The sequence below is a fragment of the Mirounga angustirostris genome, unplaced genomic scaffold (genome assembly GCF_029215605.1).
Source record: "Mirounga angustirostris isolate CCGP_5_RB_7025 unplaced genomic scaffold, mMirAng1.0.hap1 SCAF_11, whole genome shotgun sequence".
Taxonomy (NCBI): domain Eukaryota; kingdom Metazoa; phylum Chordata; class Mammalia; order Carnivora; family Phocidae; genus Mirounga; species Mirounga angustirostris.
Genome location: NW_026991719.1, coordinates 83416992 through 83561170, shown reverse-complemented (window position 1 = coordinate 83561170; position 144179 = coordinate 83416992). Strand labels below are relative to the sequence as shown.

Genomic DNA, 144179 nt, shown 5'->3' with positions numbered 1-144179 from the left:
AATGTATCATTTACCTCTATTTGCCAATTCGTTCTATTATCATTCCTTCTTACATCCCACATCTTTTTCTATCGTCCTCAATTACATTCTTTACAATGTCTGTTCGTTTGGTGCCAGTTGGTGTAAATACTCTGAGTTATCATTTTTTCTTAAATGTCTTTACTTCTGAGTTAAAGTCTTAAGGTAACCAGAATTGAGATGGGGTAAGGTGTGCAGGGCATTAAATAGGTACTTAATCTTCTGAAATCCTGAAAGGTGTCAGTGATGTACCTACCTACCTCTTCTTACATGATATTCCTACAGAGGCAATGGTGAAAAACGTTAACCCATGGGAAATGGAGTTAGACAGGGTCCATACCACTCTGGGGGGCTTTGAGGCTTAGCCGGGTATATTGTCACACACCCCTGGGAATTTTGGTTAAGGAAAAATCGTGTGCGTAATTATTGTGCTGGTGATAATAATTGGACTGGCATAATGAATATTCTTTCCCTTTCAGGAACTCAGTGTTCTTTCTCACATGGGGTAATCTCAGACATTGGAGAAAAATGGAGATGTGGGGATCTCAGCTTCCCCACTCCTTGACAGCCTCAATGATTCGATGGTGGTTCGTGAGCAAAACCCATCTGGGCGACCTCTCCATTCCACTGAGGCGGCTCTAGCCGTAGTGTCAAGCAAACAAACAAGCAGAGCACAATTGCACAAGAAGTCGAGGAAGTCAACTTCCTTTTCCCTGCATCATTCCATCCCCCAAGCTAGCATTGTTCTGGGCCAAGAAGAAATGTCCCAGCTAGTAAGAATTCCTCTCACCAGGGAAGGAAACATGGAGTGAGTGACCAGCTTCTCTAGACAGTCCTGGCACTGCATGAAGGTCTACCTTCAGTTTTACCACACCCATGGCAGCAGAGAGCGTTGGCTAGCTACAAGGGATAAAAGCCGAGGCTATTATTAGCACATACACAGCTGGACTGACTGCAGTTTATGGAGAAATTTGTGCGGACAAACTCAGCACTTGCCACCACTGATGGAGTCACTGGCTGGGTGCACAGATGCTGACAACTGTCCCAGTGATATTTAAGGTTCCTAGAGCCAGCCATACGTCAGCACTTGCGCCCCCTTGCCCCGGACCTCTCTCCAAACAACACCCCTACACAGACCCCGCCCTGCCAGAGCCCAGACCCACATGAGTAACCATCCAAACTCTCTGCAGCTGCACAAGTGTAGAACAGTAGCCACCTGGATCCTTTCCCACCTCAAGCAGAATCCAGGAGTTAAGCTTACAGACAATCCGTTTTTCTAGGAGCCGTGCAAGAGCAAGACACCATCTTAGGTACCCTTGGCAGACCCACCAGCTTGCGTGCACTTGGGGCTAGCCCCTCTAGCTATATCTATGCACCTGCATGCCGTGGCCTGATGCCTGTCATTGGCATCTGCCACGGCAGGTACGCACACAGAGGGGACCGTGCGGTGATGGGTGAACACTCTGACAGCCAGGCCCCTGCCAACAGCTGCGCATGGATAGGAATCATGCTCAGGCTCCTGTCACTGGCCTGCAACTCCATGCCCACCTACAGATAGCACCTCCAGGTTCTAGTTGGAGTGGGATGATTGATGTATTCAAACAGTTAAAAGAAACTGCCAACCAAACGGACTTTACCCAGCAGTGCTGTCCTTCATAATTGAAGGTGAAATAAAGAATTTCTCTAATAAATAAGAGCTGAGGGAACTTGTCAGGTCTAAACCTGGATCACAAGAAATGCCGAAAGGAGTTTTTCAAGCTGAAACAAGAGGACACTGATTGGTAACGCCAAAATATATGAAATTATACAACCCACTGGTAAAGGTAAGCATATAGTCACATTCAGAACACCCTAATAATGTATAATGTGGAGATGTGCTGACCGGGTAACCTGAAAATAAAGGATAAAAGATAAAGGTATTGAAATTTGCCGTAGTTTCAACAATTTGTTAATGAATACACACACACACACACACACACACTGACACTCACATAAAGACACACAATGTAAGCAGTGATGTAAGAAAAGTAAAAGGGTAGGCAATAACAGCATGGAGTTTGGGCTGTGACCAGAGTTAAGCTGTTGTCAGTGTAAAATAGACTGTTGCACCTACGGGATGTTGTATGTAAACCTCACGGGAGCCCCAAAGCAAGGATCTACCACAGTTACACAAAAGGTAAAGAGAAAGGATTCAAAGCACACCAGTGCGGAAAACAGTCAATTTAGAAAGGAAGGCAACAAGAAAGGAAGAAGTGAAAAGTAGAATTACAAAACAGCCAGGAAACAAATAATAAGGTGGCATTAATAAGTCCTATCAACGATTACTCTCTTAATGGAGTGAATTCTCCAATCAAAAGGCCTCCAGTGGCTTAGTGATCAAAAAAGCAAGATCTAACCAAATGCTGGTTACAAGAGGCTCACCTCAGCTCTAAGGACACACGAAGATACAAAGTGAAGGATGACAAAAGATACTCCATGCGGGTGGAAACCAAAGAGAGCAGGGTTAGCTATACTAACGTCGGACAAAAGAGACGTTAAGCCAAAATGGTAAGAGGAGACAGAGATGGTCATTAGGTAATGACGAGGGGGTCAATTCCTCAGGAAGATATAACAATCATAAATATGCACTCAACATTGGAGCACCTAAATATATTAAGCAAATCCTTAAAAAACTGAAAGGAGAAATAGACAATAATACGATAATACAAGGAGACTCCAATACCCCAATTTCTTAAGGTTTTATTTCTTTATTTGGCAGAGAGAGTGAGCACAAGCAGGGACAGTGGCAGGTAGAGGGAGAGGGAGAAGCAGGCTCCCCACTGAGTAGGGAGCCCAGCGTGGGGCTCGATCCCAGGACCCTGGGATCATGACCTGAGCTAAGACAGACACTTAACCGACTAAGCCACCCAGGCACCTCCAACAGCCCACTCTCAATATTGGATGGGCCGTCCAGACAGAACATCAACAAGGAAACATTGGACTTGAGCCATACTGTAGGAAAAAATGGACTTAACAGACATGTAGAGAACATTTCATCCAAAAGCAGCAGAATACACATTCTTCTCAAGTGCACACAGAGCGTTCACCAAGGTAGATAGCAAAACAAGCCTTAGCAAACATAAGAAAGTCGTACTATCTTTTCCAACTACAAGCGTATGAAATGAGATATATCACTAACGGGCAAAAAGGTAGAAAATTCACCGGTATGTGGAAATTAAACCACATGCTTCTGGATAACACTTGGGTCAAAAAGAAATGAAAAGGGGGAATCCAAAAGCAAATGCAAATGGAATCACAGCATATCAAAACATAGAGGTTGCTGCTAAAGCCATTCTAAGAGGGAAATTGAGAGTGACAAACACCTACATTAAGAAACAAGAATGACCTCCACCTAACTTTTCAGCTCAAGGAGCTAGAAAAAAAGAACAAACTAAACACAAAGTCAGGAGATGGGAGAAAGTAACACAGATCCGAGTGGAAATAAATGTACCAGAGACCAGAGAAAAGGATGGACCAGATTAGTGAAACTAAGAGCTGGTTATTTGAAAAGAGAAATAAAATTGGTGAAACTTTAGCTAGGCTAACTCTGAGAAACAGAGAGAGGACTCAAATGAGTAAAATCAGTAATCAAAGAGGAGACATTACAACTGACACCACGGAAATACAAAGGATCATGAGAGATTACTACAAATGGTTATATGCGAACAAATGGATCACCTAAAAGAAATGGATAAATTCCTAAAACACACAACCCACCAAGACCGAATCATGAAGAAACCGAGAATCTGACAGGCCAATATCAAGTACAGAGATTGAATCATTACTCAAAACCTGCCAAAGCAGAAAATCCCAGGAACAGATGTTTCCCTGGTGACTTCTACCTAAACATTTAAAGAACCAGCACCAACACTTGACAAATTCTCCCCAAAAGCTGGAGAGGAAGGAATACACCCAAACGCATTTTACAAGGCCAGCATTACTCTGACCCCAAAACCGGATCAGAACACCATAAGAAAAGAAAATGACAGACTAATGTCCCTGATGAATATAGATACAGATATCCTCAATGAAAGAAAAACCATTAGCAAACTGAATCCACGAGCACATTAAAAAAAAAAAAAAAAAAAAACATTCACCATGATCAAGTGGAATTTATCTCTGTGATGCAAGGATGGTGCAACACAGGCAAATCAATAATTGTGATACACTGCATTAACCAGACAAAGGATAAAATCATATAATCGTCTTAGTAGATGCAGAAAAGACTATTTGATAAAACTTAATACCCGTTTCTGATTTAGAAAAAAAAAACCTCTGAGGAAGTGGGGATGGAGGGGACACACCTCAACATAGTAAAGGTCATGTGTGACAAGCCCACAGCCAACGTCCTACTCAATGGTGAAAAGCTGAAAGCAATTTCTCTGAGATCAGAAACAAGATAAGAACGCCCACTTTTGCCACTTTGATTCTACAAAATATTGAACGTTCTAGCCAGAGCATTTAGACAAGTAAAGAAACGAAAAGGCATCCAAATTGTAAGGGAAGAAGTAGAACTGTCACTATGTGCAGACGACTTAATATCACATAGAGAAAACCTGAGAGACTCCACCAAAACACTGTTAGAACTAATAAATGGATTCAGTAAAGTTGTAGGAAAATCAAACTGCAAAAATCTGTGGCACTTCTGCACACTGCAAATGACCTATAAGAAGGAGAAATCAAGAAACCAATCCATTTACAATCGTATCATAAGGAAGAAAATAACTGGGATTAAATTTAACCAAGGAGGCGAAAGACCCGTGCACTGAAAGTATAAGACGATGAAGAGAAAAACTGAAGAAGACACAGATAAATGGAAAGATATTCCATCCTCAGGGACGGGAAGAGTTGGTATCGATAAATGTCTGCCCTACCCAAAGCAATCTAGAGATGCAGTGCAATGTCTACCGAAATTCAATGGCATTTTTCACAAGAATAGAACAAACAATCCTAAACTTTGTATGGAACCACAATCCATCAATCAATCAATCAATCCATCAATCAATCAAACAAACCCAAAGCCCAAAATAGTCAGCGACGTCTTGAGAAAGAAGAACAAAGCTGGAGGCCTCACACTCCTGGATTCCAAACACTTTTACAAAGCTATAACAATCAAAACAGTATGGTATCGGCATAAAAACAGATGCCGAGATCAACAGATGAGACTATAGAGAGCACAGAAAGAAACCCAGACATACACGGTCAGTTAATTTACAAAAAGAGCCAAGAATATACAACGGGGGAAAGAACAGTCTCTTCAGTGGTATTGGGAAACCTGGACAGCCGCAGGCAAAAGAAGGGAATGGGATCACCGTCTGACACCACGGGCTAAAGATGAAATGTAAGACGCGACACCACAAAGCGCCTGGGAGACATCATAGGTGGTAAGCTTCTTGACATCCGTCTTGGCTATTTATTTATTTATTTATTTTTGGATCTGACACCTAGAGGAAGGACAACAACAACAAATATAAACAAATGGGGCTACGTCAAACTGAAAAGCTTCTGCACAGCAAAGGAAATTGTCAACAAAATGAAAAGGCAACCTCCCCAGTGGGAGGAAATACTTGCAAATCATGTATCGGATAAAGGGTTAATATCCAAAATACAAAATGACTCCCAAAAACTCAAAAGCAGAAAAAAGAAAAATCAAACAACTTGATTAAAAACGGGGCAAAAGACCTGAATAGACATTTTTCCACAGGAGCCTTACAGATGCCCAACAGGTACATGAAAGGGTCTTCTATATCACTAATCAGGGAAAGACAAACCCAAACCACAACAAGGTAAAACTTCCCACCACTTAGAATGGCTATAACCAAAAAGACTAGGGATAACAAATGCTTGTGAGGATGGAGAGAAAAAGGAAGTCTCGTGCCCTGTTGGTAATGTATGGAATGTAAATTGGTGCACCACTGTAGAAAACAGCATGGAGGTTCCTCAAGAAATTAAGAGTACCATATGATGCAAACATTCCACTTTGGGGTATTTATCCGAAGAAAACGGGTACAGTGAATGGGCACTAACATGTTCACTGCAGCATTATTTACGATAGCCAAGATATGGAAACATCCCAAGTATCCATTTCAGTCCGCAGGATATGGCCTGGTTTTATATGATTTGAAGTGAGACCGACCTGGGTACAAATCCCAGCTTTACTGTTTACCAGTTGTGTGCCATTAGGGAAGGCACAGGCCCTGAGCCTGTGTTGTCTCATCTGTAAAAAAGGGAAGGAAAGTAGTAGCCACCTCCGAGGGTGGTTATGAGCATTAAATGAGATGATGGAAGTAAAATGCTTAGCACAAGAGATGTAATGAGCACTCAGTAAATTTGGGCTCTATCATTTCCTCCCACATGGCACAGGAAGTGAGCCCATTCACCCAGCCATGGCCTTCGTCTCCACAGTCTGGTTAATTTCCTTCAACCGGGTGCCTGTGAAGTGGTTATAAGGAGGGCTTTGTTGGCCCCTAAGCACCCTCCCACACTCCCTTCTCCTCTGAGGTTTTAGCCTTGGCAGAGGAGGTGGACATGGCTTGCTTTTGCACTCCTTGCCACACGAGTTTTACTGACAACTGTGGTGGGTTGAGATCTCTGGCATGTCTTTCGAGCACCATCCAAGGCTATCCTGCCAACTCCGGTAGGCCCTTAACCTGTTGGCACCTCCTGTTCTTCAGCACGTGTTTAATAGAGAGCCCACGCTGCCACTCTCCTCCTTCCTAAGACAGCCGTGTTTTGCCACAAAACTAAAATGTTCTAAACGTGTTGATCAGTGTTTTCGTTAGCTCTGCTGTGTACGATGAATGATTCCCTGGAACTACCCGTCCACCACGCCCACCACCAAACATCAGTGGAATGCAAGTAATGTTCTGACCACTGGGTTGTGAGCAGCCTAGGAAGTCCACTCAGTGTACGTCTCTCTGAGTCCAGGAAGGAAAAACCAACATCCCCCGTGGTTTTTAGGAAAAGTGGTTTGAACCGAACTTTGGGGATGAAGGGTGGGCCGTGGGTTAGAAGTGTTATAGAATGTAATACATCCCCAAGTGTGGTATACATGCCTCCGCAGGCACACGAGATGGTTTTAAGTGGTACACAGATTTTTTTTTTCTTACCAGTTAAGCAGTTTAGTTAGTGTGAATTTAAAATATACGAACACCATGTTATCCTGTGACGTTGCAGATATTATGGCTTAGGAAAATGTTTTCAAAAATCTTGAAAATACGTTCCTTAAAATAGCTATATTCAATAAACAATTGTATTGGTGAAATGCACATATAGCCAAAAGGACGAAATTGTTAGAGGAAGGACTTTCCATGCCATCCAAATGGTTATAAGCTTCCGAGTCAGACAAACCTCATTCAAACCTGGTCTACCGCTTATCAGCTGTGTGACTTTAGGAAAGTAACCTAATTTCTCTGAGCCTCAGGGGGAAATGGAGTTGAATAATAGTACCAGCTTCACTGGACTGTTGTCCAGCTTAAGCCAGGAGCTTTACACTGTAGTGGTGTGAGGGCCCAAAACCTAGCGCCAGGTGGTCTGGTTTCCAGTCCTAGCTCTTCTGCTTACTAGCTCATGGACATTGAGCAACTTACGTCATCTTTCTGTGCCTTGGTCTCCCCGTCTGGAACATGGGACTCTTAGGAGGGTTAAATGAGTTACCACACTTGAAGTGCTTAGAAGTATTCCTAGTATATATTAAGCATTATGTGTTTCTTAGATTAAAAATGCATGCATATAAAGCTCCTGACACCTGACACCTAGTAAGTCCTCGTGAAATGTTACCCATTGGTGGTGCTTTGTATTGCCAATGCCTGGAACAAATCAATCTACAGTCAGAGTTTGATTAAGAAGCAGCATTTAATTGCCCAGGACTCATGGAGAATTGACAGGGCCCAGCACCTCTCTGCAGGAAAAATCAAAACACGGGGCCCCATGGAAGCTGGGCCTTCTTAAAGGACTGCCAGGAGTGGGGTTGGAGAGAGGGCCCAAGCTAGCTTTCTTTATCCTGTTAAAATAGGTGTGGGTCATCCCAATTAAGAGAAAAGGAAATTAAGCAAGCAGCCTAATGCCGCACGGCCTATATATGACAGAGCTCGGTAGAATGCTATCTTGATGGAGAACTCACAGCCCGAGGGGAGGAATAGAGAACTGGTCCAATGGCGTTCTGGCGAAAGGGATACTTTATGGAAAATCTTATGGTAGAGGAATGGTGATGATGATAGTAATGTAACAGCAATACCATTAACTGAGATTCAGCCACTGTTGCTGACTACCTCTAGACATTGTCCTATCTCCCAATCCTAAAACAAAACAAAACAAAACAAAACAAAACAAAACAAAACAAAACCCTCTTCTGTGATACCATTAACACTCTCTTCCTACCCACTGACCGGTATCCCTTTTCTTTGAAAGAGTACCCTATTTCTATCTCCATTTCTCATCCACCACTCACTCCTCAACCTACTGCGGTTTGCCTTTTCTTTCCCAACCCATCGCCGCCTCTTCTGGGACTCTAGACCATCTGCTCTCATCCGTTTTCCCATATTTATTCAGCAAATACTGAGTCCCTACCAAGCGCCATACATGGTACTCACTCCTGATAGGTGACAGCAAATGAGACAAGGTCTCTCTTCTCAGGAAGTTCACATTCCAGGTCAAAGCAAAAATTGGATCTGCTGACTGAGTGCCCTCAAAAGCAGTTCACTGGATGATGGAGACGATCACTAACAGCGGGGCACATGATGGTCATACCCTCAGAATAGATACTGTTATCAGGGCGAACCTGTTTGAGCACCTTCTAAAGGTAGGTAGAGCAGAAAGCTCCAGGCAGCACATTGACATTCTTAATCTTAGGGCATCTTGGAGCCCTTCTTGTGAGAAAATGCAAAATCACTCACTCAGGGATTGTGACAACAACTCCTTTTGAAGAAAGAGCAATGAGTTGGAGAAGGAAGTAGGGCGATTAGTGTCGGGCTTGCATTTCAGTGAGGTTAAGAAATAGATGTGAACGCTGATAAAATTGGGAGTAAAGAAAGAGCTCAGATGAACTTACAGCTTTCAGATCACTTCTGATTGGGGAAGGTAGGCCTAAACGACATCGGCAAACAAACCACACAATACGTATCTCCGGGCTACATACTCCTTCGAAGGGCCTCCAATGAAGGGGTTCCCTTCCACAAATTTAAGGAAATTTTAATATCGGAACAGCGATAATTTACTTAAATAAACCAAGAGAAAAGAGTGTTTGCAATGGCTGCTAAAGCTACTGAAAGGGCACGTTTGAGATCTAATAAGTGACCTGGAATGGCTCAGAACACCAGAATTGTTACTCTGCGCACATAGGTCTCAAACAAAATCTTAATACCACCTTTGCTGATGAGATGCTACTACCATCCTTATTAGAGCCAGAAAGTGACAAGAAATCTTTTTATCAGCATTACAGTCCAAAAGTATTTGTGAATATTTGGAAATTAAATTTTAAAAAGATTTAAACGCTAAAATAAAAGAGAACCTAAGTAGTTTTAGTTGACCTGATTGCACTGCAAATGAGTAAATATGTAGAACAGCTTTATCTTGGGAAACTTTACACTCTTAGAAATAAACAGGAACCTTAGCAGACTCTAAGCAAATGCAACCTGAAGTCAGGCATGGTGGTTGTTTTTTTGTTTTGTGTTGTTGTTGTTTTGTTTTGTTTTGTTTTTTTACCTCATAGACATATTTGCAGTGTCTATTCCAGATAGAGTAGATACCAAGAATTCCGTTGAGTGAATGAATGAGCCATATTTTCAATCTTTAGGTAGTAAGAATGGTGGGGGGTGGGGGGGGACAAGATAAAGAAGATGACGAACTTAAATGAGAGGTGGTAAGAAGTAACCGAATACAGTTTTCTTAAGCACCAGGAAAATTATTTCAATTGTATGTCTTTTCTCCACATTTTCTTATGGACCTTGGTGGAGCGTGTGGATCTCCTGCGTTCAAGAACTGATCTTGCACTTACGAGTTTTGGGACTCTGTGCTCTCTGGATCTGAGTTGCTTCTGTAATAAACTAGTTATGATAGCATTGTTGTAAACACCAGGTAAAATAGTACCTGTAAAAGTATGCCGTAAACTAAAAAACATTGTACAGTGCGAGGGTGATATTACCACAAATGTGACAGTACTGCTTTCTCTGCTGTTGAAATAAAAGACCTGATTAGAGAAACAAACAAAACAGAAACAAGTAAATAAATAAAGAGGAGCCACCAAAGCTGTTTGGTCAGTAACATCTGCCAATATTTACTGTACACAGTATCACGACAGAAATTTTCATAAATGTATTCCAGAATCCATTTAAAAATTGTAATAGGAACCCATTCTATGACGTTAACATAAATTTCAAACGCATATGAAAAATATTTTTTTCTATAAAAGCGTAAAGGAGATGGACGTTGCTTCAGATACTTAAAAGTCTCCTCAATAACCCGCCTAACAGAAGTCAGATGGATTCTTATATCAGCTTCTGCACGTTATCTGTTGCCATATCACCCATAACGAACCTCTGAAACATTCACCACACGCTCATGAGAGAATGAGAGAGAAAAAGGTAAACATCATTATAACAAAAATAACCCCCACTGAGGCTGACCTACAGAAATATCTAGCAGAGATGACTGCTTGGGAAAGCCAAGAAAAGCGGCATGGTTAAGGAGAGTCCACAGTTGTCCAAGGAATAAACTGCACTCAAATATAGATTAAAGCAGTGCCGATCCTGTTTGGCTCAAAGTAAAACTACTTTAAATATCTGCAGAATGCCACAACAGGGACAAAACTCAATGCTCTCTTTGGCAGAGTTTGTCCCACTTTTTAAAGCTACAGGTCTTTTCCCGCCAAGTGAGGTGGCTCTGAAAAGAGCCTTTGGTTTGCGAGGTGGTCAGGCGGTCCGGAGGCAGCTCATTGGCGGAGGGTGTACCTGATGATGGCTTGGGTGCCCTCGGACACGGCGTGCTTGCCCATCTCCCCGGGCAGCAGCAGGCACACGGCTGTCTGGATCTCCCTGAAGGTGATGGTGGAGCGCTTGGCGGAGCGGGCCAGGCGAGAGGCCTCGTCGGCGATGCGCTCGAAGATGTCCTTGACGAACGAATCCAAGATGCTCACGGTCTTCTGCGAGAGGCTCAGGCCCTCGTGAACCTGCTTCAGAACCCTGGGGAAGTAGATAGCGAAACTGTTGGGGCAGCGGCGGCGGCGGCGGCGGCGGCGGCGGCGGCATTGGCGCCTTGGCTGCTCGTGCTTCGGGCTCTTCGGGTCCACTTCTGTGGGCTCCTCCGTGCCCACGCATTCGCCAGAAGAGGTCTCACAGCCAGGCTCAGCCATGTGGGGCTCGCCTTCCCGACAGCTCGGAAGGAAGGACAATGGCGGCTGCAGAGGGGCGCTGGCCCGTTTATAGTCGCTGCATTTCCTGACGTCACGGGCAACCTCCATATCTGATTGGACAAAATGCAATGCAGGGAAGTGGGGCTCTATGCCAGGCCGTGTCCCCTGTGATTGCATACCCTCGAGCTTCACATCACATCACATCGGACAATCAGAGAGGGAAATCCGGTGCCCTCTAAACTTCTTGGGACCTCGGTCAGAAAATCTTTCAAACATTCCATTTCATTGTGCATTTTGTCTGCTGATTTTCAACATCAAAACAGTAACAGATCTGAGGAGAGTCCTGTTTTTATTGGAATACTTTATATTGCACATCATTACCTTATTTCTGATAAGCAGTAAGTGCCATTGGATCAGGACATGCTAGAAACCAGGATGCTCTGGAGACCCAGAGTCAATGTGTCCATCTCTGAAAATGACAGCAAAGGTAAAGTGGTGGTGATGGAAACACATGAGTACATTGGGAGAGAGGAGGAAAATGATGCCTGGGCTTAAACAGTTCATGAATGTGTAACAGGAGGTAGCCATATCGGAGCACCTTCCCTTTCTATTCAATTACTTTGTGTGGGGGGGCGGGGGGAGGGACCCCTTTTTGGCAGGTAGGGAGCAGCACACAAGAAAGGGTGGCATAAATTGGACCAGTCCCTTTTCATTTATCTACCCAAAGACAGTATATTAAGGAGTTACAATTAAGAGGTGTGTGTGTGTGGGGGGGGGGGGGGTCGGATATCAACTGGTCATAAGTAATTACACATCTCATAATAGCTCCTCATGGTGCTAGTTTGTAAACGCTGTAAGGGAGGGCCAGCAGAATGGGATAAACCAGAGCTGAAACTTATTTCCCCATGTTTTCTGCACAAAGCAAGAGGTGAGGATATGAGATTGGCGTGGTTGTCTGTGGAACTGCTGAAATGCCTGGTGCCCTCTGAATCTTCAGGTATGTCCACAAGAGATAGCAGGAGATCCCAGAAATTCTCAAGCAGAGCTCTCATGTGCATGCCTGGCCTGCCCTGGTGGGGCAAGACCAGAGCAGTGCCCAGTAGTGTCCAGAGTAGAGTGGAGAGAAAGTCAAGCAGCCGGGAATCCCCAGCGAGCCTCCATTCTGTCACAGTCACTTGCATACCTTTTCTTTTTTCTTGCCAAGCAACCAGATGCTGATCTTCACAGATGGCAAAACCACGACTAACAAATAAATCAGAACAGGCCTGGGCACACACAGGCCAGTTTGTCAGGACCAGTTTGCTTACCTTTCCAAGCAACTACTATCATTGTCAGCTGCTCAGCCTAACCCAACAGGTGCCACTACAGGAGAGGAGAGGGAGAAGGACCAGTCCCAGAGGGCCCATTCCCGGTGTACCCCAAAGTCCTCTTCCTCCTGACAGCCTGGAACCTGCAGCTACCGCAGATGGGCCCCTCTGAAGATCCTTTCCCCTCTTCTGGCTTTCCAGGCATCGTATCAACTAATCAGAGTTGGTATTAAGCTTCCTGTCGCCTCTCTCAGAAGTCCTACACAAACACGCCAGTGAGAAGAAAGGTCAACCAACAACATTTGTTCACTGATGCCCCAGCAGGGGAGCTCCGGGAAGACTTCACCAGAAGCACCAAAGATTGTAGGCTTTTCAACTTCGGCTTACTGAGAGAGTCTGACCTCCATATCCCAGGCCCCTCGTTCCAGAGGAATGACTGGCCAATTGGGGGCCATTTCTCCTACTACTCAGAATGGACTGTTGTCCTGGGCTAAGCCACCATAGCTTGGGCAGGAACTCTCGCATGGCCAGCAGAGTGCTGGTGCAAATCAAGAGACATAATTGACAAGCACCTGCCCCGAGTTCTGACCAAGACCCTCAGGAGAAATGGCAAAAACCATAGTCTCCAAACACACAGCACACAAAGAAGTAGTCATACAGATAAAAACACCAAAAAGGTTTTTAATGCTTTTAGCAGCATTTGCCAAGTTTAAAATTGTTTTCTTAACACTAGTTTGGTTGTAAAAACAATACCCGCACACTAGAACTGCTGACCAAATATAAGTGTTGTTGGCTGAAAAAAAAAAACAAAAAACAAAAAAAACCACACACGCGCGCACACACACGCACACACACACACACACACCAATTTACCCAGATTGTCTAAGAAACCACCAGAGGGACCTCTACTAATCAACTCTTGTTGATCAGACGTTGGATGTGGCCATCACGGGAAGTCCCAGAGCTCGGACAAGGCAGCTCTCTGTAGCTGAGGCAGTGCCTAAAAGGGCTAATGGCTGAGGACTGCCAGCTGACCGCACTCTCAGCAGCTGAAGCAGAGTCTGTCTTTGAGGAGAGTTCTGGTTGGAACATCCTCATGTCTATCATCGCCTCATTATCAAACGATACTCTGGCTACCCAGGCAACCGTAGTTTGACAGTCGTTTTCTCTCAGCACTAGCTTTTGGCTTCCATTTCTTGGCGAAAAGAGGTATGTTATCACATTATTTGGTATTCCATTTTTAGGCACCGTGCCCTGTTGTCTGCTATCTTGCTCTCTATGCTTATATCCTAGCTTTACTGCAATGTATCCACATGTGCTTCCTGAATCCGGGATGTCATGGCTTCCTTAAATTGGGGGAAATTACCAGACATTTGTCTTTGAATATTATTCTTCCAAAATTCATCCAAGTTTCTGCTTCTGGAATGCCTATGAGATGCACTTAATAACTACTTACCCCATTCCTTATGTCTCTCTGCCTCACTCTCATCCTATTTTTGTCTTTATCCTTCTATGAGGCGTTCTGTCTTATTCCTTTCACCTATCTTCTAGTTCACCCATTCTCTCTATCTGGTATGTCTCCTTTGTTGTGTAAACTTTTGTGGATCTTTTAATCTAGCGGTTCCTATTTTCAACACTAGAAAACCATTTAAGACATTTTTGATAACTAGTCGCTTCCTACTCATATTTTACATGTCTTGTAATTATTTTTTAAAGATTTTACTTATTTATGTGTCAGAGAGAGAGAGCGCACAAGCAGGGGGAGCGGCCGGCAGAGGGAGAAGCAGGCTCCCCGCTGAGCAGGGAGCCCGATGTGGGACTCGATCCCAGGACCCTGGGACCATGACCGGAGCTGAAGGCAGATGCTTAACCGACGGGGCCACCCAGGCGTCCCTCTTGTAATTATTTATATAAACGTTTTAACCGTTTTTTAAAGTTGGCATTTGGTAATACTACTTTGGAACTTTCCAGTTTGGTTTCCTGTTTGATTTTGAGAAGGGTGGCTTGTGTGGGGATTGTGTGCGTGTATAGGAGGACTTTATCTGCAAGAATCCTGTAACAACCTCAATTAAGGTTACTCCTCCGGGAAGGATTAGAAGTGCACTTGCCATGTGTCTGGGTTTGTGAATGGGAACTGTTGGCATCGTGCTGGTAGTGCTAACCCGAACCCCAGAGCTACGCCAGGACACTCGTGTGAATGCACATCCTCAGGGAAAATTTTTTTCCCCCTCACTCAGAACTAAGGACCGGGAATAGAATTTTCCTCGGCGTCTCCTTTTCCCAGTAGGGAAAAGTCCAGTTTTCTCAAAGTTTGTATTCATTCAAGCACCACTTCATGCAAAGCCGAGTATGTAATGCGATGGGTCTTACTTGCTCAGGCCCATGTAGCAAGCGGTAAACAACAACAACAACAACAACCACAACAAAAACTGTACATTCAAATAGCCTGAGTTAAAATACATGGTCGACATCAAGGGAAATCTTTTTACTACTATTAATTTGAACAATTCTCCTCTGACCTGATGGAAGTGGTGAGAGATACGTCCACGCACAGGCCTGGATTCATATCCTTCTCCTCATGGCTAAAAGCATACAACTAGTCAAACAAAGAAACAAACAGCAGGTAAAGTATCATACCAGATTCCCCCTCAACCGCAGAGGCTGAGTACCCAGTAAGACTCTTACTGGTTCAGCCTGAGACACCTGACCGCACACTAGGCCCAATGCCGTGAGTCAGCGGCTCCACATCCCTGATAGCTGATTGGCTAACTCCCAGCTGACTGAGGCTTGAGTTGCCTTGACTAGCAGCCTCCATCATCCATTGCAGAAGCCGATCTGCAAGTCCTGAAGATTTGTGATTTCCACAAGAAAAGATTACAGGCTTGGGAAGTATAGAATCAGATAAATCTGGGCTACTTGAAGTGTTAGCTACAGTTACCAGGGAGCCTGAAATAGGAATTATTTCCTGAACTTTTTGATTTAGCGATTTCTGTACTGAGTTTGGGTTTTCTCTTCTGTTTTTCCAAGAATTCCATTAACAAAAGTAATGTTGAATAAGTTTGATTGGGGGTGGGCACGCGGGGGCTGCGTTGTTTAAGCGGCTGCCTTTGGCTCAGGTCATGATCCCAGGGTCCTGGGATGAGGCCCTCATCAGGCTCTCTGCTCAGTTGGGGAGCCTGCTTCTCCTCTCCCTCTGCCTGCCGCTCTGCCTACTTGTCCTCGCTCTCGCACCCTCGCTCTCCATCAAGTAAATAAATAAAATCCTTAATAAAAAAGTTTCATTAGGGGATGTTCGACTTATCAGTACTATTTTCCCAGGGTTGTGGCTTATAATTTGTTACTTAAGCAACAAATCCACTTCTCTCAATCAGTCTTTACCATTAACCACACTATTAGAGAATGAATGCTCAGCAGATGCCCTTTGTCCTCAGTTGCCTTCAGAAGTGATCAGAGGCACTCACTTCCCTTTTGTCTAGGCCTCAACATCCATTTTTCCTCACTGCATCTTGGAGTTTGTATCTGTCATTCACCTTCACACTCCCAGTCTTCACAGTCTATATGGTGCATTCAATGTTGTTTTACTCATGCTGCTATTTGATTTCTGAAATTGCGGAGCAAAGCACCCAAAGGAGTGCAAAAATGACCTAACGGATTCCATTTCTTAGTATGACTTCTCACATAAAACGATACATATGGGACCAGTACGTAAGAGCAAGACGCAAAACCTTTGTGTGCCATATGGACAAACACGGGGACTTTGAAACAGCAGCAGTGAGCATGATAGAAAGGAAGTGCCTCAGTGGAATGCTGTTTATGCAAAGAGGCTCACCGTTGTATCTCTGAAGAGGGGCATGGTGGCGAAGAGCCTCTGGCTCCCCAAATATTTTTCCCCATCTTGAGGCACTACCAAGGACAATTTCCTGGTCGTTGATTCCCTGATAATTTTTCCCACTGGCCTTACAGAATAAATTCCGTATTTTTCCAAATCCTGTCATTAGATTTTTCAAAAATTCCAGAATGACAATAAGCGATAAACCTTACAAGGGTGGCCACTGATGCTAAATTCTTACTCTAATGATCCTAAGGAGAACTCCGGAGGTATAATGGCTCATCCGAGTTCTTCTACATTGGACCAAACAAACAACAAAACAACAACAAAAAACCCAGACTTTGCACCTAGTGATGGAAGAGGCATTGCACGCCTTCACGTCTCTGCTACACGCAAAAGCCTTCTCTGGTGTCCTCGTTTTTCTGGAACTGCCCACCCTATTTTCCTGGAAGTCATATTGTCCTGCCATAGCTAAATAAGTTTTGTGATTTGACACTCCAGGAGGTTCCTGGGACACTTCTGATGGGCTAAGGAAAGTTTTTTTTGATTTTTGTAGATTATCCACATTTGTTTGGCAGGGAATGTCATCTTTCCCAGGGGCATCTACAAAGTATTTCAAAAGTACAAATGCCATTCTTAAAATATTGACCAAATATTGATTGCTAAAAATACCGTAATCAATTTCTAAAAATTGAAATCAGAGTATATTCACTTTTACAGAGATAGGAAGCTGGAAAAATAAAAAATACAATAAAATTAAGCAACACTAATACCGTCTTGAGTAAAAGGGTGGTGAATGAGGTCCCCTCACTTCTCTAACGGGACAACAAATAATCACTATGATGGAAGAGGCAGTGCATGTGCCCGTGTACAGCTCAGGTTTCATATCTCACATGGGTTGTTCTATCCCCCCGCCGCACCCCCCCACCCGCACCCAAATCATATGAAGACATTCTTAACCCCAGGACCTCAAATGGGATCATATTTGGAGATAGAATCATTAATGAGGCAATCAAGTTAAAATACCCTCTTTAGCACGGATACTAATCCAAAATGACTTTTGCCTGTATAAAAGGGGCGAATGTCAACACAGAGACATGCGCATAGAGAAGAAAATGTGGGGGGAAAAAACGAAACAAAAAACAATGGGAGAAGTCGGTAATGTAAGAGCCCGAGAGAGAGAGACCAGGAACTGATTCTTCCCTCACACATCTCAGAAGGGAGCAACCTGGCCCACAACCCATGATTTGGACTTCTAACCTCCAGAACTGCGAGACAATACATTTCTGTTAAGATCCCCAGTCTGTGGTACTTTGTAATGATAGACTTAGCACACTCACGCAGATTTTGATTCCGGAAGTGGGATGAAGTTGTAACAAAGACTTAGTAAGTTGGGAGTGGCTCTGAGACTGGGTAATGGGGCGGGGGGGGGGGGGGGAAGAAACTGGGTAATGGGTAAGGATGGTAGAGTTTTGAGATACATGATAGAACAAGCTGAGATTGCTTTGAGGGACTGTTGGATGAAATATGGACATTAAGTGTATTTCAGGTGAGGGCTCATACAGAAAAGAGGAGAGCTATAGGGAAAGACTTTATCATCTTAGAGAATCCATAGAGCATCATGAAAATTATGTTGCTAGAAATGTGAGTGAGGAGGGTGCTGCTGCTGAGGTAGCAGATGGAAATTAGAGGCATGTTATTGGAAACTTGAGAAACGGCCATCCTTGTTATCGGGTGACAGAGCATTTGCCCACACCATGTTCCAGTGTTTTGTGTTTGGTGAAGACTAGAACGCTCACATGATAAGCTGGGACAGATAAGCTGAGGAGATTTGTAAGCACAGTGTTGAAGGCAGGGCCTGGTCTCCCCTTGCTGCTCATAGTAAATGCCAGAGGAGAGCTGTAAATTAAAGAAGGTAGCGTGAAATGAGAAGAGACTAGCACGTGATGATTCGCAACCTTCTCAGCCTAACCAGGTAGCCTGCTTTGGAAAAAGGGCCAAGGGTGTGCCTGGAAAACCATCAGCTGGGAGCTTAGGCATGTGACACGTGGGTCCAATCGGCCATCTCAGCAGAAGCCAGGAATGGAGATATGGTTATGCAAGAAAAATGTGTGGAGGACCCTACTGTGCCATAGCTTGAACCCTTTGGATTGCAGGGAAAGCCAACAGGCGTCTTATTCTGAGAATTTGATGCTGGCTGAAAGGTGGCCAGCTAGAACTAAAGGGAAAGAGATGGGACAACACGAAGGAAGACTGTTGGGACTGCTGGGATTCGGCAGGCGAGAAAAGGGCCCCCAGATATATCTCACCGGGAACATGTGCTATTCTTCAGGAAAGGGGGCAAAGGACCCCACAGAAGGTTCAGTGGCTGGCAGGGCTGCCACTGCCAGTACAGACCCAGACGTGCAATGCCAGGGTCTCGAGAGCCATCTTCTCCTTGATTCCTGAGACCGAGGCTACCTCCTGGGTTCCAAAGGATAGGAACACCCGGCCTTCAGAAGACGGTACTGCAGCAGCCCTGGACGGGTGGGAGGCCGCCACTTCCCGTGGCAGAGAGTGCGGGGCTGCCACCCCTTGTGGGAGCAGAGCTCAGAGCCCAGAGCCAGAGAGGATTCTCTTCCATCCTTACGTTCTAATGTAATGTTTCCTACTCGGACCCAAACTTGCTCTGGACCCACGAACCCTTGTTTCCCTTTCCAATACCTTGATTTTGGAATAGTAATGACTGTCCTGTGCCTGTCCGTCCACTGTATTTTGGGAGCAGATAACTTCTTGTCTTCTGTCACACATTCTCAGCTGGGCGGGAATTACGCCTCAGCATTAATCATAGCTGGAAAGGCACCCTTATCTGGTGTACAGGATATTTAGATGAAATTTTGCCTTTGCATTGATGCTGGAATGGGCGAAGACTTTTGGTGACATTCACATAGGATGAATGCATTGTGGACATAAAGACATGAATTTGGGGGGCGAGAGGGCTGGCTCTTATGGATTGAACTTTGTGCTCCCATAATTGATATGTTGTATTCCTGATCCCTCATTCTTCTAAATGTGACCTTATTTGATGGTAGACCACTACCCTGGCATTACCCTGGTGGTCGTGTTCAGGTGAAGTCATTAAGGTAGGCCTCACCCAATAGGACTGTTGTCCTTAGGAAAAGGAGAGATTTGGAGTCACAGACACTCACAGAGGGAAGACCATGTGAGTAGATATTGTGAGAACGTGGCTATTTTAGGACAAATAGAATGACTTATGAAAGATGCTTGCCTCATAGCCCAGAGACTCACCCACCCATCAGACAATGAGTTTGGACCTCTAGCATCCAGGACTGTGACGCAATAAATGGACATGTCCTTTAAGTTGACCAGTCCCTGGTATTTGATGTAGCAGCCCCACAAAGCTAATATAAACATCCTTAAATCACCACGATTAAAACACCTATGACTAAGCCAGCAAGCAAAGGAAAACTAGCCGGTAAAGACTGACACCTCTTTCCCCCATCCCCACCACCACCGATCTCCAAGGTGGCACAACCAAGGAGGTCTCCTGTGGCTCACCTTGGGACAGCTTCTCACACGTGGGGCCAATAACTGTGTCTCAGAGGATGTAGGTCCCCCCATTGGCTGACTCAGAAGAGTGTGGGGCTTGAGCTGCTCTGAACAGAGTCTCCCATCATCCCCATGATGAGGTGTTGCACGTCATGAAATTTGAAGTTTCTCAAAAACAAAAGTTGGCAGCCTGAAAGGAACAGAGTCAGATAAGTCTGGATGTGTCAGAATAGTAACTTCAGTTTCCAGGGAGCCGGAATAGGTTTTCTTTCTTGAACTTCTGGATTTAGGTATTTCTGTACTGGGTTTGGGTCCTTGCTTCTGTTTTCCAATGAACTGCAATGAATTCCAGTGAATCCCAATGAATTGAATTAATATGAGTAGTGCTTAGAAGAAATTGACTTGGGGGGCACCTGGGTGGCTCAGACGGTTGGGTGTCTGCCTTCAGCTCAGGTCATGATCCCAGGGTCCTGGGATTGAGCCCGGCATCGGGTTCCCTGCTCAGTAGGGAGCCTGCTTCTCCCTCACCCTCTGCTGCTCCTCCTGTTTGTGCGCTCCCTCTCTCTCTCTCTCTCTCTCTCAAATAAATAAATAAATCTTAAAAAAAAAGACGAGAGCTTGACTTGGGTATGCTTGTCCTATTAATACTATTTTCCCGTGTCGATGCTTATGATGTATTAGCGAAGCAGGAGCCCTTCCCTTATATCATCTTCTTAGTAACCACAGCATTAGACCACGATTGCTCCCCAGGGACATTTTTCCTGACTCACCCACTGAAGCGAATAGTCAGATGTATTCACTTTCCACTCTGGACTTCAACATCGAACCCCATTTTCTTCCTCTTTCCCAGATTTCGTGTGTGTCACTCACACTTGCATTCCCAGTCTTCCAACCACAGCCCAATTTAGGTGCATTTTAACCTTGTTTTCCTAGTGCTCCCATTGGATCGGAAATTACGGATGCAAAAGAGCCCACGTGTGCCCTCCCTCCCCGACACACATCACACATATCCTAATGGATTCCCATTCTTTTTTTTTTTTTTTAAGTTTTTGTTTTAATTCCAGTTGGTTAACGTACAGTGTTATCTTAGTTTCAGGTGTACAATATAGTGATTCAACAATTGCGTATATGACCTGGTGTTCATCAGGACAAGGACCCTCCTTAAACCCCATCACCTGTTTATCCCATGCCCCCCAGCCCTCCTTCCCCCTGGAAACCATCAGTTTGATCTCTATAATTAAGAGTCTGTTTCATGAATCCTCTCCCCTATCCCTCTGTCTCTCCCCTCCCCTCACTTTGCTCATTTCTTTTGTTTCTTAAATTCCACATGTGAGTGAAATCCTACGGTATTTGTCTTTCTCTGGCTGACTATAATCCTTAGCATTATACTCTTTAGCTCCTTCCATGTCACTGCAAATGGCAATATTTCATTTTTTTTATGACTGTATAATATTCTATTGTTTATACTTATGCCACACCTTCTTTACCCACTCATCAATCGATGGACACTTGGGCTGCTTCCATATCCTGGTTATTGTAATTAATGCTGCAGTAAACATAGGGGTGCACGTATCCCTTTGAATTAGTGTTTTTGTATTCTTTGGGTAAATACCCTGAAGTGGGATTGCTGGATGTAGGGTAGTTCTATTTTTTAACTTTGTGAGGAACCTCCATACTGTGTTCCACAGTGGCTGCTCCAGTTTGCATTCCCACCAACAGTGCTCGGGGGTTCCATTTTCTCCACAGCCTCGCCAGTACCTGTTGTTTCTTGTGTTGTTGGTTTTAGCCGTTCCGGCAGGTGTGCGGTGACATCTCATTGTAGCTTTGATTTGCATTTCCCTGATGAGTGAGGTTGAGCATCGTTTTATGTGTCTTTGGCCATCTGGATGTCTTCTTTGGAGAAACCTCTGTTATGTGTTCTGACCAATTTTTTTTAAATTGGATTATTTGCTTTTTTGGTGTTGAGTCTTGTAAGTTCTTTTTATATTTTGGATACTAACCCTTTATCAGATATGTCATTTGCCAATATCTTATCCCATTCAGTAGGTGTCTTTCAGTTCTGTTGGTTGTTTCCTTTGCTATGCAGAGGCTTTTTATTTGGAAGTGGTCCCAGTTGTTTATTTTTACTTTTGTTTCCCTTGCCTCGGGAGACACATTTAGGAAACATTGCCATGGCTGATGTCAAAGAGGTTACCGCCTGTGTTCTCGTCTAAGATTTTTATGGTTTCAGGTCTCACACTTAGGCCTTCAATCCATTTTGAATTTACATTTGTGTATGGTGTAAGAAAGTGGTCCAATTTCTTTCTTTTGCATGTTGCTGTGCAGTTTTCCCAACACCGTTTGTTTCTTGCTTTGTCGGACATTCATGGACCATGTAGTTGTGGTTCATTTCTGGGTTTTCTATTCTGTTCCGTTGATCTATGGGTCTATTTTTGTGCCAGTACCCTACTGTTTTGATTACTACAGCTTTGTGATATAACTTGAAGTCTGGAATTGTGATGCCTCCAGCTTTGCTTTTCTTTCTCAAGATTGCTTTGGCTATTCAGGGTCTTTTGTGTTTCCATACAAATTTTAGGATTGTTTGTTGTAGTTCTGTGGAAAATGCTGGTGGTAATTTGGTAGGGATTGCATTAAATGTGTAGATTGCTTTGGGTAGGATAGACATTTTAACAATATTTGTTCTTCTAATCCGTGAGCATGGCATGCCTTTCCATTTCTTTGTGTCATCTTCAATTTCTTTCCTCAGGGTTTTATAGTTTTCAGAGGATAGTTCTTTCACCTCTTTGGTTACATTTATTCCTAGGTATCTTATTATTTTGGGTGCAACTGTAAATGGGATTGTTTTCTTAATTTCTCTTTCTGCTGCTTCCCGATTGGTGTACAGAAATGCAACAGATTTCTGTACATTGATTTTGTATCCTGCAACTTTACTGAATTTGTTTATCAGTTCTAGCAGTTTTTTGGTGGAGTCTTTCATGTTTTCTACCTAGAGTATCATGTCATGTGCAAATAGTGAAAGTTTGACTTCTTCCTTGCCAATCTGGATGCCCTTTATTTCTTTTTGTGGTCGGATTGCTGTGGCTAGGACTTCCAGTACTATGTAGAGTAAAAGTGGTGAGAGTGGACATCCTTGTCTTGTTCCTGACCTTGGGGGGAAAGCTCTCAGTTGTTCTGCATTGAGGGTGATGTTAGCATGGGTTTTTCATAGCTGTGGGTTTTTTCATGTTAGTTGTGGGTTGGTTTTTTTTAAGATTTTATTTATTTATTCATGAGAGACAGAGAGAGAGAAGGCAGAGGCAGAGGGAGAAGCAGGCTCCCTGCAGAGCAGGGAGCCCAATGCGGGACTTGATCCCAGGAGCCTGGGATCATGACCTGAGCCGAAGGCAGACGCTTAACGGACTGAGCCACCCTGGCGCCCTTAGCTGTGGGTTTTTATGGCTTTTCTTATGTTGAGGTATGTTCCCTCTAAACCTACTTTTGTTGAGGGTTTTTATCATGAATGGATGTTGTACTTTGCCAAATGCTTCTTCTGCGTCTATCGAAATGATCATAGGGTTCCTATCCTTTGTCTTATTGATGGGATGTACCATGTTGATTGATTTGCAAATATCGAGCCACCCTTGCAACCCGAGAGTAAATCCCACTTGATCGTGGTGAATGATTTTTTGCATGTGTTGTTGGATTCGGTTTGCCGGTATGTTATGGAGGAATTTGTGTGTCTATGCTCAGCAGGGATGTGGGATATTGACCTGGAGTGCTCTTTTTTTTAGTGGTGTCTTTATCTGGTTTTGGTATCAGGATAATGTTGGCCTCATAGAATGAATTTGGAAGTTTTCCTTCCTTTTCTATTTTTTGGAATAGTTTGAGAAGAATACGTATTAACTCTTCTTGAAATGTTTGGTAGAATTCACCTGTGAAGCCTTCTGGTCCTGGACTTGTGTTTGTTAGGATTTTTTTGTTTACTGATCCAATTTCTTTGCTGGTTATTGGTCTGTTCAAATTTTCCATTTCTTCCTGTTTCGGTTTTGGTAGTTTACATGTTTCTCGGAATTTAGCCATTTCTTCTAGGTCATTCCATTTGTTGGCACAGTTTTTCATAATATTCTCTTATAATTGTTTGTATTTCTGTGGTGTTGGTTGTTACTTCTCCTCTTTCATGTGTGATTTTATTTATTTGGGTCCTTTCTCCTTTTCTCTTGATAAGTCTGGCTAGAGGTTTGGCAATTTTACTGATTTCCTGCCAACCCAAAGAACCAGCTCCTGGTTCCATTGATCCGTTCTATTGTTTTCTTAGTTTCTATATTATTTATTTCTGCTCTAATCTTTATTATGTCCTTCCTTCTGCTGACTTTAGGTTTTGTTTGTTGTTCTTTTCCTAGCTCGTTTAGGTTTTATTTGAGATTTTTCTTGCTTCTTGAGGTAGGCCTGTAATTGCTATACACTTCCCTCTTTGAACCGCTTTTGCGGCATCCCAGAGGTATTGGACCATTGTATTTTCATTTTCATGTGTTTCCATGTGCTTTTTTTATTTCCTCTTTTATTTCCTGGTTGAACCATTCATTGTTTAGTGGCACGTTATTTAACCTCCCTGTATCTGTGGTCTTTCCAGATATTTTCTTGTGGTTGACTTCTAGTTTCATAGAGTTGTGGTCAGAAAAGATGCATGGTATGACTTTGATCTTCTTGAATTTGTTGAGGCTTGCTTTGTGGGCTAAGATGTGATCTATTCTGGAAAACGTTCCCTGTTTACTTGAAAAGAATGTGTATTCTGCTGCTTTAGGATGGAATGTTCTGAATATATCTGTTAAACCCATCTGGTCCAGCGTGTCATTCAAAGCCCTTCTTTTCTTGTTGATATTCTGTTTAGATCATCTGTCCATTGATATAAGTCAGGCGTTAAAGTCCCCTACTAGTATTGTATTATTATCGATTAGTTCCTTTGTGCTTGTTATTCACTGTTTTATGCATTTGGGTGCTCCCATGTTGGGCGCATAAATATTTACTATTGTTATATCTTCTTATTGGAGTGTCCTCTTTATTATTATATAGGGTCCTTCTTTGTCTCTTGTTGCAGGCTCTTTTTTTTTAATTGTGCTATGTTAGTCACCATACAGTACCTCATTAGTTTTTGATGTAGTGTTCATGATTCATTATTTGCGTATAACACCCAGTGCTCATCACAACACGTGCCTTCCTTATTACCCATCACCCGGCTCCCCCATCCCCCACCCCCTCCCCTCCGAAACCCTCAGATTGTTTCCCGGAGTCCATAGTCCCTCATGGTTCATCTCCCCCTCTGATTCCCCCCGTTCAGTCTTCCTTTCCTTTCCCTAATGTCCTCCATGCTATTCCTAATGTTCCACATATGAGTGAAACCGTAAAGTTTAGTTTGTCTGATACAAGTATTGCTACTCCAGCTTTATTTTGACATCCATGTGCATGACAGATGTTTCTCCATCCCCTCACTTTCCATCTGCAGGTGTCTTTAGCTAAAATGAGTCTCTTACAGGCAGCATATAGATGAGTCTTGTTTTTTTTAATCCATTCTGTCACCCTTTGTCTTTTGATTGGAGCATTTATCCCATTTCTTTCAAAGTAATTATTGATAGATATGTATTTATTGCCATTTTATTACCTGATTTGTGGTTGTTTCTGAAGATTTTCTCTGATCTTTTCTTGTCTTTCTCTCATTCGTGTTTTGCTGATTTTCTTTAATGATGTATTTGGATTCCTTTCTCTATTCTTTGCCTATTTATTAGTGGTTTTTGATTTGTGGTTACCATTAAGTTTGTATATTACCTCTTCTATATGCAGCAATCTATATCAAGTTGATGGTCCCTTAAGTTTAAACCCATTCTTGACTCCTCTGCTCCCCATGTTTTAGGTATATGTTGTTACATTGTAGTTTTTATTTATTTTTCTTTTTCTTTTTCTTAGAGAGGGAGAGAGTGGGGAGGGGAAGAAGAAGGAGGAGAGAGAGAATCGTAAGCAGGTTCCACGCCGGCCATGGAGCCCAACGTGGGGCTCGATCCCACAACCCCAAGATCAAGACCTGAGCCGAAATCGAGAGTCAGACGCTCAACCGACTGAGCCACCCAGGCGCCCCTGTGTTGCTACATTTTAAATCCTTTTATTTTGTGAATTCCTTGACTAACTTTTTACTGAAATACTCAAATTCTAGTGCTTTTGTGGTTTTTCTACCTTTATACTGTCTCTTTTCGTCTCTTCTTTCCACTCAAAGAGTCCCCTTTAATATTTCTCGCAGGGCTGGTTTAGTGGTCACGAACTCCTTTAGTTTTGGTTTGTCTGGGAAACTCTCTTTCTCCTTCTATTCTGAATGGTAGCCTTGCTGGATAGAGTCTTCTTGGCTGTAGATTCTTTCCTTTCAGCACTCTGCATCTATCATGCCACTCCCTTCCGGCTTGCAAACTTTCTCTTGAAAAGTCTCCTGCTATGGGGCGCCTGGGTGGCTCAGTCGGTTAAGCGGCTGCCTTCGGCTCAGGTCATGATCCTGGGGTCCTGGGATCGAGCCCCACGTCCAGCTCCCTGCTCAGTGGAGAGCCTGCTTCTCCCTCTCCCTCTGCCTGCCACTCTGCCTACTCGTGCTCTCTATCTCTCTGTCAAATAGATAAATAAAATCTTAAAAAAAAAAAAAAGAAAAGAAAAGAAAAGTCTCCTGCTAGCCTTTCGGGTTTTGGTTTTCCCTTGTAAATACTGTCTTCTTTTGTCTTTCTGCTTTTCAAATTTTCCTTTATCACTATATTTTGCCGATTTAATTACATATTTCTTGGCGTGGGTCTGTTTCTGTTGATTTTGATGGGAGTTCTCTGTGCGTCCTGGATCTGGATGTCTGCTTCCTTCCCCAGGTTAGGGAAGTTTTCAGCTATTATTTCTTCAAATAAATGTTCTGCCTCCTTTTCTCTCGCTTCTTCTTCTGGGACTCCTATAATGTGAGTGTCATTGCCTTTGATGGAGTCCCTGAGGTCCCTAAGTCTATTCTCGTTTTGCATAAGTCTTTTTTATCTCTGTTGTTCCACTTGATTCTTTTCCATTACTCTGTCTTCCAGGTCACCAATTCATTCCTCTGCTTCTTCCTCCTGCTGTTCATTCCATCAAACGTGTTTCTCATTTCGTTTACTGAGCCCTTTATCTCTGCTATGTTACTCTTTATCTCTGTGTTAAGGGTCTCACTCATGTCTTCCACTCTTTTCCTAAGTTCAGTGAGTATCCTTACTGATCGTTGCTTTAAATTCTCTATCAGGCATATACTTATATCTGTTTTGCTTAGATCTCTGGCCGTGGCTTCATCCCGTTCTTTCATAGGGGATAAAGTTCTCTGTCTCCTCGTTTTGTCTGCCTCTCTGTATCTGTTCCTGCGTGTTATGAAAGTCAGCTACGTCTTCTGCTCTTGAAAGTAGTGACTTTATGAAGAAGTAGTCCCAGAGGGCCCTGCAGTGCAGTGTCCCCTGTTCACCAGAACCTGGCACTTCAGGAGAATATCCTATGTGTGTTGCTTAAGCCCTGCTGTTGTGTCTGAGTCACTTTCCTTTCAGTGCAGTCATCTGCGCTGACTCTCTGCCTGTTGTGGGCTGTGCTTGTTCTCTGTGGTGTTACTGGGACCCAGGCAGGCCAGCTCTGGGGACAGGGGGATGTGCCCACCAGGGAACTTGGGAGCAAAATTTGCATTGGGCCACCAGTCCTATGCCGGATTCCCCCAAGCGCTGTGGTGGCTGGGTCTGTGCGTGGGGTTGGCCAGGGGCATGAGGCTGGGGGTGGCTCGAGGCAATGGCTGGGTGTAGCTGGGCCCTGCCCACAATGGTGGCTGCAGGTGCCCGGCCGGGCAAGGCATGACAGCTGGGCGTGGTTCAGCAGCTGGGCGGGGAAGCAGCTGTGCACCCGGTGGCTGGGTGTGGTATGCACTGCTTTAACAAAATTTGCCCTGAACCCAGGGCTGAGGCCAGCAGGCCTGCATTGGGCAAGTCCTCAGGAGAACTGGTGGGCATGGCACACTGCTAGCAGGTTAAGTAGCAAGTGTCTCTGCAGTGCTCACATGGCCCCGTGTTTATGCTGGGGGGCAGGGGAGGAAAATGGCACCTGCAGCTCCTTCCTCTTCAGAGAAGTCCCCCACCGCGCTCCAAAATCAGTATGAACGGTTCTGTCTCCCGTTTGCCCCTGGCATGGTGCAAACTGCCGTTTTTATGTCGCTTCTCCACACAGGCTGCTCTCTCTCTAAAGGTGGTGATCCAGCTGTCACTCGCCCTCCTGGCTTGCCCAGCGCCGAGTCAGCGGACTTTCAAAGCTCCAGGCTCCAAGTCCCATCGGTTATAGAAACTCCCGGTATTCAGCCCTTCTGGTTTCCACAGCCAAACAGTATGGGTATTAGCGTCCCCCGTGTGAGCTCCCTGGTGCGAGGGCCCATTTCTCTGCCCTCTCCCCATGCACAGCTCCCTCTTTCCTGTGGGCAGCCTCCATCCACATTTCTGACCTTCCTAACCTTTCAGATGCAGCTTCCTCCCTATATTTAGTTGTGGGTTTTTTTCTTCCAGTCCTTGGGTTGCTCTCTAGTTTATTGAATATTTGAGGAGGATATCTAGTTTAAAATGTGGGACAGGGTGAGCTCAGGCTCCTCCTATTCTGCCATCTTCCCAAGGTCCTCTGGATTCACGTTCTTAAAATGACTTTTTAAATAATATATGTACGAGACCAATGTGCATGAATAACTGAAAAACCACTGTAATTCATGTGGTCCAAAAAGGCATTTTGAACCAGCAGCAGTCAGCATGATAGAAATTAAGTGACTTATGAAACAGAATTTTATTTTTCTAAATGGTCCACAGTCCTTTCTCTGAAAAGGCATACGGCTCTGAAAAGAATTTTTGGGTTCAAAAATTTAGTTCCCCATGTAAATGTCAATTTCTAAGGACCACCTACAGGGATTTACTGGCACTTCATTTTATGGTAGCTTTCCTTGGGTATTTATGCAGCAAACCCCCCATTCCATTTCATATCCCTTTGGCTTTATCTGTCGTCTAATGGGCCCAAGAAAAGGTTGGATTGCTCTAGTTTACCTAGCTTTTGTCTCACTGTTTGGCTCAGAGTGACACCTTTCACAGGTTTCTACATTCAGCTCAAAGGTTATTTAGAATTTATTTTAAAAGTTCACATGGAGGGCGCCTGGGTGGCTCAGTTGGTTAAGCGACTGCCTTCAGCTCAGGTCATGATCCCGGAGTCCTGGGATCGAGTCCGACATCAGGCTCCCTGCTCAGCGAGGAGCCTGCTTCTCCCTCTGACCCTCCCCCCTCTCATGTACTCTCTCTCTCTCATTCTCGCTCTCTCAAATAAATAAATCTTTAAAAAAAAAAAAGTTCACATGGAACACACAGCACACATGAAGAAATAGTGGGTTTCCTGCAACTTGTAACACATTTCAAAGGATTGAAGGCCCCACCCCTACCCCCGCCAGTGTGTTCTTCCTTCACAGATATATAGGAAGCTAGAAGTCAATTAAATGGAAAGCACTTGGATAATCACCAACTACTTTGAAATTCAGCATGTACCTAAAGGAAAAGGAAACAAAGGAAGGAAAAAAAACCCATGCACCAAGACGAAAAACACACTGAGCATTAAAGTACATTACCATTACCCTAAGTCTTCCTATCCACCAAATCACTTGAGGTAGAAGGATTCACCTTAGTTCTCTTAATTGCCAAACAGCCTCCTCTTATTTTGATGCAAAACGATAGGGACAGGTCTCACTGTGACATCTGCATGTTTACACTTCAACCACCCCGGTTAAAAGGAAGAGCTTCAACAGAAACCCACAGGCACACGGACAATCACACCGCTTTCCCCCTCAATCACCAGGCTGCATGACACAGGAAGGCTGTTATTGGTTCAGGCCTGGTCACCCCACCACCCTTTGGGCCAATGGCCGTGCATCCTGCGCTGCCGGTTTCTTATTGGCTGCTGCTAGCAGAGGCTGGGAGCACAGCTGCTCTCATTGGATGACCCCGTCATCCAGGCATAACTGCAGTGCAGGAAGCCTTTTGTGTCAAAACGAAAGATGGTAGGCTACCAAGGCACAAAATCAGATAAATTTGAATGAAGTAAAGTATGGCTTTCCTTTTTTAATTTTATTTATTTATTTATTTGTTTGTTTGTTTATTTATTTATTTTTATTTTATTGTGTTTCGTTAGTCACCTAAAGTAGGCCTTTCACAAGGTCGGGAGCTTGAGTAGGGCATGATTCTGGATAGTTTGAGTTTTCTGCACGGTGTTTGGGTCTTCTTTCATGTATTTCACTGAATTAGGATGAGGGGATACGTTGAGGGATTGTGAATGGGGTGTGAGTTTTGTATCTGCTACAGCGCTTCACTTGTTGCTATATCAACACACTCGAAAATTCTCTAGACGATACTACTCTACACAAGTGGGAGAAGGAGAATACAAAAGGCAAGTAAAATTATTGTGGACTCAGCTGTGACGTAGAGTCCCAAAGACGCCGACCTGAAGGAATGGGCCACTTAGGAAAGTGATAAAATGCGACATGGTCAAGGAAAATCATAACAGACTGCAGCACACACATATATTAAAGTGGACTTGCTCAAGGTAAAGGAGTTTGAAGAACGGACAGAATGGCACAGGTCCAAACGCTAGAGTAGGTGGCACTCTGGAGAGTTACAGGTCTCTTTGTGCCAAGTGAGGTGGCTCTGAAAAGAGCCTTTGGTTTGCGAGGTGGTCAGGTGGTCCAGGGGCAGCTCATTTGCTTGCGTTGAACCTGATGACGGCCTTGGTGGCCTCAGACACGGCGTGCTTGCCCATCTCCCCGGGCAGCAGCAGGCGCACGGCCGTCTGGATCTCCCTGGAGGTGATGGTGGAGCGCTTGGTGGTGCGGACCAGGTGAGAGGCCTCGCTGGTGATGCGCTCGAAGATGTCCTTGACGAACGAATCCATGACGCTCACGGCCTCCTGCGAGAGGCTCAGGCCGTCGTGAACATTCCTCAGAACCCTGGGGAAGTGGGTGGCAAAACTGCCGGGGTGGCGGCGGCGGCCACGGCGGCCAAGGCGGCGGCCTCCATGCCTCGGCCAGACCTGCCACCCTCAAAGCATCTTCTACCCTGGAACATCTAGTAGGGGCCTCCGCCTCAGCCAGCAACCCCCAAAAGCAACTTTAACCCTAGGAGAGCCAGCCATGCCAACCAGTGCATCAGAACCAGGTTCTGATTACCACGTGTATTATACTTCTGGGACCCATGGGATACCTTCTATATAAGGTCATTCCTTTAAGCTGGGAGACATAGTTGGTCTTCCCAGTACATAGAAACACATAGTCAGGCAAAATGAGGAGACAGAAAAATATGTTCCAAATATAAAAACAAGACAAAAGCTCAGAAAAAGAACTAAAGGAAACAGAGATAAGCAACCTACCTAATAAAGAGTTCAAAGTCATAGCCATAAAGATGCTCACCAGACTCAGAAGAAAAATGGATAAACACAGTGAGGACTTCAACAAAGAGATGAAAAATATGAAAAAGAACAAACGAGCTGAAGAATACAATAATAAAAGTTTAAAATACACTAGAGGGAATCAATAGCAGATTAGATAATGGAGAGGAATGGATTAGTGATCCAGAAGACGGGGTAGTATAAATAATGAAAGAAAAAAAATTGTGCAGCAGAAACAACAACAACAAAAAATTTTTTTAAGAAGGAGTGGGGGGAGGAGGGGCAAAAGGAGAGGGAGAGAGAAAATCTTGAGCAGGGTCCACACCCATTGTGGAGTGCAACACAGGGCTTGATCTCACAACCGTGACATCATGACCTGAGCCAAAATCAAGAGTCAGACCCTTAACTGACTGAGCCACCCAGGCACCACAACAACAAAAAAAATTAATGAAGATAGTTTAAAGGACCTCTGGAACAACATCAAGCATACTAACATCTGCATGATAGGGGTCCCAGAAATAGAAGAGAGAGAGAAAAGGCCAGAAAATTATTTGAAGAAATTAGAGTGGAAAACTTTCATAACCTAGGGAAGGAAACAGACATCTAGGTACATGAACTACAGAGAGCACCAAACAAGTAGAACCCCGAGAGGTCCACACCATGACACATTATATAATTAAAATGTCAAAATTTAAGGTAAAGAAAAAATATTGAAAACAGAAAGATAAAAGCAACTAATTACATGCAAGAGAGCTCCTATAAGGTCATCAGCAGATTTTTCTCAGCAGAAACTTTGCAAACCAGAAGAAAGTGGCACAGTATACTCAAAGTGATGAAGGGAAAAAACCTACAGCCAAGAATACTCTACATGGCAAAACTAACATTCAGAATTGAAGGAGAGATAAAACATTTCCCAGACAAACAAAAGTTAAAGGAGTTCATCACCACTAAACCAGCTTATCAAGAAATGTTAAAGGAACTTCTTTAAGCAGAAAAGAAAAGACTATGACTACAAGTAAGAAAATTATGAGAGAAAATTATGAAAGAAAAAGTCTCACTGGTAAAAGCAACCACTTATGAATCTAATATGATGCTAAAAACCAAAAGTAGCAAAATTAACTATATCTACAATAATTAGTTTAAAGATATATGAAATAAAAATATGCAAAACATAACATAAAATATAAAATGGGGGGAGGGATTAAAAATATAGTGTTTTTAGAATGCATTTGAACTTAAGTGACCATCAACTTAAAATAGACTTTTATACACATAGGTTGCTATATATGAACTTTATGATATCCACAAACCAAAAACTTAGAGAAAAAATAAAGAGAAAGGAATCCAACCTTAACACTAAATAAAGTCATCAGTCACAAGGGAAGAGAGCAAGAAAAGAAAGAAGCAAAGAAGAAAAAAAAGCAACCAGAAAACAATTAACAAAATGGCAAAAAGCACATACCTATCAAGAACTACTTTAAATGGAACAAATGCTCTAATTAAGAGATTGGGTCACTGAGTGGATTAAGAAAAAAAAAAGACCCATCTATATTCTGCCTACAAAGATTCACTTCAGATCTAAAGACAAACACAGACTAAAAGTGAAGGGATGGAAAGACATTCTATACCAATAGACATGAAGAAAAGCTGTGGTAGGAATAATAAAATAGACTTTAAAAACTGTAACAAAATACAAATAAGGGCATTATCCAATCCAACAAGAAGACGTAACAATTATAAATACCTATGCACCCAACATAGAAGCACCTAAACACATAAAGCAAATATTAACAGACAAAAGGAGAAATGGACAGTAATACAGTAATAATAGGGAACATTAACATCCCACTTACATCAATGGATAGATCATCCAGATAGAAAATCAACAAGGAAACAATGGCCTTCAATGACACGCTAGACCACATGGACTTAATAGATATATACAGACATTCTTTTTTTAAATTTTTAAATTTTTATTTAGTTTTTAGAGAGAGAGGGAGAGTGTGCATGGGGTGGGGAAAGGGCAGATGGAGAGAGACAGAGAGAATCTTAAGCAGGCTCCACACCTAGCATGGAGCCCAATGCGGGGCTTGATCTCATGACTCTGAGATTATGACCTGAGCCAAAATCAAGAGTCAGATGCTTAACTGAGCCACCCAGGCACACCATATACAGAACATTCTATCCAAATACAGAATCATACACATTGTTTTCAAGTGCACATAGAATATTCTCCAAGATAGATCACATGTGAGGCCACAAAACAAGTCCCAAAACGTAAGAAGACTGAAATCATGCTGAGCATCTTTCTTGACCACAACAGTATGAAACTAGAGATCAATCACAAGGAAAGAAACTGGAAAAAACACAAACACATGGAAGCTAAACAATATACTACTAAAAGACCAATGGATCAATGAAGAAATCAAAGAGAAAATTTAAAAAATACCTTGAGACAAACAGAAGTTAAAACAAAACATGCAAAATTCTATGGGACATAGCAAAAGCAGTTCTAACAGGGAAGTTTATAGTGATACAGGGCTACCTCAAGAAACAAGAAAAATCTCAAATAAACAACCTAACCTTACACCTAAAGGAACTAGAAAAAGAGCCCAAAGTTAGTAAAAAGAAGGAAATAATAAAGATCTGAGCAGAAATAAATGAAATAGAGACTAAAAATACAATAGAAAAGATCAACAAAACTAAGAGTTGGTTCTTTTAAAAGATAAACAAAATCGATAAGCTTTTAGCAACACTTATCAAGAAAAAAAGAGGGCCCAAATAAATAAAATTAGAAATGAAAGAGAAGTTACAACTGACACCACAGAAATACAAAGGATTATTAGAGACTACTGTGTATAATTATATGCCAACTAATTGGACAACTTAGAAGAAATGAAAAAATTCCCAGAAATATACCATCTTCCAAAACTGAATCATGAAGAAATAGAAAATCTGAATAGACAACTACTAGTAATGAAATTGAATTGTAATTAAAAAAAAAAAAAAAACTCCCAACAAAAGTCAAGAACCAGATGTATTCACAGGTGAATTCTAACATTTAAATTAAAACATTTAGGGGTGCCTGGGTGGCTCAGTCAATTAAGTGGCCAACTCTTGATTTTGGCTCAGGTCATGATCTTAGGGTCCTGGGGTCGAGCCCCTAGTCAGGCTCTGCACTCAGGGGGGAGTCTGCTTGAGGATTCTCTCTTTCCCTCTCCCTCTGCCCCTCCCCCTGCTCATGCTCTCTCTCTAAAATAAATAAATAAATCCTTTAAAAAATTGAAACACTTAAAGAATTAACACCTATTCTCCTCAAACTATTTCAAAAAATAGAAGAGGAAAGAAAGCTTCCAAATACATTCTACAAGGCCAGCATAACTTTGAAACCAAAATCAGACAAAGACACTATTAAAAAAGAAACTACGGGCACCTGGGTGGCTCAGTTGGTTAAGCGACTGCCTTCGGCTCAGGTCATGATCCTGGAGTCCCGGGATCGAGTCCCACATCAGGCTCCCTGCTTAGCAGGGAGTCTGCTTCTCCCTCTGACCCTCCTCCCTCTCATGCTCTCTCTCATTGTCTCTCTCACAAATAAATAAAAAAATCTTAAAAAAAAAAAAAAGAAACTACAGGCCAACACCCCTAATGAAAATACATACAAAAATCCTCAACAAAATATTAGCAAACCACATTCAACAATACGTTAAAAGGGTCTTTCATCATGATCAAGTGGGATTTACTCCAGGGATAGAAGGATAGCTCAATATTTGCAAATCAATCAATGTGATACACCATATTAACAAAATGAAGGATAATAATCATATGATCATTCCAACAGATGCAGAAAAAGCATGACAAAAATCAATATCTGTTCATGATAAAAATTCTCAAGAAAGTGAGTTAAGAAAGAACATACCTCAACATAATAAGGCCATATATGACTACATGGCTAACATTATACTCAATAGTGAAAAAATAAGAGCTTTTATTCTAAAATCACAAATAAGACAAAAATGTCTACTCTTACCACTTTTATTCAACATAGTACTGGAAATCCTAGTGACAGCAATCAGATAAGAAAAAGAAATAAAAGGCAACCAAATTGTAAGAAAGAAGTAAAACTGTCACAATTTCCAAATGGCATGATACTAAATATAGAAAACACTAAAGACTTCACCAAAAAAACTATTAGGAGTAAAAAATGAATTCAATACAGTTACAGGATACAAAATTAACATACAGAAATATGTTGTATTTTTATACACTAATAATGAAATAGCAGAAAGAGAAATTAAGAAAAAATCCCATTTACTATTGCACCAAAAAGAATAAAATACTTAGGAATAAACTTAACCAAGGAGGTAAAAGACCTACCTATCTATACTCTGAAAACTATAAAACACTGATGAAAGAAATTGAAGATGACACAAATAAATGGAAAGATATTCCTTGCTCATGGATTGGAAGAATTAATATTGTTAAAATGTCCTATATGAGACAAAGCAATCTACAGATTTGATGAAATCCATATCAAAATAACAATAGCATTTTTCACAGAACTAGAACAAATAATCCTAAAATGTGTATGAAATCACAAAAAAAAACAGAATAGCCAAAACAAAACTGAGAAAAAAAAACCAAAGCTGGAGGTATAGTACTTTCATATTTCAAATTATATTACAAAGCTATAGTAATCAAAACAATAGGGTACAGGCACAAAAGCAGACACATAGATCAATGGAACAGAATAGAGAGCTCAGAAATAAACCCACACTCATATGGTCAATTAATCTACAACAAAGAATACAAGAATATACAATGGGAGAGACACAGTCTCTTCAATGAATGGTGGGAAAACTGGACAGGTACATGCAAAACAGGACCACTTTCTTATATCAAAAATAAACAAAATAGACAAAGATCTAAGTGTAATACCTGAAACCATAACACTCCTTAAAGAAAACATAGGCAGTAAACTTTTTAAGTTTAATTCTTAAGTCTTTATTTTAATTCCAGTTAGTTAACATACAGTGTTATATTAGTTTCAGGTGTACAATATAGTGATTCAACAATTCCATGCATCACCCAGTGTTCTTCATGACAAGTGCACTCCTTAATCCCCATCACCTATTTAAACCAACCCCCCACCCCCTCCCGTCTGATAACCATCAATTCTCTAAATTAAGAATTTGTTTCTTGGTTTGTCTCTCTCTCTTTTTATTCCCTTTGCTTCTTTGTTTTGTTTCTTAAATTCCACATATGAGCGAAATCATATGGTATTTTTCTTTCTCTGGCTGACTTACTTCTCTTAGCATTATTCTCTAGCTGCATCCATGTCATTGTAAACAGCTAGATTTCATTCTTTTTTATAGCTTTATGGCTGAATAATATTCATATCTATCTATCTATCTATCTATCTATCTATATATATATATATATATCTCACTTCTTCATCCATTCATCAATTGATAGACACTTGGGCTGCTTCCATATCTTGGCTGATGTAAATAATGCTGCTATAAACATAGGGGTGCATGTATCCCTTTGATTAGTGTTTTTGTATTCTTTGGGTAAATACCCAATAGTGTGATTGCTGGATCATAAGGTATTTCTATTTTTAACTTTTTGAGGAAACTCCGTACTGTTTTCCAGAGTGGCTGCATCAGTTTGCACTCTCACCAATAGTGCACAAAGGTTCCTTTTTCTCCACATCCCTGCTAACACCTGTTGTTTCTTGTGGTTTTGATTTTAGCCATTCTGACAGGTGTGATGGTTACCAGAGGGGTGGTGGTGAGTGGGTAAAATAGGTGATGGGGATTAGGGAGTGCATTTGCTGTGAAGAGCACTGAGTGATGTATGGAATTGTTGAATGACTGTATTGTACACCAAGATCTAATATAACACTGTATGTTAACAGTACTGGAATTAAAACTTTTAAAAATTTGAAAGCAAAACAAAACAAAAAAAGCAAGCAAAACTAATCAGTGCTGTTAGAAATGAGGTTTATCATTATCCTTAGACAAAGTAGTACTGGGAGTGGCTACCTTGGAAAGCTTCAAGGGTGCTGGTACTGTTCTGTTCCTTGATTTGGGTGCTAATTGCACAGGTGTGTTCACTTTGAGAAAATACATGAAGCAATTTGTGCACTTTTCTGTATGTATGTTATATTTCAATAAAAATTAAGTTTATCAAACATCAAACTCTGCAGTATCTTCCATTCTTTTAGCAGAGTCTCATAAACTTGGCTAATCATGAAAATCATTTCAAGCATAAATTCCCAGTCCTGATCTCAGACCACCTGAATCAGGGTTGCTGGAGGTAGGCAAGTGCTGGGAATCAGCATTTTACCAACAATTTTCTAAGGATATTCTGTTTTTAAAAACCACTTTATTAAGGTATAATTGACATATAAAAACTACATATTTATTGTATACAACTCGAGGACTTTGAGGATAACTATACACCTGTGAAACCATCAACACCATCAAGGCCATAGGCATATCCATCACCTCCCAAAGTTTCTTCTCATACCTGTATTATTGTTATTATTATTATTACTACTACTACTATTTTGTGTGTGTGTGTGTGTGTATGTGTGTGGTAAGAACACTTAACATAAGATCTACCCTTTTAGAAAAATTTTAAGTGTACAGAAAGACAAATACTGCATGGTCTTAATTATATGTGGAAGCTAAAGTAGTCAAACTCACAGAAGCAGAGAGTACAATGCTGATTGTCCGGGGCTAGAGAGAGGGAGAAATGGGGAGATGATGGTGAAAGGGTACAAAGTTTGCAGGATACTGTTGGTATGAGGCAAGTTTCAGAAAACTTTTTCTATAACATTTAAGAGCATATTGGTTAACTGAAATTTTCTTATTTGTTCCCCAGTGCCCAGCTCAGATGTCTAGTGACCCAATCCTTTGTAGGCATAGACTATCTAGAAAGTCCATTAGAGAGCTTTGATTTTAGTCTTCTCCTTTTACAGAGTATAAATGAAGACTCAAATTAGTTTTAGTTTTTAACTTACCCAAGATTATAATAAGAATGTCAAAAAGCCATAAGATATAGCAAGAAGATATCTGATCATGGCTATGTATTTGAAAGGATAAGAGATACAACTTATGAATACATATGCCTCTGGAAATACCTATGTCAGGGAAAGTAATGTCTTCTTCCAATATATAAAACAGGTCAATTGTTGGGGAGGAATTTTCAAATACCTTGGGAAAGAGAAATAATCAAAATGACTATAAAGCCAAATGGTTAACATTAGTATGATAAAGGACTGAAAAAACTGGTTGAGATAAATTCATACCATCAATTAACCACAAAGTGAGATTCCCATAAAATTAATAGGATATATGTGAAAGAAAGAAGTCATGCAAAATGAAGTGAATGATGCCATCATTTCCAATCATCAATTAATTTCCTAAAAGATTGGAAAGTTGGAAGAGGAGTATGGAGCAAATTCTTGTTCTTAGAGGAATTACAAATATAGGAGAAATTATTGATGGCATATAAGCCCTGTTCATATTTCAAGATTTCCAAAGGGTGTGTGTGTGTGTTATTTAATGTGGGTGTGGGGTGGCTAATGTAAAGATTATTCTTAAAGAAAGAGTAAAATTAAAGTCTCTAAGGAGAAAATAGATCTCTTCTGTAGAAACAAATAATGAGGGATATGGGAAAGCCACAGATGAAGAAAGAAATAACGTATTTGGTAAAAATAATGTATTATCTATAGACCTAGAGCTGTAATTTTCAAAATTTATTGTGTATCAGATTCACCAGGCCCTAAGGAGCTTGTGAAAATAAAGATTCCTGTGCCCCTTTCCAAAGGATAATGACCTAGCAGATCTATGTAGGGCTCAGGAGATTTCATTTTAACCAAAACAACTCCTTACATACACACATGCATATCACACCAAGGAGTTTCTGATACACACTAATGTTTAAGAACCACTAAACCATGCTATATCTCCAAAAGCCTCTGTGTCCACTTCTTCCATATTCAAAGTCCTGGGAAGGCTGAGTCAAGTCATGTGTCTATATCCTAGCTGTCAGGAGCAGAAAGTAGAAATGTTTGGTCCCTTTTGGCCTCTGTAGTGAGAGGCAGGGCACTTTCTAATACACAATGGACAATGCTAAGGGGGTTCAGATGCTATGAAACCATAAAAAGACTGGCAAATATCTACTATAAAACATCACTTGTGAAATCTTGATCAAGTCGTTGAAGAGAAGAATTCCTAGGTTGGGTGGCCTCACTGCTGAGCCATTTTGAGATTAGTAAGTATTTCAAGATCAATAAACCAGCAATTGATATGAATTTTACAGTTGAGGACACTGACTCAGAGGAGTTAGCATGAGTCACTGAAGGTCATATAACTAGAAAGTGGAAGAAGTAAGATTAGCCAGACTCTGTCGGTAAGGTAGGATTTCGGTTGGACCTCAGAGGAGAGGGTTGATTGGGACTAACAAAGGAAGAGATGGAATGGGAGTGAAGAGAGAAGTCCAGCCCTGGGACACTTCATGAGAAGAAGGATGAGGTAGGACTAATAAGATATTTTCATGGAAAAATGAATAGTCCACTTCAGCTTGATTGTAAGGCTTATATAGAAAAAAAGTATAGGGGAGATAAAAGGTACATAGAAGTCAGGTCTTAGAGGACCTTTGTTGAATGTTTTAGGAAGACTAATCTGGGCACAATGTATCAGATGGCTTGAAACCTGGATGTAGGGTTACCATCAAAGTAGAAAAAACAAAACAAAAACAAAAGCCATAGTGTATAAAGCCAAAGTTCTAGAGTCAGAAGGTCTTCAGGCAAGTTACTTAATTTCTCTCTGCCTCGTATTTTCCACATCTGTAAGGTAAGATTAATAATAATATTTACCTCAGGGACACCTGGGTGGCTCAGTCAGTTAAGCATCTGCCTGCAGCTCAGGTCATGATCCTGGGGTCCTGGGATCAAGTCTCCCATTGGGCTCCCTGCTCAGCGGGGAGCCTGCTTCTCCCTCTGCCCCTCCCCCTGCTTGTGCTTGCTCTCTGTTTCTTTCTCTCTCTCTGAAACATAAATAAATAAAATCTTTAAAAATAATAATAATATTTACCTTGTAGAGTTGTAGTGAGAATTAACTGAGATAATGGAAGTAATGCCCTAATGAGAGTATTAGTTAGAGTGCTAGGGGAAAAACAGGTGACATACTCATATCAGGTAATTTAAGAGAATTTAATAAAGAGACTATTAACAATTATGTGGGTTAGGTGTAGGGAAAACACAAGGAATGGTAAAGTAACTGGGGATAAATAAAAGTGAGGTTATTGCCACTCTTAATATTATAGTAGGGAGAAGAGAAAGAAGTGGGAGAAGTTAGTTGATGAGAGAGAGGGATGTTGAGAGGGTCGTCTATCAGGTACTGTGAACTTAACTATCCCACTGTGACCTTGCACAGAAGGAGCTGAGTGAATAAATACCCTGACCTCAATCTCCTTCCTCTCTCAGATCTCCTGCCAGGGCTTCTCAATGGTGGAACCCAACAGAAAACCAAAATAGAAAAAATTCCATTAATGATCTCAGTATAGGTCAATTTCCCCCTCAGACACAAAGCATGGGGAAGAATGGGGAGGGACAAAGTGTAAAACTGGAAGAACAGTAAGTGCCAAATAACCAGTGGTAATGTGATTTAGATTCAGTCCCTGAAAAGCCCCTAGCCTTCTGGCTTGTTGGGGTCATTGTGCCTTCTAAGATTTAAGAGATCCTGGGAAAGGTTTGATGCTTATGTTTCTTCTGGTCACCAATGTCTGTGAGTTTCTGCTTCTTTTTCTCTTCTCATGCCTCCTGGGTATGTGGTTCTTTTTCTGTACTATATTGCCTCCTTGCTCATTCCTTGATTCCTTCACTTTCCCATACACTACCAATAGCTGTGTGCTTTCAGATCTTACTGAAGGACCAAATATTTGTAAACAAGTTAAAATTAATTATTAAATATCTCTCACCTTAAAAGTTCCTTAACCATTTTGCTAGGGCTTGAGTTTTCTTGATGCTGCTAAATTCTCCTCTCTCTTTCAGTCTTCTCCCTACTTTTCCTCAGATCTTGAATATCCAAATCATGCTGTTACTGGTAATTTCTCAAGCAGAACAGTTTAGCTCCAGGTCCATTCCAACCATGTCCCAAGAATAATATTTGAGTAATCAAAATGATCCATCAAGGTTTTTGCTAAAACAAACACAGATCTCTTCCCTTAAGAGGAAATTTACAGTTAGTTAGCTCTTAAACTAACACTTTTATTTTTTCCTCATTAGTTTGTTCAGTTGTTTTTCAGGCATGAATTGATGAACACCTGGTCTGATAGAGTGGTAAGAAGATTGAAAACAAAGGGACAGATGTGAAGTACATTAGATCAGAAAAATAAATCAATAAACCATAATGGCTAAGTAGATATGGATAAGAGCCCCTGAGAAAGAAGAGGGCCATGCTACAACAAGGTTTGCAGCCTCCGTGACAGAGAACCTTGATGCTTTAGGCTTAGCTTTGCTGCAGGTTGCATGAGAGCCATGCCATCTTTTTCTCCAGCAAAATAATTAAATAATTCGGTCACCATGAAACATTGTGTTTTCTCTCACGCACAGTCTTTCTCAATCTCTCTCTCTTCTCTCTCTCATTCTGTGTGTGTGTGTGTGTGTGTGTGTACTCAGTGTGTTTAGGGTGAAATGAGGAAATTCTAGTCAGGCAAGTCCTAAAAATAAGACCTGCCTATCCTTTGCCTTGCTAAAACTTGTACTGTGTTCATGCTCTACTCTTGTTGGAAGGAGAGTATCAGGCTGATTTCTGATGTCTCACAAACACAGATGGAAGTTGTATGATCTCACCTTTTCCATTCATTGAGAGTAAGGTAGTTTCCATCCCAGGCTAGGCCTCATACTTTCCTCTCCTCTTCAACTTTCCCACTTTTCCTTTTTTCCAGTTGTCCTGTCCCCCAGTTTGCTGTCCTCCAGAAGCCAGAGGAAGGGGTCTGGGTCATAGCCATAACTGCTTTAATCCACATCTATCACCCATAAATTACACTAAACCATATTCCTTCAGTGTTAAAAAACTGATTTTCTTATAGTTGATCCTGAAGCACTACAGGAAATTAATATTTAATGTGCCTTTTTAAACAATAACAACTGGGGAGAGAGAAAAGATGGTGGAGGAGTAGGGGACGCTATTCCAACTGGTCCCCAGAATTGAGCTGGATACCTGCTAGACCACTCTGAGCACCCACGAAATCAGCCTGAGATGTAAGAAAATAGATCTGGATCTCTACAAACACAGTATCGCAGGCAGTTGGTTTTGAGGTACAAAGTGGGGAGCCGTGATTCCACAGACAGATATTGGAGGATAAAAGGCAGTGGGAGGGAGCCTGGCCGTGGGGATCCTACACCACTGGTGAGCGATAGCCTCCCTCGCTGGGGACTGGGCACAGACTTGCAGACTGGTAGCGGCTTTAGGGCAGCCCCCAGGACAGAAACCTGGAGCAGCGGGGCTGAGCATGCAAACTGGGAGTGGCTGGCGGTTTTAGAAGCACAAAGGGCAGAGATGTGCCCCAACATGGAGTCAGGACGGGGAGCGCTGCAGAGGGGTGCACAACCCAGGACGCTGCAGCTTATAGCAGCACAGACAGAAACGGAGATAATGTGGCCTGGAGAGCTCACTGAAGAACAGACTGCGATGTCTCTGCTCTGAGGCAGAGGGTTGGAAACGGTCTCTTCTGCTCTGACTCTCAGAAGAGACACAGGAAGTCGCCAGGGAAAGCTGCCAAAGAACAAAAGCCCCCAAAAACCTGTTTCCACTCAGCCCATCTCCCGCTACAGGGGGGCAGGGCAACTCTGCCCAAACAGGGTTGCCTGAGTAACAGCGCAGCAGGCCCCTCCCCCAGAAGACAGGCTGGGAAAGCAAGAGGCCAGCAACCCTAAGGTCCCTAGAAAACAGGTGCATCTTGCTTGGGTTCTGGTCAATAATTTGGACTCTATACATTCCCTCAACCACCCATCAACAGAATGACTGAGAGGAGGAACCCTCCCAAATAGAAAAGACTCAGAGATTATGACTTATGCCGCAGATTTATAAATGGATGTAGATATAACCAAGATGTCGGAGATGGAATTCAGGTTAGCAATTATGAAGACAATAGCTAGAATGGAGAAATCAATTAATGGCAACATAGAGTCTCTAAGGGCAGAATGGAAAGCTGAATTGGCAGAACTTAAAAATGCTATCAATGAGATCCATTCTAATCTATATACTCTAACAGCTAGGGTAAGTGAGGCAGAAGAATGAATCAGTGACCTGGAAGACAATTTAATAGATAAAAAGGGAAAACAGAAGGCCAGGGAAAAACAACTCAGAATCCATGAAAATAGAATCAGAGAAATAAGTGACACCATGAAGCGTTCCAATGTCAGAATTATTGGAATCCTGGAGGGAGTGGAGAGAGAGAGAGGACTAGAAGATGTATTTGAGCAAATCGTAGCTAAGAACTTCCCTAACCTGGGGAATGAAACAAACATTCGTGTCCTAGAGGCAGAGAAGACCCCCCAGGATCAAGGAAAACAGGCCAACACCCCAGCATATAATAGTAAAACTCGCAAATCTTAGAACCAAGAAAACCATCTTAGGGGCAGTTAGGGGGAAGAGATCCCTTACGTACAGACAGAGGAACATCAGAATAACGTCAGACCTATCCACAGAGACCTGGCAAGCCAGAAAGGCCTGGCAAGACATATTCAGGGTACTAAATGAGAAGAACATGCAGCCAAGAATACTTTATCTGGCAAGGCCGTCATTTAGAATGGATGGAGAGATGCAGAGCTTCCAAGACTGGCAGAAACTGAAAGAATATGTGACCACTAAGCCGGCCCTGCAAGAAATATTAAGGGGGGTTCTATAAAGGGAGAAAGACCCCAAGAGTGATCTACAACAGAAATTTACAGGGACAACCTATAAAAACAATGCCTTCACAAGCCACATGATGACAATTAAATCATATCTTTCAATAATCACTCTCAACATGAATGGCCTAAATGCTCCCATAAAATGCACAGGGTTGCAGATTGGATAAAAAGACAGGACCCATCCATATGCTGTCTACAAGAGACTCATTTTGAACCTAAAGATACATCCAGACTGAAAGTGAAGGGATGGAGATCCATCTTCCATGCCAGCAGACCTCAAAAGAAAGCTGGGGTAGCAAATCTTATATCAGACAAATTAGATTTTAAACTAAAGTCTGTAGTTAGAGACACAGAAGGACACTATATCATTCTTAAAGGGTCTATCCAACAAGAACATCTAACAATTGTAAATATCTATGCCCCCAACATGGGAGTAGCCATCTACATAAGCCAACAGTTAACCAAATTAAAGAGTCATATTGATAACAATACATTAATTGTAGGAGACCTCAATACTCCACTCTCAGCAATGGACAGATCATCTAAGCAGAAAATCAACAAGGAAACAAGAGCTTTGAATGATACATTGGACCAGATGGACCTCATAGATATATACAGAACATTCCACCCTAAAACAACAGAATATTCATTCTTCTCGAACACACATGGAACTTTCTCCAGAATAGACCACATACTGGGTCACAAATCAGGTCTCAACTGATACCAAAAGATTGAGATTATTCCCTGCATATTCTCAGACCACAATGCTTTAAAACTGGAACTCAATCATAAGAAAAAATTTGGCAGAAATACAAACACTTGGAAGCTAAAGACCACTCTGCTCAAGAATGTTTGGGTCAACCAGGAAATCAAAGAAGAACTTAAACAATCCATGGAAATCAATGAGAACAAAAACACATCAGTCCAAAACCTATGGGATACTGCAAAGGCGGTCCTAAGGGGGAAATACATAGCCATCCATGCCTCACTCAAAAAATAGAAAAATCCCAAATTCACCAACTAACCCTACACCTTAAAGAACTAGAGAAAAAGCAACAAACGATGCCTAAGCCACGCATTAGAAGAGAAATAATTAAGATTAGAGCAGAGATCAATGAATTAGAAACCAAAAACACAGTAGATCAGATCAACGAAACTAGAAGTTGGTTCTTTGAAAGAATTCATAAGATCGATAAACCACTGGCCAGACTTATCCAAAAGAAGAGAGAAAGGACCCAAATTAATAAAATTATGAATGAAAGGGGAGAGATATGACTAACACCAAGGAAATAGAAACAATTATTAGAAATTATTATCAACAACTATATGCCAATAAACTGAGCAATCTGGATGAAATGGAGGCCTTCCTGGAAACCTATAAGATGCCAAGACTGAAACAGGAAGAAATTGACAACCTGAATAGGCCAATAACCAGTAACGAGATTGAAGCAGTGATCAAAACCTCCCAAAAAACAAGAGTCCAGGGCCTGATAGATTCCCTGGGGAATGCTACCAAACATTCAAAGAAGAAATAATACCTATTCTCCTGAAGCTGTTTCAAAAAATAGAAACAGAAGGAAAACTGAAACGACATGATACTTTATGTGGAAAACCCAAAAAACTCCACCCCCAAATTACTAGAACTCATCCAGCAATTCAGTAATGTGGCAGGATACAAAATCAATGCACAGAAATCAGTTGCTTTCTTATACACTAACAACACAACTGTAGAAAGAGAAATTAGAGAAATTATTCCATTTACAATAGCACCAAAAACCGTAAGATACCTCGGAATAAACCTAACCAAAGAGGTAAAGGATCTATACTCTAGGAACTACAGAACACTCATGAAAGAAATTGAAGAAGACACAAAAAGACAGAAAAATATTCCATGCTCATGGATGGGAAGAATAAACATTGTTAAAATGTCTATGCTACCCAGAGCAATCTATACCTTCAATGCATCCCTGTCAAAATTCCAATGATATTTTTCAAAGTGCTGGAACAAACAATCCTAAAATTTGTATGGAACCAGAAAAGACCCTGAATCACCAAGAAAATGTTGAAAAAGAAAAACAAAGCTGGGGGCATCACGTTGCCCGATTTCAAGCTATATTACGAAGTTGTGATCACCAAGACAGCATGGTACTGGCACAAAAACAGACATATAGACCAATGGAACAGAATACAGAACCCAGATATGGACCCTCAACTCTATGGTCAAATAATCTTCAACAAAGCAGGAAAAGATATGCAATGGAAAAAAGACAGTCTCTTCAATAAATGGTGCTGGGAAAATTGGACAGCCACATGCAGAAGAATGAAACTCGACCATTCTCTAACACCATACACAAAGATAAACTCCAAATGGATGAAAGACCTCAATGTGAGACAGGAATCCATCAAAATCCTAGAGGAGAACATAGGCAGTAACCTCTTTGACATCAGCCACAGCAACTTCTTTCAAGATACATCTCCAAAAGCTAGTGAAACAAAAGCAAAAATGAACTTTTGGGACTTCATCAAAATAAAAAGCTTCTGCACAGCAAAAGAAACAATCAACAAAACAAAGAGGCAACCCACAGAATGGGAGAAGATATTTGCAAATGACACTACAGATCCAGGGCTGGTATCCAAGATCTATAAAGAACTTCTCAAACTAACACCCAAAAAACAAATAATCAAGTCAAAAAGTGGGCAGAAGATATGAAAAGACACTTCTCTGAAGAAGACATACAAATGGCTAACAGACACATGAAAAAAATGCTCATCATCATTAGCCATCAGGGAAATTCAAATCAAAACTACATTGAGATACCACCTTACACCAATTAGAATGGCAAAAATGGACAGGGCAAGAAACAACAAGTGTTGGAGAGGTTGTGGAGAAAGGGGAACCCTCTTACACTGTTGGTGGGAATGCAAGTTGGTACAGCCACTTTGGAAAACAGTGTGGAGGTGCCTCAAAAATTTAAAAATAGAGCTACCCTATGACCCAGCAATTGCACTCCTGGGTATTTACCCCAAAGACACAGATGTAGTGAAAAGAAGGGCCATATGCACCCCAATGTTCATAGCAGCAATGTCTGCAATAACCAAACTGTGGAAATAGCTGAGATGCCCTTCAACAGAGGAATGGATAAAGAAGATGTGGTCCATATATACAATGGAATATTACTCAGCCATCAGAAAGGGTGAATACCCAACTTTTACATCAGCATGGATGAGACTGGAGGAGATTATGCTAAATGAAATAAGTCAAGCAGAGAAAGTCAATTATCATATGTTTTCACTTATTTGTGGAACATAAGGAATAGCATGGAGGACATTAGGAGAAGGAAGGGAAAAATAAAGGTGGGGGGAATCGGAGGGAGAGATGAACCATGAGAGACTATGGACTCTGAGAAATAAACAGGGTTTTAGAGGGGAGGTGGGAGGGGGGATGGTTGAGCCCAGTGATGGATATTAAGGAGGGCATGTACTGCATGGAGCACTGGGTGTTATACGAAAACAATGGATCGTGGATCACCACATCAAAAACTAATGATGTATTGTATGGTGACTAACATAACATAATAAAATCTTTAAAAAATAACTTACTGAGCTATAATTCACATAACACAGAATTCAACCTCTGAAAGTGTATAATTCAGTTGTATTTAGTATATTCCCTGAGTTGTGCAACTACTACTATCTCATTTCAAAATATTTTCATCACTCTGAAAAATTCCATACCCATTAGCAGTCACTCCTGATCTCCCCTCTTTGCAGCCCCTGGTAATCATTAATCTACTTTCCGTCTCTATATACTTATCTATTCTGGACATTTCATATAAATGGAATCATTTTGTGTCTGTCCTCTTTCATTTAGCATAATTTTTCAAGGGACATTCATATAGTAGCATGTTTGGTGCTTCATTACTTTTTACAACTGAATAATATTCCATTGTATGGATATACTACATTTTGTTTATCCATTTGCCAATTAATGGGCAACTGGGTTGTTTCTACATTTTGGCTATTGTTAGTAATGATGCTATGGTATTTATATATGAGTTTATGTGTGGATATATTTTTTTATTTCAGTATAGTTTACACACAATGTTATATTAATTTCAGGTGTACAACATAGGGATTCAATATCTTTATATATTATGTTATCCTCACCACAAGTGTAGCTACCATCTGTCACCATACAATGCTATTACAATACCATTGACTATATTCCCTATGCTATACTTTTTATTTCTGTGACTTATTCATTCCATAAGTGGAAGCCTGTATCTCCCACTCCCCTTCACCCATTTTGCCCATCTACTATCCCCTTCCCTCTGGTAACCATCAGTACGTTCTCTGTATTTATAGGTATGATTTTACTTTTTGATTGTTTGTTTATTCATTTGTTTTTTAGATTCCACATATGAGTGAAATCATACAGTATTTGTCTTTTTCAGTCTGACGTATTTCATAATACCCTGTAGGTCCATCCATGTTGTTGAAAATGTCAAGATCTATCCTTTTTATGGCTGTGTAATATTCTGTTGTGTGTATGTATGTATATGGTAGATGGGTGTGTGTATGATATATATATATAACTTCTTTATTCATTTATTGATGGACACTTAGGCTGCATTTTTAAAAATTTTTTATTTAAATTCAATTTAGTTAACATATAGTGTATTATTAGTTTCAGGGGTAGAATTTAGTGATTCATCAGTTGTATATAACACCCAGTGCTCCTTACATCAGGTGCCCTCCTTAATGCTCACCACCCAATTATCCCTTCCCCCCACCCACCTCCCCTCCAGTGACCCTCAGTTTGTTTCCTAGAGTTAAGAGTCTCTTATGACTTGCCTCCCTCTCTGTTTTTATCTTATTTTATTTTTCCTTCCCTTCCTCTATGTTCATCTGTTTTGTTCCTTAAATTCCACATATGAGTGAAATCATACAGTATTTGTCTTTCTCTGACTGACTTATTTCACCTAGCATAATACCCTCTAGTTCCATCCATGTCATTGCAAATGGCAAGATTTCATTCTGTTTGATGGTCGAGTAATGTTCCATTATGTATATATACCACATCTTCTTTATCCACTCATCTCTCAATGGACATCTGGGCTCTTTCCATATTTTGGCTATTGTGGACATTGCTGCTATAAACATGGAGTTGCTTTCATATCTTGGCTATTATAACTAATGCTGCAATAAACATAGGAGTGCATATATCTTTTTGAATTACTGTTTTTGTTTTCTGTGGGAAAATACTCAAGTAGTGGAATTATGGAATCATATGGTATTTCTATTTTTAACTTTTTTGAGGAAATCTCCATACTGTTCTCCACAGTGGCTGTACCAATTTATATTTACATTCCCACCAACAGTGCATGAGGGTTCCTTTTGCTCCACATCCTCACCAACACTTATTATTTCTTGTCTGTTTTATTCTAGCCATTCTGACAGATGTAAAGTAATATCTCATTGTGGGTTTGATTTGCATTTCCCTGGTAGTTAGTGATGCTGGGTATCTTTTTATGTATCTGTTGGCCATCTGTATGTCTTCTTTAGAAAAATGTCTATTCAGGTCCTCTGCCCATTTTTAGTTGGATTATTTGTTTTTCTTGGTGTTGAGTTGTAAAAGTTCTTTACATATTTTGAATATTAACCTCTTGTCAGATATATCATTTGCAAGTATCTTCTCCCATTCAGTAAGTTGTCTTTTGTTTTGTTGATGGTTTCCTTCACTGTTGTGTGGACATGTTTTCATTTCTCTTGACTACATAACTAAGAAAGGCATTGCTGGGTTACATTCTGAGGAGCACCCAAAACGTTTTCCAAAGTAGCTGCACCATTTATAATCCCAAGAACAATGTTTGAAGGTTCTAATTTCTTCACATCACTGCTAACACATGTTGTTGTCTTTTTCATCTTAGCCATCCTGTGATGAGTGAAGCAGTATCTCATTGTGGTTTTGATTTGCATTTCCCTGATGACAAATGAGGTTGAACATCTTTTTATATGCCTATAATCCATTTGTGTATCTTCCTTAAAGAAGTGTCTATTTAGATCCTTTGTTTTTTTTTAAAATTAGGTCATTTGTCTTTTTATTGTTCATTTGTAAGCATTCTTTATACACAAGTTTTTTATGCAATTTATGATCTGCAAAAATTTTCTTCCATTCTTCAAGTTGTCTTTTCATTTTCTTCATGGTATACTTTGAAGCACAAAAGTTTCAAATTTTGATGAAGTCCTATTTAACTACTTTTTCTTTTGTTGCTTGTGCTTTTAGTGTCATATCTAAGAAGCCACTATCTATTCTTAAGTTAATAAAGATTGACTTCTGGGTTTTCTTCTAATAGTTTTAAAGTTTTAGGTCTTATAATGAGGTCTATGATTCATTTTTAAGCTAATTTTTTGGTATATAGTTTGTGTGAGGAAGAGTGTCCTCAACCAGTGGCTGCAAACCAACTTGCTTTATTTCTCAGTTTCAGGATTTTTTGCTTGTAGCCAGCTATTCCATTCATGCCTTACAGATTCTTACAACACACAATGGGCTGCTTCTCACCACTAGCACTAAATCCCTCTCCCACCAGTTATTTTGTCAAAATATGGCTCAACTAGAATCTAGTGACCTTAGTTTTTTTGTCTTTTTTTAGAGGAAAAAAGAAAAGCCTCTGAAGTCAACTGTTGGCTATAGTACCACTTTCCTACTTCTAAGAGAAATGGCAGTTACATGGCTTATTGCTGCCATCTGCTGTCAGGCATAGTTCAAACAACAATTTGGAACCCCCCAAGTTAGTTGACAGGGTTAATCAACTTAAATACTTCAGTGGTTGGGTAGCCAGTAAGAGTGTGTGGAAGATACTGGTTAGGAACTATGAAAATTGCTAGCACCAACCCATAAAAAATAGGCCACAACTCCTCCCCTCCAGAGAAATACTGCTACAAGGGAACACTGGTCTAATAAGGCCAGATCTTTGGATTTTTTTTTTCAAGAGAATCTAGAAATCTAGATATTTAAATGTGATCTCTCCAAATTTTTAACTGACAGTTAAAGAAAATGTAAGTGCTATGCTGACCAAACAAAACGGGTCTCTAGGATTATGGTTTGCAATCTGTCTTTCTCCTGCTCAGTCCCAAGGAATATTTTGACAAATAAAGGAGTCAAAATTTGGGGCGCCTGGGTGGCTCAGTTGTTAGGCGTCTGCCTTCGGCTCAGGTCATGATCCCAGGGTGCTGGGATCAAGCCCCACATCGGGCTCCCTGCTCCGCGGGAAGCCTTCTTCTCCCTCTCTCACTCCCCTCTGCTTGTGTTCCCTCTCTCGCTGTGTCTCTCTCTGTCAAATAAATAAAATAAAATCTTTATAAAAAATTTTTTTAAAAAAGGAGTCAAAATTCAAAGCAATTTTCTCTAATGAAGTCCAAATGACATTTGTGATGTCCCAGCCTTCATAGGCTGCCTGGCTTATTTTGGAATCTGAAGAACTCATCTTCCTTGGGAGCAGGGACCAAGTCTTCTGCATCTTTGTATCCTCATCAATGAGTACATTGCCCTGGATGGAGTAAGTGCTTAATCAACACAGAATAGACAAACAGGTCTATGCTTTGACCCTAATACCAAACAGCTCTGTGATCTTAGGTGAATCAAATAGCTCCTTTGAATGTCAATTTTATCATCTGTAAAAATATGAGCTCTGAGGATCTATTTTTATGAAAGTGATCTTTGTACAAAGATGACTTAATAGTAGTGAAAGACAAGCTGAATAAAGGAATGTTTAAGTGCTTTAGGAAGAAGTTCCTGAGCATAAGCTGAGTGAACCACAGCACAAAAGTCCTTAGATTTCTAGGAAACCAATGTCATACTAAAAAGAACCCTGATGAAAATCAGCCATAGAACAATTTGACACAGACTAAGAAAATGTAATGTTTCAACTTGAACATAAATTGGATGATTAAGGCTAAATCCACAACTTTGCCTTCATACATTACTAAAAACCCTCACCTAATTAATTTTATGAAATACAAACAGTTCAAATCTATGTATTTTTTAATTTTTTATATTTTCATTCCAGTATTATTAACATACAGTGTTATATTAGTTTCAGGTGTACAATATAGTTATTCAACACTTCCATACATCACTCGGTGCTCATCAAAACACGTGGACTTCTTTTTGTGTATGTGTGTGAGTACAGAATACTATGTTTTATTTTTTATTTTATTTTTAATTTTTTTTCTTTTATTAAGTATCCTCCATGCACAGCGTGAACCCCAATGCGGGGACTGAACTAACAACCTTGAGATCAAGACCTGCGCTGACATCAAGAGTTGGATGCTTAACTGACTGAGCTGCCCTGGTGCCCCTATTTTTTGGTTTTTTTAAAGTTTTCATTTAAATTCCACTTAGTTAACATACAGTGTTATATTAGTTTCAGGTGTGCAATATAGTGATTCAACACTTCCATACATCACCCAGTGCTCATCACAATCACAAGTGCACTCCTTAATCTCCATCACCTATTTAACTAATCCCCACACACACCTCCCCTCTGGTAACCTACAGTTGTTCTCTATAATTAAGAGTCTGTTTCTTGATTTTTCTTTTTATCTCTCTCTTATTTTCCCTTTCCTTGTTTGTTTCTTAAATTCCACATATAAATGAAATCATATGAGATTTGTCTTTCTCTGACTGACTTATTTCACTTAGCATTATACTCTCCACCTCCATCCTTGTCATTGCAAATTGCAAGATTTCATTCTTTTTAGTGACTGAATAATATTCATTCTTCTGTACAAATAATGCAATATATGTCAAGAAAAAAAAAAGAAGAAGAAGAAGAAGGTAGCGGGAGGGGAAGAATGAAGCGGGGAAAATCGGAGGGGTAGACGAACCATGAGAGACGATGGACTCTGAAAAACAAACAGGGCTCTAGAGGGGAGGGGGGTGGGAGGATGGGTTAGCCTGGTGGTGGGTATTGAGGAGGGCACATTCTGCATGGAGCACTGGGTGTTGTGCACAAACAATGAATCATGGAACACTTCATCTAAAACTAATGATGTAATGTATGGGGATTAACATAAGAATAAAAAAAAAAAGAAAAAAAATATTCATTCTTCTGTATATAGCTGTCCAATTTTCCCAGCACCATTTGTTGAAGAGACTGTCTTTTTTCCATTGGATATTCCTTCCTGCTTTGTTGAAGATTAGTTGACCATATAGTTGTTGGTCCATTTCTGGGTTTTCTGTTCTGTGCCATTGATCTATGTGTCTTTTTTGTGCCAGTACCATACTATCTTGATCACTACAGCTTTGTAAAATAACTTGAAGTCTGCAATTGTGATGCCTCCAGCTATGCTTTTCTTTTTCAAGATTGCTTTATCTATTCTATTTGTATGGTTCCATACAAATTCTAGGATTATTTGTTCTAGCTCTGTGAAAAATGCTGTTGGTATTTTGATAGGGATTGCATTTAATGTGTAGATTGCTTTGGGTAACATATATATTTTAACAATATTTGTTCTTCCAATCCATGAGCATGGTATGTTTTCCATTTTTTTGTGTCATTTTCAATTTCTTTCATCAGTGTTTTATAGTTTTCAGAGTACAGGTCTTTCACCTCTTTGGTTAGGCTTATCCCTAGGCATCTTTTTTTTTTTTTTGGTGCAATTGTAAATGGGATCAATTCTTTGATTTCTCTTTCTGCTGCTTCATGATTGATGTATAGAAATGCAACAGATTTCTACACATTGATTTTGTATCCTGCGATTTTACTGAATTCATGCATTCGTTCGAGCAATTTTTTGATGGAGTCTTTTGGGTTTTCTACATAGAGTATCATGTCATCTGCAAATAGTGGAAGTTTGACTTCTTCCTTGCTGATTTTATTTCATCTGTTATCTGATTGCTGAGGCTAGGACTTCCAGTACTATGTTAAATAACAGTGGTGAGAGTGGACATCCTAGTCTTGTTCCTGACCTTAGAGGAAAAGCTCTCAGTTTTTCCCCATTGAGGATGATATTAGCTATGGATTTTTTGTATATGGCTATTAGGATATTGAGGTATGTTTCTTCTATCCCTAATTTGTTGATGGTTTTTATCAAGAATGGATGCTGTACTTTGTCAAATGCTTTTTCTGCACCTGTTGAGAGAATCATATGGTTCTTATCCTTTCTTTTATTAATGTGGTGTATCACATTGATTGATTTGCAAATACTGAACCATCCTTGCAGCCCAGGAATAAATTCCACTTGATCATAGTGAAAGATTTTTTTAAAGTACTCTTGGATCCTATTAGCTAGTATCTTGTTGAGAATTTTTGCATCCATCTTCATCAGGGATTTTGGTCTATAATTCTCCTTTTTAGTGGGGTCTTTGTCTGGTTTTGGGATCAAGAAAATGGTGACCTCATAGAATGAATTTGGAAGTTTTCCTTCCATTTCTTTTTTTCAGAATAGTTTGAGAAGAATAGGTATTAACACTTCTTTAAATGTTTGGTAGAATTCTCCTGGGAAGCCATCTGGCCCTGGACTTTTGTTTTTTGGGAGATTTTTTTAAAAGATTGTATTTATTTATTGGAGAGAGAGAGAGAACAAGTGGGTGGAAGAGCAGAGGGAGAAGGAGCAGCAGACTTCCTGCCAAGCAGGGAGCCTGGCATGGGGCTCAATCCCAGGACCCTGGGATCATGACTTGAGCTGAAGGCAGAAGTTTAACCAAATGAGCCACCCAGGTGCCCCTTTTGGGAGATTTTTTATTATAATTCAATTTCTTTGCTGGTTATCAGTCTGTTCAACTTTTCTATGTCTTCCTGTTTTAGTTTTTGTAGTTTATATGTTTCTAGGAATTTATCCATATGTTCCAGACTGTCCCATTTGTTGGCATATAAATTTTCATAATATTCTCTTATAATTGTTTGTATTTCTGTAGTGTTGGTTGTTATTTCCCCTCTCTTGTTTGTGATTTTATTTATTTGGGTCCTTTCTCTTTTCTTTCTGAGTTTGACAAGGGGTTTATCAATTTTATTAATTTTTTCAAAGAACCACCTCCTCGTTTCATTGATCTGTTTTTTGTTTGTTTGTTTCTATATCATTTATTTCTGCTCTAAACTTTATTATTTCCCTTTTTCTGCTGGCTTTAGGTTTCATTTGTTGTTCTTTCTCTGGCTTCATTAGATGTAAGGTTAGGTTGCTTATTTGAGATTTTTCTTGCTTCTTGAGGTAAGCCCATATTGCTATATACTTCCCTCTTATGACCACTTTTGCTGTACCACAAAGGTTTGGGACTATCATGTTTTCATTTTCAGTTGTTTCCATATATTTGTTTATTTCTTCTTTAATTTCCTGGTTGACCCATTCATTGTTTAGTAGGATGTTTTTTAACGTCCATGTATTTGTGGCCTTTCCAAATTTTTTACAGTTGACTTCAAGTTTCATAGCATTGTGGTCAGAAATGCTACATGGTATGATTTCAATCTTTTTATACTTTTTGAGGCCTGATTTGTGACCTAGTATGTGATCTATTCTGAAGAATGTCCCATGTACACTTGAAAAGAATGTGTATTCTGCTGCTTTAGGATGAAATGTTCTGAATATATGTTAAGTCCATCTGGTCCACTGTGTCATTCAAAGCCATTGTTTCCTGTTGGTTTTCTGCTTAGATGATCTGTCCATTGCCGTGAAAGAGTGTTAAAGTTCCATACTATTATTGTATTATTATCCTTTATGTTTGAGTTCCTTTATGACTGTTATTGTTTTATATAATTGGGTGTTCCCAAGTTGGGACATAAACATTTATAATTGTTAGATCTTCTTGTTTGATAGTCCCCTTTATTATGATATAATGCCCTTTTTCATCTCTTCTTATAGTCTTTGGTTTAAAATCTAGTTTGTCTGATATAAGTATAGCTACTCCAGCTTTCTTTTGACATCCATTTCCATGATAAATGTTTCTCCTACATTTTGTAAATTTGACTACAATATGTCTTTGGTGTTGGCCTTTTGTTGATTTTGATGGGAGTTCTCTGTGCCTCCTGGATTTGGATGTTTGTTTCCTTCCCCAGATTAGCAAAGTTTTCAGCTATAATTTCCTCAAATAAAGCTTCTACCACTTTTTCTCTCTTCTTCTTCTTCTGGGACTCCTATGATACAAATGTTATTACACTTGATGGAGTCACTGAGTTCCCTAAGTCTACCTTCATGATCCAATACTTTTGTTTCCCTCTTCTTTTCACCTACATTATTTTCCATAATTCTGTCTTCTATATCACTTATTTGTTCCTCTGCTTCTTCTGTTCTTGTGGTTGTTACAGGGGCACCTGGGTGGCTGAGTCAGTTAAGCATCTGCCTTTGGCTCAGGTCATAATCCCAGGGTCCTCGTATCGAGCCCCATATCAGGCTCCCTGCAGGAAGCCTGCTTCTCCCCCTCCCTCTGCCTGCAGCTCTCCTTGCTGTGCTCTCTCTCTCTCTGTCAAACAAATAAATAAAATCTTTTAAAAAAGAATACAAATTAATGGTCATAAAGATGTTCACCAAACTCAGTAGAAAAATGGATGGGCATAGTGAGATCCTCTACAGAAATAGAAAATATAAGAAAATTCCAAACAAAAGTTACAGAGCTGAAAAATGTAATAACTGAACTGAAAAAAAAAATACACTAGAAGAGTTCAACAGCTGACTGGATGAAGCTGAAGACTGGATCAGCAAACTAGAAGACAAAGCAATAGAACTCACCCAGACACAGCAGCAAAAAGAAAAAAAAATTTTTAAAAGATGAAGACAACTTAAGGGACCTTTGGAACAACATCAAGCAGAATAACATTTGCATTATAGGGGTCCCAGAAGGAGAATAGAGAAAGAAAAGGCTAGAAAACTTATTTGAAGAAATAGCTGCTGAAAATTTCCCTAATCTGGGGAAGGAAATAAACATACAGGTCCAGGAAGCAAAGTTCCAAATGAGATTAAGCCAAAGAGATCCATACCAAGACACATTATAATTAAAATGGTAAAAGCTAAAGATGAGGAGATAATCTTTAAAGCAGCATGAGAAAAACAAATTTATCATGTACAGGGAAACCCCATAAGGCTATCAGCAGATTTTTCAGCAGAAACTTTGCAAGCCAGAATTGAGTGGTACAACATATTCAAAGTGATGAAAGGAAAAAAAAAACTTCCAATCAAGAATTCTCTACTTGTCAAGTTATAATTCAGAATTGAAGGAGAGTTTAAAAGTTTTCCAGATAAGCAAAATCCACTAACCTAGCATTACAAGAAATGTTAATAGGATTTCTCTAAACTGAAAAGAAATGGCAATAATTACTAACAAGAAAGCATACAAAAGTAAAAATCTTACTGGAAAAAGTAAATACATAGTGAAAGTAGTGGATCACTTATAAAGCAAGTATGAAAGTTAAAAGACAAAAAGCAAACTTAACTAAAACTACAGTGATTTGTTAACAGATATATATGAAGTGACATCAAAAATATAAAATGTGGAGGGGGAGAAAAATGTAAAGTTTTGGTATGTGTTCAAAATTAAGTTGTTATCAACTCAAAGCAGATCACTATATAGAAACTACAAGGGAAAAGAGGAAGAGAAGAAAGGAAAAGAGAGGATCTACAAAAACAGTGAGAAAAACAATCAACAAAATAGCAATAAGTACATACCTATCAATAATTACTTTAATATAAATGGAATAAACACTTCAATCAAAATACAGAGTGGCTGAATAGATTAAAAAAAGATAAGATCCAGGGTAGCTGGGTGGCTCAGTTGGTTAAGCAGATATCTGCCTTTGGCTCAGGTCATGATGCCAGGGTCCTGGGATCAAGTCCCGCATCAGGCCCTCTGCTCAGCAGGGAGCCTGCTTCTCCTTCTCCCTCTGTCTGCCACTCTGCCTACTTGTGATCTCTCACTCTCTGTCAAATAAATAAAATCTTTAAAATAAAAAAATAAATAATAATAAATTTAAAAATTTAAAAATAAGACCCATTTATATATCATCAACAAGAGACTTACTTCAGAAGTAAGGACACACACACACAGACTGAAAGTGAAGGGATGGAGAAAGATATTCCATGTTAATGAAAATGAAAAGAAAACTGGTGTAGCTATCCTCATAGCAGAAAACATAGACTTTGAAACATAGATGTAATGATAGACAAAGAGGGGCATTGCATAATGATAAAGGGGTCAATTCAACAGGAAGACATACATAACATTTATAAATATATATGCACCCAACATAAAAACATTAAGATATATAAAGCAAATATTAATGTACTTAAAGAGAGAAATTGACAACATTACAATAAAAGTAGGGGACCTTAACACCCCACTTATATCAGTGGATAGATCATCCAAACAGAAAATTAGTGAGGAAACATCAACCTTAAATGACACACTAGGCCAGATGGACTTAACAGATACATACAGAACAATCCATCCAAAAGCAACAGAAAATACATTCCTCTCAAGTGCACATGGAACAGCATAGATCAATTTTAGGCCACAAAATAAGTCTCAATAAATTCAAGAAAATTGAAATCATATCAAGCATCTTCTCCAACCACAATGATACAAAAATAGAAATCAATTGCAAGAAGAAAATTGGAAAAACACAAAAATGTGGAGATTAAACAACATGCTACTGAAAAAAACAAAGGGTCATCAAAGAAGAAAGCAAAAAAAAAAAAAATACCTAGAGACAAATGAAAGCAGATATACAGCATACCAAAATCTTTGGAATGCAGCAAAAACAATTCTAAAAGGGAAGATCATAGCAATGCAAGCCTACCTCAAAAAGAAGAAAAATTTCAAATACACAATCTAACTCTATACAAAAAGGAGCTAGAAAAAGAAGAACAAATGAGGCCCACGGCCAGTAGAAGGAAGGAAATAATAAAGATTCACACAGAAATAAATGAAATAGAGACCAAAAAAAAAAAGACAAGATCAGAGAAACTAAGGGCTGTTTCTTTGAAAAGATAAAAAAAAAAATGACAAATCTTTAGCTAGAGTAACAAAGAAAAAAAATGACAGGGCTCTAATAAACAGTATAAGAAATGAAAGAAGTTACAACTGACACCACAGAAATACAAAGGATCATAAAACACTAGTAGAATAATTATATGCCAATAAATTGGACAACCTAGAGAAAATGGATAAATCTTAGAAATACACAATTTTCCAAGACTGAATCATGAAGAAATAGAAAGTGTGAATAGACTGATTATTAGTAAGGAGATTGAATCAGTAATCAAAAACCTCCCAAAAAACAAAAGTCCAGGACTAGATGGTTTCACTGGTGAATTCTACCAAACATTCAAACAAGGTTTAATACCTATCCTTCTCAAAATTTCCAAAAAAATTGAAGAGGAGGAAAAATTTCAAAACTCATTTTATGAGGCCAGCATTATTTATTCTAATACCAAAACCAGACAAGGACACCATTACCAAAAAAAAAAAAAGAAGAAGAAAAAGAAAGAAAATTACAGGCCAATATTCCTGATGAACACAAATGTAAAAATCCTCAACAAAACATTAGCGAACTAAATTCAACAATACATTAAAAGGATCACACACCATGCATGATCAAGTGGGATTTATTTCAAAGATGCTAAGATGGTTCAAAATCTGCAAATCAATCAACATGATTTTCCACATTAACAAAATAAAGGATAAAAATCATGTGATTATCTCAATTGATGCAGAAAAAGTATTTGACAAAATTCAACATTCATATACGATAAAAACTCTCAACAAAGTGGATTTAGAGGGAACATACTTGAACATAATAAAGGCCATATATAACAAACCCACAGCTAATATTATCCTCAATGGTGAAAAGCTGAAAAGTTTTCTTCTATGGTCAGGAACAAGACAAGGAAGCCCACTTTCACCACTTTTATTTAACATAGTATTGTTCTAGCCACAGTAATGAGGCTATAAAAAGAAATAAAAGGCATCCAGTTTAGAAAGGAAAAAGTAAAGCTGTCACTATTTGCATATGACATGATACTATATATAGAAAACCCCAAAGACTCTACCAAACACTGCTAGAGTTAATAAATGAATTCAGTTAAAGTAGCATGGTACAAAATAAACATACAGAAATCTGTGGCCTTTCTATGTATTAATAACAAACTATCAGAAAAAGAAATAAAGAAAACAATCCCATTTACAAATGCATCAAAAAGAATAAAATACCTAGGAATAAATTTAACCAAGGAAGTAAGAAATCTGTAAAACTGTGTAAAAATCTTTGAAAACTGTGACACTGATGAAAGAAATTGAAGAACACACAAATAAATTGTAAAGATATTCGGTGCCCATGAATTGGAAAACTTAATATTGCTAACATGTCCATACAACACAAAGCAATCTACAGATTCAATAAAATACCTATCAAAATTCAAGTGGCATTTTTCATAGAACTAGAACAAACAATTCTAAAATGTGTGGAAAAATAAAAGATCATGAACTAAAATGTATTGTGCTAAGCTAAATAAGTCAGTCAGAGAAAGACAAATATCATATGATTTCACTCATATGTGGAATTTAAGAAACAAAACAGATGAACATAGGGGAAGGGAAGGAAAAATAAAATAAGATAAAAACAGAGAGGGAGGCAAACCGTAAGAGACTCTTAACTATAGAGAAAAAACTGAGGGCTGCTGGAGGGGAGGTGGGTGAGTGGGATGGGCTAAATGGGTGATGGGCATAAAGGAGGGCACTTGGGATGAGCACTGGAGGTTATATGTAGTGATGAATCACTAAATTCTACTCCTGAAACCAATACTCACTATATGGTAACTAACCTGAATTTAAAAAAAAAAAAAAAAAAGATCCTGAATAGCCAAAGCAATCTTGAGAAAGAACAAAGCTAGAGGTATCACACTGCCTGATTTCAAGCTATACTACAAAGCTATAGTAATCAAAACAGTATAGTATTGGCACAAAAATAGACACACTGATCAGTGGAAAAGAATAAACAGCTCAGAAATAAGCCCACACATATATGAACAGTTCATTCATGACAAAGGAGCCATGAACATAAAATGGAAAAAGGACAGTCTCTTCAATAAATGGTGCTCGGAAGGGCATCTGGGTGGATCAGTCAGTTAAGTGGCTGCCTTTGGCTCGGGTCATGATTCCAGGGTCCTGGAATCAAGCCCCGTGTCGGGGGCGGGGGGGGGTGTCCCTCCTCAGTGGGGAGCCTGCTTCTCCCTCTCCCTCTGCCTGCCACTCCCTCTGCTTGTGCACTCTCTCTCCCTGTCAAATAAATAAACAAAATCTTTTAAAAAATAAATAAACAATAAATAAATAAATGGCTAGGAAAACTGGACAACCACATGCAAAAGAATGAACCTAGATCATCTTAAATTATACACAAAAGTTAACTCAAAATGGGTTTAACCCATCTATGAGTTGAAAAAAAGGATAAACTGACCTCTTATAGACTTAGAACACAATGCTTTCTTTAAGAAAAGTTGAGAAAGCTTACTTTGGATGTTTTACATTAGCCAACACAATTTTCAAAATGTTAATTTTCATACAAACCATCATATTATGACTTATACATTCATCTGAACAATGTTTTGTGTAATTTGCAACAATTATAAGACAACAGATCTGTAATGTTCTCAAAACAAAGAAAGTAAAATATTGAATCTTTCAGCCTTGGAAAATACTTATCTTTCAAAGAGAAATTGTTAGTACTTTACTGAACAATGACTTCATGCACAGAGATGCTGAGCATAGTATTTGCTTTGATTTTTTTTTCTTTTAACCTGCATTCTTGCTGACAAGCAATGTATTTTTAGAAGCTACTCACCATCCTCAAAGAAAAAACTTGTATTTCTGATATTTTTTCCTTAAGAGATACCTCTACAAAACCTACCTGCCATGTCTGAGGTCAAAACTAGTACCAAAATAAGAGGAGTTAGAGGTTGCAGATTTCATCATTTTATAAGGAAAAACTTTCTAGCAAAGTAAACTAAATCATGGAATGGGCTGCTTGTGAAGTCATTATTCAGAGGCTGAATGACCACAGTCAGGGCATTATAGAATGGATTCCTGCAATAGGTGAGATGCTAGAAAGAGTTTATGATTCTTGTACATGGGCCAGCTTATCAGAATCCCCCAGAGAACTTGTTAAAAACACATTCCTGAGCCCCACTGCAGAGATTTCAATGTCAGGAACTTGGAATCTATACTTTTGATAAATCCTCTATGTGATTTTGATGTGCAGCTAGGTTTGGGATTCAATGGATTGGATAATTTTTAATATCTCTGCCAAGACCAAGAATCTATATACAGAGTAAGATGTTATTTAACATCATTGTCTTTATATCTTCTTAAAAATTCGTAGTTCTATCTAGAGGCTTGATAAGATGCAAATTCTATTTTTCAGCAAAAATACTTCATAGGTGCTGCTTTGTTTTTCCATTAGGAGTCATATGATATTTGATTATTACTCTTTTTGTAATGTTAGTTGACCTTAATGATCATTGCCTAGATCCATTAATTCATTAACCACTGTAAAATTCTGTCATTCTTTCTTAATTTATTAGCTGGAAATCATCTTTTTCAATATATTTTTAAAGATTTTATTTATTTGACACAGAGAGACACAGTGAGAGAGGGAACACAAGCAGGGGGAGGGGGGGAAGGGAGAAGCAGGCTTCCCGCTGAGCAGGGAGCCCGATGCGGGGCTTGACCCCGGACCCTGGGATCATGACCTGAGCCGAAGGCAGATGCTTAACGACTGAGCCACCCAGGTGCCCCTAGCTAGAAATCTTCTACTAAAACATTTTCCTCACAAACTATTTGGTTACACAGAGGAAGAATGTGTACATAAAAAGACAGGTTAAGTGTTTGGTTCATTATTTTATTTACCAGTTTCAAAATAATGAGCTAGTTTCCTTGCTTTCTCCAAGTTGACCAATTACATTTTTAAGTATCATTATGAACTCAGATATTTAAACATATTTGATATATTTCAATCCATTGTAGTTATTTTATTTGTTGATGCTCAAATTGCTTCACATTTGGTCAGTAAAGGCTCTTTAATTTTGCTCCCAAGTCCTTTCTGACACAACCTTAATAGTGTTTCTCTATGGGGAAAAACCCAATTGTAAGTCCAGGTTGTTACCTGTGCTTCTGATCAATTAGCTATAAATCAGAGGTTCGCATGACCTCCTCCCCTTTGGATTCTATTAATTTCTAGAACAGCTCACAAATCTCAGGGAACCGCTTACTTACATTTACCAGTTTATTAAAAGTTATGTTAAAGGACGCAGATGAACAGCCAGATGAAGAGATACATAGGGCAATTTCTGGAAGAGTCCCAAGTGGAGGAGCTTCTGTCCCTGTAGAGTTGGGGCACATCACCCTCCCAGTACCTAGATATGTTTACCAACCTGAAAGCTCTCCAAACCCCATGCTTTTGAGATTTTTATGGAGGCTTCCTCACATAAACAGAATCAGTTATTAATTCCATTTCCAGACCCTCTCCCCTCTCCAAAGAAATGGGGGGTAGGGCTGAAAATTCTAAGTTTCTAATTATGGCTTGGTTTTTCTGGTGACCAATCCCCCATCCAGAAGCCCTCCAATAACTCACCCAGAGTCACCCCATAAGAAGAAAAGACACATATTTTTTTTAAGATTTTATTTATTTGAGAGAGAGAGAGCATGAGCTGGGGTGGGGGGGCAGAGGGAGAAGCAGACTCCGCTGAGCAGAGAGCCCCATGCAGGACTCGATCCCAGGACCCTGGGTTAATGACCCAAGTCGAAGGCAGCCACTTAACCAACTGAGCCACCCAGGCGCCCAAACAAAAGACACTTCTTTCACCCAGGAAATTCCAAAGGATTTAGGAGCTTTGTGTCAGGAACTAGAGTCAAAGACCAAATATTACAGAGGAGTTAAGATGATGGAGGAGTAGGGGGACCCTGTTTGTCTGGTCCCTGGAATACAACTAGATAGTTACCAAATCATTCTGAACACCAGAGAAATCAATCAGAGATCTGAGAAAACAAATGCTGCAAGTCTACCAGTAGAAAAGTGACCACTATTTGGAAGGTAGGAGGTGCAAAGACTTGAATCTAGTGTAATATAGCTGAGGATATGGCAGAGGGGAGAGAGCCTGCTTAAGGAGCATACCACAAAGTATTATAAGCAGCAGAATGCAAAATCAGAACTTTTAGAAGCCTACTATAGTGGGGAATGTGCCTGGCTTAAAGGTGTTCAGGTGGTGAAGCAGGGTGGAATCCCAGGTGTGACAGCATGGTTGGAGGACTTCTGGGGTTGCAAGAAGAACGTGTGGTATTTGAGTGTGGCAGAGTTACTAGGCATAGGAGTGGGGAAGCCGGCTGTGAACAGCAAGCCTAGGTGCCAGCTTTCTGCGCTGTGTTGCCATAAACTGCGAACCACTGCATGGGCATGCAACCACTTTCCTGGGAGGGGTCCAGAAAAAAGCAGAAGTGCGCTGAGACACCCTCCCTCCCCAGGGAGGAACAGCATGAGTCCAAGCCTTGGGAGTCGTTAGTATTTGGAGTTTTGAAACTCAGTCACATGCTTGAGATAAAAACGCTTGGTCAAAGGCCAGGTGAACACAGAGTTCTGATGGAAACTGGGGAGAAAAGAGTGATTGATTGCAAACTATTCTGAAAAGTAGAAAGGGAAGGAAAACTTCCAAACTCATTTCTATGAGGCCAGCATTACCTTAATCCCAAAACCAGACAAACACTCCTCTAAAAAGGAGAATTACTGACCAAAATCCCTGATGAAGATGGATGCAAAAATTCTCAACAAGATACTAGCTAATAGGATCCAACAGTACATTAAAAGGATTATTCATCACAACCAAGTGGAATTTATTCCTGGGGTGCAGGGGTGGTTCAATATTCACAAATCAATCAATGTGATACACCACATTAATAAAAGAAAGGATAAGAACTATATCATCCTCTGAATAGATGCATAAAAAGCATTTGACAAAGTACAACATCCATTCTTTTTTTTTTTTTTAAGATTTTATTTATTTGACAGAGAGAGACACAGCAAGAGAGGGAACACAAGCAGGGGGAGTGGGAGAGGGAGAAGCAGGCTTCCTGCCGAGCAGGGAGCCCGATGTGGGACTCGATCCCAGGACCCTGGGATCATGACCTGAGCCGAAGGCAGACGCTTAACGACTGAGCCACCCAGGCGCCCCTACAGCATCCATTCTTATAAAAAGCATCAACAAAGTAGGGATAGAGGGAACATACCTTAACATCATACATGCCATATATGAAAGACCCACAGCTAATATCATCTTCAATGGAGGAAAACTGAGAACTTTTCCCCTAAGTTCAGTAACAAGACAGAGATGTTCACTCTCACCATTGTTATTTAACACAGTACTGGAAGTCCTAGCCTCAGCACTCAGACAACAGAAAGAAGTGAAAGGCATCCAAATCGGCAAAGAACAAGTCAAAATGTCACTGTTTGCAGACTATATGATACTCTATGTAGAAAACCCAGAAGACTGCAAAAAACTGCTAGGATACAGGAATTCATCAAAGTTGCAGGATATAAAATCAATGCAAAGAAGTCAGTTGCATTTCTGCTCTGTGTTGCAACTGTACACTAACAGTGAAGCAGAAGAAAGAGAATTCAAGGAATCAATCCCATTCATAATTGCACTGAAAACCATAAAATACTTAGGAATAAACCTAACCAAAGACGTAAAGGATCTGTGCTCTGAAAACTATAGAATATTTAGAATGAAATTGAGGAAGACACAAAGAAATGGAAAAGCATGGAATGTTTTTCAGCATAGACATTTTAACAATATTTGTTCTTCATGGATTGGAAGAACAAATATTGTTAAAAGGAATGTTTTTCAGCATAGACATTTTAACAATATTTGTTCTTCATGGATTGGAAGAACAAATATTGTTAAAATGTCTATGCTACCCGAAGCAATCTACACATTCAATGCAATCCCTATCAAAATACCAACAACAGGGGCGCCTGGGTGGCTCAGTTGGTTAAGCGACTGCCTTCGACTCAGGTCATGATCCTGGAGTCCCGGGATCGAGTCCCATATTGGGCTCCTTGCTCAGCAGGGGGTCTGCTTCTCCCTCTGACCCTTCCCCCTCTCATGTGCTCTCTCTCTCTCATTCTCTCTCTCAAATAAATAAAATCTTAAAAAAAAAATACCAACAGCATTTTTTACAGACCTGAAACACACAGTCCTAAAATTTGTATGGAACCAGAAAAGACTCTGAATAGCCAAAGTAATTTTGAAAAAGAAAACCAAAGCTAGAGGCATCACAATTCTGGACTTCAAGCTGTCTTAGAAAGCTGTAATCAAGACAATATGGCACTGGTACAGAAACAGACACAATGATCAATGGAACAGAATAGAGAATCCAGAAATGGACCCTCAACTCTATGGCCAACTAATCTTTGACAAAGCAGGAAAGAATATCTAATGGAAAAAAGACAGTCTCTTCAACCAATGGTGTTGGGGAAATTGGACAGCCACACACAGAAGAATCAAACTGGACCACTTTCTTACACCACACACAAAAAATAAACTCAAAAAGGATGAAAGACCTAAATGTGAGACAGGAATCCATCAAAATCCTACGGGAGACCAAAGGCAGCAACCTCCTTGACCTTGGCTGCAGCAACTTCTTGCTAGACATGTCTTCAAAGACAAGGGAAACAAAAGTAAAAAATGAATTATTGAGACTTCATCAAGAGAAAAAGCTTTTGCACAACAAAGAAAACAGTCTACAAAACTAAAAGGTAGCCTATGGAATGGGGGAAGATATTTGCAAATGACTTATCAGATAAAGGGCTAGTATCCAAATCTATAAAGAACTTATCAAACTCAACACCCCAAAAAACCAAAAAATCCAGTTAAGAAAGGGGTAGAAGACATGAACAGACATTTCTCCAAAGAAGATATACAAATGGCTAACAGACACATGAAAAAATGCTCAACATCACTCAGCATCAGGAAAATACAAATCAAAACCACAATGAGATACCACTCCACACCAGTCAGAATGGCTAAAATTAACAACTCAGGAAACAATAAATGCTGGCAAAGATGTGGAGAGAGGGAAACCCTCTTAAACTGTTGGTGGGAATGCAAACTGGTACAGCCACTCTGGTAAACAGGATGGAGTTTCCTCAAAAAGTTAAAAACAGAACTACCTTATGACCCAGCACTTGCACTTGTAGGTATTTATCCAAAGGACACAAAAATAGTGATTTGAAGGGGCACATGCACCCCAATGTTCATAGCAGAAAACTATGGAAATAGCCCAGATGTCCATCGACAGATGAATGGATAAAGACGGATAAAGAAGATGTGATATATATATATATATATCAATCTTCCATATATATAATGGAATATTACTCAGCCATCAAAAAGAATGAAATCTTGCCATTTGCAATGATGTGGATGGAACTAGAGGGTATTATGCTAAGCAAAATAAGTCAGAGAAAGACAAATACCATGTGATTCATTCATATGTGGAATTTAAGAAACTAAACAGATGAACATAGGGGAAGGGAAGGAAAAATAAAAAAGACAGAAAGGGAAGGGAACCATAAGAGAATCTTAACTCTAGGAAACAAACTGAGGGTTGCTGGAGGGGAGGTGAGTGGGACAATGAGGTAATTGGGTGATGGGCATTAAGGAGGACTCTTGATGTAATGAGCACTGGTTGTTATGTGCAACTAATGAATCACTAAATTCTACCCCTGAAACTAATAATACATTATATATTAACTAAATTGAATTTAAATTTTAAAGAAGACCAAATATTAGAACAAAAGATGTTCCCACTGGTCTTATCACTTAGGAATTTACATGGAATTTAGGAGCTCTGTGCCAGGAACTGGAGCTAGAGACCAATACATTATTTTCTATTATCTCACAGTTCCTTAGCTTCTTTGATATCTAGTATGACAAGATATTCCAGGTTCATCCTGGACACTTCTTGCCACAGACCTAGAATCAGCCATTTCTCTAAGAAACCTTGGTTCCTTTCATTGGAGAATGGTACTTAGAATCTCAGTCTAGGGGCGCCTGGGTGGCTCAGTCGTTAAGCGTCTGCCTTCGGCTCAGGTCATGATCGCAGGGTCCTAGGATCGAGCCCCGCATCTGGCTCCCTGCTCAGCGGGAAGCCTGCTTCTTCCTCTCCCATCCCCCTGCTTGTGTTCCCTCTCTCGCTGTGTCTCTCTCTGTCAAATAAATAAAATCTTTAAAAAAAAAAAGAATCTCAGTCTAAGTACTAGAGTTGCTTTTTGACACAGTTTTTCATTGTTTCTGAGTGTTTTTTTAGTGGACAAAGATTGAAAATACGTATGTTTTTAAAAATAATAAAACTAAATTCATACTGAGGCTTTCAATAACTGAATAGTCTTTAGAGATTTTTCCTTCAGGCTATGGAAGAACTTGCAAAATATCCCTTTTCCACAAGATTATCCCCAGCCAAGTGATAAAAAAAAAATATATCACGTCTAGTACTAATGATGTACTATATTTTGGCTAAATTGGATTTAAATTAAAAAAATATGGTGTCACCAGAACCAGTGACTTGCTTTGGACAATGATTGGTAAATATTGACAAATTTTACTGTCCAATTTCCTTTTTACATATTTATGGCTACTATATTTTCTGAATAAAACATCAGATGGTGTCATAAGTATTACTGTAAATGTAATTTACAAAATGGGGACAAAAGAACAAAATATTCAGGGACGCCTGGGTGGCTCAGTCTGTTAAGCGGCTGCCTTCGGCCCAGGTCATGATCCCAGGGTCCTGGGATCGAGTCCCACATCGGGCTCCTTGCTCAGCAGGGAACCTGCTTCTCCCTCTCTCTCCCTCTCCTTGTGCTCTCTCTGTCAAACAAATAAAATCTTAAAAAAAAAAAAAGAACAAAATATTCAAAAGCAGAACTATCTGGAAAATATGAAAAGTATAGTTGTCATAGAAATACTCTAGGCCAAGGATGGCAAACACATTGCTTCCTCCATGGTAGTCATCTCTAACTAATCAGTCTTTCCTACTGAGCTGCATGCACCTTAGAATCCTTCACAGCACAATTCTCAAAAAAACCACTACAAACCAATCTGAGTGGCCAAGCAAGATGACAAGTATTACCATCCATGTTTAAGGCAAACCAATGTCCTTTTATCACATTACAACTTTGTGAAATTGATTAAGACAGCAGTTGCCAAATTGGGTTCTGAGGTGCACTAGTGCTGTTACCAGGTGTTCCATAAATAAAAGGAATCTGTGGTCTCAAATATTTGGGAAATGTTTGGTTTTTAAAAAAGGGTTTCTTTAATGCAAAATTCCAAAAGTCTTTAAGTTCTAATATGCATTATAATTCTCCAGGAAGGGAAATAGTATGCATTGTTTATTAATTTATTTGAACTCTTCATGGAACTCTTGTTCATATGCATCTTGTGACCACTGAACCAGGCTTTTCTTTTATATTAATTACATCCAGTTACGTCTTCTTTAAGCCCAGGTCAATGTATTTAGAACTGAATCAGGATTGGGGACTTTTGGAGATAATAAATTGCATACATTGAATGCTGATTTTTGCATGTATGTGTTACTCTACAAAAGTCACATTTTCTCCATTATCTAAAGACAATCGTGGTTTAGCTTCCTATGTACTGACTGCACTAAGATTCTGTTTTTGGTAGAAAAGTGGTGTGTGTGTGTGTGTGTGTGTGTGTGTAACTGTGTCACAAAGATAGGATTAAATTATTTCATTATGCATGGAAGAGTTTTTCATGGAGAGCATGGTCTGAGAGATCTCAGTGATGGATCATTTAGAATAGTCTAGTCTGAGAGCCACAAAACCACCTACAGCAGTTACTTTGAAACTTTGAGCTGTCCACTTTGTGCTGTTTCCTCATTAACTAATGGTAGTCACATTGTTTCTGTTCCACATGAATGGTAGTTGCTTTTCAAAAGGCCTCTAAAGATTCTTTTAGAATAGGATTTGCAGTTAGGAGTCTTTGGACTAACATAGGATTTCACTTACCCCTAGGGGTTCCCACATTCTGCAAATATGTAATGCCTTCAGCAGTATGAGCTTCTGGCTACAGAACTGGGTGCCCAAGCCTAGAAATTAAAAGTTCCTTAAACTTGCAAACAGGTTTAGAGGATTCTCAGAGATTATTAAACTTGGAAAAGTAGCATCCAGAGAAAAGGACAAAAGAGCCTAGATTCACTTAAAGATGAGAGACTCTAATATGAAGAACTGTTATTTTGAGTAGTTCACAAAACAATTCATTGGAGTGCAGAAAGACAACACAGACATCAACATATTTATTTTTTCTCATTTTTTTTAAATTTCTGTGTTGGAGTATTGTAATGTATATGTATTATAATGTATCTATAATGTAATGTATAAAGTATATATACACAGTAGTACATATATATAACCTATAAATACATATACATATATTGGGGCCCATGCTCAAAAGTTTTCTTTTATTACAAATAAGAATGTGTGAGTAAAAATTTGATTTAGAGGATTAAGTACATCTCTTTATCAGAAGTGTGTTTTAGGGTGTTTGTGTGGGGGGCAGGACTAGTTTAAGTAGAGGCACAAGGGATTCAATTAGATCCATTCATTTTATTTTAAAATAACAATAATTGATGATATAACCTTCATTCATATTAAACAAATATTTTCTGAGCATGTCCTATGTAATAAACATTGACCTAGGCTCTGAGGATATGATGGAAAATCTAAACAGTCATAATCCTGGACTTTATGGTAAAACATAGTTTAGTGGAGGAAGGCAGTTTTCAATCAAATAATCATACATTTAAATATCTCATCGTAAATGGATACATATTATGAAGGAAAAGTACAGCAGGCTGGCTATATGGGCCACCAGAAAAGAAATCAGGGCATTTTCTCTATTCTGGGGTTATTGAGAAAGGTTACCTTAAGGAAGTGACAGTTAACCTGGGCCTGTGAGATTGACTGAGTGGCTGACTTGTGAAGAGATAGAGAGTGGCCCAGATGCAGGGAGAGCATATGTGAGAGCCCTGAGGGGGGCACATGGTGAGCGAGAGGCAGTGCCATACAGGCACAGGTTCTCATACATCGGGGAAGCTTCGGAGGTGGATCTGCCTGACAGAGTCGGAGTGCAAGCGAAATGACGCCAGGAGCTCTTTTGGTCTCGGGGGAAAAAATCACAAACTAGTTGGAGGTACCAGAGGGCCACAGGACACAAAAAGGGACTGGCTGGGTGGCTAAGCACAATTGGAACACTGCGTTCTGCCCCAGCAACATGTCCAGAAACCTCAGGTAATACTCTCTGTGTGGCCGTCTAGAAAGGTAACTGTTAAGATTAAAGGGCAGTGTGTTTTCCAGGCCTGAGCTATCAATGTGAACCTTTCTGTTTGGATTGCCAAGAGAATTTCATGAGCAGTGCCCAGCTAGAGGGTGTAGTAAGGCGCTGTGATCATGGGTTTCCCTGAGTTATTTGAAACCAGAGGGTGTATGTGCTATTCTCTGCAAAAGTAGAGGGTTTGGAGGAAAGGTAAATGTGAGGTAAGTTGAAGGATAATTGCAGGAATTGGGGCGTGGCCCGGGCAGCAGAGGAGCTAAACGGGAGAGCAATAGTTGACGGTCCATGGTCATTGTGCCTACTAATCGGCGAGGAGAGGAGAGGACAAGGGAGGCCAGGGTTGGACTCTGCGCATGAAGGAAGAGCGAGCGAGCCAGGGAGCGCTCTCGACACGCGAGGGCAGGAGGCCGCTACGCCGGGTCTCCGGCTCCAAGAAAGGGGCACAAGGAGGCGGCGCGGGCCCCGCCCCCTCCCCTGGCGGGCGCGGGCGCGAGACGCTGCGCGGCGGCGGTGGCGGGCGCGAGCGGCAGCTGTCAGGCCACCGAGGTCCGAGCTGCTCTTGCTGCCCCACCGAGGACGAGGAGGCGGCAGGAGCGGTGACCGTGTCACTGAGGAACCGGACTGCCGGCACGCAGAGCTGACCTGCCTGGCACCCGCGGCCCCCGCCCCCCCACCATCTCTCTCCCATTGTATTGGGTAAGGTGCGGGTGCGTGGGCAGGGAGAGGGGCTAGCGACCAGTGGACGCGGGCGGCCGGGAGGTGGGGGGGCCTGTGGGAAGAGGGAGAAAGGGAGGTCTAGGTGATCCCCCGGGGCATCTGCACCTTGGGAAAGAGGCGTAGGCACTGCAGGGGTCGGAGTTGGGGGGGAAGGTGACGATGGAGGGGGGCGTTGCTGAGTAATTCGGAGCGGCTGGCAAAGCCCCGCAGATAGACGCAGGGCTCCGTGGGGAACGGGTGTGGCTCAGTGCGCATGCGCCACAGCTGCTCGTTCTGAGAGATGGGGATGAGGTGAGATGACCCGGGTCCGAGGTAGTTGGAACTGTGCGTAAAATCTCACTTTCTAGATCCCCAATGCCAACAGTGACCCTGTCGTAGAGATAACAGCATTCCCAGTCTCCTAAGGAAGATTCTTTCCCCTATACTCTGCTCTCTTAATGTCACCCAAACCTCACCTACCTGTCTCCTGGCAGTCTACTTGGGAAGAAGTGGCCTGGGGCAGGGCCAAATTGCTATCTAGTGTGCCTTCGGGCTCATAGCCCTAGAGCTGTTGTTGTGAGGAGTGAAAGGTTAGAGGTGAAATTCCACACTGAACCCTTCCGGTTGCATATAGGATATAAATATGGTCATAAATGTGGGAATAGTGTTTCAGTGGCATGACAGCTGTGGCATTTGGACTCAGAGTAGGAATGTAGCTGATAACTTGATTGCTCTACACAATGAATCCAGTGCGTCAGACGGCTTCCCCGCTACAGAACCCTCCCCCACCCCCACCAACAAGCATCAGGTTGTACTGGAAACAACCTACACCATTTAAGGTAGAGGGTCTCAAAGACGCAATCACTTCTTGTTTGTATTGATTTTTACATAAGTTAAAGAAAGCCCTGCCCAGTTCTCCAGTGCAATATTTTCCAAATACTGTGCCAGGAATCAACAGTGAGTTGGGTGGCCCAACCAGTGTGTCACTAAGATGGGCTTTCCCTGTAGCTTCAACCATGGCTCCTCCCCTGTGCAGATTACCACCACGGCCACTCTCATCCACTACCTAGCTCTCCCCTGCTGCTCTTCCCCTACCCCCAGCCCTACAGTACCACATCCCTGTCAACACATACTCCCAAACAAACTGCACAATGGATTTGAGCATCATTCCGCCCATGGCAACCAAACTGATGTTGCCAGTTTGCTTTTCTATTTCTCGTCTATCCATCATCACACTAAAATATTCTGTTTTCAAAGGTTCAACCTCTTTCTCGTCATTGTACTGCTTCTTTTCACACTCCCCCCCACACACACACACCCCTAAGCATCCCCAGCTAAATACAATAATTTTAATAAGCTGTGTGGGTGCAGGCACAGCAGATTCAAAAGGTTTCAAGTGTGTTGAAGAACAAAGAAAACTAGGGAGCATTGGTTATGTGAGTTTCTAATTTACCTTATTGTCTGAAACTTAGACTCTGGGGGGAAAAAGTGAATATACTATTCTTAGAAAATTCTTGTTAATTGTGGAGAGTGGGTAAGAAAGGGGAATTGCATCTCCGGGACATTTGAGTTATTCAAAGGCAGGTCTTTCTCTGAATAGGACCAAAATCAGATTAAACATTTTAGTCAAAATCCTAAGCTGATATGGGACCCATACAAGATGCATAAGGGATTTGACTTTCCCGTTAAATGTACTTAGGTTTATCAAAGAATTCCATTGCCTCCTTAATGCTATCTTCTTTTAAGGTTTGACTTTAATCTGGCATATTCTGGAGGAGGAAAAAATTTTGGTTTACTTTTATACTGTGCTAGTCCTTTTTGAGTATGTACTAAAGGATATCACACTTATTTTCAAATGACAATAATGATAATGATGGTTGGGATGCCAGCCTCCACTGAAAACATAATGTGGAGATAATTATACCGCTCTGACATTTGGTGGGGATAGAGAAATTTATATGTTTCTCTTAAAAATGGAGGGGCGGGGGAGGGAAACTAGAGCATTGCCACTGGCTTTCAACAGGTGAAATCCCTGGTAAGTCCCATCTAGAAAGTGATGCAGATAAGTCCGTAATTTCTGCTCTTTAGTCACAAATAAATAATAATATTTGGACATCTTACAGAACTGCAGATCTCTTGTACCTTGGCATCAATTCAGAGGCATTAGTTCTGAGCACCCACCTAAACAGTTAACTAATAAGTGAATATTATTCATTATCCATAGGAAGGATATGCTTGCTGCATGGATGGAGGGGCTTCAAAGACATACAAACAAGGGTTTTACCATCCAGGAATTTAAAATTTGGTTGTGTAGGAAAGACATACTTAGAAAAAAAAAAGGGGGGGGGTTAAACTAAATAAGGCAATATAATGATACCATTTCAACTGTAAATCATGAGATCTGAAGTTTATATGTTAATTCATAAATTCCTTGAGGGTAGGACCTTGCTTTAAAAATGTATGCATTTCCAACAGTGTCTACACCCAATGGGTGCTCAAGTAATGAAGCTTTGCAAAGTAGGTAGGGAGAAACCAGAGGCAGGGAGAGAAGAGCCAGGAAGTTTTCACAATAGATTAGATGCAAGGAGATGTGGGTCAAAGTGAGGATGGTAGCAGAGGACCGGGAAAGAATATTCCAAGGAAAAATCCACAGGATTTAGTGACTGAAGACAAGGAGACATGTCTAAACTGTATTCAATTCTACCTTCAGGAGACAAATGGGAGTTGGAGACAGTGGAGGAGAGCGGAGGGTTAGCTTAGTAAGGACAGAGCACACAATAGGCACTCATATGTTTTCTCAATCATCAGTAGCAGGATTGGACCAGAAGACCCTTAGGGTCCCCCTGACGCTAAGATTCTGTGGTGTATGCAGATACTCAAAATTGTTAGGGAACAAGGCCTTCTCAGATATTGAAGGAAGAGGAAAGGAAGAATTGTGATCTTCCTACTGGCAGGCCTTTTCTGAGGAGGGTTCATACTGAGTCACAAGGCCCCCAAAAGTGAATGACAGGAGGTGAAGGAGCAAGAGGAACAAAAATCTCAAACCCAAAATTTCAATACATGCTTACAAATTTTTGCAAACTTCCTAAGTTATTCATCCCCCCCACCTCGCCAAATCCTGTGAGTTAAGTAGGGCAGGTATTATCAGCTCTGTATTTGTATAGGAAGATATTGAAACAAAGCAAGATTAAATAACCTGCTCAAGTTCATAAAATAAATGAATGGCGTAGTAGTGATGAAGACCTTTGTCTCCTGATTGCTGCCAACCCAGTGCCCTTCACACAGAGCCACACTGCTTTTCCTCCCTTTTCCCTGGTATAGAACCTATGTACACAGAAGTTGTATGTGCAAATGACCAAATAGGGAATGCACAAGCAACTGCAGCATTATCTCAGATGGTTATTAATACTTCATCATTATTCCTGGAGTTGAGTATTTGGTTTCCACATTCACTCAGTCCTTGACCATCATTTGAGTTTATCCACAGCTGAGAAAGGAGAGTTAGTGAGTTGTTTAATCACGTAAACACCTGTTTGCTAGGAACTTGAGGAAGCTCATTTGGCACGGGCCCTTAATACTACCAGTACTGTTACCCAAGTTTGTACTTCCTCTGTTCCTTTTTTAAGTGAGCAGTCTGTAAAATTATCCTACAGACCCATAGAAAGGATAAAGAAGTGTGCTAATGCTTGTTTCATTTCCATTTAAAGAAATGTTTGTTACTTGAACTAGTTCCAAAGAAAGCAATTTGAGAGCAGGAAAAAAGAGGACAAAAATCAGTAATGGTAGAAAACTTGAAAATTTTTTAGAGTAGATATAGACCAAGAAGGAAGATAAAGCCTATCAATTTAGAAGACATTATTTAAATTCATAATTACTGATTTAGGTCTCTGATGAATTCCTTATTATATGCTTTATCTATATTTGAAAAAAATAACATGAGATGATTAGGCAATAGAGATTTCTAACACTCTTCTTTATTCTTAAAAAAAAATACTCAACAAATCTAAGAACTGTTTTTCTCTTTAGACCAGCACTCTTGATGCTGCTTAAATAACACTCTTGCCATAATTAACTATGTTAAGTGAATGTTGTGTTTGAATTTAATAAAGCCAGCTAAATACTAAAACCTGTGTTCAAGACATGATCAAAATTAATGAGTAAAAAAATTAGCCAAGAGAATATATTGTAAACAGGGAATCTCCAAACATTATTTCTTTTTTTTTTTTAAGATTTTATTTATTTATTTGACAGAGAGAGAGACAGCGAGAGCAGGAACACAAGCAGGGGGAGCGAGGGAAAGGGAGAAGCAGGCTCCCCGCTGAGTAGGGAGCCCGATGTGAGGCTCGATCCCAGGACTCTGGGATCATGACCTGAGCCGAAGGCAGATGCTTAACGACTGAGCCACCCAGGCGCCCCCAAACATTATTATTTCTTCTCTGATCTTATGGAATCAATTTCAGAGACAACCTCGAGGCAGATTGGTGAATGCATTAATAACTTTCTTGGAGATGGGAACATTGGTAGACATAAAGGGAAGGAGTTTCATCTCTGACTTAGGATTTCGACATGTCTTAGACTCCTCCTCTGTGCTTTCCCTTTCCTGAATATCATCTATTGTGACTATCATCTACTTCCTTTGATTTACCTTTACTTTGAATGAAGAGTTCAGTGGAGGGACAATATAAAACTCTAAAAGCCATATGAAGTACACTCATTAGGACAAGTTTAAAGTTTTTGCAATAATATTATTTTGTCCGTGTTAAGCATTTGTAGCATTTTGAACTCTTCAGTATATTTGTGAAAAGCATCCTCTATAGGTAAGTTGAGGTGGGTCTGTTTCTTTCCTGACTTGAGTATATTTATATATAGCCTTAACTTTGTTTTATTATACATTTTTAAAAATAACATTTCCCAATCCATTTTCTAGAACCCTAAAAAGAAAGAATAAAACAACAACAAGGAAAAGAAAAGACTAAAATTGTGGCAAAGACCCAACTGGGTAGGTATATATATTTTTTCATTTGATCTCTTAAAAAGGAATATTTAGAAAAATATATAATTATTACACATGCACCAACATAATACTAAGGACTAATGAGGCTTTTTAAAATTACATTTCAAATGTGTGTGCCTCCAGAAGCTCTTTTGCATGTGCTCTTTTGATTAGTAATTGGTTTTCATCTCTTTGGGTCTCTTGCATAAATAACACCCAGTTAACATCACCATTGTTTTGTTCCCACAGTGGACCTAGTGTGAAAGTACTTACCAAAATCTAGTACCGGTTAGTTGTTCAGTAAACGTTTGATCTTTTTATCGTAAGATGCATTCTAGATATTCCATGTACAGACATGTTGTGGAGGTACCAAGAAGGGTACTGCATTGTTTTTAGCACTTTAAAGTTTACAGTCTATTTTCATTGGTGCCATTATGGAATTAGAACCTAAATCTAAAAATTAATAAGCTATTCAAGATTTTCTTCCTAAATGATAGCTGTTACAATGATCCCAGTCAACAATCATCAATTTACATGTCATTGTTCCATGAAGAAAAGATTGTGGAAGATCCTTTATTTGTGAGGGTATCTGTATCAATGCAAGTATAATGAGGCAAATGCCTGAAGAAACTTGACCTTTATCTCTCTTCCAAGTTCTGGGGTCCAGTCTAATTGTAGCCCCAAACTCTACTGACATAATTAAAATTTCAGCTTCTACAGCTTTCTCTCCTCAATAATTCTTGGGTCTGTCATGGACAGGCTTCAAACTCCAAATCAATTTTGTACTATTTGCCTCTTGTTTGGAACTGTCAAACTGGAAACTCATAATATGGTTACACATCTGAGTGGTATTCCTGTTCTAGGCTCTCTCGCCTAGAACAGGGTCTGAACTGAACCAAATTATAGCACCATCTGCTAGTCCATTTACCCATGGCATTCAGCCATTTTCCTGGCACAGGCAGAAGACCTCAGAAAAACAAGACCTATTTTCCCTTGTATGCAAAAGGATTCTATTCCTTCTGCTGTACTACATAGTTAATGACCGTGAATCAAGAGAGGTTAAATGAGTAGGCCATATAATTCAGAGACATTTACTATGAAGTTGATTTCAGTTTCAGGTTTAACTGTTTTCCCTCCTACTTTTTCTTTTATTTTCAGGTTCTCTTGGTTATAAACTCCTCCCCAACTGGTGCTGCAACAATGAGTGGGAAATCCTTGCTCTTAAAGGTTATTCTATTGGGTGATGGTGGAGTTGGGAAAAGCTCGCTTATGAACCGTTATGTAACCAATAAGTTTGACTCCCAGGCTTTTCACACCATAGGGGTAGAGTTCTTAAATCGAGATCTGGAGGTAGATGGACGTTTTGTAACTCTCCAGATCTGGGACACTGCAGGGCAGGAGCGTTTCAAGAGCCTTAGGACACCCTTCTACAGGGGAGCAGACTGCTGCCTCTTGACCTTCAGCGTGGATGACCGGCAGAGCTTTGAGAACCTTGGTAACTGGCAGAAAGAATTCATCTACTATGCAGATGTGAAAGACCCTGAGCACTTCCCCTTTGTAGTTCTGGGTAACAAGGTAGACAAAGAGGATAGGCAAGTGACTACTGAGGAGGCACAAGCCTGGTGCATGGAGAATGGAGATTACCCTTATCTAGAAACAAGTGCCAAAGATGATACTAACGTGACAGTGGCCTTTGAAGAAGCTGTCAGGCAGGTGTTGGCCGTAGAGGAACAGCTGGAGCATTGCATGTTAGGTCACACTATTGACTTGAACAGTGGCTCCAAAGCAGGATCCTCATGCTGTTAAAAGCAGGAAGAAGCCTTTTAAAAGTGTGCCCCAAACTGTTCGGTCAATAGTGTCAGAATAACTGTGCCCCTCTGAGAGGGCACACACAAAAGGGTAAGAGAGAAGGTTGTGATTGTGTATCAGAGCCTTTCAAATGGAGGTTGTAGAGCGATTAAAAAAAAAAAAAAAAAAAAGCTTTATCAAGCCAAGTGTATTTTGCGTGATTTCTGCTCTTTCCTTCTTGTGTGTATCAGGACTTTTCAGAAAGCTTCAGTCCTGAGAGATTTAAATATTTTCAAATCACAGTTTAAACTTAGAACCCAGCAGCATGAAGGAGTTAAAGAGCTACAGCTATCCCTGAAAGTGTTCCATTAGTCAACTAACAAATGTCACCGTGGACTCTTGGCCATCAGTTTCTGACATTTCTGCCAAAGGAAGAAAAAATAAGACTCTGAGCTGTATTACAATAAAAAAATAATAATGCAAACAAGGATGTCCTAAGCTTCAATTATAAAGAGGTTGTGATAATTAGGTATATAACAGTACAGTGATGTACACTGCCATGTTTGAATCCTCCTATAAGATTTGCTCCCATTTGAGCTTTTCAAAAAATATCTCAGTAAGAGATACACTGATGACACTGGAAATTGATTATACTCTTCGTGTTTGAAGTAACAGGGTACTAGTGAATGGATTATGCTTAAATATGCCAACCACCCTTGCAAATAAATGGTTGGTCTGCTTTTACTTCGTAAGTCTACTTTTGCTGCATAGGGGTGTTGCTTCTCTGACAACCTCTTACCAATTTAGCAATGCTGCTTAGTATATGGCTTTGGATGCAGTGCTCTCTGCTCATAATTTTGAGGGTCCTTTGGCCCACTGCTCTGCTCTCAGAGAAACCTTCAGAAAAGATTGGGGGATAACGGGCTTTTCTCACAAGGTTCCTTAACTCAAATATTTATTATAGAAGGAACTAATATCTTGTATGTTGCACTGTATGTTCAGCTGGCCAAACTAGGACACTGAAAGTAACAAGAGAGCAGACTTTAACCCAGTGGTAGACTGAATTTCTCATAGAGTTGTCCAACAGTGGAATGGACTGCCTTAATAATGAACTCCCTTCCAATGAAAATATTCAAGAAGATACTAGATGACCATCTGTTAAAATACCATAAAAAAGAATTTCTGTCCTGGCTAGATATTTGGTTTAAGGTCCCTTCCAGCTCTAAGTTCTATGAATCTGCAAGGTACAAACTGTGTTTCAGTGTTGTGTTGTCATTAGATGTTTCTTAAGACAACAGCTAAGAGGGATTTTGGAGTCCCTTTGGAGAGGGACTTTTAAAATTCTCAAACTATTCTGGGATCAGCATTTAACAGCAACTACACAGCTCTTTCTTTGGCACCACAGCAGGAGAAATTCTTGAGCTCTGAGTAGTTATTATGTGCCCTGATATAAATATCCTAAAAATACCATATTAAAATACAAAAACGGTTTGTCAAATTTTGATTACCATGACTGCTAGCTATATACTGTATTACAAATATGCAGTCTAGTTCTTGTTGGTTGATCTATTTGTCCTGCAAAGCTTTTAATCTCTACTTTTAAAACATCTATATTAAAAAAAAATAGTGACCCAAGGTAGTGAGGGACAGTTAGAAGTGACCCCCCAAAAGAGATGGAGGCCGGGGAGGAAGCAGGAGCTTATAGCCTAGGGAATATAGCCTAGAACTCTCCATTGTAGCCACATATGGAATCAGCCTTACATGTGGGACCTTATGTGCTTTAAGAGCTCTGGGACTTTTTGACTAAATAGACAAGTGGAAGACGGTATCTCAACCCAGTCATACTCAATATTTCCCTTTTAAATAGAGTCCTTACCCCATTGTCAAAGTAATTTTGATGCCAGAAGTCGAAGCCAGAACTGGGACCCCACAGCTCTTAAGTATTGGTCCCTCTCCTGCCTATGCCTATAGCCAGCCACACTGGCTTCCAAGTTCTACGATTGTTTTGCTACCATCATGTTAGGGTGAAAATCTGTACATCAGAACTGTTAAATGCTAATTGTTTTTAAGTGCATGAGACCTGGGGCCTTCTCTTTCTACTTGCACTCTGCTTATAATAGTTTCTATTTGTAGATCTCAGGCTTACATAAAGACCTCCATCCACTCACAAAAGTACTTGTCACTATTAGAATGGCATGTGGTCATTTAAGTAAAAAAAAATTATGTGGGTATCCTATTCATAGACCTCCTGTCTAACCGAGGCAAGTGTTAATTTTATTGACAAGTCATCTGAAGCCCCTTTCCTCTTAGCCATACCAATTTTCTCCTGCCAAATCACTACACAATATCTTAATAAAAGCAGTTAACATTAAATGACAAAAACAGTGGCATTTTGGTGAGGAACACTCACTGGGGTGCTGACATAAGTTTGGGTAAGATTATAAAACACCAAAGGCTGAAATCTGTGGGTACCAGGAACTGTGCATATAGGCTTAGAAATTGTATACACTAGGATGTGCAGTGCAATATTTTCAGAAAGTTTTTTTTAACGAACACTGGATTTTTTTGAATAAGATATTTCTAATTGGAGCTTACTGTTTTTCAATAGTCCATTAAAACATCATAAAGAATATTTATTTAGTTTATTGTCATGTATTGGGCTAAATTCAAGGGGCCTCAGATTCCATATGTCTTCAGTGGATTGATGAATTTCAGGTTAATTTGTGCCTGCCTCAGCCATCTCTACTTTACCTTGAGGTATTCCATGATCCTCTCGTTGCAGGTGCTGCTAAAAACTCAAAATTGTGTATCAGATATTTTGTTTCAACTGTAAAAAAAAAAAATCCTCTGTGTTAAAGTGAATAAAAAGTGCATTTTGAATAACCAGTATACAGTGTTTGTGCTTCTTCTCTCCCTTTCTCTCTTTGAGCAACTGGTGGGAGTGACAGACGGTACTTACCAAACAAATCACTCTTCGAGACTGCACTGCATGTGGCCTCTGGATCATGTTTTCACCGTGGTACCCCAAGCAGCCACAACCTAATGATCAGAGAGATGGGTTCTACTGATTGGGAAACAAACTCAAAAGATTAAGGTGGGGCGGTTCCTTTTATTTTATGTGACTTTTTAATGCATGAAGAACACTGAGACTGGAAATTGGATCTTGACTCTCCACTTCTTCATTATAATTTATTTTTTTCTTTGTTAATATGTTTTATTAAAAATGTCTTTTTTATTATGTCAATCACCATACATTACATCATTAGTTTTTGATGTAGTGTTCCATGATTCATTGTTTGCCTATAACACCCAGTGCTCCATTCAGTACATGCCCTCTTTAATACCCATCAGCAGGCTAACCCATCCCCCACCTCCCTCCCCTCTAGAACCCTCAGTTTGTTTCTCAGAGTCCATAGTCTCTCATGGTTCATCTCCCCCTCTGATTTCCCCCCCTTATTTGTCCCTTCCTACTATCTTCTTTTTTTTTAACATATAATGTATTATTTGTTTACTTCTTCATTATAATTTAAAACAAATGTTAAACCATCACAAAATATAAACAGAGTATACATATTCCTTTTATCTTCCTGGCTGATATGCTGTCCAAATCTTAGGAAAACATGAAAATATGGGTGAAACAGATCAGAAAACAAAGGATGATTTTGTTAAATAACTCTGTTCTCTTACTTATCACATACTGGACTTTAAAGATACTTGCATTAGCATCAAATGGCTTGAATATCCATAGTGGTGACTTTTAAATGATGGGCACAGGTCTTTCTGCAGCATGTAACTTCATTACATTGATTTCATCTGTCACAGATTAAAACTTCTCCCATTCCTATACTTCTGTCTATCGGGACTCTAGGCAATTGAAACCACGGTGGTGGTGGGGGGACAGATTTTTTTTTTTTTTTTTGCCACATGTACTGTTTCCATCTTTGAGGATAATTATTTAACAAATTATCAGACCATGCTTCAAATACAGCCCCTGAAATCCTTTTGATTAGGCTATAATGATGCAGCTTTTAGACTATAGAGGATCAGAGATTTATAAGCCTCTTAAAAATGATTTGCTCATCCCAAACTGGTATTTTGAAAGCAGAAAACTAACTTTCTGTCGTTGCTGTTTTTCTGCTTGATTCATAATCCACTGGGAAATCTCCTTCTCTGGATGTCTTAAATAGTATAGCTCCTCATTTTTTGGAAATAGTTTAGCTATGATCCTTCCAGGAAGTGGAAGGTGTGGAATAGACGGGTTTCTCTTCAATTCTATAATTGAATTTTAAAACACACTGGAAAATCAAGGCAGCTATTTGAGTAAGGTCAGGATGGAAGTTGCGGTGGGCATCTCTACTTTCATTTAATTACCTGCAGTAGTTCTAATTGCAACAAATTTTTTTTTTTTTTTTTTTTTTTTTTTTTGCCTCAGTGATCCTGGTAAGTAAGCATTTCACTTTTTTTCTCTCCTTGCTATGGAGATATAGGATTCATTACAGTGGAGTACTTTTCTTACACTTAATTTAAGGGCAGGTACACTGTGATATACCTTTTGATAAAATGTTAGTATATATTTTCCAAACTGATCTTTTTGGGGCATCTGGGTGGCTCGGTCTGTTAAGCGTCTACCTTTGGCTCAGGTCATGATCTCGGGGTCCTGGGATTGAGACCCCCCCCCCACTGCAGTTGGCCTCCCTGCTCAGCAAGGAGTCTGCTCTCCCTCCCCCTCCACTCCTCCCCACCCACCCCGCTCATGTGCTCTCTCTTGCAAATAAATAAAATCTTACAAAAAAAAAAAACAACTGGTCTTTTTTTCCTCCTGCTTTTTCTGAAGTATAACTGACCAATAAAAATTACATATATCTATTTATCCAAAGGATACAAACATAGTGATTCGAAGAGGCACCTGAACCCCAATGTTTATAGCAACAATGTCCACAATAGCCAAAATATGGAAAGAGCCCAGATGTCCATCGACAGATGAGTGGATAAGGAAGAGGTGGTATATATATATACAATGGAATATTACTCAGCCATCAAAAAGAATGAAATCTTGCCATTTGCAACAATGTGGATGGAACTAGAAAGTATTATACTAAGCAAAATAAATCAGCCAGAGAAAGACAGATATCATATGATTTCACTCATATGTGAAATTTAAGAAACAAAACAGATGATCATAGGGGAAGGGAAGGAAAAATAAAATAAGATGGAATCAGAGAAGTAGACAAACCCTAAGAGACTCTTAACTCTAGGAAACAAACTGAGGGTTGCTGGAGGGGAGGTGGGGGGATGGGGTAACTGGGTGATGGAGATTAAGGAGGGCACTTGATGTAATGAGCACTAGGTGTCATATGGAACTGATGAATCACTAAACTCTACCTCTGAAACTAATAATACACTATATGTTAATTAAATTTATTTTAAATTTTAAAAAATTGTATATATTTAAGGTGTTCAACTTGACAATTTGATGTGTATATGCACTGTGAAATCATCACCACAATCAAGCTAATTAACATATCCTTCACCTCAGGGGTTTTTTGTTTTGTTTTGTTTTGCTGTCTTTTAAATTATTTCAGGTTACCATCACCAATGAAGCCCTTATTCTTTACTCCTTTCTCTTTAAGAGAAGGAAGGGATAATGATAGAAGCTAGGTATATTTCAAGAATGAAAGAAATTTTTAAATGTCCCTTCATTGATATGTTTCCAAAAATGTTGAGCAAGGATCTGACTTTTATTTTGCTGATGGAGGTGGTGATGTTTGTGTGAGGTTTTTTTGAGGGGGTGAAGGGTTACTAAAGTGCTTTCCCAGTGAGAATAAGCGTCTTCACAACTCAAAATGTGAAGGAATTGTCATCTTTAGTCATATAGGAACTGCTGCAGTGATCTATGTGTCTTTATAAATCACTTTGATCTTCTCCAAAGCAATATAGAAAATTTTGATTCAGCCATATTTAAGTGCTTTTTTAAATGGTGGGTTTTGTGAGTGCAAGTATATGTATTTTTGAGTAACCTGTCAATTCCTTTCATGCTTTATGAATTATGGATAAATGCGCAATGAGTCTCACTCTAGCCTCCCTGAATTTTAGCCAGACAAGCCAAGCTGTGCTTCTACTTAATTGATTGATCAAATGGATTGAGAAATGCTGTCTGAATGAAAGAAATAGCTCTTAATTCAACATTAGCTGTATTGATTAGAGTAAAAATACAAATCATGCCTTCCTGTGGTACATTCGTGAGGAAGCAAGAGATGGGCTTATCTCTTCTCTTTTATTGTTCTTGGCTGCCTTAAAATCAACATATCCAAGGGTGGGTTCTGTAATATATTGTTCAATATAGAGTCTTCTTATAGATGAACAAGGGTTGGTATAAACTTTGAATCATCTCTTTTTCCATTTATTCCCAATGAGAAAACAGTGTCACCAGTAAGAACTTTTAAAAACTTGTCTTTAGTTGTTTTTTTTTTTTTCTGATTACAGAAGTTAAATACATCCATGGTAAAAAAAATAATAAAACAAGAAAACTAAGGAACAAAAGAAACAGAAAAGCAAGATAAAGAAAGTAAGTTATCTGTAATCCTATTACCCTGAGGTAACCAGATTTTAATTTTAATATATTTATATAATGAAAGTATATTTATATAATAAAATAAAATTTATTTATTTTATATTATATAAAATATAAATATGTGTTATGTATTTATATTATATATTAATATATTTATATAATAAAAACACACTAATTGTAATCTTTCATTTAACATATACTGGACTTTCATCTAAGTCATTACATATTCTTCTAGGAACTGTATTTAATGTTTGCCTAATATTCTATTGAAGGATTTACCATAGTAAATGTAATCAAACACTTAATGCTGGACATTTAGATTGTTTTCCAACTGTCTCCTTTTATAAAACGGCAGTTAATGTCCCTTACATTAATCTTAATTCACATCTCTCTTTATTTTCTATAAGTAAAATTTCTGGGTCAAAGATTATGACTATTTGTATGGCTTTTAATGTATATTGACAAATTGCCATCTAGAAAGTTGTCCCAAATTACATAAACACCAGTAGCATAAGAGGCCTATTTTTCTAAACACTCCATCACTCATTGAATATTATCTTCCTTTCAAACCACATTTGCCTAATTTGATGGATGAAAAATGATCTCATGTTTTGATTTGCATATTTTTCATCCTTTGAGAGTAAATAGTTGTTCATGCATTTATTGACCATTTTTATTTTTTTCTTGAGTGAGTAACCTATTCTGGTCCTTAGCCCATTTGGGGTAGGAAACATTCATTTTTCTTTCTTAATTGATTTCTAGAAACTCTTTTTTTTATATATTATGGGTGTTAACGTTTGATCTTATCCATACTGCAGATTTTCTGCAATCCTCTCCCATATGTCTTCCCTTTTAATTTCGCTTATGGTATTTAAAAACACTGACAGATTATTGAAAAGGTCATGTTCTAATAAAATAGAAAACTAGGATGGGTAGGGGAGAGAAAAATGTCTACCTGATCTGTCCTTTGTTCCTGACCACATGGAACTATGTACTTATTTTTATTTAGAAAGGTTATGAGTCTAAGCTTGTGTCACCATGATAGGAAAAATGATGGAAAGCAGAATATTCATTCATCCAGCTTTTTTATCTGCATGATGCCAAATGGCTGGTTTGATTTGGATTTAGTGTTGTTATTTTAATGAGGTGATTATTTCAAAATCTTGTACAAATACAGCGATAGTTACAGTTCATCTTTCACCCACAAGAGGGCAATGAAGACCAGTTAGTATTCTGCCGTAGGCAGTAAGTAGAAGACAGACTGAAAGAGCTGAAGGGGCGCCTAGAAATCATCCATGTAGTCTCCCTCTCCCTTATTTTATAGACTAGAAAACTGAATTCTGGAGAGGTAAAATGATTTGTTCCAGGGCACAGAGCTGGCTAGTCAAAAAGCTGAGTCCTAAGCATTTTCCAGTTTACCATACTGTGATTTACTATATTGTTAGTTAGTTAAATTGACACAATCTATAAACACATACAGAGGATCCTGACTTAAAATGGTTTGACTTAGGATTTTTTGACTTTACACCAGTGCAAAAGAGACACATTCAGCAAAAAACATGGTTTGAATTTTGAATTTTGATCTTTTCCCAAGCTAGCAATAGGTGATAGATACTCTCATGAGCTGGGCAGTGACAACAACCCAGGACTTCCAGTCAGCCACGAGATCATGATGGTGAATGACCCATATGCTGACAACCATTCGGTACCCTAAAAACATTCTGGTTTTCATGTTCAGTACTGTTTTCAATAAATTACATGAGATAATCAACACTTTATTTTACAATATGCTTTGTGTTAGATGATATTGCCCAATTGTAGGCTGCTGTTCAGTGTTCTGAGAGCATTTAAGGTAGACTAGGCTACGCTATGATGTTCCACAGGTTAGGTGTTGTAAATGCATTTCCTTCTTATGATATTTTCAACTTATGATGGGTTTATCAGGACATAACCCCATTGTCAGTGGAGGAAGATCTGTACATTTTTTTCTGATTTTTAAGTGTTTTTTTTTTTTTTTTTTTTTGCCTTTTGAGGTAAGAGTCCCATGGCAACATTAAGCATTTTAAAGTGTATAATTTAGTGGCAGTTAGTATATTCACAATATTGTAAACACGTACATTTTAATCTCCAGGATTCAAATCCCAGTCCTACCACTAAATAGGTGTGTTACCTTAGGCTAGTTACATAACCTTGCTGGGCTTCAGTTTCTTCAGCTGTGTAGGAAGAAAAAGTCTTCCATAACAGGTTTTTGTGAGGATCACCAGAAATAATCTGTGCTTGGCACAGAGTAGATAAAAAAATTCTTTCTTTTCTTCAAGATATTAATCCATTGCTCCCCATCTGGTATTAGCATATTTATTTCACATTATGAATAAAAATAGATTTCCAGAGTACATTTTTTTTCTCTTTTCATGACTTACTGCATTATTTACATTGAATTTTAAATGTGCCCAGAGTTTAATAATTAAAAAAATTTTTTTTAAGATTTTATTTATTTATTTGAGAGAGAGAGAATGAGAGAGAGCATGAGAGGGAGGAGGGTCAGAGGGAGAAGCAGACTCCCTGCCGAGCAGGGAGCCCGATGCGGGACTCGATCCTGGGACTCCAGGATCATGACCTGAGCCGAAGGCAGTCGCTTAACCAACTGAGCCACCCAGATGCCCAATAATTAAAAATTATTAAAAAGAACTTCACAGCACAGGTTCTTGTGGCATAGTTGGTAAAGGATTACAGTATTTAATAGATGCAAAGGCCCCCTTTAAAACAAACAAGAGTCTTCCAGGGGTTTTGAAAGATGGAAGATGATTCCAGTGAGGCGCAGAGAGCATGATGATCGGTGTGCTACTTTAGGTCAAATTTTGGAACTGACTCTAACATAAGGTAATCCAATCCCCTCTTTTTTTAAAGATTTTATTTATTTATTTGACAGAGAGAGAGAGAGAGAGCACAAGCAGGGGGAGTGACAGGCAGAGGGAGAGGGAGAAGCAGACTCCCCGACTGAGCAGGGAACCTGACGCTGGGCTTGGTCCCAGGACCCTGGGATCATGACCTGAGCAGAAGGCAGACGCTTAATGACTGAGCCACCCAGGTGCCCCCAAATCCCCTCTTTTTATAGATAATAAAACTGAGGACCGGAGAAGTTAGACAAATTCCTGAAGTGACAGGTCAGGCCTTAGAAAACTCATCTCCTATTTCTCAGTCCAGTGCTGTTTTCAGGACACCTCACTGTCTGGGACCAGGATTTTTTTTTTTTTTTCATTTCTTCCCCAGCTTTATTGAGGTATAACTGACCTATAACACTGTGTAAGTTTAAGGTATACAATGTGATGACTTGATACATGCATATATTGCAAAAAGCTTAGTACAATAAAATTAGTTAACAATCCTTCGCCTCACATAATTACCATTTTGTTGTTGCTGCTGTTGCTATGGTGAGAACATGAAAGCCCTACCCTCTCAGCAACTTTTAAGTATAAAATACAGTATTGTTGGGGCGCCTGGGTGGCTCAGTCTGTTAAACGTCCAACTCTTGGTTTCGGCTCAGGTCATGATCTCAGGGTTGTGAGACCGAGCCCCACATCAGGCTCTGCACTCAGTGGGGAGTCTGCTTGAGATTCTCCCTCTCCTTCTGCCACTCCCCCCACTCTTGTGAGCTCACTCTCCCTCTCTCTCTAAAATAAATAAATAAAATCTTTAAAATGCACTATTGTTAACTATAGTCCCCATCCTGTACAATAGATCCCCAGCACTTATTTGTCTTATGTTGTTTGAGAGATGCAGAAGAGATAGGGATGGGGGAGCACAGGGAATGAAACCAGAGGGGTAAGGAAAGGAAAGGTTCTAAGCAAAGCAGGGTTTAGGCTTCAGACAGTGGATGGGGAAGAAGTAAGGAGCAGCAAGCAGCTCTTGCCTGGGAGAAATTTCTTTAGAATCAGTCATTCCCTTATTATTCCTCCCAAGGAAAGAACTACTGAGAAGGTATGCCTCCCCAATAGGCTTTGTCTTACTGAATAAAGAAAATCTACTGAAAATCATTGAAATCAGAGCAGTTAGTCATTGTTAGCATCCTGAGTCTTTAAAAAAGTGTGATTAAAAATTACTCAAATGACTAAAATCTAAATGTCCCTAGTAAAAAGAACAAGGAAGGAAAGAGATACCTGAAGAAAGGTTTTTAAAATTCTGTTCTTCAATCCTGTATTCTCCTTGTTCCTTTTATGTGGAGATCCAAAAAGAAAAATGGTCATTGGCAATCAGTTGTGAAAATTGCTGTTAAATTATATAGGAGTTGTTAGCTTTTGTTATTAGCTAAAATCTCAGCCAAGTGAGTTTCCTGATCTGTAGTGTTATTCTTTATATTGTTATGGCTCTGTCCCAGTGAAATTTTTTTTATAACATACTAAATTGAGCTGGAGAATCATTGTTTCTCTGCATGATGCACTTTTTACTGTTTTTCTTCTAGAACACTTCTTTAGTTACAGTAGTAAAAGCTGATTTATCTAAAATTCTGGCAGATATTTCTTAACTGGCATTTGCACATTTCAATATTATAATGAGAAGTAATGTTTATAATGATAACCCATAGACATTGCAAGAGGCTAAATTACTTACTGGATCATAAAAGAAAAAAATAAGGGATACTACTTTTTAATCTATTCCATAGTATAGAAAACAGGTATTCCAGGTATGATGTATATAGGTATAGTGTGCATGATAACATAAACCCCAATACTCTACTTCCCTGGAATGGAGAGTTCATTTTCTTTCCTTCTCCCCTTTACCTTTATTTTCCCCCACAGAATCTTACTTCAAGAATGGTAGGTAATTTCTTCCAAATTCCACCCCATGTTTGAGTACTTTCACCAAATACCTGCCAAGTGATCACTGAATCAATGCTGGAATACTGCAGGTGACAGGAAATTTATTATTTAACAATGCAGATGACTACATCTTTGCAAAGATGGCACACCCTTCCTTATATGGAATCAAATTCTGACTTCTTATGACTTCCCACTGATTGGTCCTAGGACCATTCAAAACAAGTGTTTCACATGACGTAGATCTTCCAATATTTGAAGACAGCTTTGTCTCTCACAGGTATTATTTTCATGACTTGAAATCTCCCACGTCCCTCAGTAAAATACGGCATGTTTAAGCCCATCATTTTCATAGTAGTAAATCAGTATTCATCCAGTGTCTACCCTGCACCAAACACTATTTGAGGTATGGAGATGAAAAGAGTAAATGGGAAGCAGCAGGAGCAAACCTTGAGGCAGAAGCAAAAGCACAAATAACCATTTAATCCCAACTAAGGAATGTGGATGTATTTTGAAAATAATATGCAATAAGAGAAGGGGTTTAAGCAAAGAGGTGGGAAACTCAGGTTTGTGTTATAGTAGGATTACTCCAGCGATGTGCAGGATGGGTTGTGGCAAGAGTGGGGATGAGCAGCCTAGAGGCAAGTGACCAGTGACTATAACAATAGACATGCCAATTATGCAAGGCATCTAGACTCTACCCTGCCAGCATTTTCTAAGAATGGTCCACAGAGCAGCAGGCCACCTATGGCAGAACCACCTGGGGGCTTTGTTAAAAATGCAAATTCTCAGGCTCCACCCAGACCCCCCTAAATCCAGGTCTCTGGGGGACGGTGCAGCCCAGGCATCTACATTTTACTGAGTTTTCTTTCTTTTTTTTTTTTTTTTTAAAGATTTTATTTACTTATTTGACAGAGAGACACAGAGAGAGAGGGAACACATGCAGGGGGAGTAGGAGAGGGAGAAGCAGGCCTCCCCCCTCCCCCCCCCAGCAGGGAGCCCGATGCGGGCCGATCCCAGGACCCTAGGATCATGACCTGAGCGGAAGGCAGACGCCCAATGACTGGGCCACCCAGGCGCCCCTTTACTGAGTTTTCTAGCCAGCTCTGATGCACATGGTCTGAGAGCCGGTGATGAAAAGTTTCAATGGCAGCAGTCAGAGAGCCTGTTGGACAAGTGAAAGCCAACAAGCGTCCAGACCTCAGACAGCCTGACTCCTCCAAGGCAAAAGGGTTTGGAAATGCCCTGGGCCTGGGACAGGGACACACCTCGGCCCTCCTGCACCCATCTCCCCTGCACTCTTTGCCTGGCTGGTGCCTTTTCTCTCTCGGGGTCAGGCCAACACACCACCTTCCTTGGAGTCCTTTCCTGGCCTACTACTTGATCATGTAGGCATGCACAACATCCTGCTCTTTATTTTCTTCTGTTTATTACAGGTTGTAATCTCACATCCATGCGTGCGGTTCTTCATAAACCCTCCCCACCCCCCTCACCAGTCAGTAAGCTCCATGAGGTCCAGGCCCCTGCTTATGTTTCTCGTTGCTGATTATCCACAACACCTAGTACAGGGCCAGGCACGGGATAAGTGGCAGCTACATATTTTGGAATTGAATGCATGGATGAATAAATGAAGGTACGGATGGAGAGGCAGTGGTGACAGCCCTAACCTGGAGGACACTGCTGAGTGGCAATCCTCTCTGGGGCCAGTCCTAGCTGCTCTGTTGGCAGAACTGCTCGCAATACCATTAATGGGTTTGAAAGGTGACAAAGCAGGGCCTGGGCTCCTTGCTCCTAGGTTTCAGTCTCTTAGCAGAATCCTAGGTCACTCTCCAAATGGAAAGCAAACAGAGAAGCCAAGGCAGCCAGGCCTGGGGCAAGAGACCCGGGGAAGTGCCACTATTCCAGCTGCTTGGCTGGGTACCCGGAGGCCAGGGGAGGACAGGCCCTGGGACTTGCTGTCCTCTTGCCCTAGCCCTGGCCTACCCAGCCTCTGGCTCCCTGAGGGTGGGCATTGAAGAGGAGGAGAATTTGCCACCCCAAAACATGTCCCTTTGACCTGAGGATTATCTTAGCTGATTCTTTTTAAGAAAGAGCAGACAGGAGAAGCTCTGAAACTGAGTACAAGTTACCCTTTTGGAAGAGACATTTACATTTACAAGGGAAGTCTCCATTTGTAGAGGGGTCTCCCTCTCTGTACCAGGAAGAGAAGGATGACTAAATCTCTAGAAACTCTTATCCATGGGGAAGGCAACAACCTTAATCTGCATAACAACCTTACCCTAGTTTACTGTGCTTTGCCTGGTAACCTACCATAACTGACTCCCCTCCCCCCAAACCTCTTCCTCTGTCTTTAGCTGAAGATGGTATTTAAGGTGGTGGCTTGGGCCATTTTGGGGAGTTACTCAGTTTTCCTGGGTCTGTCCCATGTATGCAGGAAGTATACAGGTTATGAAATGTCTGTTTATTTTTCTCTTGTTAAGCTGTCTTTTATGGCGGGCAGCGGGGGTGGTCTCAGCCCCTAGAAGGGTAGAGGGGAAATTATTTTTCCTTCCCCACAGTCCTTACCCTGCCATATGCAGAGTCATGGGCAGGTGTCTGTGAAGTCCAGGAGCATTGTTCTCCACAGCAGGATTTCCAAGGACGCCTCGAAAATGAGGAGGGTCACACGTGGGCTTGCATGCAATCACAGGCAATCTGTGTGGATCTGCCTATTTTCTGAAGGGGTGGCTCAGGTAATCCACAAACCACATCTTCTCATCCCCAGAATGTGATGCTCCCTCCAGGATGAAAAGCCAGTCCCAGTGACTTGAACACAGGGACAAATGAAAGACCTGAAAGGTCACCATTCAACAGATCAGACTCTGGAGAATGAGGATCTCTGTTGAGAGACACATAGCTACCATGTATTGAGTGTTTCTTAAGCCTGTGTGCTGCCTGCTGTACGTGTGTTTGCAGCAGTCTTTTAAGGCAGGCACCACTGTTGTCCCTATTTTACAGATGAGGAGACTGAGGCTTTGTGGAGCTAAACAGGTTTTCATGGTCATGTACCTCAGGAGAGGCAGAGTTGGGGTGTGAAGCGGGGCAGTCTGGCTCCAGAGCCCACTCCCTGAATCACTACACTGTATATGCTTCCTCCTTTGTACAAGTGAAGACTCAGGCGCAGAGAAGTCAAGCCATGTGCCCAGGGTCACACAGCCAGATAATGCCAGAGCTGGAACCAGAAATTAGGTCTCCTCTCCTCCACTCTGGTTCTCTTTCCACATGGCCCCATCCCTCTAGGTACAACAGGGATAACTTGGCCTACTTTACCCAGCCAAGCAGAGTGCAACAGCCTAGACAGAGGCTGAGTTCTCTTCAATCCCACAACTGGAGTTTCTTTGACTCCTCAGCACTGCAAGGTTCTAAGGCTGGAAAGCATGGGGCAATCAGGCTTCTGTGTTTGTCCAAAGCTTCTCAGGAGGATGGCACAGCCGACCAGCACTGTGGTCACCCTGCAGTGAAGAGCCTCCATGTGTCCCATCACCCTCCTGCTCCCTGGGTCTCAGGCACTCCCTGTCACAGGCCCTCTAGAGAAAGCTCCCACTCCTGTCACTGCACCTCTTCCTCTGCTTGGCTCTGTCTCCAGCCAACTGTGGGAGCTGGGGCCAGGCAGCTCACTCCCACCCAGGGCTTTTAATGAGAACTTTTGTCATGCCCAGGCAGCAAAGATGAATAATTTAGTAAAGGAAGCCCAGGAAATATTGTTCTTTTTTTTAAGTTTTTTTTTTTTAATTTTACTTATTTGACAGACAGAGAGACAGCGAGAGAGGGAACACAAGCAGGGGGAGTAGGAGAGGGAGAAGCAGGCCTCCCACCGAGCAGGCAGCCCGATGTGGGGCTCGATCCCAGGACCCTGGGATCATGACCAGAGCCGAAGGCAGATGCCCAACAACTGAGCCACCCAGACGCCCTGGAAATGTTGTTCTTTTAGAGTAGGGTCCCTTGAGAGTGGGAGAGGCAGAGAAGGACTGCATCTTATTATGGGAGGAATTGGGGTGGGGTGACAATGGTACTAGAGAGGAGGAGGAGGAGGAAGGTGTCCCTAACAGTATAGTTTTTCAGTAAAGAGTTTTAAACAGAGAAATTACTATAGATCAGAATTGCTTTTGTAAAGAGTCCTGACTCTAGTGAGTAGGGTGATTGGATTTGGGGCTAGAATAGAGAGGCAGGGAAAGCAGAGAGGAGGCTATTATAATCATTCATGTTTCAATGATAAGGAGAGGGAGGAGAGTGGAATGGACAGGACTAGATGTGGGTCATGAAGAGTCTAGTATGATTCTTTGGTGTCTGAGCATTGACTTCAGAGCAAACTCTAATTTGTTAGTTTCTCTCTTAAAATGTGTCATTTTAGGTGTGTTTGCAGAACCAGGACAAAGAAAGAGACTTCCTTCCCCAAGGATGAGTTCCCACTACCCTTGTTTGAGCCCCAGGAAATGCACTTCTATTTTAGAACAACCACTTTGTCCCAGCTTCCAGCTACTCAGGTTTGGGAACTCAGAGTGTCTCGTTAGGCAATCAAGAATTTTTTTTTTAATTTTGAGAAGGACATTTACAAGCCTCTTTTAGGCAAGTTTAATCTCAGGGGAGAGTTAGCAAAAACAATGGCTGTCTGGCTCAATAGCAATGAAAAACCATCTGAGGGAGGATCATATGAAAGACAAAATTCTCTGACTTCTCAGGTTTTTTCCTTGGCTGCCTCTGGACTGATTAATTTCAGAGAAACTGAAGAGGGTCCAAGGAAGAACCATCAAAATGATTAATAAAAGCAAACTACTGAATGGTGCTAGGAGCTTCTAGTGAAGGACAAGAAAAGGGGTTGGGGAGGGGGAGGCTCAAGGCTGAAAACAAAACAGCCATCAGAGACTGTGGAGCTGTGGGGAGCTATGAGAAGAAGGGGCAGGCAGCCTGGGCCCATCTCCCCTTTAGCCATTACCCAGGATTGGGCCAGGCCCTGTGGGAGATCAAAAAGAGCATAAGGCTTGGTCTATGCCCACAAAGATAGGGAGACAGGGCTATGCCCAGGAAAACACAAATTATAGTCGAAGCCAAGAATACAAGTGCTGTGACGAGGCACTCATTCTCTGATATGTGCCAAATGACTAGTGCAGAGAGAAGTGCTCAGCGTTCCTAGGAGGATGGGGCCTTTGCTGGTGATGGGGCTGAGGCCCAGTGGGAGAGACATGATTGGTTAAGCAGAGGGGAGGGAGAACAACACAGGCTCTGGAAACCACAAGATCACAATGCAGAAGATGGGATAGGAGCTAGGAAGAGTGAAAGCCATACCTGGGGGAGGGAGCAGTGCCCAGAATGGACTAGTGGAAAAAGGGACCCCAGCAAAGGGGTTTGGATTTTATGCTGTGGGTAGAGGGCAGTCACTGAAGGCATCTGAGCAGGACAATGTCATGGTGCCAGCCATGCTTTGGCAGAATGGATCTGTCTCTAGACATGGTGGATGGAGGTGAAGATAGGAAGACCAAAGCTAAGACTAAGCCTTTGAGAAACCTCTTGCAGCTGCAGCCACTGAAAATGTGCTCCAGTGCTGACAGGGGCCAGGCCTCAGTGGACAGAGCCAGCTGGAGCCCACGCTTCTCTCCAAAAGATGCAGTCTGGGTCCCACACTCTGAGACCACAGCCTTAGTTCCCGCAGGCTCACCAAGGCCCTGGAGCTGGTCACCATTCAAAAAAAGAAAATTTAGATGTAATGGACACATTCCTAGAAAGGCACACACTACTGAAACTGACTCAAGAAGAAATAGAAAATCTGAGTAGGTTTATACTAGGTAAAGAGATTAAATTAGTAACCAAAAAACTTCCCACAAAGAAAAGCCCAGATGGCTCAGTTGGTTGAGCATCTGCCTTCAGCTCGGGTCATGATCTCATGATCTCAGGGTCCTGGGATCAAGCCCCACGTGGGGCTCCCTGCTCAGCGGGGAGTCTGCATCTCCCTCTGCCCCTCCCCCTGCTCATTCTCTCTCTCTCCCTTGAATAAATAAATAAAATCTTAAAAAAAAAGAGAGAGACTACATGGGAGCTTTAAAAAAGAAAGAAAGAAAGAAAAGCCCAGAACCAGATGGCTTCACTAATTAATTCCATGAAACTTTCAAAAAAAGATTAACACCAATTCTTCATAAATTCTCCCAAGAATAGAGGAACAGGAAACACTTTGCAATTCATTCTATAAGGCCAGTATTATTATCCTGATACCAAAGTCTGATAGACATGAGAAAAAACTAATAATCCTTATAAATATATAAGGATGCAATCATTCTCAACAAACTACAAGCAAATTGAGTCAGGCGATACATAAAAAGGATTATACTCTATGACCAAGTGGGACTTATCCCAGGAATATAAGGCTGAACATACGCAAATCAGTCAGTGTAATATAATATATTAAGAGAAAAAAAGGAAAAAAAAAAACACATGATCGTCTTAATAGATAACAAAATTGACCACCCTTTCATGATTAAAAAAAAAACCTCAACAAACTAGAAATACAAGGGAATTTCCGCAATCTGGTAAAGAACATCTATGAAAAACCTACATCTAACTTCATACGTAATGGGGAAAGACTGAATGCTTTCTCCCTAGATCAGGAATAAGACAAGATATGCACTTTCTCCACTTTTATTTATTATTGTAATGGAAGTTTTAACCAGGGAAATTAGGCAAGAACAAGAACAAAAGCATCCACATCGGAAATAAAGAATTAAGATGATCTCTATTCACAGATGACATAATATTATATGTTTAAAAATTTAAGGAACCCCCCCAAATTATTAGAGCTAATAAACAAGTTCAACAAATTTGCGGGCTACAAGATCAACACACAAAACCAGTCTTATTCCTATACACCAGCAATGAAAAATCCAAAAAGGAAATTAAGAAGATAATCCCATTTAAAATAGTATCAAAAAGAATAAAGTACTTATAAACAAATTTAAAATTTACCTGCAGTTGTTCTGGGTTTTCTATGAGCACTATTATGTCACCTATGAATAATGACATTTTTATTTATTTCTAATGTTTGTACCTTTTTATTAATTTTTATTTTCTTGCCTTAACACATTGACTGAAATCTTTAATAAACATTGAATAGAAAAAAAGAAACAAATTTAACAAAAAAGTGCAAGACTTGTACACTGAAAGCTACAAAGCTTCACTGAAAGAAAGAAATGGAAAGATATCCTGTGTTCTTAGGCTTAATATTGTTAAAATTGATCTACAAAATCAATACAGTTCCTGGCAAAATTCCAGCTGGCTTCTTTGCAAAAATTGGCAAGCTGATGCTACAATTGATATGGGAGTACAAAGGACCCAAAACTAAAAAAAATCTTGAAAATGAAGAGCAGATTTGGATGATATATTTCCCAATTTCAAAATTTACCACAAAGCTACAGTAATCAAGACAGTGTGGTAATGGCATAACAGTGGACACGTAGATCAATGGAATAGAATTGAGAACCCAGAAATAAATCCTTACACTCATAGTCGATTGATTTTTAACAATGGTGCCAGGAAAATTTAACGAGGAAAGAATAGTCTTTCCAACAAATGCTCCTGTGACAACAGGATATCCATATGGAAAAAATGAAGTTGCACACCTAACAAAAAAAATACAAAAATTAGCTCAAAATGGATCATAGACCTAAATATAAGTGTTAAAACTATAAAAAGTCTTGGGGCGCCTGGGTGGCTCAGTCGATTAAGCGGCTGCCTTCAGCTCAGGTCGTGATCCCGGAGTCCCGGGATCAAGCCCCACATCGGGCTCCCTGCTCAGCGGGGAGCCTGTTTCTCCCTCTCCCTCTGCCTGCCTCTCTGCCTACTTGTTCTCTCTCTCTGTCAAATAAATAAATAAAATCTAAAAAAAAAAAAAACTATAAAAAGTCTTAGGAGAAAGCACGTGAAAAATTGTGACCTTGGATTATGCAATGGTTTTTTAGATATGATAACAAAAGCAAGAGCAACAAAAGAAAAAAACAGATAAATTAGACTTCTTCAAAATTAAAGACTTTTTTGCTACAAAGTTATCATCAAGAAAGTGAAAAGGTAACTCACAGAATGGGAAAAAATATTTGAAACTCATGTACCTGATAAAGGATTTGCAGCTAGAATATATAAAATACTCTTACAATGCAATAATTTAAAAAAAAAGAAAAAGAAAAAGAACCCAATTTAAAAATGAGCAAGATATCTGAATAGATATTTCTCCAAAGACATATGAAGGGGTTCAGAACAAGTCTCCCCAAAATGTGCCACTTTGGCATGTGGACTATTTTGAGCTGAAGGCAATAGAGACCCTTTGGGCGCAAGAGAAAGTTTTGTGCCTCCCTAAGTATGGGATTTTTCTCAGAATAAGAGTCATTACCAGAGATAAATTTTATCAGAGTGATCCATCTGTATGGCAAGGCAAACATCTAATTACTAAGCATCCGCTCTTCTTCTATTGCCCTGTGAATTGCCCTCCTTCCCTTTGAGGCTCCAGGCATCTATCTCATTTGTTAGCTTAGAATGATATTTATACCTCATTTTACCGTTCTATCTTTGAAACTCTCATGTATGTCGGGTTCCCATACCTACAAAACTAAATTTTATTTTCTCCTGTTAATCTGTCTCATGCCAATTTAATTCTTAGGCCAGCCAGAAGAACTTTTGAAGGATAGAGGGAAATTTTTCCTCCCCGACATTTCCAAATGGCCAATAAGCACAAGAGAGGATACTCAACACCATTAGTCATCAGGGAAATGCAAATCAAAACCATAATGAGATATTACTTCACACCCACTAGGATAGCTATAATGAAAAAGTCAGATAATAACAAGCGTTGGTGATGAGGTGCTGCTGTTGCAAATGTAGAATGTTGCAGTCACCGTGGAAAACAGAATGATAGCTCCTCAAAACGTTAAACATAGAATTACTAAATGACTCAGCAATTCTACTTATAGGTATATACCTAAAAGAATTGAAAACACACGTTCTCACAAAAAAAATGTGCAGGAATGTTTATTGCAACGTGATTCACAATAGCCAAAAAGTGGGAAAAACCCGTATGTCCATTAACTGAAGAATAGATCAAATGCAGTATATCTATACAATGGAATAAATTTTATTTATTTATTTATTATTATGTCATTCAACAATGGAAAGATATACTATTGCCAATAAATAGGAACAAAGTACTAATATATGCTACAACATGGATGAACCTCAAAAATATTATGCTGAGGGAAAGAAGCCGGTCACAAAGCATGACATTTTATATGATGTTATTTAAATGAACTGTCGAGAACAGACAAATTCTTTGAGACAGAAAGTAGATTTGTGGTTGCCTGGAGCTGAGAGGGAGGTGTGAGGGAATGGAGAGTGACTGCTAATGGGTACAGGGTTTCTTTTTAGGGTGATGAAACTGTTCTAAAATTGATTGGGGTGATGGTTGCACAATTCTGTGAACCCAATGAATTGTACACTTTAAATGGGTCAGTTGTTTGTGAATTATATCTCCACAAAATTATTAAAAAATAATCTATTGGGGCACCTGGGTGGCTCAGTCAGTTGGGCATCTGCCTTCAGCTCAGGTCATAGTCCCAGGGTCCTGGGATCGAGCCGTGCATTGAGCTCCTTGCTCAGTGGGGAGTCTGCTTCTCCCTCTCCCTCTGCCTGCCTCTTAGCCTACTTGTGATCTCTCTTTCTGTGTCAAATAAATAAAATCTATTAAAAAAAAGAAGATGTGGTCCATATATACAATGGAATATTACTCAGCCATCAGAATGACAAAGAACACTTACTAAGAACTGAGGAGTATGATCAACTCAATTCTCAGCCACCTGAGGTCCAAATTAAGCAAATAAACAGTTTTTATCTGCAATGGAATCATTTGCTCTTGAAGCTGCTCATAAATTTTCGGGTTGGATGTATAGAGTTTCTGATACATCTCAAGGGTAAGCAGGACTAAAATCTAGGAGGTAGCCATGTAAGAATGAACCTTGATATAGTTTTTGCTTTATTGGGAAATAGCTAGGCTATTCTTTGCCGCTTCCTTACAGTTAGCTGTGAAAATAAACTCATACCTCAGGCTATCAGTGTGTGTTAGTATTAGTGTGTGATAGATTACTTTTATTTTTATTTTTTATTTATTTTTTTAAAGATTTTATTTATTTATTTGAGAGACAGAGAGAGAGAGAGAGAACACGAGCCGGGAGGAGCAGCAGAGGGAGGGGGAGAAGCAGACTCCCCACTGAGCAAGGAGCTCAATGCACGGCTCGATCCCAGGACCCTGGGACTATGACCTGAGCTGAAGGCAGATGCCCAACTGACTGAGCCACCCAGGTGCCCCAATAGATTATTTTTTAATAATTTTGTGGAGATATAATTCACAAACAACTGACCCATTTAAAGTGTACAATTCATTGGGTTCACAGAATTGTGCAACCATCACCCCAATCAATTTTAGAACAGTTTCATCACCCTAAAAAGAAACCCTGTACCCATTAGCAGTCACTCTCCATTCCCTCACACCTCCCTCTCAGCTCCAGGCAACCACAAATCTACTTTCTGTCTCAAAGAATTTGTCTGTTCTCGACAGTTCATTTAAATAACATCATATAAAATGTCATGCTTTGTGACCGGCTTCTTTCCCTCAGCATAATATTTTTGAGGTTCATCCATGTTGTAGCATATATTAGTACTTTGTTCCTATTTATTGGCAATAGTATATCTTTCCATTGTTGAATGATATAATAATAAATAAATAAATAAAATTTATTCCATTGTATAGATATACTGCATTTGATCTATTCTTCAGTTAATGGATATACGGGTTTTTCCCACTTTTTGGCTATTGTGAATCACGTTGCAATAAACATTCCTGCACATTTTTTTTGTGAGAACGTGTGTTTTCAATTCTTTTAGGTATATACCTATAAGTAGAATTGCTGAGTCATTTGGTTTCCGCCAAAGGGTACAAGTTTCAGTCATGCAAAATAAATAAGTTCTGGAGATCTACTTTACAACATAGGACCTATGATTAACAATACTGTATTGTACACTTAAAATTATGCTAAGAAGGTAGAGCTTTTGTTAAGTGTTCTTACCACAAAAGGAAAAACAAAACAAAACAAAAGGGGCAGAAGGAAACTTTTGGAGGTGGTGGCTAAGTTTATGGCATTGATAGTGGACGCTTTCAAAATATATACTTATTTCCAAACACATCTAGTTGTAATATATTTTTTAAAGATTTTATTTATTTATTTGAGAGAGAGAAAGAGCATGAGCGGGTGGGTGGGGCGGCAGGCAGAGGGAGAGGGAGAAGCAGGCTCCCCTCTGGGCGGGGTCCCTGACGCTGGACTCCATCCCAGGACCCCGGGATCATGACCTAAGCTGAAGGCAGATGCTTAACCAACTGAGCCACCCAGACACCCCTCAAGTTGTAATATATTAAATGTCTACTGCTTTTTTGGTTGTCAATCACACTTCAGTAAAGTGGTTTTAAAAATCTTAGTTCGGGGCGTCTGGGTGGCTCAGTCGTTAAGCATCTGCCTTTGGCTCAGGTCATGATCCCAGGGTCTTGGGATCGAGCCCTGCATCAGGCTCCCAGCTCCGCGGGAAGCCTGCTTCTCCCTCTCCTGCTCCCCCGCTTGTGTTCCCTCCCTTGCTGTGTCTCTCTCTGTCAAATAAATAAATAAAATCTTCTAAAAAAAAATCTTAGTTCTACTTCATTAGCATATAAATTTGGGCAATGAATTTAGCCTATCTGAGCCTCAATTTCTTCATTTAAAATCAGGATGATGGTAATAGTACTTACCTCTGGGTTGTTATGGGGCTTGCCTGAGTTAATATCTGCAAAGCACTGAGAATAATGCCAGCACACAGTGAAAGTTATATGAGCTTGCTGTTATCATATTTCCAGGTTGTTAGTCATATTTCAGGATTCTCTGTGAAACAAATTATTTATACTCCAGTAGGGTGAGCAGAGTGCAGAAGCTGGGCCCAACAGTAAAAAATTCCTCTGGAGAGGTTCAGGCAGGTTTGGCAGTGGCCATTAGAAGGCCTGTCACGAATTAACAGAAAGAAGGTGCCCAGAAGGTGGTGGGACCAACTGGTAAGGGCAAGTCTGAGCCACACTCCTAGGAGGGGACTCCCACAGTGTCATAAGTGACTGCTGTGGTGATGTAAAATGAGGACAATCCTACTATAAATGGTGTACAAGGTGAGTACTCAGGCTGGGAGAATGGAGTATAGGAACACTACGGAGGAGGGGCCTGAGTACCAACATAGAGTCACAGTAAAACCCGGTCCTGGGGACATCATTGCACCCACCTGTAAGCCCAGGAAGGCAGAGGAGGAGGAGATGAGGCAAAGCCGATAATGGATCCACTCTTTTGGTAACCTTGTTTTAAAGTAATAATCCCCAGATACTTTGGAATTGAAAACTATTGCTTCTTTCATTTGAGTTTCTCTCATTATCTTTTCCTAAAAATGTATGACACATGCATTTAAAAATTGAACTGCACTAAAATCTTATCTGTATCATTCTCCTGATACTCCTTGAAATAATTGGAGAACCCCAGGATGTGGAAAACAGCCCTGGGAGTTAGCTCCCCTAAGCTTCTATTATGAGAAAGAGGTAATGAACTCTTTTGTAAAAGCCTCCTTTACCTGTGAAAGTAAAAGCTTTGGGCATAGAGCCATTTTTATTCAAATTCATATCTATTTCTAGAAGTGTTTGCCAGACAGGGTATCTTCCAGGCTGATGTATTAAAATGACAAAGATCCTGAAGTTCTTATTAGAGTTGAAGTATCAAATATGCCCAGATCTGGCTGAGAGATGTTAGTTCACCATACTTGAATACATACATTAACTCACTGGCAAAACCACATCTAAGCCCAGCGTTGTAAAGGTTTCTGAATTCTGGAGTTTGAAGTCGGGGCTGGGGAAAATCAGACCTACAACTGTTCTTTTTCTTTGTCTTTCAATCCTGACCATCCTGTGCATTTCCACAGAGATGAGAAGGGAAAGAGGGAAAGGAAAAGAACCCAACAAAGCAAGAGGTCGTTTTGGAACTGTTCCAACAACTCAGAAATGGATTAAATTATTAAAGTGATGAACGTGTTCCAGAAAAAGACACCCAAAATACAACGTCAATAATCATAAGGACGGTCTGCCTTACTCCACCATTCACATAAAGCATGACTATTTTTGATACTGAGACTGCAGAGAAATGCCTCCACTGAGGCCTTCTGGATAAATGTAGTATAGTGAATGACAACCACAAAAACACACCCATAGTAAACAGTCACCGTTGCATAAGACCACTTTTTAAAAACACCCCTTAAGTCACTGACATCACAAAACAGAGCAATTCACTAAAAATAATTCCATGGGGACCAATATGAAGCCATTCAAGTATGTTGCTGCCTGTCAGTCTGGCTTAAGAAATTTTTAGACTCTAAGGTGGAGCAATTCCCAAGGCTTTGCTCTTCTGTATGCTTGTAGGTGGGGTAGAAAATGGAGGCATTTCTGCAAGGAATCCCCATATTCATATGAACACTGAAGATATCAGTAAGATGAACGAATGATGTATTTTTATGCGTGTGGACAGCAATAAAATACAAACAATTTAATGTGTTATTGAATATTTATCATTGTTGAAGTGGAGCGATGGATACATGGAATTGATTGCACCATTCTATACTTTTGTATGTATTTGGAATTTCTATTTTTTTAAAGATTTTATTTTTTATTATGTATTTGTCAGAGAGAGGAAGAGAGAGCACATCGGGGAGCGGCAGGCAGAGAAGCAGGCTCCCTGCTAAGCAAGGAGCCCAATGTGGGACTTGATTCCAGGACCCTGGGATCATGACCTGAGGCGAAAGCAGATGCTTAACCAGCTGAGCCACCCAGGCATCCCTGTATTTGAAATTTTCTATAAGAAAAAGTTTTAAAAGAGCATTACTGAATTAATAGATTTTAAATGTTTTCTCAACCAATGAATACAAAAAGTATCACGGTGGAGACCTGAGAAAAGTTTTTACCTTAGAAAGAGATTTTTGGGGTGCCTGGGTGGCTCAGTTAGTTGAGCAACTGGCTCATGTTTTTGGCTCAGGTTGTGATCCGGGCTTCTGGGATGGAAACTGGAATTGGCTCCATGATCAGCGCTGAGTCTGCTTGTCCCTCTCCCTCCCCCTCTGCTCCTCCTCCCCTCAAATAAATAAATAAAATCTTTTTAAAAAAACAAAAAAGAAAGAGATTTTCATACTCAGAATAGTTTGGAAAAACTGCTACACAGTATGGTCTCTAATGTGGGCTGTGTGTACTGTATGAGCTGGCAACATGATCCATTAGCACTAGTGTTTATATCAATTTTTAATCTTAAAATGAGAAAGAAATTATTTTATTAATATCTAACATAAAGATCGACTCTGGTGTCATCACTCAGTTTATTTGTCAAGAAATGATGCCTTTTTAAAGTGCTTTTCAGGGACGCCTGGGTGGCTCAGATGGTTAAGCGTCTGCCTTCGGCTCAGGTCATGATCCCAGGGTCCTGGGATCCAGTCGCGCATCGGGCTCCCTGCTCAGCAAGGAGCCTGCTTCTCCCTCTGCCTGCAACTCCCCCTGCTTGTACTCTCGCTTATTCTCTCTCACCCATGCTCTCTCTCTCTAGCAAATAAATAAATAGAAAAATAAAATCTTTAACAAATAAAAATAAAAAACAAAGTGCTTTTCAAAGAAATATGCCATGAAGGGAGCATTTTGAAAATAAATATTTGAAAGTGTTTTCATCATCTTGTGATTTTGATGCTGAGAACTGTATGTGACACCAATTTACCTAGTTGTAAGGAAAAAAAAATGTAATGGGGCATCTAAAATTGGCCTAAAACATTCTACTCCAATAGCTTGAGCTCATTTGTAAAAATATTTTAACAGGCAAGAGCCACTGATTGATGTCAGGGAGATTGGAAATTTAATACCCAAATTTTAACAAAAACCTCTGCCTAACTGCAGAGCGAGACCGAAAAGTTAGCTTACTAACTAGTGCTTTACTGAGAAGAGCTGATGTCATATTGCAGCCAGTTAGATCTATGAATCTTTGTGAGGTATCGTTTTCAGCGATGACATCCATTGGAGACAAGCATTAGTTTAAAATGAACTCAGTAGGGGCGCCTGGGTGGCTCAGTCATTGAGCATCTGCCTTCGGCTCAGGTCATGATCCCAGAGTCCTGGGATCGAGCCCCTCATCGGGCTCCCTGCTCTGCGGGAGGCCTGCTTCTCCTTCTCCCACTCCCCCTGCTTGTGTTCCCTCTCTCGCTGTGTCTCTCTCTGTCAAATAAATAAATAAAATCTTTAAAAAATAAATACATAAATAAAATGAACTCAGTATTCCAAAATGTTAAACCATCATTTCAAAATTAATGAGGCATAGTCTGTCACATTGTTCTCACTAAAATATTTATCACAATATGTTTCAAGTAAGAGATAAATTTATATATAATCAGTAAAAGAACATTTGTTTTAAAATATTATTCATATTTATCCCAGCTCATATTTTTAAATGTTCTGTTCTGCATGCTTTATACTGCATATATTATGAATGTAACAATTTTTAAACATAAGTGTATTATACATTTTAATGCATTTTTATGTAATTACATACAAAGCATCTCAAAAATTTTTAAAAGATTTTATTTATTTATTTGAGAGAGAGACAGATCGAGAGAGAGCATGAGCGGGGGCAGGGAGAGGGAGAAGCAGGCTCCCCGCCAAGCAGAGAGCCTGATGCAGGACTCGATCCCAGGACCCTGGGATCATAACCTGAGCCAAAGGCCGACGCTTAACCCACTGAGCCACCCAGACACTCCCAAACCATCTCAAATTTTAATGTGTACACACATCCTCCTGGTATCTTATTAGAGTGCAGTGTCTGATTCAGTAGTTCTAGGGCAGGGCCTGGGATTATTCATTTCTAACGAGCTCCCAGGTGATCGTGATGTCCCTTGTCCTCAGACCACATTTTGAGAAGCAAGGTCATGGGGCGGGGTGGGGAGAAGCGTGGGTTCCAACATGTTTTACTAAAGGTTTGCCCAATCAAGGATGTTTGGAGATGACTAGGGAATGAATAGCCTACACTCCCTTCAGGTTATCCTCTGGAACCCCTGCTTCTCTCAGTGGAGTTTCTGGTATGGACTGAGCTACAATAACTGAGCTTCTCCTCCCTGACAAACACCTGGATGCAGCTCATCTCTGCAGCTTTAGCAGTCAGCTGAGGTGGGATACAATTGACATCCTCAAATTCAAACCGATGTGACCAATAATAGCACATGCTCCAGCCTGGAGCTGAGGGATGATGGCTGCCTCAGCCTCAGAGGACTGATAGAAGGATTCAGTGAGATAAGATGTCTAAGGTACTATACTTTGTGGAGAGCTCAATAAAGTGTCACTATTACTGTTGGAGGTATGGCTGCTTGTAGGCTGGGCCAAGATTTTTTCAGTTATTCTAGGTCTTTACCACTGAGGCAAATAAGCCGTCAAACCCCCAAATTAAAAAAATAATAATTTAATTTAATTTAATTTTTAAAAATTAAAAAAATTAGCATTTTATTTTTTAAAAATATTTTATTTATTTATTTGACAGAGAGAGAGACAGTGAGAGAGGGAACACAAGCAGGGGGAGCGGGAGAGGGAGAAGCAGGCTTCCCGCAGAGCAGGGAGCCTGATGTGGGGCTCGATCCCAGAACTCTGGGATCATGACCTGAGCCGAAGGCAGACGTTTAACTGACTGAGCCACCCAGGCACCCCAAAAATATTTTAAAAATTTAACCTGGTAGTATTTTAAAGTGGCTGTAACAACCTCAACTACTAAAAACAAACAACGGCAACACACACACACACACACACACACAGTAAACACCTGGCTTTGAGAAATGTAATTTTCTTGTGTGTCTCCATCTAGATACACTAGTTGCAGAATATATCCTGGGGTACTTGCTCTCTGGAATTATTTACACCAACCACCAACAAGAAGTTGGAAACATGTACTGAAAATGGTAAATCTGATTTTAGGAAAATGGGTATGGAAGCTTTCTTTCCAGCAATCATTAGCTGAGCCATTTATTTACTAAAACCACTCCTAGCTTGTGATAATATCATCTGCATATAGGAGAATGCTGATGTTTCCATTCCCATTTCTTTTTTGTTAACGAGGGCTGACTTAAGATTTTAAATCAAATGAGATTTTGGCAAATTCATTTCTGGTACAGTTGAGGTCATGGAAGGGATTTCCATGCAAGAGCCGTATTTCCCTTCTTTTTTTTTTAAGCCACTCTACATGTGATCTCAAGTCATCAAATAGAATTAGAGCCCGGGGCGCCTGGGTGGCTCAGTTGGTTAAGCGACTGCCTTCGGCTCAGGTCATGATCCTGGAGTCCCTGGATCGAGTCCCTGGATCGAGTCCCGCATCGGGCTCCCTGCTCGGCAGGGAGTCTGCTTCTCCCTCTGACCCTCCCCCCTCTCATGTACTTGCTCTCTCTCATTCTCTCTCTCTCAAATAAATAAATAAAATCTTTAAAAAAAAATAGAATTAGAGCCCATCTACAAATTTTCAAATATCAGCTGGTCTGTTTGGTTTTAATATTGTAACCCTCAGAATCCAGCTTTGTGGTTTTCCCTTTTCATGTTTGAAAGGTGTACCTCTGAAACAAATAATACATTTTATGTTAAAAAAAAAAAAAGAAGAAGAAGAAGAAGATAGCAGGAAGGGAAGAATGAAGGGGGGGAAATCGGAGGGGGAGATGAACCATGAGAGACGATGGACTCTGAGAAACAAACTGAGGGTTCTAGAGGGGAGGGGGTAGGGGGATGGGTGAGCCTGGCGATGGGTATTAAAGAGGGCACATACTGCATGGAGCACTGGGTGTTATACGCAAACAATGAATCATGGAACACTACATCAAAAACTAATGATGTAATGTATGGTGATTAACATAACATAATAAAATAAAATTTAAAAAATCAATTTAAACAACAAAAAAAAGAAAGGTAGAGTTTCACATAACACATGGAGTATCCATGAAGCTAGTTCTTGGGATCCCTGAGCTGGCTTACCGTCCATGTTAGTGAGGAAAATGAACTCAAGGCCATTTAACATTTTTCAACCCTAAATATCGTAGCACATCAGCCGTCTTTCTTTAGATACAGACTTGCCTGCCTACACCTTCTTTTACTTGGCCCTTTGTTTCTAAGGGGACTGTACAAGTCTTTCCCTGATTCTATCTTTTCCACCTTTTCTGTCAAAGGATGGTAGTCTCATCCTTTACCACAAACCCTCTCTAACCCTTTTGTCTTTAAGCTACGTTCTATGTGGACAAAGACTACCCGTTTTATTCACTGCTGTATTACCAGCACCTAGCATAATACTTGGCACAGAGGATTTGTTAAATAGATGTTTGTTGAAGGTTTGAATAAAATGTTAATGTTGTATTTCTTTTGATTATGTCATAATCTGGAAAATACTCAGGTCTTTATCTTATTTTTCTTTCCTTTGGAATGAAGTAGATCGATTCAAGGAGTACCAGAGCAGGAACTTGGAGACACCAAACTTTGGAGGACAACAACAATTATGAAGAGCATGGTTGCTTGTTTCAAAGTGAACAAGGAAAATTTTCCCAGCTTATAGATATTGACTTGATTCCTCACCTGCTTATTGATGTAGGAAAAGGCCAAGTATTAATTAGTATTAATGTTTCAATGTAATAATGAATATTTCTTACATTTGTCACTGAACTTTGATCAAGCTAACTGTTAATGTCAAAATAGACACATTATCTGTGCTCGTGGTAAGGAAATCCAGAAAGAAGTGCCTTGTACCTTGTACTGCTCTTCCATGGCTTCTCAGACTTAGCCTGGATGAAAAGGAAAAGCCATGCTGAATAGCCCGTGTGTATATAAATCCAGATCCATGTGCCCTCTGACTCCCCAGATGACTGAGTGGGTGGAAGCATGCACATGCATTGTGACAGGGTGTGCATAAATACTGTCACATGTAAGGTCAGAAGCAGGGTGACACAGAGAGAGCCAGTCACAAGTTGTTAGGACTCTAAATTGAAGTTTTGTTTTTACCAGGGCCCTAGAAGACCAGAGCCACGTGAAGTCATGGCCCTTAACCACCACCTCTCCCACGTACGGAGAGGAGAATTCAGATGCCCATTGCAGTCAGCTGGTCAGACTGCTTCTTGCATACTCCCTGCCTCCACTCCGCTTCACCCTGGAAGACCTCTCTTCTGTGTGCTGAATGAGATCCTTGATGTAAGATCATATCTTTATCACCTTTCTACCCACACGACCCCCAAACATGAAATTCCCAGGGTTGGGAAGTCTGGGTGGCTCAGTCGGTTAAGTGTCTGCCTTCGGCTCAGGTCATGATCCCAGGGTCCTGGGATCGAGTCCCACATCAGGCTCTTCGCTCAACGGGAAGCCTGATTCTCCTCTGCCTCCCGTTCCCCCTGCTTGTGCGCTCTCTCTCTGACAAATAAATAAATAAAATCTTAAAAAAGAAAAGAAAAGAAAAGAAATTCCCAGTGTTTAGCACAATGCTTAGTAGATGTTCAATAAATGTTTGTAGACTGAATTAATGAATGAACAAATGTTGCTCTGGCCGAAGCTGCAGCATCCACACCCTGCATAACTGCACTCGGTACTGACCCTGATGATAGAAAAAGCAATACAACTGACGCTGTAAGAAAATGTTTCTTGTTTATACTGCTGCATCTTGATCTTTGGCTGATCTAAGCACAAAGAGAGCTCTTTCAGTTGAGAGAAAGGAGGTTTATGGTGTGTGGGAGAGCTAAGAACAATGGGCTCAATTGATAGACTGGAGATGCTCTCAGCTTCTGAGAGCCTGGAAACTCCATCTATAGATCAGTCCCAGAGGGCAGAGCCAAATAAGGGCAGATGGAGAACACGGCTTTCTTGGGAACTGGTTTTCTGCTGTTCTGAGGCAAAAATACATTCACTCTATAGCACCCTGAATCAATTCTCCAAAATATGGTGCTGTGTCCTTGTTTGCCAGTGTCTAAAAATAAGTCCTTGTCATATTTTTATGCTTTTTGTCTTAACGTCATCCAACCAGACTTGCTTGCAGAATATTAATTGTGGTGAAGCAGAAATCAGGAGATTACACTGAAACTACTTTTCAGTGGAGCTCCTTAACTGACGACTGACCTGTTGCCCCCAGCTAAAGTCTCCTTTCTCGGCAATTGTGCTCCTTGCCAGCAGCAACTATGGGACAATGAATCTACTCCTAATTTTAAGTCAGCTTTCTTTGGGCAGGTCATTAGAGTGCTGTCCAAGAGTGTCACATTCTAGCCTAGGGTTGTAAAAGGGATTAAACACTGTGTCCCAAGTGGGCTAGTGGGCGGGCCATCCAAGGTAATAGGTGTCACTAATTTACTTTAATAGTGCCCTGCCACCAGCTGTTTAAATTTACATTGTCGGGGCGCCTGGGTGGCTCAGTTGGTTAAGCGACTGCCTTCGGCTCAGATCATGATCCTGGAGTCCCGGGATCGAGTCCCGCATCGGGCTCCCTGCTCAGCGGGGAGTCTGCTTCTCCCTCTGACCCTCCCCCTCTCAAGCTCTCTCTCTCTCTCATTCTCTTTCTCAAATAAATAAATAAAATCTTTAAAAAATAAAAATAAATAAAAATAAAATAAATAAATAAATAAAAATAAATAAATTTACATTGTCTTTACCATATCTACTCTGCCCCTACCTTAAACCTTTCATCCAGTACTTTTCAGATAAAACTAAGCATTATTCATGTATGAAGCACTGAGGGCTCATTATTGGAATATCCAAATGATTGAAAGAGAACGTAGCAATAACTTAATCCTCAATACACCAGGGCTGGGGCACCATTATATTAAAGAAGTAACTGTATTTGAGTCTGAATGAGCAGAACGCTCTGAAACCCAGCTTCTAAGAGAAAAGAAACCTTAAAACAGGCATGTCCAGGTATATAGGCTTTCGCTGTATATACTTGACTAGAAGTTCTCAGGTATTAAGACCTGAGTTCTACAAAAACAAAAACAAAAATAAACAACAACAAAAACCCCCACCTGTGTTCTAGTCAAGCTCAGGTGTGTACTTATTGGGTTTCTTTGCGTAATTTACTTTGACTGTTTCTTAGTGTCCCAGGCTATAAAAAAAGAAGTGATTTATCTATTTTTTATGTCAGAAAATTGTTGTGAGAATGACTTGGGTGACCTGAAAAATAAATAAGCTCCTTGAACAAAGCACAATAAAGGTCTAATTATTCGAGTTTCTATTGCGGGGTTACACAAAACAATTCACTCAAAGGACACAATGTTTGATTGAGAACATTCTTAATTTTATTTTTCTTTAATTTTATAAAATTCATTTTGTAAGATAAGTTCCTAAAAGTTTATCCTTTATGTGTGTTAAAATTGAAATTCTGTATCAGAAATGAAGGAAACACTTTCAGTTAACTCTCTTTGTGTGTGTATATGTGTGTATGTATGCGTGGGAGGTTTTCAGGGAAGGGTTGGTTATTTGTTATGTTATTAAATCAAAACAAAACACAAGATATGGATTACTTCACTTTCCTTGATCTTGATTGGTTTCTTACAGAACCTTTTCCATCTCCTCCCTCTATGCAGCCTGGAAGCTTATCTTGTATACTGGTCTGAAAACAAATATTAAGTATCTTTTTGCAAACATCTTACTTCTCCTTAACATTGCTGAACCAACTTTGGGGGGAAAAAAACAACTCTTTACAACAAAAGAGCCACCTACAGTCATATCTGTAAGATCTCTTTCCATAAAGACCAATCAGCCTTTTCTTTTTTAACCCAAAGTTAACAAACACAGAAAGAGAAGCCTGAAACCTGGGAGTTATTCAGGTTTCCAACTCTTTCCACCTTTCTGTTTCCATGGAAGCTTACCAACTGAATAGCTGATGGCTGGGGCATTCTATTAAGTGATCCATACTAGGAGAGAATAACCTATATGTTAAACCTGACTCTTTAACACATTGAGTTAGCACTGCTAAATCAAATCATCCCCCATTAGCTTAAAAAGAACAATCAAATAGGTTATTCAAATTGAGGTTCAAATTCACCAAATCCGTTTCTGCAAAGAGCAGAATAATTTGGAGAAAATCTAGTGGATGTATGGAACTAGCCAATTTTAAATATTATTTGCAATGTTTAACGTTCAATGTCCATTTGCTAAGGAATCATTATCAAAGAATCATTCTCTAGACCTTTCTGGTACAACCCCAAACAAGTGATAAACAAACTGGTAAATGTGAAATACGCATCATTCGGAAACAAATCAAGATCTTCAAATCATCTTCTATGACCAAATGGATAATACCCCATGAAAAGAGCACCATTGTGAAGATACGACAGAGGCCAGAGTATACAACTAATTAACAGAAAAAAGACACGCTATCCAAAGAGTTATCTATCCTGTGTCTACCAGAGGGCTGGCTCAGTTTACACTGTTAGCCACTAACAACTGCTGCTCCTTAGGCCAGTCTTTTTTTTTTTTTTTTTTTTTTTTTTTAATGAGCTAGTTTCTTTCTGTTCTCAGCTCCTTGGAAACCACAGGGTTGTCATGGTAGCTGTTATCAAGGAAAAGGGAGTGAGAAGATGCTGACAATACCCTGCTTCTTTTCTCTAATAAGGTGTAAAGCCAGGTGCCCACTTGGTCTACACAGACACTACGCTCCCTTATGCTGTAAGTAAGATCGGCTGAGTTAGGGCTTAAATAGTCCATCGCCATCAGGGTCAGTGCTCTCTTTCTATGGGTGAAAGATCCTTGCTTTGACCCCCTTCTCCCAGCTGCAATAGGTAGATTTGGGCAAATGCTTTTATTGTTTTGTTGGCATTCTTTTTTTTCTTCTATCTTCCGTGGTAAGAGGGAGACAGGAGTGGGTTCTCTGTTTTGTACATCAAGGAGAATATATTTGGCCCCAATAGATGTCAAGGGGACCAGGTACATCCCTTCTCTCTACCTGAGCATCTTTTTTTCCACTTTGTTTCCATCAGTGGAAGTGCCCTTTGAAGAGAAAACACTTCCTGGTCCTCAGGAGATGCTTGAAAATTGAATTAGAGCCTCCATTCCTTTGTGACTTGCAGTTGGGGAGTCACCATCTGAAGCATTTCCCATTTCTAGCAGGAACCAGCTGTGAAGCAAAATGACTAAAAGAGGTACATAAGAGGGGAGAGTCCAGAGAGAGACATTAATCACCACAAGACTCTCCTTTCTTGTTACACTCGTCAAGTAAGAAGAGGGCCAGTCAGTGGCAAAGGCAAGAGTTAACATGGGAGACGCAGCACTGTAGGCTGTGTGGTTAGAGCCTCGCTATTAGAGAAAGGGACATTTCTACAGGAGATCAGAACTTGGTGCCTCGGCCCATGAGTTTAAGGACGGCGAAGTTGTAGGTGGCAGCAATCATGAAGGTGAGCTGTAGGAAGAGAAGAGAAAATATGAGTGAGAGCTTTTGCAAATGAGGAAGGGTAGAAATAAAATCAGTGAAATAAAGGAAAAACCCCTGATCTGTAAAAAGCAGCATGTCCCAGGCTCTCACCCTACATGCCTGACTAGAAGTACTCTCTGAGACATTTCCTTCTAATGGCTCAGGCCCAGAGAATCAACTCAACGAGGGTTTATTCCACACCTATGCTAAGTCCTGGCACTGGGTTTTCCTCAGGAAAGTGAACAGTGCATTGGGCTCTGCCATCATCCCATCCACATGTCTGAGTGACCCGGAGTCACAGGCTGCTTGCTGCCGACACACAGTCACAAGGGACAGCACAACCCTCCCTGCTTCATGCATCAGTTTATTTTCCAGAATGAGGAACAACTCCAGTTTGCATAAAAACCTCAGCAGTAGGGGCCAGGAGTTCTGCGAGCTTATCCTTATCACTGCTTACTTAATGACTACAGATAAATTCCTTCACCCTTCAGTGCCCTAGGTTTTTCATCTGAACAATGAATGCACCCCACTGACACTGCACTGGAACACCATTGGCAGAACCTGGGGCATAGGATCACACTGTAGTAATAACAGTTCTAATAATGTCAGAAGGTCCTCCCAGGGTTTTCAGGAGAGTAAGTAAATCCCTTGGAGAGTGCCCAAGGTGGATTCGTATTGACAGCATATAGAATTCCAGGCTTTGGAAAATCATGTTTAGTAATGTTTCCTTGTTCTTTCACTCATCTGACCAGCATGGCACTATTACATGCTCTGTAAATGTTAAATATTATCATTTCTGACTATTAATCTCTTACCTTCTCTTTCCCCACACCACTATTCCTGTTCCTGTCTAATTTCTGAAGTTTCTCTACCTTGCCAACCCAAAGTAGAAGTTCACCGTCTACACTTTGTTGTCTCTTCCCAGGCGCTTGCTTCTCTCTGGCATCACAAGTTTAGCAGTCTATCTTTTTGCCTTTCAGCATAGCTGTACCCAAGCTATCCCGGGACCATTTATTTGCCAGGATCACATTCAGACAACTCACCAGGGAAACCAGTGTGGCAGCAGCCCCCACAAATGCAGCAATAAACAGATGGAAGGTCATTTGGAACTGCAAGAAAATGCAAAAGGGAGGAGAGTTTCTTGCCGCTGCAAAAATATGCTCTGCTGTACATCATGCATGCAGCTTCTTGTGTGTTAATTCTGCCTCTATAACTAAACTCACTTCCCTGAGTGTAGGCCTCCTGTTCTTTAATGTACGTCACAGCACCTAGCCCCAGAGCACTCAGAACACAAAGTATTCATAAAACACTCAAAAATATTTTAATCAACTGGTTCCCTACAGTTGTACCCAGAATCCCCAAATTTAAAGTCATGGTTTAAAGTTTGAACGTTTAAAGCTACTGCCTTCTTCTTCAGGATTTACTTTTATTCCCCTGCCTCATTTGTGGATGATATCCATTGCCGATACAGTGTTTTCCTCTTTCAAATGTACTTTTTGTTTTTACTTCTCATTAGAGACGGAGGGGTTCCAAACTGAAAGTGGTTTTGTAAAACCTATGAGTATGTCTCTATGCAGAAATCATTTTCTTGATAAGGTTTTTAACTAAAAGAATATTTTTTTTCACTTGGGGGCTTTTTCATTAATCTCTATCTTTACCTAAAACTACAAATCTCTCCTTTAAGGAAGGAAGTCTTGGAATGGAAGGCTTTCTATGCAGCTCTAAGGGAAATAGATGTTTTAACATCTATGCTCAAAATCCAGCAAAAACAAAACAAACAAACAAACAAAAAACCCTGTGGCTTTTAAAATTGAAGGCCATGGGTAGAAATTTGTATGGTACAAGCCATTCCGTTGTGAAAGAACTCAAATGGCCCACTCACCTCGGCTGTTTTGCAGATGGAAAGAAGGTTGGAGCCACACACCTTGCCAGGGAAAGCATTCCATGGGAGAACACCTGAGTAAGACACACAAGTCAACCAGGGTGAGCTTCATGGAGTTGTGGGGCTCCACGGAGATTTTCTTTCTGAGCCCTTCTTACATCTTTAATCATCCTGGCTGAAAAGTTGAATCCCACTAACAATCAGGATCCTCTTTTGTAAAGATTTGAAAAAAAAAAAAATGGAAGGTGGTACTGAACAGTTGTGTAATCTTGTGTTTGTTATTGAAATGTACTGCTTCTCAACCAGGCTAGAGCAGTGTTACCAGCCAAGAAAACTCCTACCACTTCCAAGAGAAGTTCCCTTCCAAGGGAAGAAATCTCTCCAATTTCAGTGGGGAGGGAATAACAAACTAAGATCCAGGCATCCATAACATTTTTCCCTATAATCACCACCCTTGTCATCCCAAGTAAAGAGCCAAATATATAGTGCTTTCATAGGGGGTAAGAGAGCCAAGGCACCAATACCCTAACTCACCATACATTCTGGCATCAGCACAGAGACTGCCTATACTGGCAGAAGTCTTGCTGGGGAAGGCAATAGACTGGCAGGTGGTCCAGGTGTTGAAGTAAATGTACACAGGCACAGCAGAGCAGGCAAACACCAGGAGCCACACAATGGTCAGGGCATAGGTGATGCCCACAAACTAAAACAATTGACATGGGGTGGTTAGAAATCAGCATCGGCCTGCAGACATTGAAGCACAAACTGGGAGATCCTGGAGTGGCATGTGCCAGATAGGAAACCAGATTCCAGGGATCTCCACCAAATGAAATTAGTAAGCAGGGCACCTCTGCCAAATGTCGTTGGCAGTATCTACTAGAGAACTGGCCCCAAGTGTGATGGAGGGTGGCGGGAATGGGTGGGGGTTGGAGTGAGGAGGATCCCTGGGTTAGAGAGGCTTCAGGAGATTTTTTGGGCAGATAAGGTGTAAAGAAATCAAAGCAGATCTTGAAAGAAAGTCGTGCCATTTCTCGCCTTAGGCTGAGCTTAGAAAATATTCCTCGTCATGAGACTTTTCATCCCTAGTCATTGAGCAAAGCCAATAGGAGGTTTAAATTTCAGATCCAAAAACCTTTCTAAGCCAACTGCTGGCCACAAAAGGTATCACCATAACCCACAGATATTCAACCCCCAAAAGATCTTACTTAACTCTAGAGACTGAAAACCAATGTGTGCTTCACTAGAAGCAGGGATAACCCTCAGACAAAGATGAAGCATTAAATATGTATATCCATGTTAGTTTCCTCTGGGACCTCCAACAGTGTAGAATCCCAGAATATTGGGAATTCCACCTTGGAGTAGAATTATTTAATTTCCATGATCCACCCTCCCTCTCAGATCAGGTACCTGCGTCTCAATCCCATGAGTAGCATTTAGGTTCTTAGGTGGTCAAATCTAATTTTATTATGGTCCCTGCTAAGAGGAGAGTAAAGGAATACCAACAGATGGCTTAGAAATGGTCCGATTTTATGAAGTATCCACAAAAGTCATGCTTTTTTTTTTTTTTTTGAGATGAAATTTTCTAGGGAATTTTTGAAAGGTGAGGCTAAGCCAACTGGGCACCACGTTCTTCCTGACCTTCTCGTTCAGCTGTAGCCATCACTTCCTCACTCAAAAGCCAGGCCCCTAGAGAGGATCCAGCCTTGGGTGGGGATGAGGCCACAGACTCATGCCCAATTATCCCCCACCCCTTGTTATTGCCACAAAATCCTGAGGATGATCACCTTGTCGGGATGTCCTAGCCATTTTCCCAAACAATGACACACCCGCTCCAAAGAATGAGCTTGATGTTGGCCTCTGGAACCCCTCCCCTTCTGGCCCCCTGTTACCGTTGCGCTCAGGCCCTTGCCGCAGATGGTGGTCTTGTAGTCGCCAAAGATCTGCCTGACTGCGCCGGTGGTGTAGAAGCCCTCAGCCAGCAGGAGGGCCCCATAAAGGAAGAAGAAAGAGGCAGTTCCATAGATGACATACTGGAAGGCATGGATCCTGCATGAACAGATAAACAAAAGATATCAGGAAACCTTATTAACTGAGGAACCGGTTCCCTTCCTGCATAAGTAAGGTGGACACTTGAGTGAGCACCTAAACAAGGCTAGGAATTTTTTAGAGGAATCACTAGGTTCCTCCACCCCTTGCTTACCCTGTGACCTGAAGAACTGGGGCTCTATTCTCCTTGGCCTGGCCCTTCAGAGATGTTTCCTCAGAGGAGAAAGCAGAGAAGAGCTAGACTAGGAGGAAGAGGGATGAAGGAATAGGGGCCTAACGTGCTAGGAGCAGGAAAGTCTTAGTACGGAGCCTGAGCAGACTCAAACAGTATGTCAAACCAAGAGCAGCAGCCCCAGTCTGTCCAGTCATTGTGCCTTTCCTGAGTTCTCCATACCTATCACTGCAGAGGCTCCAACTCAGTCAATGTTAACTTTACGGGCAGAAGTTAGAACACGTGGGACAAAGCAAGTGCAGTGGGGGGTGAGAAGTGGGCTGGCAGGCAGACAGAACTCCCCTTTCTGAATTTGGCATTTCCCCCTCATTCAGGACCTCAGATGGGGCATAGTTGAAATCTGCAAACAGAGGGAAGACTCGGGAATCCTGTCTGGCTCTATGCTAAACCCCCTACTAATCACTAAGGAGCTAATGAGTTCTATATGTCTCCAGGGAGAGAGGGGAAAAAAAGAGGGGTTTGTGTATGATAACAGGTACTTACACATTGATGAGATACTCATAGTCCTGGTAGTTTTTGGAGAAATAGGTCTCAATGAGCTTTTCTGTGCCAGTGAGTGCTTCATGTCCACAGCCACAGAACAGTGCCACCCCAAAGAAACATAATCCAGTGGCCACCAGGGAAGCAAAGGGGGCCCCTACGAGACATCTTGCACAGCACTCTAACAAGCCTGGGAAGGAAGGAGGGAAAAAGTCAGGGATGTTCCATTAGTAGCTCATGCCACTCATACCTCTCTGCCAGACCAGTCAAGCCCTGCGCTCACATGCACAGATGGAGTAGTCACTCCAGAGTCCAAAAGCACAAGAGTCTCCAACTTTAGGCTTCTGGAATGTGAGATTGACCCAAAAACCATCACTTTGTTCCATTCTTGAAAATAAGTCCTTAATTTTAATTCCCAGAATGTATGGGTTTTTAAAATAATCTGTCATCAAAGTAGCAAGCTGGGGAGATTATGCGAGCATCCTCTCCTTTTTTATTCTGATTTGTTTCTTTCAGTCATTTATCAACTCTTATGGAGTACTTACTATATGACCAGCATTGTGCCAGGTGTTATGTGGGATGTGAAAACATAAAAGACATAGACTTCACCATATGGGAGTCTTTTGTTTACTGAGGAAGAATGAGCTAAGTAGACCTAATATTTTTAACTAACAATTTTAGGCAGCCTAGTAAGTGGTTACAGAAAGTAAATGCAACAAAAGTTCCACAAAGGGACGGGTGCAGGCTAGAGATGTTGGTATTGTCAGACAGGATTTGAGCTTTGGAGAACATTCCAGGTGGGGGAAACTTTGGAAATTGCATGCTTCTGGATATTCCTGAACATTGGGTGTATTTGTCGCATGGAATGCTTGCTTCTCTTTCATCTAGAATATTATGTGGAGAGCAGTCCAAAGGGAAGGAGGAAACTGGCAGAGAGCAGGAGACAGTAATGGGAGGGTGACTATTATTCACAGTAATACAAATGCAAGCTTGATGATTTTTGAACACTTTGCTTGGCTGATTTGTCCCCCTATATTGCAGCTTGGCCAATATCTGCACTCTCAGGCTTACACCAGAGTCCTGTCAAAACAGCTACAAAAAGACTCTATACAAAGTCAGCAAAGCATGAAACCTCTTTCTGGCATGACGAAAACACACCAGAGCCTGGAAACACAGGTGTCTCAAAGTGCTAAGAGTCCCTGAGATACCGAGACCTGTCACCCTAGGCCCCATGCCAGTGTTGCTGAGAAACAGGAAAGGCACACAAGAAGTCGTAGGCTCTAAGAATAGCTGTGCCCCAAGTACTAGCCCCATGCTGTAAGTGCCACATGGAGCAAAACTTAACAAATGTCAAGTAGATGGCAGACTAGATGAGGAAACCATGGTTCCCTTGGGCCACATGGCCAGATCCCAAATATATAAAGCATATACGTGTGTGGGGTGTGTGTGTGTGTGTGTGTGTGCGTGCACGCGTGCTGATTTTATACATCTATTCATATATCATATAATATATAAAGATATGATATATGAAATATTTTATATTATCATATGTATATATGAATTATATACACATATACAGCTGATGTACTGAGAAGCTGTTTTTGGAAAAACATGTTGGAACTCCTTATAAAAAGAAAGCAAATTGTACTAATTTCTAGGTTTGAATTTTTATCCAAATCTCACTTGTCTATGCCATGGTAGCAAGGACTAGGGGAGTCCTTTGCCCCAGCCTCTTAATACTAGTACAGTTTCTTTTTAGCCCTGTGTGATTAAACATCTGTGGATCTGCATGGCTGATGCAATGTGAACAGATTTTGAAGGACGAGATTATCTCTATGATGAGAAAGTTGAGGTAGAAGGATTTGTCTCTGTTCTCAGAGCCACAGAATGAGTGAGTTCTATTATCCATCATCCCCTAAAATGACAAGCCCTCCCTTGGTCCTCAAAGAGCATCTTCCTCAAAGATTCTGGTATGTGACACCAGAGATGAGGTTCAGAAGCCCAAGGCAAGCAGACTAAGTAGCTAATATTTGCAGCAAAACTGAATTTTCATCCTTTTCCAAGAACTGAAGAACTGCTGTCAGAAAATTTGGCCTCTATGAGAAGCAATCAATTTGTAGCTGTGTTGCTGTAGTGGAGGCAAAGTTTACTTAGTATGAACTTGGCAATAGTGCTTGGTAACAGTGCTTCATCAGAGCTGTGTGTGTGTGTGTGTGTGTGTGTGTTGTGTATACATGCATGTGTGCACCGTGTGTGTTGTGTATACATGCATGTATATACCAGAAAGAAAAACACAGCAGTTCAAATTGATCATTGTTCTCAGGAAACATTCCAGAAATTGATCTTCCTCTTTCTCAACAGGTTAAGATACTAGATGCATCCTGTAAGTTAAGAAAAAGAGCTTGGAAATAAACAGTGCTGCCATTTTCCTACTGTCTATCCAACTCTTCCCCACCCCCAAACTCTAGACTCTTCTAGTAAAGAAGGTCTCTGAAGCCTGAGGGTGGGGGGAGGAGAAGGTCAGTGACCTCTCTGTTCCCTCTCTCCCCAGCACAGGGTCAGGACTTGGACAGAGCCCTCCATAGCTCCCCTGGACAAAGAAGCCTTGTTTTTCCCTGAGATCCCAGGAGCCTCATTGGTATTCTGCAGGGGCCTGCAGGCCTGGGGGTGGGGAGGGGGTCAGACCCAGGGAACAATGGCAGAACTGTTTATTTAGCCCAGAGTAAGGACAGCCATCAAACCTAGCAAGTTACCGTCCTGTGCCACTCACTCACCCCAGCTTTTTCACCCTGGGAAGAGCTAAATAGCTCAGGTGTGATCAGGGATGAAGGAACTTGAACTCTTGCTAGCCAAACAGGGAAATCCGCTCTAAGCTTTAGCTGATGCCCCCTCCAGGGTTATAAAGATAAGAAAAAATCCTCTTTGGTGTATCTGATCCCTTGATCATCATCCAAATAACCAGAGAGTGTCAGATGTAGTGTCCTTACTGGGTGATAAAGGGCTAAGCCTTGGGAGCAACTCTGGATCATCCACCAATATGCTTTCTTTTTACATACATTTTTCCTCTATTTTCTTAGACCTCAAATAACTTCTGCTGCACTGCCACTCAAAGCAAGGGACAAGAAAGACAGGTTTTAATGAGTCTTTAACGTGGAGTTGGAAACAAATGGCCCCAGATAAATCACTCTGGAGCTCTATAGTTCAACGATATCAACATACACATTACATGTCCATCTCTTCACAGATGAAATGTCGTTCTGGGGACATCTAAGTTCAACAGAAGTGAAGAATCTCATCAGTCTGACCAAACAAAAAAATCAACTTTTAAATTTCAATTGGAAAAAACTCAGAACATGCCAAAAAAAACAAAAAATGTGTCTTCATCAAAGTAGTTGACAATCAAAACATTCTGAGAAAGGTCCATGGTGTTCACTTTGGTTTTTCACAGCCCAAGAAATGTCTTTGGGAATGTGTGAACAATAGCCTAAAGCCACAAGCTCTACATTTCAGCACCTTTCATGGTTGAAAGGGTACTGGTTTGATTCAGGAAGGCTGTGAGGGATTCTGAAGTCCTTTGGCTCTCTTAAGAGTCATGCTCACGTTTCCAGGCTAAGCACAGATTGTCACATGGTAGAGTTGGCATAAAAGAACTGCAATAATAATAATATTACCCAGTGCAATTCAATTGGATTAAACTGCCTGACTTTGATGAGAGGTCATAGAGAAAAATAATGACCCTTCCCAGTGTTTTCCTTTCATTTCTTTTGATGTGGATTCAGTACAATTATTAAGCATATTTGAAGTAAGCTGGGCACTATGAGAAACAAAAGGGAATTATAAAGGCCAGTCCCTTTCTTCAATGACCTTTCAGTCTTGCTAGGGAGAACAAACTTGTGTCTGTGAATCAAAGACCAAAGCTACCTATAACTTAGTGTTAAAATGTATATGATCAAGTCCTGTGAGCAAAATGTAAGCAAAGGTGTTGGCTAGATTTATCCACAAACTTCCAAAATGAGTCTAATCAATCTGTGCTAGAACTTCAAGCCCTTCTGACCAATAGTTTTCACAGGAATCTGACAAAGATCAACAGGACCATTGTTAATCTTATCCAGATCCATGTCCATCCAAGGGACGGTGTTGATCCTGATGCTGTCTCTTTAAGCAGGAGCCAAGAGCTCCCAAACCCTCCCTCCTTTCCCATGCCCTGGGCACGCCTCAAGGACCAGCTCCATGATGGAAATTCAGTGTGAATCTGGGAACTCATCAAAGGGAGGAGAGGAAGGGCTTTCAGTGAAAGAGATGGTAGAAAGAGACCAATTGTGCCTTGCACAATTCCTAGCCTGTCCCTTGAATCCAGCTGACAAAGGGAGAGATAGAAGAACCCTATACAATAGATCTAAACAACAGGCAAACTCATTGAATGAAAAACTGGCCCCATCTCCCTAAGTCTCTAATCTGCTCTACAGTCTTACCCTCCTCCCAGAACCCACCCCTTAACCTCACTCCATGAACAGAGGCCTCCTTGATTGGGGCCTATAGCAGTTGACAGGGCCAAGATGCTAGAGCAACCGTAACTGGTACTGGGGATGGATGGAGATCAGTGGGTGGGTTCTAGGAGTAAAACAACAATCATCAGGAGGTGCCAGAGACAAAGACTTTTGCTTCTGGCCTTATCCTGGTCAGACAAAGCCCTGACTATAATCTTGTCTTCCCTACATGAACTCAGCACTTATACTGCATTCAAGTGGTGGAAGGGGGCCCTACAACCACTGGGACATGGGAATCTAAGCCTAATGGATGGTCAAGTCATATGGATAAAGTTAAATAAAAAGGAAACTCAGCCTCTTGTTTGGACAGATATTATTATTACTATAGCAACAGCATTTGGACCAATTTATTTCCTATACTCCCTACTCCTCCCCAAACACACACATCACACACACACACACACACACACAAACACACGCCAATATATGCCCAAACATTGGGAGGTTGGAATAGAAGCTTGATTATTAAACTCTATTCCTGACACATTGTCTTCATCTTGCCCATGTATGTGGAGGTAAAAGAGAAGCACCTGATAATAAGCTAAGAGACAACATTTTCTATACCTTATTCCTTAGGTCAGTCTCTCACCGTTTCCTCCTCTCTCCTTGGTTGCAGTGTGAAGCTGATCTGGGGAGCTTTGTTCTCTTCCTTGGGATGTCACTGATTCTTTTCCAGAGCCCTGCCTAGCAGAGAGCTCAGAGGCAAGTACAGAGCAGTAAGATCACCTTTACAACCATTTTTAAATAGCCAAGGAGGAAGTAATCAATCAGTACTCATAGGGTTTTTGAGGTAAGTTTGGAACTGGGTAGGCCCTAACAGTGGGAAAGAAAGGGAAACCTGCTGTTTGCCTTCCAGGTTGATGTGACCTTACCTGATCATGTCACTGCCCTGACTCAATCTTCTCTGGATCTGAAGTTCTGTAGGCAAGGAGGGCATTTCTACATTGCTTTCTTTCAAGACCAAGAACTATACCCTGGGGATGGTTTTCAGGGCTTCAAGATAATACACAAAAAGGCAATGAGGGAAAAAGATGCCACTAGCTGGGTGCCAGTGCCTTGATGGGTTTAAACACTCTATGTCCCCTCCCACCCATCTCCCAGGGGTTCTTAGGCCTTACTACTACTCATATAGCTTTGAGAGGATAGTTCCAGTTGTCAGGCTCTTGACTAAACTTCCAGCTTTCATAGCGCAGAGCCAGGGCAAAAGCCCCTCCAAGCAGAGCAAGCCTTTCAGTTTGCTTGGCTCTTCAAGAGCTCCTCTGGCTCTGCAGGGCCAAGGTGAGGAATGGGGTGGGGAAGGCTGTCGTGATCTTTTTAGTCACTGTCTCTAGGAGGAGTAAATGAGTATGCTGGTTTGGATCTGGTTTCTTTTTAGCTCTTGGCATTCTTGTGGCATTCTTGCCATCCTGGTGGGATGCAGTTAGTCTTCAGGAATTTTGTAAAACTGGACCCCTGCTTTGTATCCACACTTCTTTCTTGCCTGGGCTACCCTCACTTAGCCTGCACCAGCCAACACTACCCTCCTCGGCAAACAGCCACCTTGGGAGGGAAGCATCACAGTGTAGTTACCAGGGTAACAGCCACTGTTCTCAGACAACAGGCTTGCAGGAGCCAATGTTTTGCTGTTCAGTAATGGCATTGTGTTACTGAGCAGAGAATAATCAGCTACTGCTCTTTAGCTCTTTTCCGGTTCCATTGTTATCCCAAAGACTCATTTAGAACATACCCTTCCCAAGTCAGGACAAACTTTAATGAACTATCATTTCCCCCATAAACCTTTTATATAGATAATACTGAATTCAGTGTTCCTCTCTGCTTCCCATCCTGTAAGATTGTATGTGGTTGAGGTAGTGAGCTCTATGTTTCTGGGGGTGATTAAACAAAGGCGATAGGAACATTTAATTAGCTGTTGTAGAAGGGAATCCTGCCTTGAGAGTTGGCTCGGGCAGCTTCTAAAGTTCCTTCCAATCCCAGATTCCATGATATAATTTGTCTACTACAATTGTTGAACAGCAACACACTCCATGTCAGAAGTAGTAGCAGTACAGTACCTTGTTAGAGATGGTCTATTATTCACAAAGGACTTGAGATACTTTGTTATTGAATAATCGAAAACTCAGTGGCTACACTCATGTGCACCTGGCCCAAGGATTGCCCACCCCCAAGATCTGGGATCCAATACACAACCTCAACTGTGCCCTTATCTGTGGCAATCTCCCCTGGAGATTCCCCTGGAGGAAATCATCCAGCCTCGTAACAGGAAACTGTCCCTGTGGTCACCTCATTTGTTCCTGCCTTTTCCCCAAGGCTTTCATCCCCTGAGGAAGTAATAGTTCACATCGTTCTTTACTCCCTCTCCATTTTTTAATTCACAACCTACCCAATCAGCTGCCTTGACATTACATAGGGTTCCTGATGTTACCGAGGGTAGGAACTGAGTTCCCCTAACATTCACCTCTCACCTGGCTAAACTCAGTTGGTAAAATGATTCTTACCCAAGTGCACAAAGTATACACAAAGAAAGCCCAAACCACTTTGGAAAGAGTAAGAGTCAGCTTATACACGTGTTATTGCATAATAATTGGTATGATCATTATTTATAATTGTTATAGAGCTTGCCCGTTTTCAAAGGACATCCACATCATTATTACTTGATTTTCACAACCCTGAAAGTAGACAAAGCAGTTATTGTTATCCCCATTTTCCAGAAGATGAAGTGATAATTCACAGTGATCTACCCAAGGTCATGAAGTTCGTAAGTGGCAGATCTGGGATTCGAACCTGGTTGTGTTGGCTCTAGTCCAGTGCCCTGCCCTCTTAGTTATCCATGTTGAATACATGCTTCAAAGATCTCTCTCAGGATGAAACAACCTAAAGGCTGACACCAGCTTAATATAATCGAAAGCCTTTTTCCATGGATGTTGCTGGAGTCTTCTGGGTACTACATTTGATGGTGAATACAGAGGACAATTGATTCTCGTTTCATTTAGGATACATTCAAGCTGCTACTCTTTTGCCAAATGTGAACGATGTCTGCACATCTCTGTGGCATCCTGTGTGGACAAAGACCCTTGTGCTCTGTACTCTAAGTAGACACTACCAAAGACCAGATCTTATAGCTTCTCTCTTTGTTCATAGAACCTGGAGAAGCCTTCAGTACTCAACCAAGTCAGTAAGAGTCTTAAGGTCCCAGCAGCTTCCCTGTCATAGGAGGGATTTAGAGTCTGAATCATGCCCTCAGAAAGGCTGAGTCTGTGATATTTGCTAGATATGGTCACCCATATATGTGTGCCTGCATGCACATGCGCACACACACACACACCTGCTACCCATATCCACTCCCCATGGTAAAGCCACTGAGGACTTTATTTTCATTCCCTGAACCTGAGATTGGCCCTCTCAGCCATAGCCAAGCCTGAGTTCCAACTTGCCCAATTTCCCAATTTCCTTCTGATGCCAAACAGAGTCCAAATTTTGTATCAGCAAGCAGTTATTTTATACATCTGAGGGCTAGCCAACACTCATTTGTCTCCAGAAGAACCAGGGATGTCAGCTGACCCAGCCCCTACCAGGGCCTGAGAACAGGGGAAAAGAGAAGGTAGAGGGAAGTGAGGGGGTAAGAGAACACATGACCATATCCAACCCTCTGGGCACTCTCTCCAAGGACCTGTGGTACTCTCCACGTGCTGCTGGAGTTCTTTGGTAATAAAACAACATTCTCAGTACAGCAGAGAAGGAGTTAACTTAATTGAGTGCTAAGGAATTCAACAAAACAAGTGCCAAAACACAACTCATTGAAACCATTGGAAACCCCGAAACCCTCCAGTTGGAAATTCTCTTGCAAATTTCTGTACCTGCTTGAATCTTCCATGCTAAAGTTTTTGAAACTCACCCATATCTTTGGAACTCTGACTCCAATTGTAGCCGGCTGGCTAGTCTGCTTTGCGGCTGACTTTGTTCAGCTGGAAGGATCCTGGTCTCTCCAGTCTCCTTCTTCGGTCCTTTACTTTTTCTCTCTGAGTATCTTTGTCCTCTTCTCCTGCAATGAAAAGGGCTTTCTGATTGACAGCCAACCCCCTTAAAGAGACAGGCCCGCTTTCCTCCTCCTCTCCTCCTCCCCTTCTCCTCCCCTTGTCCCCACCTCCTTAGGGATACTCCCTTCTCTAAGGGCTCCATCTTCTCTTTCTGCTTTTCACTGCCAATTGTTTCATTTTCTGTTTTTCTGTTTTTCTCTAAGCCTTGCCTGTGTGGAATTTCACTTTGCTGCAGAGACATCTGGAAATGTGGTTTGGGGTAGAAATAAAAAGATGAAGTTCTAGAAGCCTCCAACTGATGCTTGGGTCTATTTAATGTGGGATGTGGCCGCACAAGTGTCAGAAGCCATGGAAACTGTAGCCCTGGCCAGGTGGTCAAGGTCAGAAACCTAGATGTTATCCCCAGGGTCCTTCCAACTCTGTCCCAACCCCACCCCTCACTCCTAGCTGCTCTTTGCCCTGTCCACCTTTCCCCTTCCCCCCACTCCTTGGGAAATAAGCATCCCTCCCCCTACCCAGCTCTAGAATCACAATAGAGAAGAAAAATAATTCCTTCCAAATCCTTCTTGGTTTCAACCGAATGAGGACAAAACACAAGCTGTTGATTCCACAAACAGATTTTGACTAAGCTAGGGGAGGCTACAATTGTAAAAATTTTATAGATAAGATAACAGAGACCCAGAGAGGGGACAAGACCAATGCATGTTCACAGAATAAGGCAAAGAGAAGGTCAGAGTTAGGGATGTTGGTGATTTCCAAGGACCGTTATTGACTTCAAGACAAATCACTAACAGGATCTGGGAATCAGGTAGTCAATATCCCATCCTGAGACTGTAGTGTCATCAAAGAGCTAAGGCCAGGCTGGTGAGAGGCAGGGAGCAGGTTGGGGTAAAGCAGTGGCTGCCAGTAAAGGTGGAGAGAAGGGGAAAGGAAATATAGTCCTTGCCTCAGAGAAAAAAAAAAACACTAAGAAAAAATGGCCAAATAACAAAAACAGGGGAAATATATGAAATCTGCCTTACCAATGACAGTTGTTTTTTTTTTTTAAGATTTTATTTATTTATTCATGAGAGACAGAGAGAGAGAAGCAGAGAGAGAAACAGGCTCCCAAAGAGCAGGGAGCCCGATGCGGGACTCGATCCCAGGACCCTGGGATCATGACCTGAGCCGAAGGCAGACGCTTAACCATCTGAGCCACCCAGGCACCCAAATGACAGTTGTTTCTAAAGACTGTGAAGGTATTTGAGTACCTAATGTTAGGTGGAATTAGCCTGGGAAGGTTTTCTAGAAGAGGTGAATCTTAACCACTGTCTATCTAGGCTCCTTGTTAGTGTTCTCTTTCCCTTCAGGGGCCTCAGAGAGACACTGCTCTCTTGACCTTGAGGGCCATATTCTCCCATGGGTGGCCTCTGAGGAAACTGGTTGGCATATAACTTAAGGAGTACTTGTTGGAAGACTCCAGAAAAAGAAGGTATGACCCCCACCCCACCACCACCACCAAGTTTTTCCTATGGCTTTGCTTTGGGGACAGAGAGGAGAAGAGGAGGTACTGAACAGAGTCTCGAATCTTCCTGTGGTGGAGAGTGACAAGGTTGTGTCTTACAGTGTTCTCTTCGGGCTGTGACCTTGGACATGTTTCTGGCTTGGGCTCTGCCATTAGGAAATGGTTGAGTCTTCTACAGATGTCCCTGTGGCTTCACCCAGGTCCTGAATCCTGCAGTATTTGAGGTTTGTCCAGGGTCCTAGAACTCTAGATCCTTTGCTCTTATACCAACCCCAAGGAAAAAGGATCCCTGGAAATGCTGCCCCTTTTGCAGAACTGCATAGTGGTAGTTTTACAGAGTAGACTAGAATAAGACCATATGACTGATGGTAGAAAGTCCCAGGACCCCTGACCTCGCTAGCCCGGCTCTCCAGCCATAGACTCTGCCTATGAAGGAAGCTGGGTTTTAGGATTTTGCCGACAATTAACTTCTGGATGATCATTGTCAGAATGGCCCTGGAGGAGAGGGAGGATCAAAAGCAAGAAGTCACCAAATGTGTGCCCTCAACTCCTCAGATGGCAGAGGGAATCCAGTCCAAACTTTGGGGGTTCTGATTTAGGGAATGAGAGAGATGGTGAGATGGTTTTTCATGGCTCAGATAGATGAGACAGCTCTGCATGCAGGGGAAATTGCTCAGTTCGGGCCACCTCACAAATCTGCTCCTGGATTCTCAGCAGCAGCCCTGTAACTGTTAAGCTACTTGGAAGAAAAGATGTGTTCCCAATAAACTCACAGGTACAAATTTTTCAACCACATTCCCCAAATACACATTTCTCTTCTCCTTTCCTTCATCTCTATCGCCTTACTATTCATTCTGTCTTCTCTCCAAGTCTCAGTCTTTTTGTCTCTGCTCTCTGTCTCTGTTTCTCTCTCTGTCTCTGTGTCCCTCTTTCTTTTTCTCTCTCCACACTCTTTGATGGATCATATCTTCCTGTCTCCACCTTTTTTTTAGGCCCTTGGATGGGAAAAGGGCTCAGCCAGGTAATGCTCACAGTCTCCAGTTGCTTAAGGTTCCAGCTCCCCAGGATCTAGTATGTTGTAGTCACTCTGTATGTCTTGACACTCTGCCTCAGCACCCACTCACCACCCATCTCTTGAGCCTTCCCCACAGGCTTCATAGGGGTTTCTTTCCAGGTCCTCAAGGGTTGGGTTTTTTTTTTTTAATCTACCCACCCTCACCTATTTCTGCTGCAATTAATTCTACTTCTAATGGTTCTGCTGGGCGCCCTTGGCAAATGTTTTCCAGAATCCAGCTGGGTCCCTGGCAGTGCCCAAGGATTCCTCAAGAGGGCACTGCCAGCCTTCTTGGTGGCAGCTAGCTGTCTGCACTGAGTGCTTGTGGGAACAATGCAGGATTGTATGAAACTAGTAAACAGTTTGCTTCGTGAAATTCTGATGGTACCTCAGAGGATCTGGGCCCCCTCGATCTTAGCTTGCTTTGGTTGTGCAGCTTTCTTGCAAATAATTCCAAAATACTTTGATATTACTTCCACTCTCTGTGGTGTGATCCCATAGCACCAGATTCCTGAAGGCCACTGGGCAGGTGGGTTCTCTTTGGTACATGGTATAAATTGAATGCTGAAAAGCGTTCCAGTGAAAGCAAAGTCCAGTGAATTTCTCCCAGGAAACTAAGCAAAGGCTCAAGTGCCCAGTCTGGCAGTCCATATCTCCCACCATGTCCACAGAGAAGACTGTAAAGGGGAACAGAGAAGGCAGAGTTCCAGTGAAAATCTGGAGTCACCTGCTAGCATTTAGGCTTCTGGAGCTGAGGCTCTGCTTCTCTTCCCCAAGATAAAGTCCTCCCAGACCAAATTGAGGAAGGCCGGTGGTTGCTTCTTACAGCTTTTCTAGCCCTGGCACAGAAGTCTGGTTGGTTGGCAGGCAATATATTATGTCTTATGTACTTGTGACTAGAACTTTCCACACCCAACTTCATGCCGATTGGTTTGGCTATGCCTTTCTGGCCACCAGAACTGAGGGCTGAGGGCCAGAGATGTCACATACTTTGAGCTGGCATAGGGTGGTGGGGGAGGGTGCTCTTCTTCCCTTCCTGAAGATTCAGAGAGCAGTACAAAAATGAATGGGAGCAGGGGATGTGTCGGATGTGGATCGTGGAGATGCCCATGGCTTTGGGATAGCGTGAAAGGTAGCCTGGAAGCCAAAATAATCAGATGAATAAAGTTGGGAGTGCCTGGGGGGCATGCCAAATAGCTACTAGCAAATGGAGAAATCAATTGTCCACATAACCCACCTCCACCAACATGAAAACCCAGCCAGCTTTGGCACAGTGGTGCCTGCGAAGAGGCTGCATGTTTGATATGATCTCTCAGTGCAGCAAAAATACTACTACTATCCTTGACTGTCAAATACTCACCTAATTCCTGAGAACCAATGTTATTTGTTCCCTGTTACTGATGGGGTACAGAGACAGCTTTCTCCATGCCACTCAGCAAGTAAAAGACAGAGCTACCTCTAGTGAATGCCTCTTTCCTGACTCTCATTGCTTGGAAGTTGCCCAGAAGATTGTTCTGCTCCAAAAAAACTGTTCAGACAGCAAGTACAGCCAGGGGGAGGATGGACAGGCTTTAGGCTGCTGTGGCCCAAGTCTCCAACCTTCTGTACTTCTCAGACTAAGCCAGATGCCCATGTTAGAAATCCAGGCAGGGCAAGATGCTGGAGTTTGTAGATCAGTGGGATTCAAAATCAGCCAGTGGGGATTAGATGATACTAAGGACTTTGTTGGATTTGTTAGGTGTGATAATAGCATGGTGATTATGTTTTTTAAAAGTGTCTTTAGGGGAACCTGGGTGGCTCAGTCAGTTAAGCATCTACCTTCACTCAGGTCATGATCTCGGGGTCCTGGAATCGAGCCCCATGTTGGGCTCTCTCTTCAGCTGGGAGTCTGCCTCTCCCTCTCACTCTCCCTCTGTGTTTTCTCTCTCTCTCTCTCAAATGAATACATAAAATCTTTTTTTTTTTAAGGGTCTTTATCAGGGGCGCCTGAGTGGCTTAGTCGGTTGAGCGTCTGACTTTGGCTCAGGTCATGTTCTTAGGGTCCTGGGATGGAGCCTCACATCTGGCTCCCCGCTCAGTGAGGAGTCTGCTTCTCCCTCTGCCCCTTCCCTACTTGTGCTCTCTCTTTCTCTCTCTCTCTCAAATAAATAAATAATATATTTTTTAAAAGGGTCTTTATCAGAGATGCATAAGAATTATTTATAGGTGAAATGTCATGATGCCTGGGATCTTTCCTCCTACAGAAAATTGTAATGAAAAGGTTAGATGAAATAATATTGGCCAGGGGCACCTGGGTGGCTCAGTCGTTAAGTGGCTGCCTTCGGCTCAGGTCATGATCCCAGGGTCCTGGGATCGAGCCCCGCATCAGGCTCCCTGTTCGGCTGGAAGCCTGCTTCCCACTTTCCCACTCCCCCTGCTTGTGTTCCCTCTCTGGCTGTGTTTCTCTCTGTCAAATAAATAAATAAAATCTTTTTTTAAAAAAAAAGAAAGAATATTGGCCAAAAGTTGAAAATTATTGAAGCTGGTTGGTGGGTACATGGAGGCTCATTATACTATTTTCTCTACTTCGTGTATGGTTAAACTTGAGGTCAGAAAAAGAGGAGTCAGTAAAGTTAAGATTCAAGCTAATCCAAAAGAAAAACAGAACATTTTCAAGGGAAATCTCTGATCTTTCTGGAAAGATGCACATAGCCTGGTAAGAGTGGTGGCTTCTGGGGAAAGGGATGGGGGCATGGAGTGGGAGGGAGACTTTTCACTCTATGCCTTTTAGTATGGTGGGAATTTGTAATTATATGCATTTATTACTTTTTTATTACTTTTTCTATTGAGAAATCTCATTTGAAAAGTCTTTCAGGCAGATTGAGGGGCAGCAGTGTGCAGGCCCTTTGAGTCTGCTCCACGGTGGCAGGTCCATCTTGAAAGTGAAGCCCTCGCTGTGGCAGGTTGGCCAGCTCCCACTCCCAAGGCACAGCCGGATGGGGGAGAGGGGTTGCTCTTGTCCTGCTACCCATGGGAGGAGAAGGCATAAGCCCTTGAAAGCAAGAAAGGTCTTCACTGGTTCCCTCTGCATTCCAGGGAAACTGGGCCCTTCCTGCCCCTCTGTTGGCCCCAAACAATGAGGGCTACGTCTGCCACCCTCTCAGGAATTTGCTCAAGCCTCTTTCAACGCTGCCTTTTCAGAGATACGATTCGACCCCCTCCAAAAATAATAATTATAATGATTTTATATACATATATAAAATTATTATTATTATTATTGGATAATATTTGTAAGGGGGGGCTGTCCCTTTCAGAGAAGTCAGGCCAAGCCCTTCAGCTCTGGCTGCTTGTCCAGGTAAGTCACTCTGGGCTATGGATGACACCTCCTACGGAGCAGATTGTCTGCCCTCGGGGTTGGGGTACCTTCCTTGGGAAACTGTGCCAGCAACCAGGATGGAGAAGAAAGGGAGCCTCAGTTCTCTCTGCTGTGAGTGGGACACTCCCGGTAAGCACATGATGCTAAGATCATGGTGTCAGAGATTAGAACAAATGACCCGCATGGGGAGACAGCCCTGCCCTAGCCTCTTAGGGTTCTGAGGCTTGCTTTCCGCCCTCCTTCTGCCCCCCCACCCCGGCCAAGCCTAGGAAGAGGGCTGGGCAGCTACTCTCCCACCAGTATGGGCTCCTCTTGCCACCTAGTAGGATGGGGCAGGCAACCCTACCTTCCAACTATTCCTCCCCTCCAACTATTCTGTCCCTGGGAACTCCATTCCTGTGGGACTTTCTCTGTCATAGCCAGGAGGGCATGAGGGACACTGAGCACCGGAGCTGAGACTGTGGGCAGGCTCTGGAGCTGCTGCTTCTCTCAGCCCCTAAAGCAAGGAGAGGTTAATGCACTCCGCCATGCTGGCCTGCCCCTTCCTGGGCTGTAGACACCTTGGCCCCAGAGGAAAATGGGTTCTCTTTTTAAGCACAATTAGTCCCAAATCATAAAGTCTAAGAAGTCATTCCCCCAGAGGACCCTCCAAAGAAGGTTTTACATGCTCCTTGGGTTATCCTTGAAAAATCCTTCAAACTTTCTAGAGCACTGCAATTCTTTACACAGGCTGAATCCAGCAGTTCTTGGAAGGGTTTCAAAGGGTAGAGTGGCAGCAACTCCCCTTAGCTTCTGCTCCCTCTCCACAGCAGGGGCCTTCAGAAAGAAAAGCAAATCTTCACTGGGATGTCCTTTCTACCCTGGCTACACCACTGTTGCCCAGCCACAGAAGATCTATTCAATTCTCAGCCCACTGAGAACCCCTCCAAGGATCTGGCCTTAGAGAGAGCCGCTGAGCCTAAACTACAAGCCTAAAGAGCCAATAGGACTCTCCATTCTAGGCATGAGGTGGCCAGCTGTCCTCAAATTTCCTCAAAAAGGGGGACATGAAGGTAGCTGGTAGATGCTGGGGTGGGGTGGCTATCCCAATTAAAGTCGGTTTGGAGATCATGGCTAGTCATGGGTTTCCTGGGAGTAGCCATCTTCTCTCTGTGGGTAACTAAGCAAGAAGGAAGTTATTAGACATGTAGCATGAAGGATTTTAGCTAGATATCAGATGGGCCTTCCAGATGAGCAATGGAATATGGTGATTAAGAAATAGACTCCAGGGGTGCCTGGGTGGCTCAGTTGGTTAAGCAACCGACTCTTGATTTCAGCTCAGGTCTTGATCTCAGAGTCATGAGACTGAACCCTGTGTCAGGCTCCGCCCTGGGTGTGGAGCCTCCTTGGGATTCTCTCTCCTTCTCCCTGTGCCCCTCCACCTTTCCCCCCAATGCTTGCACACTCATGTGCATGCTCTCTCTATCAAAAAAAAAATTATTAAGAACAGACTCAAGTCAGATACCGCTGGGCTTGAATACCAGCTCTACAAATAGCAGCTCTGTGACTTTGGACAATTCAACCTCTGTAAGTCTCTACTATTTTAGTTCCTAGAAAATTATAGTAGTAACCTCACAGGATTATTGAGATTACACAAGATGATAACATAAAATATTTAGCACAGTGCCTATACTAAGGTACAATGACAATAACAATAACCAGGTGAGGTGACAGAGTATCTCTGGAAATGTTTAATAAACATTTAACAAGCAGAGGCTGAACTTTAATGAACTCTAGAACCAACACCTTTCAGATCTAGGATTCTTAGCCTTCCCCAGAACCTGTCCATCTTTAAAATGGACCCGAGGAAATGTGCTTAGAAGAGGTATTGAGGGGGCGCCTGGGTGGCTCAGTTGGTTAAGCGACTGCCTTTGGCTCAGGTCATGATCCTGGAGTCCCTGGATCGAGTCCAGCATCGGGCTGCCTGCTCGGCGGGGGTCTGCTTTTCCCTCTGACCCTCCCCACTCTCATGTGCTCTCTCTCTCTCTCTCATTCTCTCTCTCAAATAAAATCTAAAAAAAAAAAAAAAGAAGAGGTATTGAGATATTTTGAGACTCACCTGGCAGTTTAGCCACATATGTTATCTTCCAACATCTCCAGCTCCTCTAGGTATGTCCCTCATTAGGGTAAAAAACCATCTAGGTTTGCCAAGAACTAAAAGGTTTCCTGAGATATGGGATTTCCTGACAAGTTGGTCAGCCTACCCCGGCACTCGAGCTGGTCATAAGGACTGAGCTTGAAGCAGTTTCCTGAAGGGCTGCCCAAAACAGCAGGGGTTAGGTTCCTTGCTGGAGCCACTGAACAGGAAATTCCAAAAGCCCCCTATTTCTGCACTCTCTGAAATACTGTGCCCAGGCAAGTAGGCTTGCCAGATAAAATACACAATTTCCAATTAAATTTGACTTTCGGATAAACAACAAATAATTGTTTGGGATGAGTATGTCACAAATACTGTATGGGATATACTTATACTATAAAAGTGTTTATTGTTTATCTGAAAGGCAAATTTGACTGGGCGTCCTGTATTTTTATTTGCTAATTCTGGCAACCCTACCAACAAAGAGTTTCTGTGGCCAGCCAAGCTGGCTTCTGGGGTTGGGGGTGGGGGGTTGCTAGGGAAACCGCAAACAAGAAATCACGGTTCCCTATGGACACACATTCTACTCTGCATTTTGGACCCCCAATTCCTTCATTTTGTGAGCCTTGGGGGCCGGAGGGGGATGGAGGGGTGGAGGGTGTGGTGCAGTCACACCTAGCTTTAGGTAAGATTGACAGGAGGCAAGTTGGGATGAGCCCTGAGAGTTTGGGTTTTGTAGCAAGCCAAACTGGGTTCATGTCCCACCCCAGTCTGGGACAGAGCACACGGTAAGTGGCAGCTTTTCATATGTAGAGCCTGACCTTCTCCGGGTTTGTCTTCTCTCTTCTCTTCTCATCCTTCTACAGTACTTTGGTTATTTTGTTTGTTTGTTTTGGGTTTTTTTAAGATTTTATTTATTTATTTGACAGAGAGAGACAGCGAGAGAGGGAACACAAGCAGGGGGAGTAGGAGAGGGAGAAGCAGACTCCCCTCTGAGCAGGGAGCCCCATGCAGGGCTCGATCCCAGCACCCTGAGATCATGACCCGAGCCGAAGGCAGACACTCAACAACTGAGCCACCCAGGCGCCCCTGTATCCAGTACTTTGCCAGGCTTTGAGGGGGATCCAAAAAAATGGGAGGATTTCTGGACACACCCCTAGCCTGAGGGAGTCTACAACCACGTCTGGGAAGCATATTAGAAACATTAACCAAAAGGAGATTCAGATACAACTAGCGTGGAGCACCTATCTGTGCTCAGCCAGTCCTAAGGGCACATGTAAGCCAGGTGTCAGCAGAGGGGCAGCTTGTCCTTTCACAGTCAGATAAAAGGTTTCTGAGAATTCTGAGGAAGCTGGCCGATGTGGTTCTGATTTTAGGCTCCTAATGAGCTTTTGAGTCACACCCAGTTCATCTTTCATGGCCATTCTCTTCTTTCTATCTTTCGTCACACCAGAGTGGGAATGCTGCTTTCCTTCCTGGAACTTCCTTGAACACCTCTCACGTGAAGCACTGTTGCAAGTAACAGAATTTATCAAAGTTTGAGTAGATGAAGGGGCATATGTTATAGCAATACAAACAATTAAAAATTGATTGCTAAACATTCTTGCATTTAAAAGTTCTAGGCTACGTTGCCACTTGGGACTTCTCGGCACACCATTCTCCTGCAATCCACTCCTGCTTCATTCTCCCTTCTCCCATTCCTTTTTTTTTTCCCTTCTTTGTCCCACTCCAAATTCATGTTTGTTTCTTATGAAAGGCAGTTTAGCTACATATGTGTTATCTTCCAGTCCTTTCCATTAGAGCTTCTCCTTCTTCCCTGCAATTGGTATATCAGAGTATTTTCCTTAAAAAAGAGTGTCCTCTTCTTAACAGAAACCTTGATGTCAACTAATGAAAGAATCATTTTATCACCCCACTCCTCTTGCACAAACATAATCTCTGTTAATTGTACAACACATGAAGTAGGGTTGTTATACCCATTTTACACACGAGTAAACTGAGGCTTCTGAAGCCCACAACTAGCACTGGAAGAGTGAGGATTGAAACCGAGTTCTTCTCACTCTAGTCTTCTTCCCACTACCCAGTACACTACATTAGAGGACAAATATGTCCAAGATAAGCCTTGGATAAATTTGCTCTCAGGTGAAGGGTTCCCTAACTGGGGGAGTAGGGCATACTGCAGGATACAAGCCTCTCTCTGAGGCCAACTCCAGAGCCAATAAAGCAGTACTCACTATCCACAGCAAAATTACAGGCACCCAGACTCACTGGTCCACTGGATTCCTGAGCCATTTCATCTAGGCACCTGTTGAGATGCGACCTAGCTATCCTTTTGTTTTGTTTTTTAAACAAATTTTACTTCTAGGTCTGACAACAGCCAAAAGATGTAGATGCTGTTCCTAGCTAAATTTACAGATAAGCAAACTGAGTATCAGAGGACTTAAGTGATTTGCCTAAGGTCGTACCTTTAGTAAATGGCAGAAGCCCAAATGCACACTCTGACTTCATGCACTGTCAATGGCCTTCAGCCAAAGACCGCCAGGACATGCCTGGGGTTGATCAAATTGGGATTATTATTCATTGCAACAAAGAGAGACACCTCAACACCCCCACTATCTCTCTTGTGTTTACCTTCCTGGCACAAAGCAGTAAGCTCAACTTGTTCCAGCCCAGGTGTGCTCCTTGTGGTCTTGGGCTAGAGGGCGTGGAAAGAAACAGAGGGTCACGGAGATTCACTTGGAACACTCACTGCCTTGGACCCAGCTCTTCCACTTAGTAATAGTGACCACATCTTAGACTTCTCGGGTATAGCTGTTTGAGGTGCCAATCTGCCCATATCTGGGAGGTAAATCCACGTTGAACTGAGCTCTGCTATCTCATGGAAGTTCGTCAGCTTTGGGTTTATTTTGCTTTTTTAGAAATGAGATCCCTTGGGGGTGTTTTTGGTTATCTAGTCAGATTTGTATTGTTCCTTGATGAAATTGTCTTCTAGCCTTCTTACACATTGCTCCTATAGTCTGTCTTTAATGTTGTCTATAGGGAAAGGATGACATAGATTCGATGAACTTTTCCTTGCGCTGGCCCCAGGGACTGAGACATTCAGAAGGTCTCCTCACACCAATGTCATTCAGACAAACTTTATCTCAGGTTATCATTTCAAAACCTTATAAAGACTTCTTGGGGCCACTGGGTGGCTCAGTCATTGGGCATCTGCCTTCGGCTCGTGGGATCGAGCCCCACATCGGGCTCCCTGCTCAGCAGGAGGCCTGCTTCTCCCTCTCCCACTCCCCCTGCTTGTGTTCCCTCTCTCTCTGTATCTCTCTCTGTCAAATAAATAAATAAAATCTTTAATTAAAAAAAAAGACTTCTCAATCTTGTCTTTGTGTCCCTGAAACCTGCTTTCTTTAGCTTCATCTACCCAGAATCAGAGGGTTTTGTTTGGCCTTGGATTGGTGGCGATTTGCCTTTGACCAAACTCTGAAGGCAAAGTTCACCACCACCCTCTTTACAGATTGTTGAGTTCTCACAGGATGTTCTCAGTCTAAAAATGGACATCTTCCAGGCTAAACACCTGCTTCCCTCATGTTTGCTCCCTTTGATGCTAAGTTGTATGCTTATCCCTCCAATTGGCACCGTTTCACGAGGGATATTTTAAAATTGCAGTGTACCCTTTAAGGAGCTTTGGGCATGAACGAGAGGCACTTTAGAACAAAAAGCAAAAGAAACCCTCATGAAGAGATTATCTTGTTTGTCTAAAAGAGAGAGCAGTTTTTTTAAAAGTCAGGAGATATCATCTCTGTCTCCTTATTTGGAAGATTAATAAATGCTGCCTTTTTAATTATACAGCTTGATGAACTTGTCAAGGGTCCATGTTATATAAAAACCAGCTATATGCCACTCTTTTTGTGTGCATACCTCAAAATCTGTATTTCTACAGGTTAATTTCTTTCTTTACCTTGTAGAGGAAACATAAGGAGCCCTTTTTAGTGATAATTACATATTTGACTGTAGCTGGTTCTCTCTTTCCTTTTTACTTTATTTTGTTCCACTTTCTTTTTCCTCTCTTGTGAAACTTTAAATACTAACTTTTCAAAAAATAATTTAGTTGTCTTGCATATACCCTAGGAATATCTAGTCCTAATAAAGTCAAATTTGTCTAAAAGAAAATTTTAAAATTACTAAACCATATTACTTTTTGTGTGCCATGAAAAGTATATTTACACAATAACCTTGTTATTATAGCTATAAGAAAATAAGAAGAGGCTTTAGTTTCAGGTTAAAGGAAGAATTTGGGGGACACCTGGATGGCTCAGCTGGTTGAGCATCTAATTTTTGATCTCAGGGTCCTGAGCTCAAGGCTTGTGTTGGGGTCCATGCTGGGCTTGGAGCCTACTTAAAAAGAAGAAGAATTTTGGTGTGATTCGGTATCTTTAGTACACTATTCTGGTTTGTTTAAGAATAAATTTAAATTTTTTGTAATTCAAACTTCCTAAATTTCCTACATTGGTTTTATGAATTCAATAAATTAACAGGGATGCAGGAGCAGAAGGCAAGCTGAGGGCAAAGCACCCCCACCCCCAGCACGCCCCTCACCTGCACTCCCAGGTGGGATATGTGTGACATTCCTCCAGGAAATTCTCAACTGTCTTTCTTGTTTTAAGATCTTATTTGTTTATTTGTCAGAGAGAGAGAGAGAGACAGAGAGAGGGTGCACAAGCAGGGGGAGCAGCAGGGAGAGGGAGAAGCAGGCTCCTCACTGAGCAGGGAGCCCACTGAGGGACTTGTCTGGGATCACGACCTGAGCCAAAGGCAGACACTTAACTGACTGAGCCACCCAGGTGTCCCAACTCCCAACTGTCTTAATGTTAATGCTTTGCTAGAGGGAAAAACAACCTCAGCTTGACAACAGCAAGGCCTCCAGTATCCTGAGGGTCTTTTTTTTTTTAAGATTTTATTTATTTATTTGACAGAGAGAGAGGGAACGCAAGCAGGGGAAGTGGGAGAGGAAGAAGCAGGCTTCGTGCGGAGCAAGGATCCCCATGTGGGGCTCGATCCCAGGACCCTGGGATCATGACCTGAGCGGAAGGCAGTCGCTTAACCAACTGAGCCACCCAGGCGCCCCTCCTGAGGGTCTTTTTTAGCATATGAAAATCCTTTTGGACACCTCCCTTTTTCCTTACCTTCCCCAACTCCCAAACTCCCAAGCCATTCCCCAGTGCAGCAGCTCTTTCTGCCCAGTCCATCTGTTCCCTCCCCCACCCCACCTTTGTGCTTGCTTTAATAGAATTCTTTCTTGGCCATCAGCTCCAGACCTTACCAACATTCCAAAACTACATCACCACTGTTTCCAAAATGTGTTTAAATTGAAATTAAGTGTAGAAAATTGTATTCAACTAAATAGAATAGTAATAATGGATATCTTTTCAAAAGTTTAATATGATGACATTCTTAAAATGCTATAAATCATAAGAATTCAGTGTGTTAGTTAAATTATAATTTCCAGATTCGTAGATAATGTTAAGATCTTAGACCTAAGTTAATTACAAATAATCTTTGGATGTCTGGATACTTCCAAAAAGAGAAAACAAACCAGATATAAACATATTTATTTTTGTTTTTTTAAATGGCAGTCCACTAACAGAATATGCAAACACTTTTGGATGATATTTTATATATATTTTGCCTCTTGAAACTGTTAAAATGGTAAGAAATAATTACTCATGGAGAAAAAGTAGCTAAATAATTCTTTACTTTCTGTCCTCTAGTTTTCTCTTATGTTTGAAGAAACAAAAGTTGGTTCTTTTGATTAAAGATAAGAATTAATATAAATAGTTATACTTGGTACAATAATTACAGAAAAGTAGAAACATGTATATAAGATAATGGATCTTATTTTCATTTTGCTCATTAAAGATGTCATCATAGGGGGCGCCTGGGTGGCTCAGGTCATGATCCCAGGGTCCTGGGATCGAGACCCGCATCGCATCAGGCTCCTTGCTTAGCGGGAAGCCTGCTTCTCCCTCTCCCACTCCCCCTGCTTGTGCTCCTTCTCTCACTGTGTTTCTCTCTGTCAAATAAATAAAATCTAAAAAAAAAGTCATAATAGTTATTTAATATATTACATATTTTATTTAATATACTGATAAATTAATTATATTTAAAACTATAATTAAAAGCTTGAGATTATAGCTTATTTTCATATTTATATATCCATGTATACATAAGTACATATATATAAAGATGCATTAATAAATACTTTACTACAAATTATTACATGAATATTGTCCCAAAGGAGTAAAATTAGAATATGTGTCTTTTTTTATGTAGAATTAAATGATCAGTAGAGGTTCCTTTTTGTTGCCAAATTATTGTTACTCTCAGCGCTTTGTGACATATTCAGAAATTGTGTTTTAAACAATTCCTTACTTTAAAAAAGTTAATTCCTAATAGACGTTGTTGTTTATTGCTAGGTAATTTTACAGTGTTAACGATAAATACTTCTTCCTTTAGATATGTATGATTTACCTTGTCCCACTAACAACTATTCTTATTTTTAAAAGATTTATTTATGTATTTGAGAGAGAGGGTGTGTGCGTGCATGCTAGTGGAGGGAGGGGCAGAGGGAGAGAATCCTCAAGCAGACTCCCCGCCAAGCAAGGAGCCCTTGGTGCTCCATCTCACAACCCATGAGATCATGACCCCAGCCGAAACCAAGAGTCAGAAGCCCAACTGACCTACCAAGCCACCCAGGTGCCCCTAACAACTATTCTTAATTTTGCCTTTCCCAAATGCAGAATAATAAAACTATTAAGATGTCTTTTATTCCTAAACAATCTTTGAGTTTTCTAAAACAGCCATTAAGTAACACAAAGATATGCCTATTCATCTCATAAAAGAAAGGACAATAAGAACTATTAGGTTTCTCTAAATTTCTCCAACTTTTAAGTCAAACTGTTGTAAGAACTTTGTCTACCAAACTTAGTATTAAAGTAATCTGACATATGAAAAAGGGAGTTTATCTTCCAGATATAAGTAAAATATGCAAATATGGATATCTTTCTGTGTTGAATAATTTTTCTTAAGATTTTTTTTATTTATTTGACAGAGAGAAAGACAGCCAGGAGGGAACACAAGCAGGGGGAGTGTGAGAGGGAGAAGCAGGGGGAGTGGGAGAGGGAGAAGCAGGCTTCCCGCGGAGCAGGGAGCCTGATGCGGGGCTCGATCCCAGGACCCTGGGATCATGACCTGAGCTGAAGGCAGACGCTTAACGACTGAGCCACCCAGGCGCCCCTGTGTTGAATAATTTTAAAGTTAAAAGAAACATACTCATATTTAAGCACAAAGACTGATATATACCTCTCTACCAAAAGATTTTTCCAGGATTTTAAATTCACAACCTCTCTTTTTGTTATAAGGTTTCTAGATAGGCACTGGGGTACTAACTTAATTACATGGGAAGGGTCAAAGGTATATTGCTCATTTCAGTCCTTCATTAGATACAGTAGCTAAGACAAAGCACCTTATCTAAGAGCTATAACAGCAATAGCAAAACATAAAAACTTCAATTAGCTTAGTTCTAGATCTCCACTAAACCCAGTGGTTCCCTATGCTGTGCAAATTCTTTTATGGACAAAAAACATTTACCAATTTTCAGCTAGTGCCCTGACCTCCTAGGAAGTATTGCTTCCCCCTTCACACTGTCAGTTGCTATGACACTCAAAACCCAATTAGGCTTCTTCATTTACTTGAAGAAGGAAAAATGTTCTGCTTACTTCTCTTAGGGAATTCTCCACGTCCTACACAGATCTTCAGAGACCCTTTGGCCTGCTTTGCAAGAACTGTTCAACTTGACTCAAAAAACTCTGTTAATTTAGAAGGGCATAAAAACAGGCTCACTGCTATTGTCATAAATGATACTTTTGCTCCCGATATAGTCTGTGCCCCACTAGGATACATCTTCATATGTGGATATCAGACATCACACTAACTTATATTGCGTATATTCAGGATAATTCTGACTTTCAGATATTTAAAATTACCACTTCTTCAGAGGATCGTGTTTCTCTAGAAATAATTTTTAAATCACCCTCCCCCCCAAATTACCCAGTTACCTCCCAAATGAGGCATACACAAGCTACTCTGGAGAATTCCCCAGAAGGGATAACTGACCGCCTCTTCATGGATACCATCCAAGCTGTGGTTCCCACATTCGGAATAATACAACTAGAAAAGATGGTCCAAACTTTATTTCTGACTCTAGAAAAAGTCGTAAGTAACCTCTACTCAGAAAGCCCAACAAACTAGTCTACATTCAGTAGCCAGCACTGTTATGGGCATCACATTACCTTTTATTTCCTCTAAACTAGTCAAGGGGAATTTTATGCCATAGCACATACTGTATACCAGAAGATAAATAAAACTGCCGGGGAGCAGAGGAAAGCCACTTGTTTCCTTGACTAAGTATCATTTTGTTTCTGATAATTGTCAGTATTACAGTTGGCTGATATAGCCTGTTCAGAGATCCAAATGCTACTGCACAACCATGGTCACATTGCAGGACTCAACAACTCATCCCTGCAGTGTAAGGAGCAGAAGAGATTAACCCTAGTCTTACCACAGACTACATTTTCTAAGCAACCTCCTAGTCAGCAAAATCTTGGCAATGGTGGAAATCGGGATGTCACTGA

General features: G+C 41.1%; 2 protein-coding genes and 1 long non-coding RNA gene across 4 annotated transcripts; 2 read left to right on the top strand and 1 right to left on the bottom strand.

The window, feature by feature from the left end:
• Window positions 1-72343: 72343 nt before the first annotated feature.
• On the top strand, window positions 72344-82148 carry RAB9B (RAB9B, member RAS oncogene family). The gene is made up of 3 exons (XM_045862898.3): window positions 72344-72545; window positions 77473-77544; window positions 78697-82148. Exon 3 carries the CDS (start codon window positions 78739-78741, stop codon window positions 79342-79344), a length of 606 nt encoding a protein of 201 aa, XP_045718854.1. The 5' UTR covers window positions 72344-72545; window positions 77473-77544; window positions 78697-78738; the 3' UTR covers window positions 79345-82148.
• A 3659-nt stretch (window positions 82149-85807) lies between these two features.
• Window positions 85808-109914, top strand: LOC129046517 (uncharacterized). The gene is made up of 3 exons (XR_008508033.2): window positions 85808-85891; window positions 109295-109450; window positions 109865-109914. It is a non-coding gene; the product is annotated as an uncharacterized LOC129046517 (long non-coding RNA).
• A 2196-nt stretch (window positions 109915-112110) lies between these two features.
• Window positions 112111-127516, bottom strand: PLP1 (proteolipid protein 1). Of its 2 annotated transcripts, none has more exons than XM_045880945.2 (7): window positions 127322-127481; window positions 118886-119072; window positions 118014-118170; window positions 116659-116827; window positions 116125-116198; window positions 115286-115351; window positions 112111-114230 (listed from the first exon to the last, which is right to left on the bottom strand). In XM_045880945.2, exons 1-7 carry the CDS (start codon window positions 127323-127325, stop codon window positions 114159-114161), a joined length of 729 nt encoding a protein of 242 aa, XP_045736901.1. In that variant the 5' UTR covers window positions 127326-127481; the 3' UTR covers window positions 112111-114158. The 2 variants fall into 2 exon arrangements, with proteins under 2 accessions (XP_045736901.1, XP_045736893.1); XM_045880937.3 differs by having other exon boundaries at window positions 113300-114230; window positions 117909-118170; window positions 127322-127516.
• Window positions 127517-144179: the final 16663 nt, after the last annotated feature.

Coding starts and splice junctions, on each gene's coding strand:
- RAB9B (XM_045862898.3), top strand. CDS start 78,739: ATGAGTGGGAAATCCTTGCTCTTAAAGGTTATTCTATTGGGTGATGGT.
- PLP1 (XM_045880937.3), bottom strand. Junction 116,199..116,658: donor TGCTGATGCCAGAATGTATG/GTGAGTTAGGGT, acceptor TGTCTTACTCAG/GTGTTCTCCCATGGAATGCT. Junction 115,352..116,124: donor CCATCTGCAAAACAGCCGAG/GTGAGTGGGCCA, acceptor ATTTTCTTGCAG/TTCCAAATGACCTTCCATCT.